The following is a 121896-nucleotide window of genomic DNA, read 5'->3' on the forward strand; positions in this document are numbered from 1 at the left end:
TCTAAAGAACTGCAGGCCGCACTTGCCTCAATTGAGGTCAGGGTTCACGACTCCACCATAAGAAAGAGAGTGGGCAAAAACGGCCTGCATGGCAGATATCCAAGGCGCAAACCACTTTTAAGCAAAAAGACCATTAAGGCTCGTCTCAATTTTGCTAAAAAACATCTCCATGATTGCCAAGACTTTTGGCAAAATACCTTGTGGACCGACGAGACAAAAGTTGAACTTTTTGGAAGGTACGTGTCCCGTTACATCTGGAGTAGAAGTAACACAGCATTGCAGCAAAAGAACATCATACCAACAGTAAAATATGGTGGTGGTAGTGTGATGGTCTGGGGTTGTTTTGCTGCTTCAGGACCCGGAAGACTTGCTGTGATAGATGGAACCATGAATTCTACTGTCTACCAAAAAATCCTGAAGGAGAATTTCCGGCCACCTGTTCGTCAACTCAAGCTGAAGCGATTTTGGGTGCTGCAGCAGGACAATGACCCAAAACACACCAGCTAATCCACCTCTGAATGGCTGAAGAAAAACAAAATGAAGACTTTGGAGTGGCCTAGTCAAAGTCCTGACCTGAATCCTACTGAGATGTTGTGGCATGACCTTAAAAAGGCAGTTCATGCTAGAAAACCCTCAGATAAAGCTGAATTACAACAATTCTGCAAAGATGAGTGGGCCAAAATTCCTCCAGAGCGCTGTAAAAGACTTGTTGCAAGTTATCGCAAATGCTTGATTGCAGTTATTGCTGCTAAGGGTGGCCCAAACAGTTATTAGGTTCAGGGGGCAATTTCTTTTTCACACAGGGCCATGTAGGTTTTGAGTTTTTTTTCTCACTAAATAATAAAAATCATCATTTAAAACTGCATTTTGTGTTCAGTTATGTTATCTTTGACTAATAGTTAATGGTTTTTGATGAGCAGAAACATTTAAGTGTGACAAACATGCAAAAGAATAAGAAATCAGGAAGGGGGCAAATAGTTTTTCACACCACTGTAGGTATCCCTGATCAGGATATCAAAATTCTTACAAAGTTAATTGGCTGGTGCAAATTCTACCGCGGCTCATACTCCCCAACCAAGTAGGCCTTGTTCAGGGAAGAGCAGAGGTGACAAATGTACGCAAACTCCGGGCCATGCTAGAGCATGCCAAGACATACAAGAGTATCCCACTGAAAAAGCTTTTGATGCAGTCAATTGGAAATGGTTAGAATTGGTAATGAGGTGAATGGGGTTTGGGGGAAACTTTTTGACCACGAATAAAATAATATATGACGAACTGATGCCTAGGATTTATACTCCAGGCTTTCTCTCACAACTATTTTGGCTGTTGAAAGGCGCGCGCCAGGAATGCCCCTTGTCACCACTGGTCTTCAGCATCCCTCAGGAACCAATAGCAGGGGCGCTTCACTATTTAGTAAGTCCATCCATAAAAGCTGGATGGTTCCCCTGTAGCAGTTTTATTTGCACCAGAAAAGAGTAGGCAGCAATATTGAATATGTTCCATCAAACAATGGGCCTGATTCACTAAGACAAATGGCATGCCTTATGCGAGTTAACACACCTTAGCAGAGAACGCGCCTTATCAGAGTAGCATAGCGAGCACTACGAACTTATCCCTGCTAATTCGTCCTGCCCTGAGCCCCTGCCGGTTCGTAGTGCTTGCTATGCTACTCTGATAAGGCATGTTAACTTTGATAAGGCGTGTTATCTCTGATAAGGTGTGATAACTCGCATAAGGCATGCCATTTGTCTTAAGGTGCGTACACACGCCGTATTTTTACAATCGACGGGTCCGTCAGACCCTCCCGCGGAGCAGTCGTGCTGCCGACAGTAGCGTGTGTACAGGCTGTCGGCAGACTGTTTTTGACTGATCTGCCGTGCGGGTCAGGCAAAACCAGTCTTATCAGTCTGCCGACAGCTTGTACACACCTGCTACTGTCGGCAGGACTGCTCCACAGGAGGGTCTAACGGACGCGTCGCTTGTAAAAATATGGCGTGTGTGCATGCCTTTAGTGAATCGTCCCAATGTGTTAATACATCACCATATCGATGACCCACGCACAAACCCCTGGCGGCATCCAACGATTGTTTCACATGCTTGGTCACGGATGCAAAGACTCCATGGCAGGGGAAAGGATCACACACAAGCCAAGGAGGAGGGCGTGTTGAAATAACACCCACCAGAGTCCTCAGACCTACTAAACTACCAGGAAAAATGGAACTGAATGTTAAAGAAAAACAAACCCAAGCAACAGTGGGCCTCTATTATTCTAAATACCCAGATCCACTAGGAACACATGGTCACAGGAGCAAAATGTCAATGTCCAGACTTTGCGGTATTGTACACCAGAAAGCGTACACAAATTTGCACCTGAGGTCTGAAACAAATTCTGGAGATGTGGTGGTACTGATGGCTCTTTTTTACATTTAATGTGGGACTGCCCCTTCCTGAGACCATAATGGGGAAAAGTATATGTACCAGCACAAAAACTGCCCTTTCCTGAGACCATAATGGGGAAAAGTACATGTACCAGCACAAAAACTGCCCCTTCCTGAGACCATAATGGGGAAAAGTACATGTACCAGCACAAAAAAATTCTGCTGTACACATACCCTTCGAACCAGATGCCTTCTTACTTCACAATATAGGTATCAACCATACACATTTATAAAAACTCTATTTTACCACTCCTTTTAAGTGTGTCCAGAGCACAGATACTTGCCCTCTGGAACTAGTTCATAGTACTCATCTTTCCCTGAAAACATTCCATTGAAAACACAAGAGGGGAGGGGAGCACTCCAATAGTGCATTCACTTTATCAAAGATATAAACTCAATAAAATTTACACTTACAATTGACAATTGGGATGGAAGTCCGAAAGACGTCTCGCCGGCGGGAGCAGGGCGCACAGGGCCATCTGACGTCACTACGCGTTTTGGCGTTAACCACGCCTTCTTCCGGTGACTTTTGCGGCCAGGCTAGGGGAAATCGAGTGTTATCGAACCGCCCCTGGAAACCAGTTGCCAGGGGGTGGAATTTGTAAACTAAAAACATCTTTATTCATTGCTTCTTAGCAAATATTTAAAACCTTGAACGTTTTGATAAGATAATTAAATCTAAACCCCCGGCCATAACGGGGATAGACTGAGAGGTCACTTCAAAGGATTGAAATCACAATATGGAACTTATATACTGATAACCTGACCAGCACAACTCACGCTGTATAATATGTACAGGCTTACTCTGAAAATGAAAACCATAAGCATATGCAAAATAAGAGTGATCCTGTACATATTATACAGTGTGAGTTGCGCTGGTCAGTATATAAGTTCTAGATTGTGATTTCCACTCTCTTTCGTACTTCCAGCCCTGGCCAGGCTCCAGGCAACTCGAGAGAACCCGCTGGTGGCCACATGATGAGCGCTTATGAAAAAGTTTTATTGTAAGTGTAAATTTTATTGAGTTAATTTCTTTGATAAAGTTAATGCACTATTGAAGCGCTCCCCTCTTGTGTTTTCTCTGTTTAGTAACTGGTGCCAACCCGTCGTGAGAGCTGCTCCAAGCGCAGAGAACTTTTGTTGAAGGGCCATAGTGGCTTACTGTTTAGCGCAAGTTTACTCAACCTTTCTCTAAAACATTCCATTGAACATGGACAAACTGGCACACCCTTTCCCAATCTAAAGAATTCTCATCCCTTATGTGACTTTTCTTGGACTTTGTCCTTTTTGAAATCTCCAGAACCTATCCGTCTATTGATAGCAGTAATAGCTTACATATGCTCCTATATGATGCGGGACCAACTATAACAATAATAACGGTTTGGCTGAGACAGAGGCATTATTTCTACCTTTATTTAGACTAATATCTATAGTAATGTTCTCTCGTTTTGAGTTATTCAATTATTTTACTCAGTTAGTAGTTTAAGATTTGCTGTTGCACAATTCTAGTTTTCATAGTAGAAGACAGAAATGTTATCCATTGCAATTACTGATTATATTGGTAAAGTGCATACGTTTCTGTATAGAAAAACCTTATATTGTACATTTGCTAGACAGTAATGAAGATGTCTACAATAACTATGTCAAAATGTACAAACTGCTGTCTTTTTTTTTACTTTCCATTCTGTACAATGGTTATTACTGTTTAGTTGTTCAATAAACATTATTGAAACAGAAATCTGCGTCCTGCTTGTGGCTGCAAGGCTCTGACAGGACGTAGGGATGGCAGAGAGAGGGACCTGCGGGGATGGGAGAGTGGCATGACCGGCAGGAGCAACGGGACTGTGTGGCGATTCGTCGGTAAGCAGCGTTTTGCAGTACCAGCAATCTCTGGTCCTTAAGGGGGCAGAGACTGCTGGTACAGAAGCAGTAAAATAACGATAACAAGAACAGTAAATAGCAATTGAATTCTGCTATTACATTATTGATATTGTACAACCTAACTATAACCTAACCTCTCCCTACTCTCACAACGATCCGTCCCCTAGTGTTGCCTAATCCTAACACCCCCCCCCCCCTGGTGGTGCCTAATCCTAAAACCCCCCTGGTGGTGCCTAGTGTAAAGAACTCCCCGGTGGTGCCTAACCCTAACTCGGAGGTAAATAGAAGGGAGAGCAATTCCCAGGGACGTTCCTACAGGGCTTCCTGAGCTGCCATTGGGCAGCTCTCTCCCCTGGCCATGCATCCTGCTGCTCCCCCGCCTCCCTGAACGCGTTGAGAGACAACACAGTCAGCGCAGCTACGTGACCCAGGGGTCACCAAAGTTAAAGTGGGCTACTGCAGCCCACAGAAGCGGTGGGGAGCTGCGTTTTTTTGTGGCTACCTGATCCGTGCAGCCCTGCGGATCAGGTAGCCTAGTTTCTTGTGCACCCACCTTGGGTTCTCTTTAAATAATATTTGCGCCCATATTTGTCCTTGACTTTTTTAGCTGATCTTTCACAGAGGAGTGCACCAGAGAGAGTGATAAGAATGGTCAGTGGAAATGCACAGGGAGAGAGAGAAAAAGGTCAGAGCAAAGTGCGTGCATGAGAAGCATCCGACCAGGAGAGAGTATGGGCTTTACTGTCCAAGCCACCAACAATCCCAACAAATTTTTTAATATTGAACAAGTAAATCTACCCAATACCGATAATGATTTTAAAGGGCTACAAGGGTTAATGCTAAAAGAACAGGCCACCTGGTGGGATATAGTAACATTGGGGAAATATGAAAAGGAGGGCACAGTCCCCAAGAGATTAAGGTGGGATCTGACAGCCAATGATGGGGAATATAATGAGGAGAATGATGCGGAATGGGAAGAATATTTCGATAAATGTGGAGTGAGGTTGGTTGGAATTTTGATGAAACGAAAGAAAAGAAAATTAGTTAGGATAGGAAGAGAAATTGAGGAAATCAGATTAAGATTAGAAATTTACAAAGGTACGGAGGAATACAATAAAAAGACTCAACGAATTAGTGAAATCCTGCAAAAAGCAGAGAAGTAAATTATTGTCACAAAAAGACAAAAATTCCTCAGAGACTATAAGGCCCAGAAAAGTAAAGAAGCATATACAGTAGATGGCAGATAAAAAAGAAGCAAAGTCAGCAAACTGTGGTGGAAACAGGAGCTTGGAACCCCCAAAACCAGGTACCCCAGGCTCAGACACAGGGAATAAAGCAGGAAACTTGGAATCAGGGGGCGGAATTAGGTAATGGGGGACCAAGAGGGGGGGAAGGGGAAATAGAGGGGGCATTTACCCAAGAGAAAACCCCAGACCCACCTACCCAATGAGTGTACAGCATTCAGCGGGACCCCAACCCATGGGACCACGACCATTGCAAAATAGATCATATTGAAGACCATATGGGGGGAATACCAAATAGGGGGAGGGGAGGACAACCAATGGGGGGACAGGGTGGCCAGCAGTATGGATCAGATGGGTACCCTAATCCTAACCAAAATCAAAGTTATACGGTACCTTTGAGTAACCGATATGACCCCTTAAGTCACCAGAACCAATTTGAGCATTTTTTAGAAGGGGGGACCAGTTACCATCAAACAGATTGGGAAGAAGAAAACATGTACCAACCAGGGTAAAGAGGAGTAGAAGGGGCACAAGGGGAGGGGGAAGGAAGTGCCAAAAAGAGAAGAAAATAGAAGGTAAAGGCATCTTTAATCTGAGTGGTGTCACCCTGTCTAATAAGGAATTGAAAGTACTGGATGAAGGGCTAAAGTTTGCCCCAAAACAGGGACTTGATAAATTCAGCACTTGTATAGACTTGGAAAAATCTCAAAGTATTATCTGAAGAGGGAGGGACCAACGAATAGCGCAAACCCCATAGGAGGTACAAATGGAAATGTTCAATACAAACACATGAACCTTAAAAACAACTCCACCTTCCACCCCCAGGAGACAGGGTTTCATGCCATAGCCGCCTTTAAAAAGCTGGTGGGAACTGAGATCCGAGAGTTGCCAGGCAAAAAATACCTTGGTATAAAAAATATGGCCAGGGATTTAATGGAGAATAAGGGTCTGGTGGTCAGTCCGGCTGATAAAGGTAGGGGAGGGGGGTGGTAGTGCTGAATAAAACTCAATATGGGGAAGAACTTGATCGATTGGTAAATGATGAAGACACATATGAAAAATTAAGGGGGGATCCCACCCAGGAATATATGAGTCAATTAAGAACAATGTTGAAAAAGGGACTGGATGGGGGATATTTAGGGGATGCAGAATTTAGATATCTGATCCCCAGTGCACCAAATATTCCGGTAATTTACCAAGTTCCCAAAATTCACAAAGACCCAATTCACCCACCAAGGAGACCAATCCTGAGCGGAATAGGCTCGGTAACCCATAGATTGGGACAATACCTGGACTCTTTCCTTCAGCCACTGGTTAGTATGCGTCCATGTGTACTTAAAGAGAACCTGTACTGAGTAAAATTTAAAATAAACACATGAGGTAACTTCAAATGAACATTACATAGTTACCTTGCCATCAATTCCTCTCAGAAGCTCACCATTTTCTTCTTACAGTGATCCCTTCCAGTTCTGACAACATTTTGTCAGAACTGAAATATATCAGTTGCTGCCAGTTACATATCAGTTGCTGTCAGTTACAGCTGAGAGGAGAACTGATGTGTCCATGTTTCCCTATGGCTCAAGTGGGCGATGTTACAGTTTAACTGTGTGCTGACCAGGAAGCTGTTATGGGGTAATAGCCATTTTCAAAATGGAGGACGGAGAATTCTATTGATCACAGTGGACAAACAGGACGCAGGAGAGGAAAAATAGATTGAGGAGTAGACTGCACGGGAGGCAAGTATGAGTTGTGTATGTTTATTTTGACTTTTAATTTTCAGTATAGGTTTTCTTTAAAGACAATAAACATACCATACAGCAGGTTGAAGGAACCAGGGTGGAGGATGGAATGCTGCTAGTTACAGCAGACGTCTCATCGCTCTACACGAGCATCCCGCAGGAAAGGGGAATAGAAGTGGTCAGATACTACATGGAAAAGAGTGGAGAAATAAAGAATGAACAAATTGAGTTTTTAATGGAGGTTTTGAAGTTTGCTCTACAAAAAAACTATTTTTGGCACAAGGGGAAATTCTATAGACAGCATAGGGGATGTGCAATGGGGGCTGGGTTTGCACCCAGCCTCGCAAGTTTGTACATGGGGAAATGGGAAGAAGGGATGTTGGCACTGGATTTTTTTACAGGGGGTAATTGTGTGGAAAAGATATATTCCCTGGCATCTCCATGGCAGCATAACATATGGGCAGTTCTCCGCCTCCAACTGCCAGATAGGACCACCCTCAATATAAAAGTGCACCACACCCAATCATCCACAATCCTTTTTTCGTCCTCACCGCCAGAATATATGGACCAGGTTTTTTCTTTCCTCATTTTTTTTGATATATCAGAGTATTTCTTGATGAAAAATTTTTAACATATACAGGTGTATATATATGTATCTTGTGTTTCCTTACCTCCGCGTTATTTGCGGTTCCAGACAGTGTGGGCCCCTTCTGTCTGTTGTCCTGTATCCTAGGTTTCTAACTGAACCGATAGGAGCAGAAGATTGGCTGGTTAGGTCTCCAGCGCTTGCCTTGCAGTTTACCTAAATGGTAAATCCGGCTCTCTTACCCTGATTACTGTAGATATAATCAGTGTCGTAATGTACCCGCTAGCGGTATCTGGTCATTTTGCTGCCGGTTCGCCCGGAAGAGATGACTCTATGCTGCTTGTTGGCGGCTGGTTCGCCGCTAGGCACTGTAGTTTCCGTGTTCTCAGCCGCCGGCATTACTTCCGGGTTGGCGGCCATCTTGGGGATGGCTCGCATCATAGCAGGAAGTACAGCGGCGGCCATCTTTGCTATGGGCATGCCGCAAATGAATAAATACAGGCGTCCTTCCTCTTCCGGCGTCCTTACCCTATGCGATTTCGCGCGCAGGAGGACGCTGGAGTATTGGGGAGAATCCTTCAGACTCTGCAGGTATGTGAGGTGCATCAAATTTTCACGCTCCCTTCTGTGATCAGAATGGGGATCGTCTGTTATTTCTATACACTCATTTGTATGCATAATGGGCGGCTCTGTTGCTTACATGGTTTCAGGGATCCAAAATGGGAAAATCTTCCATAAAAGACCGTTCCAATAGGTAAGGAGGGTGAGTAATTTAAAGGGGCCCTATACTCTTTTAGAAAGAGTGCTAATATGGTTTATTGTTCTTTCTTTAGGGATAATTCCGCATATTTCAATCCATCGGGTTCTGGCCAGGCATCGCATAGAGTGTCACGCTCAAAGGAGAAGTCGCCTGCACAAAGATCTGACTCTCCGGAAATTGCTGAGAGAAGGAGAACCAGCTCAAAGAGAATCGCCTCTAGCTCTCCTGAGTCCATTCAGGAACGGGGCCCTCCTCCTAAAAAATGCACCAACAAAACGAATAGGCCTACAGAAGATCAGTGTTGGCTGTGTGGGAGGGATCGCCTCCCAGATAAGCTAGTGTGTAGAGCATGCTTTGGTGAAATTGCAGGTCAAAGCAGTGACCTAACTACAGTGATAAAACAGACAGTACAGGATGCATTACAGAATCTCCAAGGTACTCAAAGTCCAATTTCTCCTCCCGACGCAAAACGTGGAAAACTAAACGACAGACCGGATTCAGATTCTGACTCCTCGGAAGATTGGGACTCTACGATAGACTTTGCCTCAATTCCTGCTTTCATTGCTCAAGTCAAGGAATCTATTACCTGGGAGGACTCTGACACTGAAGTGAAGAAAAAGAAATACTTCAAACAACTTGACAAATCGCATGATTCTTTTCCCTTGATGGATGAGGTTAAGGACATCTTTTTAGACGAATGGAGTAAAACCAGTAAGAAACCTTCTGCTAAAAACAGATTAAGGAAGATGTATCCCCTTCCCGAAAGTGGTGAAGCGCTAGTGGAGAATGTGCCACTAGTGGATGCATCTGTAGCTAGATTGGCAAAAAATACAACCCTTCCTTCAGAGGACTCTACTTCATTCAAAGATCCCTTATATAGACAAATGGATCAGGATTTGAGAAGGTCATATGTCGCAGCAGGTGAAGCAGCAAGACCAGCAGTAGCGTTAACTTCGGTCTCAAGGGCTTTGAAAGCATGGTCCAACTGTCTCATGGAGGCGATAGATAGAGGAGATGATAAACAAACTTTATTAGCATGGGCTAGTGACATTAACTATGCCTCAGACTTTATTGGGGAAGCATCTTTGGACGTGATTAAAGGAGCTAGTAGGTCTATGCTTTTTTCGATAATGTCAAAACGGGCCTTGTGGCTTAGGCCTTGGATTGCTGACCCCTCTTCGAAAGCAACATGGACTCGTATCCCTTTTGATGGAAAGAACTTATTTGGCCCTAAAATGGACTCTGCAATAGCCCGTGTAACGGGTGGGAGGTCTGGACTCTTACCCCAAGACAGAAAGTTCAGAACAAGGAAGTGGAATCAACAAAAACAATCGTTTTCTCAAAGATTCAAGGATGCAAGGTCCTATAAGCCTAACAGAAAGTTCGACAGTAATTGGAGATCATCTCAACCATCCTTCTTTAGAGCAGGAAGGAATAAGCCTACTCCTTCTGCGTCTAATGCTGGAAAATCCTTTTGATATAACGCCCGCCCAAATAGAGATGGTGGGAGCAAGACTTGCTCGCTACGTCCCTGTTTGGGTGCAAAAAGTAACAGACCCCTGGGTTATTCAAGTGGTGTCGGTCGGTCACAAGTGGTCCTTTCTCAGCAAACCAGTTCTTCCTCGCATAATAGAGACGTCTGTCCCACGCAATTCGGTCAAGAAAAAGATTCTTATGGATTATGTCAACTCTGATAACACAAGGAGCTGCTATCCCAGTTCCAAAAAGGGAGGAATTCTCAGGCTTTTACTCCCCAATATTCCTAGTGAAGAAAAAAACAGGAGAATGGAGACCAGTCTTGGACTTAAAAGCGCTAAACAAATTCATCAGGATCCCGAAATTCAAAATGGAGTCGTTACAAACAGTCATTCGGGCAGTCAGGGCTGGAGATTGGATGGCCTCCCTAGACTTAAAAGATGCATATTTTCACGTTCCCATAGCAAATTCCTTTCAAAAGTATTTGCGTTTTCTCGTGGGAGGCATCCATCTCCAGTTCTGCTGTCTGCCCTTCAGGCTGTCTACCTCCCCAAGAACTTTCACGAAGGTCCTTTTGACAATAGTAGCTATTCTCAGACAACAGGGAATAAGACTCCTACACTACCTGGACGATGTGCTAATATTAGCGGGGTCAAGAGAACAGCTAATAAGTCATCGAAATACTGTAATGCAAACGTTCAAAGACTTCGGATGGTTACTAAACCTCAAAAAAAGCCAACTTGTTCCAACTCAAAATCTAGTCTTCTTAGGAGCTTTCTTCTCGACCGAAAACGACACGATTTCTCTACCTCAGGACAAGATGTCATTAATCATTCAGAGAGTGAATACAGTCAGGCCCAATTCGATAATGACAGCAAGACAATGCATGAAGATGCTGGGCCTGATGTCATCGACGATACCACTGGTGAGGTGGTCACACTGGAACCTCAGAGTTTTTCAATCAAACTTTTTAAGTCAGTGGAGGCATCAAGATCTAAATTACCCAATTCATATTTCGCGGAAAGTGTGGAGCAGCCTTCAGTGGTGGAAATCCCGTTCCAATTTAAGCAAGAGCTTTTCCATCACTCCACCAATATGGGAAGTGATAACTTCAGATGCCAGTGCGCAGGGATGGGGAGCCACATACAAGGAATGGGCAGTCCAGGGCATCTGGTCAAGTCGGGATACACCAATTGTTTCCAACATCATAGAGCTCAAAGCTGCCCACCAAGCTTTGAAGGCTTTCCTTCCACTATTAAAAGGGGCTTCTGTAATGTTGAGGCTCGACAATACGGCCGCGGTGTCATATATAAAAAGACAAGGGGGGACTCACAGCAGAACTTTGCTGGGGGAAGTGACTCCAATTATGACCCTTGCTCAAGAGAACCTGAAGGCCATAACGGCAGTATACCTTCCGGGATCAGACAATGTACAAGCGGACATGTTGTCGAGGATTCACTTGTCCAACAACGAGTGGTCCTTGAATCCCACAGTATTTCGAATGATAGTGAAGAAGTAGGGTCTCCCGCAAATAGATCTATTTGCATCGAAGTACAACAGAAAACTCCAGACCTTCTACTCTCGTTTTCCGACGAGGGAGGCAGTAGCTACGGATGTGTTAATACAGGATTGGACATTTGCCAGGGGTTATGCATTCCCCCCTGTTCCGTTGATTTTCAAATTTCTTCAGAAAGTTCTGTTATCCAAAGTGGAAGTCTTAGCGGTCATCCCGGACTGGCCAAGGAGGCCATGGTACACCTTGCTAAGGAGTCTGCTGATAGATCAGCCTTTTCCCCTGCCAGCCATGCCGGACCTTCTTTCCCAGAGAGGATTTCTTCATCCCAGCCTAGACAGACTAAAGCTAACGGTTTGGAGATTGAAAAACAAAGACTGTTAGATCAAGGTTGTCCATTAGAAGTGATAGATACCTTGCTTGCGGCGAGAAAACCAACTACTATAGCTGTATATAACAGAACTTGGGGAAGATTTGCAGCTGTGGCGCAGGAAGTTGGTTTTGATCCACTATCTCCACAAGTGTGCGATATTCTGTTATTCTTACAGAGGGGCCTTGATCTGGGACTGGCATACAACACCCTACTACATTTTATTGGTATGTACCCCTTTTAAAACCCTGTACTTACCAAGTACCCCCTAGCATAGTAAAAATTATAGCAAGTACCCCTTGACAAATATATATTTAAGCATAGTCCATTATAATTGGTTCTAAACAATTTCCAAGCATTTACGATTGCTTTTAATTAGCTACAATACTAATTTGGTGTTGTTTAAATAAGATTTATCATTTTCTAAGGCTGTAAATTTGTTATTCTTGGATAGGTATATCAAGCCCGAGTACCCCCTGGAACCATCAGAAGTACCCCCTGGGGTATGCGTACCACACGTTGAGAACCTATGGACAGTTGTCAGCAATCTCGGCAGTTTTGGGAACCCCGTGGTCTGCCAATATCCTTATAAAGCAATTCTTCAAGGCAGCAATGAAGATACGACCTCCTAGGAAACCGAGATTTCCCCAATGGGACTTGCCTCTGGTGTTAGAGTTTCTCTCAGGGCCTCCGTTCATTCCAATACAACGTTGCTCTCTCTACAATCTAACATTGAAAACTGTATTCCTAATCGCGATCACCTCTGGAAGAAGAGTGTCAGAAATACAAGCGTTAAGTTGGAAAGAGCCCTTTATTTCCTTTTTCAAGGACAGAGTTGTATTAAATCCAGTGGATTCATTTGTCCCTAAAGTTGCCTCGTATTACCACTATAACCAGGAGTGGACACTCCCTTCATTTAAAGATCCTTTAGATCCAATGAAAGTGCATCCTCTGGATCCAGTCTCTACTATTAGAGCTTATTTCGATGCAACTGCAACCTTTAGGTCTGGAGAAAGACTCTTTATAGTTCCTATGGGGTTGAATAAGGGTAAAGATGCGACCATCAGGTCAATCTCAAGGTGGATTGTGACGGTCATTCAAAGGGCATACAAGGCGAGAGACTTATCTCCTCCACAAGTAGTGTCAGCCCACTCGACTCGAGGAATGTCGGCCTCTTGGGCATCTCTGGGGAAAGTATCTCTTGAAACTATATGCAGGGCGGCTAATTGGTCATCAAGCCATACATTCATTAAGCATTATAGAATAGAGCCAGCTACTCTTTCAACCTCTGTATTTGGGAAAAAAGTTATCTCTCTAGCTACTGATCAGCCTCTGTAGTTTATTTTCTGTATGATTTCTTTATTAAATTTCTGTTCCTTAAGCATACCCTTCCTATTGTTTTTGTGTCTAGTTATTTCCCATATGTTATGCTGCCATGGAGATGCCAGGGAATTTGGAAAATTGTATACTTACCTTCAAAGCAATTTTCCTTTCCTGGCATTCCTCCATGGCAGCATACATTCCCACCCATTTCTAGGTGGCTCGTCCGTTACTAGGAATGTGGATGATTGGGTGTGGTGCACTTTTATATTGAGGGTGGTCCTATCTGGCAGTTGGAGGCGGAGAACTGCCCATATGTTATGCTGCCATGGAGGAATGCCAGGAAAGGAAAATTGCTTTGAAGGTAAGTATACAATTTTCCAAATTGATGACTTGTGGATTTTTTCGGAGGGCACGGGGGCAGCAATATTTCACAAAACTAAATGACAATGATCTAAATATCAAATTGACCTATGAAAGTAGCACAGATAAGATTAATTTTCTGGATTTAAATTTAATGGTGATGGAAGGGGAAATTAGAACTAAAACATTTTTTTAAGAGTACAGACAGAAATGGATATATATCCACACAAAGTGGACACCACCCCAGGTGGATAAGAGGTGTCCCTAGAGGACAACTCATGAGAATAAGGAGAAACTGTACTGACATAGTTGATTTTGAAGCACAATCACTTATATTGAAGGATAGATTTTTTGGAAAAGGGGTACGAGGAAAGCTTTTTGGATGATGAAATTAAGAGGGTGAGGGAAAAAGATAGAGCAGAGCTAACCACTTGAGGACCCACCCTTTACCCCCCCCCCCTTAAGGACCAGCGCTGTTTTAGCTGATCTGTGCTGTGTGGGCTGTGCAGCCCCCAGCACAGATCAGGGTGCAGGCAGAGCGACCAGATCGCCCCCTTCTTTCCCCACTAGGGGGATGATGTGCTGGGGGGGTCTGATCGCTCCTGCCTTGCCTGGGTGTTGCGGGGGGGGCACTTCAAAGCCCCCCCCTGCGGCGAAATTCCCCCCCTCCCTCTCATACCTTTCCCCTCTAGCAATCTGGGCTGCACAAGACGCTATCCGTCCTGTGCAGCCAGTGACAGGCTGTCCCCTGTCACATGGCGGCGATCCCCGGCCGCTGATTGGCCGGGGATCGCCGATCTGCCTTACGGCACTGCTGCGCAGCAGCGCCGTACAATGTAAACAAAGCGGATTATTTCCGCTTGTGTTTACATTTAGCCTGCGAGCCGCGATCGGCGGCCCGCAGGCTATTCACGGAGCCCCCCGCCGTGAATTGACAGGAAGCAGCCGCTCGCGCGAGCGGCTGCTTCCTGATTAATCAGCCTGCAGCCGGCGACGCAGGTCCTGCAGCTGCCACTTTGCCGACGCGCGATATGAGTGCGCGGTCGGCAAGTGGTTAACCTCTTGAGGACTGCAGGGCTAAACCCACCTAGTGACCAGGCCATTTTTAGTCAAATTGGCCACTGCAGCTTTAAGGCCAAGCTGCAGGGCCGCACAACACAGCACACAAGTGATTTCCCCCCCCCCTTTTCTCCCCACCAACAGAGCTCTCTGTTGGTGGGGTCTGATCGCTCCCCCCATGTTTATTTTTTTGTATTATTATTATTATTATTTATTTTTTTTATAAATATTATTGTTGGTGTTTAAAAAAAAACAAAAAAAACTGTTCCTTTAAATCCCCTCCCTCCCCACAGCCAGCCAATTACGGTGATGGGCTGTCATAGGCTTCTGCCTATGAGAGACGATCACTTTTTTTGTCCCCCAGGGGGGCAGCCTTGTGACACGGCTGTCCCCAGTACAGCGCTGCTGCCGATCGCAGCGCTGTACATAGAAATAGACGGTGATCACGCCGTCTAACAGTCTCCCGAGCGGCAATAGCCGCTCGGAGACTGAAGGTGGGGCGGAGCTCCGCCCCCCAAAGCAGGAGATCCTGCATTAGCTGGCCCCAGGACTTTACGCCAATCGGCGTTAGGCGGACCTGGGGCTGCCGCCACAGCCACGCCCATCGGCGTGACGCGGTCGGAAAGAGGTTAATAGAGGGAGAAATGGGAATATAAATGAAAATGATCACAGTTATGCTTTTGTCACAGAGTTCAATGCACAATATAAACAGATGGAGCAAATAGTTCATAAACACTGGGAAATACTGCTGTCAGATACAGAGTTGAGCAAAATTTTACCTCCTAGGCCTAATTTTATATACAGAAAGGCACCTAATCTTAAAAACTATTTGGCCCCCAGCTGTGTGGAACCAAAGAAAGGACAACCAAGGTTTAAAGGGTGGCAAAAAACATTTTTTTTTCCCATGCAGGGATTGCAAAGGATGTAGGGAGGCCAAAGCGGGGAGGGTAGAAAGGGTGGTAGGACATAACAATAAACAGATAAAATTAAGAGATTTTATTACATGTAATGATAGGTATGTGATATACCTGGCCTGGTGCCCATGCAGGCTACAATATGTGGGGAGAACCACCAGACCCTTAAAAGAGAGAATTGGGGAGCACATTAGAAATATTAGAAAAGGTTTCATGAGCCATACCCTGTCTGCACATTTTAAAAATGCACATGATAGTAATCCAGCACTATTATCATTTTGTGGGGTAGAAAAGGTAAACAGACCATGGAGAGGGGGGAACATGGTTAAGGAAATATCGCAGAGGGAAACAAAATGGATAGATCTACTAAATACCTTGAAACCAGGAGGATTAAATGCTGACATAGACTAAAGGTGGCCATACACTGGCCCGATTTGCGGCAGTTTCGACAGCAGATTCGATCACTGGGATCGAATCTGCTGCCAATCGTTCGCGCAACACGCACCCGCCGATCCGATTTCCTCCCGAAATCGGATCGGTCCGTCGATCGCGCCGTGCGGGAAATTACCCTCGATCGCCCGCGGGTAGGGAGCGCGTCGCTAGCGGCGGCCGATCCGATCAGGTATACATTACCTGAGGCTGGCTCCCGGGCATCCCGTCCGTCACTGCTCCCGTCATGGCGCCTCCGGCATCCTCGTATAACTTCCGCTGTCATGCCAGTGACAGCGGAAGTACAACTAGAGGGCGCTCTATTTGAACTTCCGCTGTCACTGGTGTGATAGCGTAAGTTCTATGCGGATGCCGGAGCCGGAGGTGCCACATGACGGGGACATCACGCCCGGGAGCCAGCCTCAGGTAATGTATACCGGCGGGGGGAGCGGCGGCAGCACCACCACAACAGATTGTGATCGGTTTCAGGCTGAAATCGATTCACAATCTGTTTGCAGGAAAGGCAGCCATACGATCCCTCTCTGATCAGATTCGATCAGATAGGGATCTGTCAGCTGGTCGATCTGATGGCACATCGACCAGTGTATGGCTGCCTTTAGTGTGCTTCTTGAGCAACGACTGAAATATAATAGGCATAGGGGTAATATGTTTAAAGTTGTAAGGTTGAATAAGAATGGTGAGCAGTAGCACTCATGCCTAGAAGTCCAATTTGTCACAAAATGTTTTAAGGTGGTAGAATAAAATCCTGAGGGGGACTTGTATTTAAAGCATGGTTTGGTTAATGTTTAGAACAGTTTTAGAATCAGTTATGTTTGGGGGTTAAGAGCAACATGTAAAAAGGGTAACAAAGCACAATATGAATAAGGGCTGACAGGCAGAGTGAAAAGCACACCATTCTTATAAAGTAACAAAAAATAGAATTATACAAGTGATTTTAACCGAAGGACTGGCTGTCATAAGAAAAGCATAAAATATATTTGATTGGTATTTATGAATAATGTAAGGGCTATGCCCTAAGGTGGCCACTGGGGAGGCATAGGTGAACTATGATGTAAATAAAGGAGTGCGGCTGCTGCCATGACGACAGGCAGAGACGCGGTGGGTGAATGTAGGCGTCAATTTTGACGCGTATGCGTGTCCATGGTAACGACGCGGTGGGCGTCAGTAGGGATGCGTACGCGTGTTCATGGTAGAAATAGATGTAGACGTCAACATGGATGCGTAAGCGTGTCTATGAAGACGCCATGCCGGCCACTTCCGATCATGAAAGGAGGCGTGTACCATGTAGCGTCATGTGACGGCTGGTAGTCACGTCACCAAACCTGGGAATGAGAACATCTGGGTGATCTGCAACATGATTGGGAAAGATGAGGGAGGCAAAGGTTACTTCCAGGGAGGGGAGGGCGGAAGGAGTATCGGTAAAGGGTATATTAGGAGTAGATAAGAATGGCCGCATATACTTCTGATGAGTTGCAATTAGCCACAAAACTAGTAAAGCTAGTGGCCAAGAAGGGACGTGGAGACAGAGGGGGATGCCAGGAGGAGCTGACTATACCAGCGCAGCAAGCCCACCCAGCGGCCGTCGATTGGGGTAGAGCCCACAAAAACTCTGTGCCCTATGAAAACGTCCATGCTTGTGAGTGCAAATTTCTTTTTATAATAAATCGTTTTTATGGTTTAACGCTATGGCTGTTCCGAATATTATCTTTTGAGGTGTGTTGATCCTATGAAAAAGTAGAAGTGGTGGACAAGGATTGCTCGAGAAGGCAGGGGGCGGCCATATGACCCGTAGGAGCTGGAGACATATCTAACAGAGGGTCATTTTTGATGCGGTGAGTGCCCACTGCTTGGGGTGTGATGGTGTCTTACTAAAGTGGCAGCCGACAGCTGGAGCAAGATTGTGCATTTGATGGAAAACTGGGACTGATCTTGTTATATATGAGGGTTGTCTTTTTATGGGAACAATAGTGCGCAGCTATTAAGTGTGAAAGGGCATGTACTAAATTCAACTGGAAGGGGACGAAGTTTGGCTTAAAAGGGACAGGTTGCAGCTTCCTAAAGATCTGGGGGGTCTGAGCATACCAAGTGTGAGAGACTGCAACCTGGCTTGTGTATTCAGGCATGTGAGGGATTGAGCCCTGGGACTTGGTGCCTTCTCAAATCTGGAAATTGAGAAGTCTACTGCTGAACCTTGGTCATTGGAGGGCCTCCTACATGTACCATGGTCCTCATTGCCACCGAGACTGAAACATAGTATTTTGGTAAGAGATACAATAGTCACATGGAAGGAAATAAGGAAGCTATTTTCCCTACCATGGAAAATATCAAAATACATACCTTTAACTTTGCGGCCAGCATGTCCCATGAGGTGTTTTCTAAATGGAAAGATATGGGTATTCATGAATTCGGTCACCTTCTATCCTTGTGGGAGCATAAGTGGTATTCATTTGGTGAGCTGAGAGCTCTGTATTCTATACAAACAAAAGGATGAAGGCGCACCAATGGATGTGGCAGTGTGCCCACACCCCTACCCCAGTGCCTCCAGGGGTACACGTCTCCAACAGCAACAAATGGGTGGGCACCACCAAAAATATTATTCTAGCTCTTTTATTGTGATAAGCAAGGCTGCTGTTTCGGGTTACAACGCCCTTTCTCCAATTGAATTGCAGTGACAGTGAATCAGACAAACACACATCTTTAAATGCATGTTCCACGGAGTGTCCTGTCCACCAATCAACACTCTTGTGGGTGGAGTCAGCTGTGGACCTGATGGGGAACCTATTGTCAAAAAACAGCTGTGTGCATAACGCATGTAAATCACGCCAAACACTCACCTTTGTGTATAGCTCAGCTGCCATATACTCACAGCGTACTGGTCTGCAGAGCGGCACGGCCACCCGCTCACATGGTCATCATTTCCCTGTGCGGGAAAATGTTATTGGAATAGCGGCTAACCTCCAACCAGTACAGAGGGTGGTGCAACTCCAGGCTAATGCGTTACCATGACAGCGAAGGCTGGTGTACTGTCACAAAAATGTAAACACCTTCACATAATCCAGCTACAACGCTCTCATGCATGCCAGTATCTCAAGGCTCCGCAGAGCCCACATTGATAGTGTTGCATATAAAGATGAAAAGGTGAAAAAATAAACAATACATAAGCACAGCATAGACAAAATAATCTTACCACCATTAGTAGACCGCCGCTCAACCTAAAAATAAAACACAAAAGAGAAAAAAAAATAACGTAAACCTGGTGCATATATAGTGCAGGGGCATCTGGTGGAGCTTTCCTCCCCCCAAGCTGTCCTTATTAAAACTACACTGCCGAGCTAAAGTAACCCTCACTGCCCCTCAGCTTACACTTTTCCCCACTGCCCCCCAGCTACACTAATCACCATTTCCCACAATGTATCAGATATATTTGAAAACTGAGCACAGATGAAAGCAGATCTCACTATCCCCATTAAACAGGGATCCACAACAGCTAGTAACAGCAGCCGGTGACAGTGATAGGTAGGGATACCAGATGAGGGGGGAGAGATCCCCTAAAAGTACCAGTCAATATCCCCTAAAAGTACCAGTCAATGATCCAAAATAGTTGGCTTGCCCCTAGCATAGATCAGGCCTGTAGGTAGCTCAGCCATGGGTACTGGAGATCAAAGTGCTGGTGGAAGATGCAGGTTAGGTGAGCAGTTAAAGGGAAGGTCCGCACAGACTATAAAAAACAAACTGCAGTTACCTGTGGCTTCTTTCAGCTCCTGGCAGTCGATCGGTGCCCTCGCCGCAGCTCCTCTCCCTCCCGGCATCCAGCGGTGAAGAAGCTGACCTCGCCAGGTCGGCTTCTGGGTCGGCTTTTGTGCACTCCACGGCGCGGGTCACATGGTGTAAGTGACGTCATCGGGTCTCTACTGCGCAGGCGCAGAACTACTGCGCCTGCGCAGTAGAGACCAGATGATGTCACTTACACCACGTGACCCCCCACCGTGGAGCACACAGAAGCCGACCCGGAAGCCGACCTGGCGAGGTCGGCTTCTTCACCGCTGGACGCCGAGAGGGAGAGGAGCTGCAGCGAGGACACCGATCGACTGCCAGGAGCTGGAAGAAGCCCCAGGTAAGTGCAGTTTGTTTTTTATAGTCTGCGCGGATCTTCCCTTTAATGTACAGTATGAACACATTAAAGCGGATCCGAAATGAAAATCTAACTATAACAAGTAACTTGTCTATATATCTTATCTAAAGTTTACACAGCATATCTACCTGCAATCAGCTTCAAAAGTTTATGGTTATGTAAACCTGTGATACAATTAAGGCAGCCATGTTCTGTTTGTCACATTGTCACAGGCTCCCTCCTCCCCTCTGAAATCAATGGCTAGTAACCTCCTCCTCCTTCTGCCCAGACTGAGCTTCCATAAGCCCTTGCTACAGTGCCAAGGCACAAAAGGAGTTGTGGGCAAGGCGTGTTTAGTTTATAGGGAGTATTAAAACTAAACAAAAAAAGTATTTGGCTTGAGGAATGCCCTATAAACTATATGAAAGAAAAACATTTACTCATTGCATAATTGTGTATCTCAGATCCACTTTAAGGGTGGACTTCCTAGCAGAAGATTGCTAGATTATTCTGGTATTCCTGCAGTGTTGTGACTTTAGCCATTATTCCTGTGTTCCCTGATCCTTGTTCCTGTACTCTGAACTGGTATTAACCCTTGCTACTCCGACTATTCTCTTTGCCTACTATCTGTATTACTGATATTTTCTGATTACCTGGTTTGATTATTGCCTGTCTGGCTGCATGCCAATTTGGTTATCCACTCCTGTATATACTGTGAGATCTGTGTTCCTGTTTTTGCCATTGTATGATCTGTGTTATTGCATATTTGTTGTATATATTTGTATAGTTAGATAGTCAGTTAGAGAGGTTCTGGAATTGGGATTCATTGTGTTTATCGGATTGTATGTGTATGGTGGATGTATATTTGAATTGCTGCAATTTTGTAAATAAACATGTTTTCACCTTCAAATCCAGCCTGTGCAGACCTCAGTTTTTTCATTTATGTGATTTCTTGCTCTTGCCTTGTCTGTAAGAATCTGCATGTGCCTTACAGCTGACTTGTGAGACTAAATCCGATCCTTTGCCACGAGGGCATTTTAACAAATAGATGATGAACGTGGAATCACATGTAAAAAAAACCACGGATGTTGTACGGAGTCCCCAGGGATGGATCTGCAAATTGGTTACTTCTAATAACACTATTGCACATGTGGTAGCTCAGGCAGGGATGCATACCAGTACTTGCATCACCTGCCTGAATCACCTTCTTGTGGGAGATATAAAAAGAACAGAGGCGCCAAAAGGGTAAAATCACAATACTAAAACGTTTAAAAAGTGCTTGGGAGGCAGTGGTGGACTTACCTCTTGTAAGCAGACACTGGTAAACTCTCTGTTTCAAGAAAAACAATTTTTATTGGTACACTCCAAAAAAAAGGCTGCAACGTGTTTGCAGGCGTAGGCCCGCTTCCTCGGGCAATAGAAATAGGAGTACACAACAGTGTTTGGGTCAAGTTTGTTAGGCACAGAGGTGCCTAGCGCAGTGTTTCTCAACTTTTTTAAACCAAGTACCCCTTATTGCCTCTCCATCTCGGCAATGTACCCCCCGCAAATGTGTGCGCAAGCGCACATGCTTGGATGAAAAAGGGTGCTGGCTGTGGGTGCTGGATGTGGAGAGGTAGATGTGGGTGCTAGGTGGGGAAACTCCTGGTGAGGGTGATGAGAGACAGGTGAGGGTGCTGTCTGAGGGTGGCAGAGGGTGATAGGTGGTGAGGGACAGGTGAGAGTGCTGTCTGAGGGTGGCAGAGGGTGGTAGGTGGTGAGGGACAGGTGAGGGTGCTGTCTGAGGGTGGCATAGCATGATAGGTGGTGAGGGACTGGTAAGGGGGCTAGCTGAGGCTGCCAGAGGGTGAAGGGTGGGAGAGACAGGTGAGAATGCTGGCAGAGGGTGAGGGGCAGGTGAGGGTGTTGGCTGGGTTTGAAGGGTGGGTGGCAGAGGACAGGTGAGGGTGCTGGCAGAGTGTGGTGGGCAGTGACTGACAGGTGAGGATGCTAGCTGAGGCTGGCAGAGGGAGATGGGTGGTGAGGGTGCTGGCTGAGGCTGGCAGAGGGTGATGGGTGGTGCGGGACAGGAAAGGGTGCTGTCTGAGACTGGCAGAGTGAGCACACACACACACACACACAGTCAGAACACACACACCCACACACAGCACACACAAGCAGTACACACACATACAGTCAGCACACACAAACAGTACACACACACACACACACACACACACACAGTACAGCACAAAAGAGCAGTACAAACAGTCAGCAAACATTACACAGTCAGCACACATAAGCAGTACACACACAGCACACACAAGCAGTACACACAAAGAACACACACACACACACAGTCAGCACACACAAGCAATACATACAGTCATAAAACATTACACAGTCAGCACACATAAGCAGTACACACACAGTCAGCCCACACAAGCAGTACACACACACAGCACACACAAAGCATACACAAGCAGAACACACACACACACAAATAAGCAGCAGCTTCAACTCATGCTGCTCTGTCACTCTGTCTCCGTTATTGCAGCACGTGGTAATGTGTATCTCTCTCCTCTTCTCTTCTCCTCCTCCACATTCCTGAGGTGGCAGCACTGGTGGACGAGCTCATTCTGCCTGGCAGGGGTTCTGCTATAGTTCCTCTCTCCTCTGATTGAACTTTATGTTATCTAATCACTAACGTATAGCACTGGACATTGCACAGAGCTGGAGGGGAGCTGTTAAAAGCAGCACTGAGCAGGAGAAGATAAATAGATTTTTTGGCATGGGTAACAAGCCACTGTGCGTACCCCCTGCAATGGTATGGCGTACCGGGGTACGCGTACCGCATGTTGAGAAACCCTGGCCTAGCGTATCTTGACCCAAACACTGTTGTGTACTCCTATTTCTATTGCCTGAGGAAGCGGGCTTATGCCTGCGAAACGCGTTGCAGCTTCTTTTGGAATGTACCAAAAGAAATAGTTTTTCTTGAAACAGACAGTTTTCCAGTGTCTGCTTATAGGAGGTAAGCCCACCACTGCCTCCCAAGCACTTTTTAAACGTTTTAGTATTGTGATTTTACCCTTTTGGCGCCTGTTCTTTCTATATTGCATAATAATCCACCCTTGGGGGAGGGGGATCTCCCCTTTTTTCTGATCTACAGAGAGCGACTTCTTAATCCTGAGTGGGGACAGGACAGTCTCCTCACCTGCCTATACAGTGGTTGCCTGGCGGTAACCCTGGTTTGTGAGTATATCTATTGTACTCTCTTCATTTATCCAACCTCTACAATAACCACTACACTATATTGGGCTCTCAGTCTCTCATTTTCTTGTGGGAGACTTTTCACAAATAGTAGGAGCCCTTCTGAAGGACATGATGGGAAGATACCTAAACTCGGTCATATTGGGAAATCCATCAATCAATATCCGCCAAGACCAAGCTGCCACCAAACTTTCAAGGAGGCCTACCTCACCTCGACGCTGCCCTAACTCTCTCTGCCAAGAACTTCTACATGCATCCCCCTCCTTTCGTGTCACCACCCCTCCCTCTAGATTGTGAGCCTTTGGCAGGGCCCTCATCCCTTTGTGTATCATACTTGATTGTACACCCTACCCAGAATATGTGAACTTGTATTATTAGCATTACAACTCTAGTGTATGATCTGGCATTGTATTACTATCTGTATTGTGTTGTGTATCTTATTGCTTATTACATGTTTTGTTGTATCTATTTCCTATTACCTGTATTGTGCTGTCGGTCACCCCTGTTATCATTCAATGTAATCCTATGTATTGTACAGTGCTGCGTACTATGTTAACCCCCTTGCTGGTCCAATTCTTGCGGCAAGAGGGCAGTGCAGCACTTTTTTTTATTTTTATTTTTTTTAAATCATGTAGCTAGCAGCTCGGCGCGGCGGGTAGCGGCGGCGATCGCATACCACACGCAGCTAGCAAAGTGCTAGCTGCAGAATGTCTAGTAATTTGGGTAGTAGTACCATTTTAACTAGGTTAATTTTACCAATAATGGAGAGTTAGAGCTTGGACCATACTTTGCATTTGGATTGAACTAATTGTATTAAAGGGAGGACTTCAGATTGTAGGTAGGCATGCTGGTAAAGGCTTATCTAAACACCCAGGTATTTAAATGATTGGACTGTTTGAAGGTCCTGATGGGAGGGGCAGGCGGCAGCAGGCACCTGATCTAAATGCATAAGGACTGACTTGGTTTTGTTAAGTTTAAGGCCAGAGTAATAGCCTGATTCTTTGATGGTGGTAAGCGCACAGGTGAAGGATTCACCTGGGTCAGCGAGGTAGAGAATTGTCATCAGCATACAACCCTATCTTTTCCTCAGTGTGAGCAGTGCAGAAGCCAGGAATTTGGGGGTGAGCTCTAATGCGACAAGCCAGGGGTTCCACAGCAAGGGCATATAATAGGGGAGAGAGGGGGCACCCGTCGCGTTCCACGTCCTAGGGCAGTGATCTGCAAACTTGGCTTTCCAGCTGTTAAGGAACTACAAGTCCCACAATGCATTGCAGGAGTCTAACAGCCACAGTCATGATTCATAAAGGCAAATGCATTGTGGGACTTGTAGTTCCTTAACAGCTGGAGAGCCAAGTTTGCAGATCACTGCCCTAGGCTGAAGAAGTCTCACGGTTCGAAATAAACCGTATGTCACAAGGACATGAGGCCTAGTTGCGAGTTGTTTGAAGGGAACGTTTTGCCCCGGGGGTCTTTGTGACTGGCGAACAATCCAATAGTAGCCCAGTAAAAACGCGCTCCTAGGCCTTAATTCCTATAGACTATAGGTTCCCGGTTCCGAAGGACCAGATGTTAAAAGAAATAAACTACACGATGAGACCTTCTCCAATTGTTGCCAATAAAAGTAGAAATCTTTATTTACTCAGCTGAGGACTTTTTCATGTGCCAGCATACAGAAACCGCAAGCTAACTACAGCTTCGCTTAGCCAGAAAAAGTCCAATTCCTTTGTCCATCACATCCTTTATACCCCCGTTAATATGCTAACATATTCCTCCCTCTGGGCAGTCTTTTCCCTCTATGAGTCCAATCAAGATTATGTGAAGACGACTTGGACCTCCTCACTGGGTGGGATCACCTGTGTCCTTCATGAGACTTCCTATAATTTAGCTTTCACTTTCATGCTATTCTTTGGAATGACCTCAGAAGTACTTGAGTTTCATTTCTCCAAAGTGATCCCAAGGGCAACCCTGCCTCCAGAGTCCGGTTCAAACTGGCTCTCCTTTGTCTCCTGAGACTGGAATTCCACTGCAAGAGTATAAAAAACTATACACAGTATATGCCTGTTTCTATTTTCAAGGTCCTCGTGGCATTCCTTTAGTATGCGGGCATCGTGCTGTGTTTAAAAGGAGTCACGCTCTAAAGGCTTTACCTTTACCGCACTAGAGTCACTGCAGTCTTCTGCTGCAGTGACTCTAGTGCGCAGCGCTTTCATGTCAGCCCTGAGTAGCGATACATCGGATTTTACCTCCTCCAATCTGGTAGTAATGTGGGTGAGAGCCTCCTGGCAGGCCGTTATTCCCTGTAGAATCTGTTTTAGGGAAGGCGGAGGAGTGTCTTCTTCTTCCACGTTGCTGACATCTCTACTGTCACCATCATGTGCGTCTAGGCGGAATTTTTTAAGCTTGGCTGCTGCCTCATGAAATTAAGCCCACGGGATGCTGGCGCAATTACCGTTGTGCAGGTGATGTTTGCAGGTCTGGGGAACCGACAGGATTTGTATACGGATAGGTATTACGGGTGATGGAGCGGGAGCTCACCACTGCTGCGTCCTACTCCATGGATTTCTGGGCCCCACACCTATGTTAAATAATATTAATAAAGCTGCACTGCTGCCAGGGAGACCACAGAGACCACCACCGACCCGCCAGACAGAGCCAGAGACCAAGCTGCCACCAAAACTGTACTGCTGCCATAGAGACCACAGAGAGCACTACCGACCCGCCAGACAGGGCTAAAGACCAAACTGCCACCAAAGATGCGCTGTTGCCATAGAGACCACAGAGAGCACTACCAACCCGCCAGACAGAGCCAGAGACCAAGCTGCCACCAAAACTACTGCTGCCATAGAGACCACAGAGAGCACCACCGACCCGCCAGAGCCAGAGACCAAGCTGCCACCATAGCTGTACTGCTGCCATAGAGCCCACAGAGAGCACCACTGACCCACCAGACAGACCACAGACCAAGCTGCCGCCAAAGCTGCGCTGCTGCAGGAGAGACCACCACCGACCTGCCAGCCAGTACCCTCCTAAAAACATGCTTATAGGCTACCTGAGGTGACATGTGACACAATGAGATAGACATGTGTATGTACAGTGCCTAGCACACAAATAACTATGCAGTGTTCCTTTTTTTCTTTCTCTGCCTGAAAGAGTTAAAAAACAGGTATGCAAGTGGCAGTTCCTGTCAGTCAGGACTGGGTCAGACTACAGTGTGACCCTCACTGATAAGAAATTACAACTATAAAACACTTTCCTGCTCTCAGAAGCCATTTTCTGATAGGAAAGAGATAAACAGGGTCAATAGTTCATAGATTTCAGCTCTGACATTTGCCAATGAATGTGTCATTGAGCAAAAACAATAAAACAGTAAACACTTAAAAAGTAGATTTAAATATAAAATAAAACTGGAATATTTTAAAGAAAGCCTGTAATTAGAAAAAAAACCCCTCTGGGGATACTTACCTTGGGAGGGAGAAGCCTCTGGATCCTAATGAGGCTTCCCCCATCCTCCGGTGTCCCTCCATTTAAGTGCCTGGGTCACCCGAAGTTCGGCGATGTAAATATTTACCTCTCCATGATCCTGCTAAGGCGAACTAACGGCTTTTCATTTAAGGCAGAAATAGCCGAACCCGATTGATCCGCTTTACTGCACAGGCTTGAGTAATTTTGCGCCTGTGCAGTAGAGTGGATACGATCGGGCTCGGCTATTTCCGCCTAGCCTGAAGGAAGAGCTGCTACTGTGCCTGTGCTGGATCAGGCTTTTCTTGGGAGGATTGCGGGAGGCTTCGGGGGAGCCAGTGCTGGATTGCCTGCAGCTATAGGGATGGGGGAAGCCTCATTGGGACCCTGAGGCTTCCCTCTCCTGAGGTAAGTACACCCAGGGGAGTTTTTTTTTCTTTTTTGATACAGAGTCTGTTTAAAATGTCATTTTTAGGAGAAGGATAGATACAACTGTTTATTTCAATAGTATATTTTCACCTCGGGTGTCCTTTAACCCTTTCAGGACCAACTGCCTAATCCCCCTTAAGGACCAGGTGACTGTTTGGGGAAGGGGGGGGGGGGCGGGGAGTCAGGCAGCCGGAGCCCTGGTAGGGCTAAGCTGGATATGGTGTCCCCAGTGTGGCCAGGTGTTTCTCGTATTGCAGGGAGCCTTCTCTCACCTCCCAGGCTCCAGCTATGAGCAGCTGTGGACCTCTCTGCTCTGGCTGACACCCTTACTCATACTGCCGCTAAGTTCCAGGTCGCGGCTTGATGACGTCATTAAGCTGGGACCTGGCACTTACGTCAGAGCGAGCGGAGATGCCGGCCAGAGCAGAGGGGAGCGCCGATCGCTGGGGGAACGTCAGGGAGGTGATTGGATCCTCTTCTTTCCTCCCTACCGCCCCAGCTCTTATGGTGATCACTACGATCCACCGGTGATTGTAGTGATCATGTGATTAGAAGCCAATCGCAATGGCTCCTGATCACTGAGGGGAGATGTCAGCTGTCATATGGCAGCTTAATCTCCCCTCTCGGGTGCGCACGATCGCGTCGGGAGAGGAAAAGGTGGGCGCATAAATCCTACGCCGCATCAGGCTTAGACAGCCACAAGTGCAGCGGATGATTTACCTATGGCAGTGTTCAAAAGGTTAAAGTAGAGATTTCCATGATCCCCAAGGAGGAGCAGTCACACAGCCCACCAATTATGTCCCATTTGTCTTATTAATGTGGAATTTAAACTTCTTGGTAAAACACTGGCCCTATGGTTAAACGGTGTTCTCCCAACCTTGATTCATAGAGACCAGGTAGGGTTTGTCCCAGGGAGGCAAGCTGTGGAGAGCACCAGAAGATGCTTTTGACACACTATCTACATACCCAGAAAATCCTGGGGGTTGCATTAGCACTTGATATCTTCAGAATCAGAATCAGTTTATTCACCAGGCACGACAAGGTCATGCTCGGAATTGGGTTTGGCACAAGCAAATTAACAGAGTAGAGATAAAAAGTATAGATAACAGAGTATAGATAATAGGGCATAAAATGCAGAAGGGCATCAATACAAAAAACATAGAACAAAAAACATAGCATGATACAAGCAAACAAAAGCAAAAAGCAAAATAAAAGGGTGGCAAGGTGCAGTTCAGAATGCAGTGGTGGAGGGGATGGAATGACCTACAGGGAGTTCAGGAGGGTGACAGCTGAGGGAAAGAAAGAGTTCCTGTGCCTTGAGGTTTTGGTGGCGATGGACCGAAACCTACGGCCTAACGGGAGTCTGCAGAAGAACCGCTGGCCCGGGTGAGAGGGGTCGCCGCCAATCCTCAGTGCTCTTGAGCGTAGTCTGGCGTTGTGGAGGTAGGCAAGCGAAGGGAGAGGTCTGCCGATGATTCTCTCTGCTGATCTTATGACCCTCTGAAGTTTGTATCTGTCCCTAGTGGAGGAGCCAGCGTACCAGACTAGGATGGAGGAGCAGAGGACGGACTCGATGGTGGCTGTGTAAAAACACGTCAGTAGCTCTTTAACCACTTTTTCCACTGTTACAGTATATCTACGTCCTCTGTGACTTCATCAAAGCCATGAGGACATAGATGTATGATTTTACATTGTAGCCCAGCTGTGCCCGATCGGGCACGCTTCTGAGCACGGCCCCTGACACTGTCAGCTGTAGTACTAATTGGCGAATGGGAACATGTTTCCTTATAGCCAATTAGTCCACCCCCTCCAGATGACCAATCACTGCAGAAGCCAACCGCAGTCATCCTTCATCTGTCCCCCTCTGTGCACAAATCCTTAAAAAAAAAAAAAAATCAGCAAGCATGCCTTTCTTACCTCGCCTGGTTCCTGCGACCATCCTGTAGCCCGGGCCTCTGTTCCACGATCTGCAGTCAGACCCAGGTATTCAGCATGACGGGGCTGACTGCAGAGCGAGGAACCGAGGCTCGGGCTGCAGGATGGTTGCAGGAATCAGACGAGGTAAGACATGCTGCTTGCTGATGTTTTTTTTTAAATGATTTGTGCAAAGAGGGGGCTGTCTGATGGGAGGGGGGGATCTGGCTATCAATTCAGGGGGGAAGGGATATTTAAAGGGGGTATCAACCTCACTGGGGGACATCTGGGTAACTGGGGGGGGGGGTGGATCTAATAATGTGGCATCGGGGGGAGGGTTAAAATCTAATACTGGGGACACATCTGGCTACACTGAGGGTTGCTAATCCTGTGGACACTTCTGTATAGCTATACTGGGGGGATGCAGATACAGGGGACACATCTGGCTATACTGGGGGGCTGATATTGGGTACACATCTGGCTATACTAGGGGGACTGATACGGGGGACACATCTGGCTATCTATACTGGGTGGACATAAAACTGGTGGCATAGTTTTTATCACATTAGCACTTTTTATTTTTAAACAGGAATTGGTAAAGTCTGAGGAAAAAAAATGCATTTTTCAATTTTTTCTGCTTTTTTTTCTCATTAAAATGCATAGAAAACAACATTTTTCTTGGGACCAAATACCCTCCAATGCAAGCATACTTTGTCTTGAAAAAAAATGATAAATAGATCATCTAAGCAACATAAGTAGGGATAAAATTATTGCTGATTAATAGGGACATAGCTAAAACCTCAAAACAAGGTCTGGATGCGAAGTGGTTAAAGCATTTGATACCCTATCTTTAGATTACCTTAATCAAGCCCTCGATAGGTGGGGTCTGGTCTCATACTTCTTAAATTAGATAAAGGGCATGTTCTACCACCCTACCTCCTCAGTGACATACTCAGGACTAGAGATGCTCAAATCCAAACTTGGATGAAATCTGGATAGTTGTTATCCGGATTTCATCCTGTTAAATCAAATCACCTGTGCGGGGTGGGTGGGTTAATCTTACCTATCTGACGTCTTCTTAGGTCCGTACCTCGGTGCCTCCCACGATGCGGTCCACGCGTGTCACGTGGCTACAAACACTTCCTCCTTCAACCCGGAAGGAGGAAGAGTTTGTAATCACGTGACCGCCGCTTGGACCGCATCATGGGAGGCGCCGAGGGATGGACCTAAGAAGACGTTAGATAGGTAAGATTACCCCCACCCCGCACAGGTGATTTGATTGAACAGGTTTGGATTTGAGCATCTCTACTCAGGACATAGCTCAAGTGTTTTCCCTATTAGAAGGGGCACATGACAGGGCTGCCATCTCTACCCCCTATTTTTCATTCTAGCCCTGGAACCCGTTACATGTCCCCTCAGAGAAAACTAAGGCATCAAGGGGGTAGAACGAGCAGGCGTACACCATAAATTGCTCATGTTTGCAGATGATACACTGCTGTTTCTGACACAGTCCCATATCTCTATCTGAGAATATTGCAGAGATCTCTGGACTGAGCATAGATGTGGCAAAACCCAAAGCTATGGGTGTCTCTCTCTGAGCTCTCAATACAACAAACAACTAAAAGACTCTTGCCCTTCCAATGGGTCCAGACCCTTCCTTACTTGGGCATAGCTTTAACCTCCAGCTACACCTCCCTATTCTCAGCTAATTGTCCCCCCTTGCTAAATTTGTTATCTCTAATGGATAAATGGTCTGCAGCTCCCTTATCATGGTTAGGTAAGATCCACTCCTACCCAAACTCCTCTACTACTTTCAAACTCTACCAGTCAAAGTACCCAACCATTACCTCCACACATTCCAAAGCAAAATAATGTAATTTATTTGGGGCTGCTAATGCCCTAGGGTCTACTATATCGTAGTTTATCACCCCTGTTTGGGGGGGGGGGGGGGATTGTTGTTCCTATGCGGCTTCTTTTTTTTTTCTTACATTTTGAGTTACAATCTATTACTGGTGATAGCTACATTGATTTAATTTTCACATCATTCCAATTATTGTGCATATTTTACATTTTTAGATATACAGTATATTATATTTTAGGCCTGAAAGTGTACCCAGGGCGATATATATGACATGATGAGATAAACATGTGTACGTACTGTATAGTACAAAACATTAATAACCAGGCTGTTTTACTTGTTTTATTTTGCGGCCTGGAAGAGTTAATTTCTAGGCATGGAAGTGACGGCTTCTGTCTTGTCGGTACCTTGTCGCGAATATAGTAAAAATCACTGATAAGAAAATAACAGCCATAAAAGTTTTCCTGACAGAATACAACTTCTAAAGGCAGTGAGAGATAAAATACATGAACTATTGACCTTTTTCAAACTCTGGGACACTTAATAGGCTGCCACTGAATAGAGGCAGTAAAACATTCAACCTTCCTGTATATAATCGAGTATAAGCTGACCCAAGTATAAGCCAACCTTGACCTAAAAAAACTGGAAAAAATGATTGACTCGAGTATAGGCCGAGGGTAGAAAATGCAGCATGCTTTATAGCGTAAAGACAGACACTGCTGCAGATTACAGTATACCTTTCACCTGATGGAAGGAGTCACTTATAGTATAAATTCTACCTGTATAAACTGCCACCTCTACAGTGTGGAGTCAATGACTGCAGTACACTACATACTACAGTACACCTGATACCTATAGTAGATGACAGTCACCAACATGTACTACAGTACATCTGACATCTTTACATATAGAGGTAGCCATGACCTCATACCACATTACTGTTACATATAACCTTAAGGAGTTGTGGCATCAGTCCTGCCTAGTCATGGGCTTTGTGAGGCCATTTGTCCCTATTTAGACCAGACCTAAATAACAAAAGGATCAGTTCACATACAGGCATCAGTGATGCCACATGAGGGTATGCAGATGTGATGGTAGGCAGATGTGATGGTCGTGGCCATGAATAAAGCAGAGTGATGCGCAGCGGGCTCCTTTCACTCACCGTTCAGGATATGTAGTGAGCAGTGCATTTGATTTGTTATCAGCCTGTTGCCATCTCATGTAATGCCAATACTTGTATATTAAAGGATACCCGAGGTGACGTGACATGATGAGATAGACATGGGTATGTACAGTGCCTAGCACACAAATAACTATGCTGTGTTCCTTTTTTTTCTTTCTCTGCCTGAAAGGGCTAAATATCAAATATTGCACTGTAGTCACTTCCTGTCTGAGTCAGGACTGAGTCAGCCACTTACATACCTAATATTTAACTATTTCAGGCAGAGAAAGAAAAAAAAGAACACAGCATAGTTATTTGTGTGCTAGGCATTTTACATACCCATGTCTATCTCATCATGTCACTTCGGGTATCCTTTAAATCTCTCCTCTGTTCCACGCTAAAGTGGTATGTGCCCATGATAGAGTTTCCTCCCCCTCACCAGTGTCTCTTTTACCCACATGGCACCCCAGCTAGAGTAGAATATGGAAGTGATTGTGGTCCCCTGCGTGTCGACATGTGACACGATCATGTGATCTTGTAAACCTACCAAGACAAGGCCGTCCACCTAAACTCACAGGCCGAACAAGGAAAGCGATGATCAGAAATGCAGTCAAGAGGCCCATGATGACTCTGGACGAACTGCAGAAGTCTACAGCTCAGGTGGGGGAATCTGTACATAGGATAACTATAAGTCATGCACTGTACAAAGTTGGCCTTTATGGAATAGTGGCAAGAAGAAAGCCATTGTTAACAAAAAAGCATAAGAAGTCCCATTTGCAGTTTGCCACAAGCCATGTGGGGGACACAGCAAACATGTGGAAGGAGGTGCTCTGGTCAGATGAGACCAAAATGGAACTTTTTGGCCAAAATGCAAAACGCTATGTGTGACGGAAAACTAACACTGCACATCACTCTGAACACACCATCCCCACTGTCAAATATGGTGGTGGCAGCATCATGCTCTGGTGGTGCTTCTCTTCAGCAGGGACAGGGAAGCTGGTCAGAGTTGATGGGAAGATAGGTGGAGCCAAATACAGGGCAATCTTGGAATAAAACCTCTTGGAGTCTGCAAAAGACTTGAGACTGGGGCGGAGGTTCACCTTCCAGCAGCACAACGGCCCTAAACTTAACGCCAGGAAAACAATGGAATGGTTTCAAGCAAAACATATCCATGTGTTAGAATGGCCCAGTCAAAGTCCAGATCTAAATCCAATTGAGAATCTGTGGCAAGATCTGACAACTGCTGTTCACAAACGCTGTCCATCTAATCTGACTGAGCTGGAGCTGTTTTGCAAAGAAGAATGGGCAAGGATTTCAGTCTCTAGATGTGCAAAGCTGGTAGAGACATACCCTAAAAGACTGGCAGCTGTAATTGCAGCAAAAGGTGGTTCTACAAAGTATTGACTTGGGGGGCTGAATAATTACGCACACCCCACTTTGCAGTTATTTATTTGTAAAAAAAAATGTTTGGAATCATGCATAATTTTCGTTCCACTTCTCACGTGTACACCACTTTGTATTGGTCTTGCATGTGCAATTTCAATAAAATTGCTTCATGATTGTGGCAGTAATGTGACAAAATGTGGAAAACTTCAAGGGGGCCGAATACTTTTGCAAGCCACTGTATATTTTTTAATGTATGTGAATGTATTTTCACTTTTTGTACACTAGATGTCCCCACACTTTATCCTTTGTATGGTAAATAGTACAGAGATGAGTATGTGTGTTTCAATTTTTGACGACTAACCGTTAATCCCCTCTACCGATGCCTAATCCTTAACCACCCTTCTACCGATGCCTAACCCTTAACCTTCCCCCCTCTACCAATGCCTAACCCTTAACCCTCCCTCTACCAATGCAGTAACCCTTAACACCCCTTCTACCGATGCCTAACACTTAATCCCCCCCCCCCCCTCTACCAATGCTTAACCCTCCCTCTACCGATGCCTAAGCCTTAACTCTCCCTCTACCGATGCCTAACCCTTAACCCCCCTCTACCGATGCCTAACCCTTAACCCCCCCTCTACCGATGCCTAACCCTTAACCCTCCCTCCACCGATCCTTAACCCTCCCTCTACCGATGCCTAACCCTTAACCCTTCCTCTACTGATCCCTAACCCTTAACCCTCCTTCTACCGCTGCCCAACCCTTAACCCCCCTCTACCGATGCCTAACCCTTAAACCTCCCCCTACAGATGCCCAACCACCTGGTGCTGCCTAACCCCAACACTTTCTCCCTGTTGCAAAGCTGTGATTAGTGCCAATGATTGGACATTTATGAAATAACGTCAGGGCTATTCGCTATGCAATTGTGACTATACATAGCGGGTACCTATAGTCGTAAATGTTCATAGCAGGTAGCCACGGCACCCTCTATTACATTATTTATTATTGCCGCTAATTGCAACTATTATTATTGCCGCCTGTGGCGGTGCCCTTGTTACTAGATTTGCCCATTCGTACCTCTGCACACTTCATTCACCACCCTCCAGTGATGGTAACACAAAGCAAAGGGGATGTGGTAAAATCAAACACTGTGGAAAGTTTTGCCATTCCTATGTCGCAAATGGAGCGATTAAAAATATTATGTTTATAAAGAATCCAAAACGGACAACAGGGCCAAGTTGGAGAGGATCAGACAACGCTCACAGCTCTGAAAAAGATGGGTAGCCGAGAGCTTAATTGTTAAGTAAGGTAAGATAAAGTATATTGTAATGATATACAAAAGATAACACCACTGTTTGGCGTTCACAATGATTTACTAAACATTAATGGGTCGTTTAAGAACTACTTTGCTCATTTCTATCAGAAACCACAAGGGGGAGCCATGGCCTCAGATACCACATTCTTGGATAAAGTGAAACTGAGCAAACTCACGGAAACACCAAGGGCCTGTTCACACTACAAGACCTTTTTAAATGCTAGAGATTTTAAAAGCTCTTGCTAATACAATGCTATTGGGGATTTTTACAAAATCACATCGCTCAAGTGTGAACACTCACATAGGATAACATTAGCAAGAGCTTTTAAAATCCCAAAGCGCTTAGAAAAGCTCTTGTAGTGTGAAGGAGCCCTAAGGTACACTTAATGCACCAGGATAAGGGAAAAGAGGCACCCAGGGAGAATAAAATGTACTAATACCGGGTAAAAAAAAGAAAAAATGAGGTGGCTTACCTCGATGATGACAAATTCATATAGAATATTTTTTTTTGAGAGGTACCTGGAATGCAGCTACCGGCATTTAGTGGTACTTTATTTGGCCTGAGGAAGTGGGTGAGTTCCCAAGGAATGCATGGCTGTGCTTTATACTAATAAAAATTCATTCTATATGAATTTCTCATCGAGGTAAGCCACCTCATTTTTTTATTTTTTATTTGTTTTTAATACATTTGATTCTTCCTGGGCACCTCTTTTCCCTTATCCTGTGTCTTACTCCCCTTTGAGTGAGGGAGGTCCCTTACACCCGACTCCTAGTGGCTATTACCACCACATAGGCTCTCAGAGTGTATGTGCCTTTTGCAAGACAGCAACCATCTCCAGGTCCCCTGGTAACCTGAGTGGAGTCGGGGTTGTGCATCTCCACCTGCCTAAAGTGGTTGGTTGCCCTTCTGCAACCCACCTTTGTGAGTATTACTCATCTGTCCTTCATTAATTCATCATTTGTCGTGATATACTGCACCATTTGGGCTCCCGTTGTCTCTGTGCTTGTTCCTTTTATCAATGGTTAAACGATGCACAGTGATTCCATCTGCAGCAAGATGATGTTGTAGGTCTTTGGTGCTGGCCTGTGGATTGACTCTGACTGTTCTCACCATTTGTCGCTTTTGCTTATCCGAGATTTTTCTTGGTCTGCCACTTCGAGCCTTAACTTGAACAGAGCCTGTGGTCTTCCATTTCCTCAATATGTTCCTAACTGTGGAAACAGACAGCTGAAAACCCTGAGAAAGCTTTCTGTATCCTTCCCCTAAACCATGATGGTGAAAAATCTTTGTCTTCAGGTCATTTGAGGGTCGTTTTGAGACCCCCATGTTGCTATTCTTCAGAGTAAATTAAAAGAGGTGGGAAACTTACAATTGACCCCCTTACATAGTTATTTGGGTTGAAAAAAGACATACATTCATCCCTTAAATACTCTTTCTCATAAATGGATTACTTTGTGTATGTAGGTCAGGTGTCACTGAGCTTACCAAGCCAATTTGAGTTCCAATAATCAGTTCTAAAGGTTTTAAAATAAAAAAAAGACAAAACTGCCCAAATTTATGCACCTGCCTAATTGTCTTTAAAGAATTATTGCACACTTTCTGTAAATCCAATAAACTTCATTTCACTTCTCAAATATCACTGTGTGTGTCTCCTATATGATGTATTTAACTGACATTTTTAATCATAACAACCAACGATTTATACAGGAAAATCATGACAATTAACAAGGTTGCCCAAACTTTCACATCCCACTGTATTAGATGCTCTTAGATGTTCTATTCAGATGTTGTCTCCCCTGTGACGACTAGGCCCTCATCATTTATTTTAATCACTATCTATAAGATTGCCCAGGAGACTATCACTTCAACAAATCAGCACGCAGTAGGTGTGTTTTAAATTGTTTATTTTTAATTACTGGTTAACGAATATCACATGGGCTGCAATATTTTCTATCACCAATAGATGTCACCTTTGGCTTTTTAATGGATTTCACGATTTCCACCATTGTAATACCTATTATAACCCGTGACTATAGTGGCGCTATTATTATTATTATTTATTTACAAAGCGCCAACATATTCCGTGGCGCTGTACAATGTAAGAAAACAAACAAGGGATACATAATGATACAGACAATGATATACATCAAATATGAACACTAATACAAAATACAGAACTGCTGAATACAATAGCAAATTTGCCATGATGACTAAAATGTATAAATGTATAAGAGTGCAAGCAATTAAATTAATAACATTCCATGACACAAAAGTGTGAGAGCCCTGCACTTGCGAGCTTACAATCTAACGGAATGGGGTGGAAACAAGAGGTGGGGGAAGTATACATTATATGTACAGGCAGTGCGTAATTAGGTTATTTAGTGGGTGCATGGCCTAAGCTAGAGAATATGCTTGTCGGAAAAGGTGGGTTTTGAGGGAGCGTTTAAAGATTTCAAAGGTGGGAGATAGGCGGATGTGCTGTGGAAGGGCATTCCATCTATTGTTCCATCTTTGAATTTTGAATGTGGTAATAGCAAGAATAAACTTTGCAAGCTTGTATAATCTTCCCCTCAAGATTGAACAATGGGAAAATCCCCAGTATACAACTATCTGATTAGAATTGGTTACATTGTGTCTCCTATGAGGTTATTTAGTATTAGCTTTAGTGTTCGCCGTCTCAAACTGGTTTTTCGACCTCTTGGCTTCTCAGAAGAATTTGACATCAAACAGCAATTTTCTGGCATAATGCTGACAATACATTATGAAATAATATGGTCGGAATCTGCCTATGAGGAATGTTGTATCATCCACTTTCATTATCAAGTGAATAGCGTATGCTTGTTTCTATCGCAGAATATGTGTACAAATGCAGACATGCATTTACACATACAGTACATATCTCCGACAGACAGGTTGCATACAGGCTAGCACAATATATCACAGATTTAAATTCACATAAGACAAGATATAATTAATGTTTAATGTCTATCCCATATGAGTGCATTATTGATGATCTGCATTGAATTAAGCCAGTCGCAATTGTTATGTATAGGAGTGGCATACTTCTCATACAAACTCACTTGTATTGATGTTCAAATGGTGAGGATTAATGATATAACGTTCATTTAAATGGCAAGTAGATTTGGGCATATGTTGACATATGATCTTATGGATCAATTCTATATCCTTTTCCTTGCTTACATTTGCAGGGACTTAAATATATTATCTGATTGATGCATATTTGTGGCAGTAATGTGACAAAATGTGGAAAACTTCAAGGGGGCCGAATACTTTTGCAACCCACTGTATCAACATAATATAATATACCTCTCTTATGTGGCAAAAACTGACAGTATATTTTTATATACATTTTATTCCCGAGGCATGGCTTGTATTTTTCATCCATCAGATACTAGATAACATTTACTCAGTGATTATTTTAAATAAACTGTCTGTCCCTTCTTGGCTAAGCTTAGGGTTACTCTAAACTAGGCCTGAACGATTTATCAATTTTATATCGAAATCGTGATCACAGAAACGACGGTTCCATGATCGCTAAAGTGGCTTTTTTTTGTGGACCTGTGCCCTCCCATTGTGCAGTAGTAACTCTCCAGCGTCCTTCTCCCGCTGTGCGCAGCTCTGAGTACGAATAGCAGCGGCTCAGCAGCTCTCACTCCCTGCAGCAGCTCAGTATCTTTACTTCCGCCTGGTGCCTGCTCCTAAGTCATCAGCGCTCTGGCAGTCACTCTGTCTCTTTCCCTCTAGCAGCTCATAGGTGTCAGTTTCTTCTCCAATTGTTTAATGCAGCACAGGGAGAGACAAGGTGTATCCAACTTTTCCTACCCCTCATTCAGCAGTTCCATGGCTAGCAGAGAAGGAATTCCCTCCTACCCCTTCCAAAAGATGTCACTGCAGAAGAGAGCATGTGGATCTGCACAGCGTATGGGAGATTCAGCAGGAAAGACTGAAGTGCATGACTCTGTGAGTGGCAGTGAGTGCTGTGTATGTGTGCATAAAAGTGTGTGCTGCAGGATGAATGCTCGAGAAGTGTGTGTTTGTGCATATCAGCGTGTGCTGCAGGATGTGTATGTGTGCATATAAGTGTGTGCTGCAGGATGAGTGCTCGAGAAGTGTGTGTTTGTGCATATCCGTGTGTGCTGCAGGATGTGTGTGTATGTGTGCATATAAGTGTGTGCTGGTGGATGAATGCTCGAGAAGTGTGTGTTTGTGCATATTGGCGTGTGCTGCAGGATGTGTATGTGTGCATATAAGTGTGTGCTGCAGGATGAGTGCTCAAGAAGTGTGTGTTTGTGCATATTGGTGTGTGCTGTAGGATGTGTATGTGTGCATATAAGTGTGTGCTGCAGGATGAGTACTCGAGAAGTGTGTGTTTGTGCATATCGGCGTGTGCTGCAGGATGTGTGTATGTGTGCATATAAGTGTGTGCTGCAGGAGGAGTGCTCGAGAAGTGTGTGTTTGTGCATATCGGTGTGACTGTGACATGACTCTTATCCACCCCCTATAATGATTGTGCTGCATGGAGACAAAAGGGACAGAAGACATGATAACCCCTCCATCCCTCGTTGGCCCTTGACTTGGTCTAATTTTTCAATTTTGGCCCCCTGTCTATTTGAGTTTGACTCCCCTGGTCTAGCGCATCATCAGCTGGGCGGGCAGCAGACATTATATTAGGTGTGTTACTACTGTTCAATACCTTATTACACATTACCTCTGGCATACGACAGTAAAGATTGTGTGATTATATATGAGGTTCAAACTATAACTACTCATTGATCATAGCGCCAGGTTTTCTCCGTTTGTTTATACTGTCACTGTCAGTCAAGAATTTGGCCAGTTATGAAGCCTTTAAGCTTCGGATTAATCACAGCTCCACCCCCGCCTCCTTAGCACAGAGGAGGTCTGGATGAGGCACATGCTAAAGCTTGATTTGAAGAAAATCGTGAGTCAAATCGAAATCGCAATTTCTGACAGAAATCGTGCAATTCAATCTTTTCCTAAAATCGTACAGGCCTACTCTAAACAGCCTCCAGATTTCAATCTACAACAGCAAACTTTGGACATCGGTAAATATAGCCAGTATATGTTATTTACTAATCTTAAGAACACAAGGTTGATCAAACATCAGGTATAATGATAAAGAGACTCTCTGGGCCAGATTTATCAAGAGTGTCTGAGACAAAATATTGGTAGTTTTTTTTAGAAATCTTTGCAAAACTGTCTCAGGCATCTTAAGAAATCATTAGATAGTGCAGATTTCTTCTAAAACTTTTGTAAAATAGGAGGAGCTAGGAGGAGTCTCTCAGACAGTGCAGTGTGTGAGGGGAATTCCTGTTGCTGAGGTAACCAACACACCTGCTGTATTGATAGCAGCAGGCTCTGAGGAGGAATTCAGCAGGGGGGAGGAGCACATCACAAAACATGTCTAGCCTGCAGTTCTTCATCTTTAGAACTGCTATCAAGCACTTCTTATTCTGCGCCAGTTTAGGGATGGATTTGCACTTTTCTTAACTGTAGTGCAGCTCTAGAAATTCATGCTAAATTGCCACTATTACCTGGGATTTAAGAAGGTTCTTATCATGCAGAACTGTTCTCCCTGCTGGTTAGAACAGATTTAAAAGAAAAAACTGTTGGTAATGCGTTGATAAATCTCTCCCTCTGAATCTATTCTGGGAAAACATTACGCAACAGTACTGTTTTTCAACTATTTTTCAATTATATTAAATTGGAAATGAACGATATAATATTCATGCAAGCCATCTCACTATAATCACACTTATTAATCACTAGGATGAATCATACAGTCTTCAGGATCTTCACATCCTATATAAAAGGGAAGATAAAATTATAACTATTTTTATTTAGTCTATGAATAAATACATTAAATCTCCTGTATTGGAAAATCCGACATATTACAGGTCAAGGACAGAATATAGAACGTGGTAGTAAACAGGGTGAGAAGTGTTCATTTTCGGTTCTGAGCTGTAATACTTTCCAGTCCGTGCAGCATGGTTCTGCATTAAAGAACTACTACAGCAAAAAAAAAAAAAAAAGTAAGCAGTTAACCACTTCGCCGCCTGGGTACAGTATATCTACGATCCTTTGGACTTCAGTTTCCCGCCGGGAGCTAGTCTAGCCTTTGTAGAAGCACGATATAGAGCGAAATGGCCGTCAGGCGAGCAGTGCCCAGCACCCACCGTCACCATCACACCTCTGAGCACCGGTATGTCCATGTATGCTGCACTACTGTTTTGTATTTATGCATTTGGACTGTGCCTCACTTTTTGAAGAATAAATGTACGTTGCAGTGCCGATTATTCCTGCTCCTTCTCCTTCTTCCATGTATGTACTTCCCTTGGATCAGAGCATGCAAGTTACAACACTGTGGGTGAAGTGTGTTCTACCTACCTAATCCCCTTCCATGCTGACTACATACTGCTGCAGTGCCAACTGCCTTTCTACCTGCTTCTACCATTACTTTCTTTTCTAAAGCATTTCCTGAATGCTGCACTGAAAGCACCACATGTGGCTTAATGTACCTCATGGTATGTGAGCGCGTTAGTGTTAATGAATCAACCACTACCTAAGCTGCCGTAGGTGGTACATCTCCTGTTTCAAGTTGTTGCTGCTGCACCAGGAGGAAAGCTGACCAACCACACGCCTGTATGCAGAATCATCCCCATTTTATAGGAGCCAAACTACTGTGGTGTCATCTGTAAACATTAGAACCTTTACAGGTGGATCAGTGGAGATGCAGCCCATGGTGTACAGTGAATAAAGAAGTGGGGAAAGCACACAGCCCTGGGGTGCTCCAGTGCTAACTATCAAAAGAGCTTAACATGTACAGTGTTCTCCCCAGAAATTTTTTCCAGCATGAAATAGTAGCCGGGTGGGGCAAGATGAGAGAATGCAGGACCAGTGCTTCTGTCTACAACTCTGCTTGTAGCAGAGGAGGAAATGAGCCGAGGACAGCCGGGTGGTCACCAAAACTAGCCGGGTGGAGCACCAGGCTAAAAGAGCCTGGGGAGAACACTGATGTATTTCCCAAGTTTAACCTGCTGTCTCCTGTTGGTCAAGAAACTGGTAATCCACTTACAGAGGAGTTCAGGTATGCTTAGTTGGATGGCTTGCCGTGTAGCAGCAATGGTTGTATGGTATAGAATGAAGAGCTGAAATCAACAAATATAATCCTGGCAAAGGATCCAGAGGAGTCCAAACACATTTCCCACTCAGCACATGAATAGGGCTTCTCAGTGTGAGCTCTCATGAATGAAAAGGTCTTACTTCTGAACAAAACATTTCCCATACTCAGCACATGAATTCCCACCAGTGTGAGATCGCTCATGTCTGACAAGGTTTCTCTTTTGCCCAAAACATTTCCCACACTTAGCACATGAAAAGGGCTTCTCACCAGTGTGTGATCGCTCATGTCTGACAAGGTCTGATTTCTGAACAAAACATTTCCCACACTCAGCACACGAATAGGGCTTCACACCAGTGTGAGATCTCACATGTTTGACAAGACTTCCTTTCTCTCCAAAACATTTCCCACACTCAACACACGAATAGGGCTTCTCACCAGTGTGAGATCTCCTGTGTGTGACAAGGCATCCTTTGCGCCCAAAGCATTTCCCACACTCAGCACATGAATAGGGCTTCTCACCAGTGTGAGATCTCCTGTGTGTGACAAGGTATCCTTTGTGCCCAAAGGATTTTCCACACTCAGCACATGAATAGGGCTTCTCACCAGTGTGAAATCTCTCATGGTTTCGCTTTTGCCCAAAACATTTCCCACACTCAGCACATGAATAAGGCTTTTCACCAGTGTGAGATCTCTCATGTCTGACAAGGTCGGATTTCTGAACAAAACATTTCCCACACTCAGCACATGAATAGGGCTTCTCACCAGTGTGAGATCTCTCATGTCTGACAAGGTCGAATTTCTGAACAAAACATTTGCCACACTCAGCACATGAATGGGGCTTCACACCAGTGTGCGATCTCTTATGTCTGACAAGGTTTTCCTTTTTCTCAAAACATTTTCCACACTCAGCACATGAATAGGACTTCTCACCAGTGTGAAATTTCTCATGACTGACAAGGTTTTGCTTTTGCCCAAAACATTTCCCACACTCAGCACATGAATAAGGCTTCTCACCAGTGTGAGATCTTGTGTGTGTGACAAGGTGTCCTTTGTGTCTGACAAGGTTTTCCTTTTTCTCAAAACATTTTCCACACTCAGCACATGAATAAGGCTTCACACCAGTGTGAGATCTCTCATGTACGACAAGACTTCCTTTCTCTCCAAAACATTTCCCACACTCAGCACATGCATAGGGCTTCTCACCAGTGTGAGTTCTCCTATGTGTTACAAGGTGTGCTTTGTGCCCAAACCTTTTTCCACAATCAGCACATGAATAGGGTTTCTCACCCATGTGAGATCTCTCATGTCTGACATGCTGTGATTTCCCAACAAAGCATTTACCACATGTGGAACAGGAATAAGATCCTCCGGCAGGGGGAGCGCTGTTTTGGGTATGGGACCCCTCTGGGTTAGACAGGTTAGGGGAGTCTGGAGGAATATTTGGGGTAACCAGGATATCTGCAGGCGATGCTTCTCCAATTACATCATCCTCCATTGTACAGTCTGTGGATACAGAGAGACGAGTCTCTGAGAGGTTCCTGATGCAAGGACTCCGCCCTGCAAATAGAGAAACATCATCACTTCCTGTTACAGAATTCTGAGGGGAGGAACAATCATCATTAGGGATGGTAAGTGAGCTGCTGACAATTTCAAATTGATGGAAATTTGATGCAGATTGAAAAATGGGACAGATGCAGCTCCTGCATAACTTTGCATATAATTACCATAGCATTTGCACCATTTCAGAGGCATTGGCATGTCGCTGACCATTAATAAATTGCAGACTGGGTCTCCACCTGGATTTTTGCAGTTATAGCAGAAAACGTTTTATTCCATAGCAGCAAAAAGCACACAACGTTTCGGCACTAGGCCTTTGTCAAGTGTTACCAAATACAACCAGTGTTCACATATATGTAACAAACAGCATAAAAGACACACCCAAAGAAACTGGGCGGGCACAAAACTTAAAGGAGAGATCACAGCCAATAATTTAAAGGGACAGTGCAATATACAAAATCCATTACAAAAAGCATCTTAAACTAAAATCATCATTTAGTCCATTGGGAGTGAGAGTACTTAGCTTATCAATCCATCTGACAAAGAGATAAAAACAGGGAACACCAAGAGCCCCAATAGTGTAATTCGTACTGGACAAGGTGGCAATAAGTTTGTGTTGCTAGATACTCACAAGTCAGGGTCACCAGCAGGCAACCACTGTAAAGGCAGGTGGGGAGATTGTCCTGACCCCACTCAGGATTAAGAAGTCGCTCTCTGTAGACAGGAAGAAAGGGTAGCAACCCTCCACCAAGGGTGGACTCAAAATTGTATACAATGAACAGAGGCGCCAAAAGTATAAGATTAGATTAAATGAGCTTAAAAACCAACTTAAATGGCAAAATTGAAGGAGGAAGTGGTGGTCTTACCTCCCTCAAGCAGACACGACAACGACTGCGATTTAGACAGTCAAACACATTTATTAGGAACTCCAAAAAGAAATGCAATGCGTTTCGCAGGTTCAACCCCGCTTCATCAGGCAATATAGGGAGGAGTATCAAACAATCTGCACAAGGATTCAAATTAAGCGCCTCTATCAATCCATCTGCTTTCACGTCTCAATAGAGCAGTCTGTCCATCAATATGAGCAGCCGTAAACACCTTCTCCAGAACACACCAACGCAGGTCACTTACAGTATGGTCACACTCGTAAAAATGTTTACCTAAGGGAGAGTACATTTTTTTTGTCAGGATCATTAATATACTTCCTATACAATCTAATGTCACTGCGATGTTCATTAATTCGCACACGTACTTCCAGTGTAGTTTGTCCTACGTAGCCCATACCACACGGGCATTTCAATAAATACACTGCATTGGTGGTTACACATGAGAATTTGCCATTCACCTTGATTTTCGTTCCTCTCCTAGGGTGACATACATAATCCCCCTTAATAATGCTGGAACAGTTTTGGCAGCTGAGACATGGGAATATCCCCAGCTGTTTAGGTAGAAAGGTGTCCCTTGAAGGTGTGGTGTGCTTCACATCAGCCCTCACTAACATATCTCTAATACTCTTGCCCTTCTTATATACAAAAGATGGAGGGATGGGAAATACTTTAGATAATATAGGGCCAGCTTGTATGAGAGTCCAGTTATCCAATATACTCTTTTTGACCAATCTAGCATGTGTATCAAAAGTGGAAATAAATGGCACCCCTCTGTCTTGTTGGTAATTGGGCCTTTTGCGCCTCAGCTTTGTTCTATCCATCATGGCAACAGCAGATGCTGTACGTTCCACCTCTTCTTTTTTGTAACCTCTTTCTGTGAAATTTTCAACAAGTCTATTCGCTTGTTTAGTATAATCCTCATCCGTAGAAGTGATGCGTCTAGCGCAGATGAACTGACTTTTAGGGAGGCCTCTAATCAGAGAGCGTGGATGGCAGCTACTCGCTAATGGGGCGTTATTTCTATCTGTGTTCTTTTTGTATAGGTCAGTATGAAGCACACTATCACTCAGATATATATCCACATCCAAAATAGTGTAAATTGTTCTTATGGAACGCCAAGTGAATTTGATAGAACTATGATGGATGTTTAACCACTTAAGGACTGCAGTTATAAAACCCCTTAAGAACCAGACACTTTTTTCCATTCAGACCACTGCAGCTTTAACGGTCATACAACCTACTATCTAAATGAATTTTACCTCCTTTTCTTGTCACTAATACAGCTTTCTTTTGATGCTATTTGATTGCTGCTGTGATTTTTAGTTATTATATTCATCAAAAAAGACATGAATTTTGTCAAAAAAAAATGATTTTTTTTTTAACTTTCTGTGCTGACATTTTTTAAATAAAGTAAAATTTCTATACACATTTTTTTTTCCAAATGTATTGTGCTACATGTCTTTGATAAAACAAAATCCAATAAGTGTATATTTATTGGTTTGGGTAAAAGTTATAGCGTTTACAAACTATGGTGCAAAAAGTGAATTTTCACATTTTGAAGCATCTCTGACTTTTCTGAGCACCTGTCATGTTTTATGAGGGGCTAGAATTCCAGGATAGTATAAAAAATCTGGGGGAAAAAAATGTATACAGTATATACTAAACCGGGTGCGTCCATATTCCAGGAGCGTATTGTACAGTACATGTTCTCCCCATTGTCCTCTTGTGTCCACTATGTGTCCCTTTCTGTCCCCCTGTGTGTGGCATCCCTTCCTGCCACCTTGTGTGATCCTCTTGCCCCATGTGTCCCCTCATGTCCTGTGTGTCTCCTCCAGCCCCCCTCTGTGGTCCTCCAGGCCCCTTGTGTCCACTCCTGTCCCCTGTGTGTGTCTGTGTCCCCTCCTGCCCCTCTTGTGTGTGTTTCTGTGTCCCCTTCACCCCCCCCCCCTGTGTGGTCCTCCAGTCCCTGTGTCCCCCTCCTGTGTGTGCCCCCTCCTGTAAATGTCCATGTGTGTGCCCCCCCAGTCCCCATCCTGTCCTCTGCCCCCCCCCCCCCCCCCCCAATGTCGAGCTCTCCCCCGGTAACAATAACTGCAGAGCAACTCACCTTTCTATGGATTCCAGCGCTGTGTAGTCTGCTGTGTGGTCCTCCGCCTCCAGCATGTCAGCTACACCTGTAAATGAAAAGTTAGCGCAGAGACGCTCACCCACTCAGCGGTGGCGGCACCATCTGCAGACATCTCGGTCCCGGGAGGCCGAGATGTCTGCTCACCTACTCGGCGGCAGCCGCGGTGGTGGCAGCACGATCTGCAGACATCTCTCCCGGGAGGCTTCCCCTAGTGACGGCTCCTGCTAATGACTCATTGAGTCATGGGGAATGACTCATTGAATCATTCACAGGAGAAGTCTCTAGGGGAAGCTGCGTGGCTCCCCCTAGTGACGGCTCCTGTTAATGATTCAATGAGTCATTCCCCATGACTCAATGAGTCATTAGCAGGAGCTGTCACTAGGGGAAGCCTCCCGGGAGAGATGTCTGCAGATCGTGCTGCCACCGCGCGGCTGCCGTTGAGTAGGTGAGCGTCTCTGCGCTAACTTTTCATTTACAGGTGTAGCTGACATGCTGGAGGCGGAGGACCACACAGCAGACCACACAGCGCTGAAATCCATAGAAAGGTGAGTTGCTCTGCAGTTATTGTTACCGGGGGAGCGGACCGGCAGACCACACAGGGGGACAAGGCAGGGAGTCCCTGGCAATGCGGCGGATCGGCGGTTGGCATCGGCAGGCGGTTCTGAAGTCGGGGATTACCTGCCTTTGGAATATAAGACGCAGGCACTTTTTCTTCCTATTTTTGGGGGAGAAAAAGTGTGTCTTATATTCTGAAAAATACGGTATTTTAAATTTTACAATTTTTCGCCATAGTGCCCCTTTAACGTCCCACTGTGAACTTAGCCTCAGTGTATAATTATTGGTTTGGGTAAAAGTTATAGCGTTTACAAACTATGGTGCCAAAAGTGAATTTTTCCATTTTGAAGCATCTCTGACTTTTCTGAGCACCTGTCAGGTTTCATGAGGTGCTAGAAATCCAGGATAGTATAAATACCCCCCAAATGACCCCATTTTGGAAAGAAGACATCCCAAAGTATTCATTAAGGGGCATAGTGAGTTCATAGAAGATTTTATTTTTTGTCACAAGTTAGCGGAAAATAACACTTTGTGACAAAAAATAAATGAATTTAAAAAAAAAAAGTTTCCATTTCTGCTAAATTGTGGCAAAAAAAATGAAATCTGCCACGGACTCACCATGCCCCTCTCTGAATACTTTGCGATGTCTGCTTTCCAAAATGGGGTCATTTGTGGGGTGTGTTTACTGTCCTGGCATTTTGGGGGGTGCTAAATTGTAAGCACCCCTGTAAAGCCTAAAGGTGCTCATAGGACTTTGGGCCCCTTAGCGCACCTATGGTGCAAAAAAGTATCACACATGTGATAACACCGTACTCAGGAGAAATAGTATAATGTGTTTTGGGGTGTATTTTTACACATACCCATGCTGGGTGGGAGAAATATCTCTGTAAATGAGATTTTTTTAACACACAATTGTCCATTTACAGAGACAAAAAAATAAAATCTTCTATGAATTCCCCATACACCTAATGGAATACCTTGGGGTGTCTTCTTTCTAAAATGTGGTCACTTGGTGGGTTCCTATACTGCCCTGGCATTTTAGGGGCCCTAAACCGTGAGGAGTAGTCTAGAAACCCAATGCCTCAAAATGACCTGTGACATCCTACATGTACTCATAGGATATTGGGCCCCTTAGCGCACCTAGGCTGCAAAAAAGTGTCACACATGTGGTATAGCCGTACTCAGGAGAAGTAGTATAATGTGTTTTGGGGTACATTTTTACACATACCCATGCTGGGTGGGGGAAATATCTTTGTAAATAAGATTTTTTTGATTTTTTTTTTTTTCGCCACCATTGTCCATTTACAGAGATATTTCTCCCACCCAGCATGGGTATGTGTAAAAATACACCCCAAAACACATTATACTACTTTTCCTGAGTACAGAGATACCACATGTGTGACACTTTTTTGCAGCCTAGGTGCGCTAAGGGGCCCAACGTCCTATTCACAGGTCATTTTGAGGCATTTGGTTTCTAGACTACTCCTCACGGTTTAGGGCCCCTAAAATGCCAGGGCAGTATAGGAACCCACCAAGTGACCACATTTTAGAAAGAATACACCCCAAGGTATTCCGTTAGGTGCATGGTGAGTTCATAGAAGATTTTATTTTTTGTCACAAGTTAGTGGAAAATGACACTTTGTGAAAAAAAAAACAATAAAAATCAATTTCCACTAACTTGTGACAAAAAAAAAAAATCTTCTATGAACTCACCATACTCCTAACGGAATACCTTGGGGTGTCTTCTTTCTAAAATGGGGTCACTTGTGGGGTTCCTATACTGCCCTGGCATTTTAGGGGCCCAAAACCGTGAGGAGTAGTCTGGAAACCAAATGCCTCAAAATGACTGTTCAGGGGTATAAGCATCTGCAAATTTTGATGACAGGTGGTCTATGAGGGGCCGAATTTTGTGGAATCGGTCATAAGCAGGGTGGCCTCTTAGATGACAGGTTGTATTGGCACTGAAGTGCAGGAAGCGCAGGATGTTCTCAAATCGTGACCTGAACATGGCAGCAGAGAACATGGACATGTGAAATATTGGGTGCGTAGACCAATAAGACCTCAATACATTCTTTTTGACTAGACCCATGTTAACGAGAAGGCCCCAAAAAAATTTTACGTTCGGAAACTTGGAGTGGCTTTCACCGAAAAGGCTGGGCATAGTAGCTTCTTGGATTGGCGGTTGCGTATTGTGTGGCATAACGGTTGGTCTCAGCCACAATTAAGTCGTAGAGACCAACAGTGATCAGGAAAAAAAAAATTCTGTCACTGCGGTGGGGCGGGTGAGGGTTTGGCCAGGTGATCAGAAGCCCGCAGGGGGCAGATTAGGGCCTGATCTGATGGGTAGCAGTGACAGGTGGTTACAGGGGGTGATGGGGTGATCGATGGGTGATCAGTAGGTGATTACAGTGGAGAATATATGCAAGCAATGCACTGGCGAGTTGATCAAAGGGGGTCTGGGGGGCTATCTGAGGGTGTGGGCGGGTGATTGGGTGCCTGCAAGGGGCAGATTAGGGTCTGATCTGATGGGTAGCAGTAACAGGTGGGGACAGGGGGTGACGGGGTGATTGATAGGTGATTACAGGGGAGAATATATGCAAGCAATGCACTGGCGAGTTGATCAGTGGGGGTCCGGGGGGCTATCTGAGGGTGTGGGCGGGTGATTGGGTGCCCACAAGGGGCAGATTAGGGTCTGATTTGATGGGTAGCAGTGACAGGTGGTGACAGGGTGATTTATGGGTGATCAGTGGGAGATTAGAGGGGAGAGCAGATGTAAACAAAGCACTTTCGGAGGTGATCTGAGGGTGGGTCTGCGGGCAATCTGAGGGTGTGAGCAGGTAATCAGGTTCCCACAAGGGGCAGGTTAGGGTCTGATCTAATGGGTGGCAGTGACAGGTGGTGACAGGAGGTAATTGATGGGTGATTGACAGGTGAGCAGTGGGTGATTACAGGGGAGAATAGATGTAGTACACGGGGGGAGGGGGGTCTTGTGAGGATCTGAGGGTGTGGGGGGGGGTGATCAGGAGCGCCCAGTGGCAGTTTAGGACCTAATCTAAAAAATCGCGTTGATGGATAGTGACAGGGAGTGATTGATGGGTGATTAGGGGGGGTGATTGGGTGCAAACAGGGGTCTGGGGGGGTAATCAGCGGGGGGGTCTGAGGTGTGCTGTGGGCGATCAGGGGGCAGGAACAGTGTGCTTGGGTGTGTACTAGGGGGGCTGCCTCCAGCCCTGGTGGTCCCTCAATCACTGGGACCACCAGGGCAGGAGGCAGCCTGTATAATACGCTTTGTATACATTACAAAGCGTATTATACGCTTACAATGCGGTGATTGAGGGGTTGCGGGTGGGCGGAACCTAATGCCGGCTGATGCGCACCGCGATCCCCGGCTTTTCAGTGTCCCAGGACCCAACACCAATTGGCGTTACGTGGTCCTGGGCGTGCCACTTTGCCGCCGCCAATTGGCTATGGGCGGTCGGCAAGTGGTTAAATCATTCACAAACGTCCTTAGGTCGTCCTCTGATCCCTTCCAGCAAAAAAACAGATCGTCAATATAGTGGCAGTATGCAAGGCCCCATTCTTTGAACATATCATTCCCAAGGATGAATCTCGACTCAAAGTCCCCCATGAAGATGTTAGCCAGTGTGGGTGCATAAGGGGCCCCCATTGGCACTCTCCTTATTTGTAAAAAGAAATCCTTCTGCACCCTCAAATAATTAGACTTCAAACATAGGCTTATCAAGTCCATGATGAACGATGGATCAGCAGGGGGGTTTTCCTTGTGGTCTAATGACTTACCAATCGACTCCATAGCCTCAATATGAGGTATGTTAGTGGATAAGCTCACTACATCCAGGCTTACCAGATATTTAACATTCTCAATGTTTATTCCTGTCAAAAATTCAGAAACTCTGTGGTATCCTGTAAACACTGTGGGATGTCCTTTACAACAGGCTGCAATATGCTATCAATATAAATGCCCAATGGTTCCAGCATTAAATCAGATGCTGACAGTATCGGTCTGCCAGGCGGATGGATAGGATCTTTATGTACTTTGGGTAGAGTGTACAGTACTGGTACCCTATAATGTTCCTTAATGAATGCAGATTTCGGACTATTAGATATTAATCCAGTCTCATAGGCCTTCCCCACTAATTCTTTGATGTCAGCTTTAATCCTCAAGGACGGGTCACTCAGTAAGGCAGTGTAAGTCTCTGTGCCCCCTACCTGCTTGCGTAGCTTCAGGACATAACTGTTGGTGTCCTGTACTACCAGGACTCCCCCTTTGTCAGCTTTTTTGTAAATAACCGTATCATCAGTCTGCAGCTATTTCAAAGCATTTCTTTCTTTCACTGATGATATTATCATCTTACGCATAAACGTATACATGTCCACCTTCAGATCAAACAGTTCTTGATGAAAGCTAGGGACAAAACTGAGTCCATGCTCAAGAACAGTCCGTTCTGCAGGATTGAAACTTTTTCCAGAAACATTAATGACCAGTTTTTCGGTCATCCAAGGGTGCATTTCCCGCTATGCGTCCTCCGCCCCCAGCTAACGCTGTGTCCCCCGCATCAATGTTAATGTCTCTTATACGCACATCACCTGCTGTTAGTTGTCGAGTCCCCGGGGTCAGCGTTAATGGTGGTTTTGGCTTCTTGTGACCCGCCTCTGAGTCGGTGATGGTGGCGGGTGTTGCGCTGCATAACAGTTCCTGTTCAGTTGCGGCCTCCTTGCCGGGAGCTCGGCACTGTCATGCGCACTTTATCTCTGCTTCCTCCGCCTGTGTCTACGGAGGCCCCTGCGGGAAAAAAAATGTCTAGCGCCCCCTTGCTGTTCTACATCAGATTCCGAATCTCCTTGATTACTATGCGGACATGTCTATAATCCATCGAACCCCCTTCTTACTCTACGCTGTGCACGTCTGATGAGGCTCCATGTATAAACCTGATTGGTGGCATAATCCTGTGTGTCCCTTTGAAACTTTTGCTTCTTGATCTTTAAGGTGAGTTCTTTTGTCTCCTTAATTAAATCGTCCAGTTTGACCTTAAACTGAGTGTATTCCTCAGTCTCTTTGTGCATCAGTTCATTTTTTAGTCAGTCAATTTCTGACCTAATATTATTCAGTTTAAGATGGACATAGTTACATAGTTACTTGGGTTGAAAAAAGACATACGTCCATCGAGTTCAACCAGAGAACAAAGTACAACTCCAGCCTGCTCCCTCACATATCCCTGTTGATCCAGAGGAAGGCAAAAAACCCTTACAAGGCATGGTCCAATTAGCCCCAAAAGGGAAAAAAATCCTTCCCGACTCCAGATGGCAATCAGATAAAATCCCTGGATCAACATCATTAGGCATTACCTAGTAATTGTAGACATGGATGTCTTTCAATGCAAGAAAGGCATCTAAGCCCCCTTTAAATGCAGGTATAGAGTTTGCCATAACTACCTCCTGTGGCAATGCAGTATAGAGTTTGCCATAACTACCTCCTGTGGCAATGCATTCCACATCCTAATCCCTTACTGTAAAGAACCCTTTCCTAAATAAATGGCTAAAACATTTTTCCTCCATGCGCAGATCATGTCCTCCATAGACGCAGGCGGAGGAAGCAGAGATGAAGTGCGCATGACAGCGCCGAGCTCCAGGGAGCTCCCGGCAAGGAGGCCGCAACTGAACAGGAACCGTTACGCAGCGCAACGCCCGCCACCATCACCGACTCCGAGACGGGTCACAAGAAGCCAAAACCGCCATTAACGCTGACCCCGGGGACTCGGCAACTAACAGCTGGTGATGTGAGTATAAGAGACATTAACATTGATGCGGGGGACACAGCGTTAGCTGGGGGCGGAGGACGCATAGTGGGAAATGCACCCTTGGATGACCGAACACTGGTCATTAATGTTTCTGGAAAAAGTTTCAATCCTGCAGAACGGACTGTTCTTGAGCGTGTCCCCAGCTTTCATCAAGAATCGTTTGATCTGAAGGTGGACATGTATACGTTTATGCGCAAGATGAAATGGCCTTTGTGGCATCTGTTAAGAGAACCTGTTAACAGCCTTAATCGCGCAGACACCAGTGGGAATAATGACATTCCTTTGAGACTAAGATCAGCTAATAAATCTGAGGCTCCTATTACTAATGTCACTCTGGATGTGTTCGAACAGACGGTGCTGCATGAGCTGGAGTTGCATTGGGAACAGGATAAATATAAAACAGCCCATAATATCACTGTGAAAGAAAAAAAATGCTTTGAAACAGCTGCAGACTGATGATACGGTTATTCAAAAAAAAGCTGACAAAGGGGGAGCCCTGGTAGTATTTTTGCTGTTTTCTGGCCACACCCCCTTCAGCACCTCCATTTCCTTAATAACTTAGAAGCGATGTGCCTGGATATATGTTTTTTTTTTCTTGTTACCGACCCCTGTGGCTAGGGTTTTAATTCAGTGCACTCCCTCCTTCCCCTGTATGTGTTTGTCAGCATGCACACAGCTTATGCTGGTGTATGTGCATGGTGCACATGGATACATTACATTAGCTCCCTTGTGCAATTGGTAAGATGCACTATCTGTCCCAGGTGAGGACGTCAGGATGTGTGCTCCTAATCCATTGATAAGTTTGATGCAATGAATGTTTGCATGTCTGCACTATGCATGTTACAGGGCCAGAGTTAGAACACCTATGTTTACCTGGATACTTCTGCGCAGTATAGGTGACTAAGCATAAGAATGCATTCTTCTGTGAACTAAGACCCCGGCTTTTAACTTAGCTGTAGGGATAACAGTGGTGTCTAGATGAGTGAATCTGTGAATGCATTTGTTTGAACATTTGCATGCGAGAGTGCGAAGGGTTAATAGATTTTTGCTGGTAGTACAGGACACCAACAGTTATGTCCTGGAGCTACGCAAGCAGGTAGGGGACACAGAGACTTACACTGCCTTACTAAGGATTAAAGCTGACATCAAATAATTAGTGGGGAAGGCCTATGAGACTGGATTAATATCCAATAGCCTGAAATCTGCATTGATTAAGGAAGATTATAGGGTACCAGTACTGTAAACTCTACCCAAAGTACATAAAGATCCTATCCATCCGTCTGGCAGACCGATACTGTCAGCATCTGATTCCCTGCTGGAACCATTGGGCATTTATATTGATAGCATATTGCAGCCTGTTAAAGTGGACCTGAACTGTAAATTTCAAAAAAAAACCCATTGGAATCCTTTTTAAAAATCATAGACAAAAAACTGTGCAATATATGATAAAAACATGTGAATAAAACTCATAATATAAATAATTGAATTCATCCCCTCCCACCTGATGTTGGATGCTGCGGCAATCACTTGATAACTCCCCGGCAGGCTTGCAGAGAATGCTGGGAAGTCTTGTACGTCAGCTAAATGCCACCTATGTATTGTGCTCGCAAGAGTTCTTGCAGGCATGTTTTGTTTACTTTTTACGTGACGTCCTCAGCTGGCGTCTCCTCAGAAGGTAGAAGAAGGGGAAATGACAGGCAGAGCGGACTCAGTGAAGCAGACAGCGGAGGGAAAGAGAGGAGATTAGAGTGGAGAGGAGGGCGAGAGAGCTTTTGGAGGAGCGACCACGGACATCACAGGGAAGGATACAGGAGAGAGCCTAGCAGAGTAGATAGTGGAGGGGGAGGAGAGGCTGGGAAGCGCAGTAGAGGGACAGTGCTCAACAAAGAGCCCAGCAGACTCACGCCTGAGTGCACAGAGGAGGATCCCCCCTCCTCCCCCCCTTCACAGCACAGAGCCCAGCAGACTAAGGAAGGGGGAGAAGGGGCCTGCATCAGCTAATACAGGGAAGAGATGTGCTGTCAGACTCAACACTACAGTCAGCACTCTCCCGTAGGTAGGTTACAGCAGGCAGGGGGAATCCCCTCTGGCATCATCCAGCTGCCCTGGTCTCCCCTATAGATAGCACTGCAGAGGGAATCCCCTAAATTAAAACTCTGAAGCTTTGACGTGTATAGCTGCAGCACAGTGATGTATGAGAGTCATACATCACTGTTGTGTCCTCAGTAGCTGCTGCACGCTTTCTGCTCCAGGAAATAGAGCATTGTACACAGAGTGTACGCTTTTATCAGACGCACAGTGATTTGCTGCAGCTTCAGAGGTGACATCAGTTTAAAGACCCAGTGGCTGTATCAGGATGTCTCTACTTCCAGGAGCAGAGTGCAGCGGCTATAGAGGACAGGACAGTGATGTATGACTATCATACATCACGCTGCAGCTTCACAGGTCAGAGCTTCAGAGTGTCAATTTAGGGGATTCCCTCTGCAGCGCTACCTATAGGGGAGACCATGGCAGCTGGACCACATAAGGGGATTGCCCCTGCTTACCATGCTAACTACAGGAGGAGAGGGGGGGGGGGCAAGAGATGGTTGACATGAAAGAGGATTCGCTAACTAGGGTAGACCAGGGCAGCTGGAAGCTTGAGAAAATCAGCTGAAACAGCTTACTTTACATGTGAACTCGTGTGACAGTACAGTGCAGCAGCCTTACAGTGTCAGTGTCCTGTGACAGCCTGGGCGACTGCTGATGACATCATGACACAGGGCTGTAAATCTCGTTCAGTGGGCGTGAATGGGACAACTGTAACACCGCCCAGGGAATCTGACTGCACCTCCCATGAAGTGAGAGCTGCAAAATGGAGCCTGCCAGTCTCCAAAAAAACGTTTACTCAAAGTTGAATTGCGCATATATATATATTTTTATATTGCATGTGACAAGTGTTTTTTTTATCTAATAATTAATTACTAAGGGATAAAGAGTCTCAATTTAGTGACTTTTTTTAGTTCAATTCCTCTTTAAGGACATCCCACAGTGTCTACAGGATACCACAGAGTTTCTGAATTTTTTGACAGGAACAAACATTAAGAATGTTAATTATCTGGTAAGCCTGGATGTAGTGAGCTTATCCACTAACATACCTCATATTGAGGCTATGGAGTCGATTGGTAAGTCATTAGACCACAAGGAAAACCCCCCTGCTGATCCATCGTTCATCATGGACTTGTTAAGCCTATGTTTGAAGTCTAGTTATTTCAGGTGCAGAAAGATTTATTTTTACAAATAAGGGGAGTGCCGATGGGGGCCCCTAATGCACCCACACTGGCTAACATCTTCATGGGGGGCTTTTGAGTCGAAATTCATCCTTGGGAATATGTTCAAATGGGGCCTTGCATACTGCCGCTATATTGACGATCTGTTTTTTTTGCTGGAAGGGATCGGAGGACGACTTGAGGACGTTTGTGAATGATTTAAACATCCATCATAGTTCTATCAAATTCACTTGGCGTTCCATAAGAACAATTTACACTATTTTGGATGTGGATATATATCTGAGTGATAGTGTGCTTCATACTGACCTATACAAAAAGAACACAGATAGAAATAACGCCCCATTAGCGAGTAGCTGCCATCCACGCTCTCTGATTAGAGGCCTCCCTAAAAGTCAGTTCATCTGCGCTAGATGCATCACTTCTACGGATGAGGATTATACTAAACAAGCGAATAGACTTGTTGAAAATTTCACAGAAAGAGGTTACAAAAAAGAAGAGGTGGAACGTACAGCATCTGCTGTTGCCATGATGGATAGAACAAAGCTGAGGCGCAAAAGGCCCAATTACCAACAAGACAGAGGGGTGCAATTTATTTCCACTTTTGATACACATGCTAGATTGGTCAAAAAGAGTATATTGGATAACTGGACTCTCATACAAGCTGGCCCTATATTATCTAAAGTATTTCCCACCCCTCCATCTTTTGTATATAAGAAGGGCAAGAGTATTAGAGATATGTTAGTGAGGGCTGATGTGAAGCACACCACACCTTCAAGGGACACCTTTCTACCTAAACAGCTGGGGATATTCCCATGTCTCAGCTGCCAAAACTGTTCCAGCATTATTAAGGGGGATTATGTATGTCACCCTAGGAGAGGAACGAAAATCAAGGTGAATGGCAAATTCTCATGTGTAACCACCAATGCAGTGTATTTATTGAAATGCCCGTGTGGTATGGGCTATGTAGGACAAACTACACTGGAAGTACGTGTGCGAATTAATGAACATCGCAGTGACATTAGATTGTATAGGAAGTATATTAATGATCCTGACAAAAAAAAAAATGTACTCTCCCTTAGGTAAACATTTTTACGAGTGCGACCATACTGTAAGTGACCTGCGTTGGTGTGTTCTGGAGAAGGTGTTTACGGCTGCTCATATTGATGGACAGACTGCTCTATTGAGACGTGAAAGCAGATGGATTGATAAGCTAAGTACTCACACTCCCAATGGACTAAATGATGATTTTAGTTTAAGATGCTTTTTGTAATGGATTTTGTATATTGCATTGTCCCTTTAAATTATTGGCTGTGATCTCTCCTTTAAGTTTTGTGCCCGCCCAGTTTCTTTGGGTGTGTCTTTTATGCTGTTTGTTACATATATGTGAACACTGGTTGTATTTGGTAACACTTGACAAAGGCCTAGTGCCGAAACGTTGTGTGCTTTTTGCTGCTATGGAATAAAGTTTTCTGCTATAACTGCATAAATCCAGGTGGAGACCCAGTCTTCTTTTCTTGCTGGCCTGATTTACGTGCACCTTGTTGGATCCAGGTGCAGACTGGTTGACTCCCTGGTATTGAAACTCCACTACACAGTTGAGCTCCGGGACTCCTTTTCTTTGATTAATAGCCTAACAGAGAACTGCAGAAGGTTGTGCTCATTACAGTCAGCCAATCACATGACAAGAACTTTGCTTTGTATATACATTTTCTGTATCTTGGAATTTGGATAATGAAATTAATTTCCTGAGAAATGTGATTAGCTGCACACAATTTGCATATTTGCATACAAGTCAGTTATTTGCATCTCATTAATCCTCCCCACACATAAAGCATTGGCCATACATGGTAAAGCAGCAAATTGTAGAGCTTAATGAGATAATGGAAGCAATGTGTTACTCTTGTGACAACAGACCTACAGTATATGTACTTATAGCAAGATATCTGTGTTATGCTTGTAGAGCAATGTGGTGTCACTTACACATTCTTCTTACCATTGTATCCTCCTGTCACCCATATGCCCCTTGTAATGTACCTTTATGTTTCTAACTGTGCAGATACAAATATTGTGACATTACACAACACCAAATTATAGGAGCGGTGAGGTAGAGGGTTTTCCCATTTATATCATGGAGACCCAAAGCCGCTAATACTTCTGTAGCTGGATATAAATACAAACATATATACCCCTATATATATATATATATATATATATATATATATATATATATATATACACACACATATATATATATATATATATATATATATATATATATATATATATACATATATATATATATACACAGTATAGCCATATCTCTCCTCCCATTCTTCTGACTAATAAGTAACCAAACTGCTACAGCTCCTATTGGACAGATTGGTGGGGGGCAGGGAAAGGGCATGTCTAGAAATCACTGGGCCCCCATGCAAAACCTTTGTAACAAACCTGACATGATCCGATTTTTATTTTATGAATTTATTAGCATTGTACATAGAGTTGTGTGGAAGGTATTACTGCTCTTGCTGCTTCCTCTGTCCCTCCCATTTCCGGTTGGCGCAGCAGTTATGAATCCTGTGAAGCAGATGTGAATGAGCAGATTGTGGCTGCGCACGCACAAGTCCATGACCCCGCATGTCCAGTAACAGGAATGACTCATGCATGTCTTCTTTCCTTCATACACAAGCAGCTCCTGTTACTGGGAATGTGCCGCTCATGAAGTCACGCCTACTCACAGGAAATCTGCACGCTCCTTGTGTCTTCCCGTATAAAGGATATGACTGCCCTCTGCAGTACAAGAGAGGAAGTGCCAATGCTAACAGGTTCCATACTCCTCTATAAACACTCCCAACTATTTCACTTAAAAACAATTATGTGGCCAGAATGTCATGGCAGGCAGATAATTCCACTGAACTCCAGCTGTATTATCGGGTCTTACCCTTACCATCCATGCTACTCACCCACCAGATCTGATGTCCAGGTCTAGTAAGAAGTCAGGCGCCAGGACTAAAGACTCCGGCACTGCTGACATTGCACGGCTCTTCCAGAACACCCGCTCTGCCTCTCATAACAGTGATGAGGACAAGATGGCACCGGGCACTTAAAACTACAAACAACAAGAAATGCAGAGCTACGCGAAGCACCATCTCCCCTACACAGGGCAAGCTCTAGGGCTGACTCACCAGATCGTATGAGGTGCAGCCCTCTACAAAAGCTGACCTTGACCACATGCTGCCACAAATGGAATTGATCATTCATTCAGAGATAGCAGGCCTCAGAACAGACATGGCGCACGTAGGACATAGGGTTAAGGCCATGGAGAAGCGAGTCCTGGCACATGATGTGACCCTAGCGGACATCTCTTCCAGCCTAACAGACATTAATCGCCTTATCAGGCAAGCGCTATATAAGCAGGAAGATCAAGAAAACCGCAACAGATGGAATAATGTCCGCCTTAAAGGGCTCCGTGAAGCTACTTTGCATGAGGATCTTCCCTCAGTTGTACGTGTCACTTTTAATGGGATCCTAGGAAAACATGAATCCACTCCTTTCCAGTTTGATCGATTTCACAGAGCTCTCAGGCCATGTGGCCGTTCTGATGCTGCTCCAAGGGATGTGATCTGCACACTCCATTAATACACAGAGAAGGAGGAACTCCTTAGCAAAATGCGGTCTCTGAATGAGTAACAGTTTGATTTATCTGCTATAAAAGTTTTTCAGACCTGGCCTATGAAACCCTCCAACAGCACAGGAGTCCTGCAACCTCTTCTGGATGCTTTACAGGCTTGCAACATTCAGTATCGTTGGGGCTTCCCTTTTGCTTTGTTGGTGTGCCATGAGGGGAAATCACATACTCTTAGACTTTCCTGAGGAACTCCCTGGTTGCTGTGCAGCCTTGGGACTTGTCTTAATATCGGTTCAAGATCGGTGTCCTAGATTGACAGACCTACGTTTCACTGTCCCTCTCCTAATCTTAAAAGAAATAGAACTCTAAACCGGAACCCCCACCAGCTTCTTTCAAAATTCCCCACATTGAAATATCAGCATAATCACTCTTCTCTCTCCTGCTCGCGTTATTGGTGTATTCGTCCTTAGCCCTATGGTTTCTCAGACACTGGTAAGATGTCCTGACTCACACTTTTTTGGGCTACCTGAACTGTGTTCCTCAACATAGTTTATCTGCTGTTATGTTTATTCTCTGATGCAGATATAGCAGTTGGTGTATAACCTAGAAGTTGGCAGATGGTCGCTCCGTCATGACCCACCAGGAATTCTAGCTATTGCATCTGGCTATGGCCTGGCCTGGTGTATTTTGGCTGGGAGTAGGGTTAACTTAGCGCATTTCTTTATCTGATAAATCACATCTTATCAGATGTTGGGCTTGAATCACTACAGCAGCGCAGCTTAATGACTACAGGGAGTGTTACACTTCTCTGTGTATGCTATGCAGCTATAGCGAGCACAGTCCAATTACGCTGGCCTCAATTAGTTTAAGGAGCGCTTCATTACATTTAACAATCGCTCCACTGAACCCGCCTGGAGACAGGCAGGTCCAGTAGTTTTAAAGAACAATATTGCTGCACTCTGATTGGTCCAGTAACCTGCCTGTCACTTGAGCATTTGTTCTAGTGTGTTACAAGGTGGCTGCATGGAACTGGCAGGGAGATTGGGGGACATTTGATAGTGCTGACCTTTTTGACAGCAACATAGTAAACAACTAATTTATGGCTCATTGTACTCTGAAAAAAACGTACTTCTTATTTGTTTATTCTTGATCAAGAAGAGCAAAAGTGAGTGCACACCATAAAAACTGCCCGATACTGACTTATCAACTTAACCAAGCGGTGCAACATCCGGAAAGAAACAGATTCAAGTATGTAATCCACTTTAAGGATAGAAAGACCAGGAGCAACTCACTTGTATCATAAAAACTTCAACACTTTAAGGATAAACCTTCTTAAGAACAGTCAAGCAATGTAGCAGTAAAATTGTTAGATAATACTTATCGCTTCCAACGAGCAGAATTGCAGCGTATCAAAGAGGTCATGAGATGGTTCAAAGGGGTAACGGTATTTCGCTAGTATATGGCTCAACCCACAACATGTAATGGCCACGCCCACTTCGGTAAGGGGTACATTTGCTTAAGGATGACCCACAAATGGCTACATGTGCTGAAAAGGTTGAGAATCACTGTATCATTCTCAAGGTGCTCCTATGGCTTTCTTAGTCTATTTCAAAGTCCATTTATTTTTGCAGTAATTGTTATAATGACATAGCCGTTCCTGCAGAGGGAGCCTCTGAATTTATTTAACAAGAACTGGGACCACACGTAATGCTTTTCAATAGTAATGTGTGAGTTTGTTTGAAACTATAAGAATTTTCTACCGCGATTCTCACGCATTTAAAAAATGGAATCGTATGTACCTTCATGCATAAAATCGTAAAGCACCTGCGATTATCATAGACTGCCAGAAAATTCTGGAGGCTTATAGTTGTTGAAGCGCACGCTAAAGCACATACTACATATGCAAAACCATAGAAAAGTGTACCTGATTTCCAAGATTTCCATGATGCAACTGTGGTCCCAGCTTATGAATGAGCACTGTTACTGGCTGTAACAGTGATCACTCAAAAAAACAGGCACAGATTGGCTCAGGGAACACATGTTGCCTTGCCCCAATCAATGCCTTGCCCCGTGCATTTTAGGCACGATCAGGCTGCAAATCTCACTCCCTGATTATAAACTGTAATACAATTGCCAAACAAGTGCAATCAAAACATGCTTAGCAGCCCTAAGTGAAGAATGATTACTTTAAAGGGCAACTGAAGAGAGAGAGACGTGGAGGCTGCCATATGTATTTACTTTTAAGCAATAACAGTTGCCTGGCTATCCTGCTGATCCTCTGCCTCTAATATAATTTATCCATAGCCCCTCAACAAGCATACAGCAGATCTGGTGTTTCTGACATTATTGTCAGATCTGACAAGATTAGCTGCATGCTTGTTTCTGGTGTGTGATTCAGACACTGTTATAGCCAAATAGATCAGCAGGACAGCCAGGCAACTGATATTGTTCAAAAGGAGATAAATATGGCAGCCACCATATCACTCTGTTAGCTCCCAGTAAACTTCGCAACCATCCTCCCTCTGCCTCTTCCAATACACTTCCCCCCGGCTCCTGGGCCTGTAACCACACCCGCTGTTTAGCCTGTCCTTTCATTACCAACACCGTCAGCTTCAGTTCTCACACCACAGGTACTCAATACCAAATAAAAAAACATATCTCATGCCATTCCAAATGTATCATCTATCTCATTTCCTGTTCTTGCCGTCTCCAGTATATCGGCAAAACCACACAAGAAGCCCGTAGTAGGATAGGACAACACAAAAGGAATATCCACAAACACTTCCCTTTGCACAGTGTCTCACGTCACTTTCACCACACACACACGACGGCACCCGTGACACCTTCACCATCACTCTCATTGATCAGATCAACGACAGTGCCCCGGCGGCCTCTGTTACCCTAAAAAAACTGGAAATGTATTGGATACAGACCCTCAGGACTTTGGTTCCGGAGGGTCTTAATGAAGTATTAGAAAAAATACATTAAGCACTTTACCTAATCAGTTCAGTCTTTTAATAGTCCTCTCTTTTATCCTTCTAATAATGTATATGACACACTTCCGCCTGGAAGTACTCTCACATTCCTCATACTAATCCATGCTACTTAATGAACTCAGGTGTCCTCTGGCATTACAGAAGCGCCGAGCTCGCTGATATAATACAGATGGCAAGTCTGCCTTCTCCTTATACCCTTGTTTACTTGCTGCCAAAAACACCCCCACCTGTTTTTTAGCCATTCCAACACCCTCCCTCCGTCCTCCTCCTCTAGACCATGTCAACCCTTTCTCCCAATTTCACCCACTATTCACTGTTGTTCTGCATGATGTCCGCAACAACCGGCAGCAAACTCAGCCAATTTTTACTTTGAGTATTTGCATATTTGTTTGTATTTATCATTGGTCTTACTCTGTTCAGCACAATGCACCTTTAACATTTCCCCTACCCATTCTAAAGCTGTCAAGCATACCTTTGAGACTACTATCAGTTCGAAACTAATATTTATAACCCGCGCACAACTTGTCACTAAAATGTAATGCAAAATGTAAATTTACGTATTCATATCAGCACTTTGATGATTTTATGCCTCTGGTTGTCTGTTTGTGTATTTTCTGCAGCTGTGACTCCTACTGTATTTTGCCTGAGGAAGCGGGATGTATGGCCCGTGAAACGCGTTGCATTGTTTTTTGGAGTTCCGAATAAATTGTTGACTGTCTGAATCGCAGTCCTTGCCTGTATCTGTTTGGAGGGGGTAAGACCACCGCTGCCTCCTCTTTTTAACCAGTTGGTTTTTTAAGTTCATTTAATTACCTTTTATTCTCTTGGCGCCTCTGTATCTTGTACACTACATTGAGACCACCCTGGGTGGAGGGTTGTTACCGAATTTTCCTGTCTACAGAGAGCGACTTTTTATTCCTGAGTGGGGTCAGGATTGTTTTCCCCACCTGCCTATACAGTGGTTGCCTATTGGTAACCCTGGTTTGTAAGTATAATTTTAACTTCTCATTTACTTTGTTGTCCCCAAGACGAATTAAACTATTGGGGCTCTTGGTGTCCCTCTGCTTTACCATATCACTCTCACTTCAGTTCCCCTTTAACTAGCTGTAACAGTGATCATTCAAAAACGGCATTCATTGGCTCAGGGAACACATATTCCCTTGCACTAATAAATGCTACCTTGAGAGCTGCAGAGAACTCATGCACATGCAATTGCCAAAAATCACTAAGCGCTTACTGATTGTAATGAAGAAAAAGCACATAACGATTGGGATTTTTTGACAATATTCATGTGACACAACCATAAGTGGGGAAGGATCACTGTTATGCAACCAGGGATCGCACTAAGATGGCAGAACTATGACATAAAGGGATCACCGCTGTAACTAAATTAGCAGATATGTAACACTTTATTAGGTATTACTAGCAAACGGCCACTGCTGAAGTCTCAGAGGAAAAGAGGGCAGCCCAGTGTGAGAGAATAAAGAGACCTTTCTCTTCCTTAGGGTGTCAGTACTGCTATTATTAGCAAGTTGTCACCAAATACTATCATGAATGATAGTTAATGATAGTTAATCATGACTGATAGTTATAGATGGCAAAAGTCTAATATGAGCACATAGCATAACTCCATATAATAGCCAGTCTATGAGCAGTGACAGTCATAACCGTTATTATAATAATAATAATAAATAATAATAATAACCGCAATATAGATACAAATTTAATCTATATTTACTGCTGATTACTCACCTGTTCTGCCCTCTGTAACATTGTCCTCCTCTTTAATTGTCCTCATCATGTCACCCTCCTCCAGAGACTGTTGATCACTCCTCACATATGTTTCTTCGTCTTCCTCTTTACTTGTCCTCATTATGTCACCCTCCTCCAGAGACCGCTGATCACTCCTCACATATGTTTCTTTTTCTTCCTCTTTACTTGTCCCCATCATGTCACCCTCCTCCTTGGACTGCTGATCACTCCTCACAAATGTCTCCTCTTCTTCCTCTTTACTTGTCCCCATCATGTCACTCCCCTCCATAGACTGCTGATCACCCATCACATATGTCTCCTCTTCTTCCTCTTTAACCACAGCAATTCCATTTATAAGTTCTCCACCCTGAGTGCACAAAGTGAGAGATAATGTAAAATGTGAACACAGATAACAGCATATGCAGAAGGAAACAATGCCACACAGTTTGGGGTCTCTGGGGACCCTCAGTCCCACCTACCTGATAATGGTGGAGGGTGGTGTGATCTTCTTTTGGACAATCCTTGAAATAAAGTGGACCTGTAAATCTCTCTGGTGGGTTACTGTTACTGGATACATCTGTAGGGAACAAACACTGACTGATTACATTATTTCTATGTGATTATCAAATGATGGGGGAACTAGGTGGACCCTCCATACTGCTCTCTTCTTTACAAGACATGAAAGTCTCCTCTTACCCGGTGATGTGAGGGGATGCTGATTCTCAATCATGGTGTCCTTGTAGAGGTCCTTGTGTGCTTCTAAATACTGCCACTCCTCCACGGAGAAATAGACAGCTACATCCTGACACCTTATAGAAACCTGACACAACAATGATATAGTCACCACCCGGACACACCCCTTCCTGTCACTGGATAAAGTCCCATAATTCCCAGCACTGCTCACCTCTCTTATCAGCAGCTCCATCATCTTCCTGGTGACTTCCAGAATCATCTGCGCATTGTGTCTCTCAGATATCAGGGTGTGAGGTTGGGGTACAGTAATGGTCACATGATCACCAGACTTCACTAGAGGAAAACTCTGTATAGAAAGATCAGCAGTAATGTCACATGACCTCCCAGAATCCTCCTCATCTAAGTGCAGGGTCAAGACAGGGTTCCCCAGCACTAGAGGCGGAGATTTGAAATCCCCCTCCTGCCAATTTTTCCCCCACAATATCGGTATCCAAATGCACCCCCAGTGCAGCCCCACCCCCTCTCATACCTCAACATGCAGAGCCTGTAGTCTTGCCTACTCACCTCACCACACCAGGAACTCAACTTTTCCAGGCTCACAGCATCTCCTCTTCTCCCTCTGGTGATCAAAATAATGAGACGCCACTACAGGGAATATGCTGCTAGGCTGTGACATGGCTGAGTTCCTGGTGCAGTGAGGAGCAGCACTACAATCTCAGCTCATGACTCTGCATTGGCCAGGCACTCCAAAGGGGGGAATTTGAGTGGACACAGGTGCATCCTTAGGGCTGTGTGCTCAGAGGCTAATACATTCCCTGCCTCTGTCTTGGCCCAGACCTGGCTGTGCGTCTTATAGCTAGAGATAAGAATTACATCATGTGACCTCCTCACCTCTCCAGTCAGCAGACAGATGATCTCAAGGGTCAAGTTGAATATCCTCTCCATCATGTGACTCTGGTTCTCATCCATCCTCAGTGATGTGGTCTTGTGCTCTCTACAGGATGCTGCTGCCTTCTTAGATAGATAGATAACAAAGGGAGGATGATCTAGGCTGTACAGTTGTCAGTGGTGAAACTATGAATACAGGCCCCCTTTCCTACCAGCACTACCCTTTGCAGTCACTTGTGGGTGGTAGAGCCATGCAGAGTTTTACAGGAAAGCATAATAAGTTGGTGTATAGCTACCTGTGCACTATACTCCCAGCATGCCACAGTCCTGCCTTCCCTCTGCCTCCTCTCCAGTTGGCCTTCTCTCCTCACATCCACCTCCCACTGTTACCATTCCTGTGATGTTACAGCAGTGCTGGTAGTGGTATATGGATGAGGATATGAGGAAGGAAGAGGCGGAGAGGCTGATGGGAGCAGAGGACTGGAGCACACTGAGACAGCTAGCTATAAACCAATATAAATCCTTCTTCCTACTACTCTGCATGGAGGTGGGGGAAGGGAGCAATACATGCTTATACTGGGAGAGAAATGGCATTAGTGAGGGACATTGGCAATGCTGGGGGACACAGGGCGGACATGGCTATACTGTGAAATAAATGGCATTACTGGGGTGGGGACATTACATACTTGGGGATAACAGCAACGCTGGGGGGCATAGCTATACTGGAAGAGAAATTACATTACGGGGTGGGGACATTACATACTGGAGGATAATAGCAATGCTGGGGAACGCAGGGAGGAAATGGGTATACTTGATGGACATATTGTCGGCTCTGTGATGTGATAGAACTGATGGTGTCCACATACCTCTCAACTTTTAGAGAACAGAAAGAGGAAAGAGAGACGCTTAAGCTATGCCCCTGTGAAGCCCCTAACCACACCACCAGTCACACATACCATAAACATTTCATAAGAAAAAAAAATGTTTTATAATTTAAACCAGACTGGTCCTTTGTATCCTGATTTATCATCTTTCATATTACCATGTGAAAATAAGAACTATATCAATCTAAAGACTGGGAATCAAGATTTGAGTCAATTAAACATTATTGTTCAGTAGACACATACAGCATATTTACACAGATCTGTACATCAGTCCTGGAAGAAGAACAAAGGAGTTAGAAAGATGGACAGAGGGATTGGGTTCCCAAAGAGGGGCTGCCCCTCCCAAAACAGGGAAACTTGGGAGCTTTGTGTCCACCCCAACCTCTGCAGTACTTACATGTCACTGTAGGTGTAGCAGGCCTATGTATCTCAACATCCCAACAGTATATAACAAGAATCACACAATTACCTCTTCCAATAAAACGTCTCCCCTCCACCATCTGCAGCTTCTATTTCTGGTGCGTTACATCATTTCCTCTCTTTGGTTTGTTTTTTTCCTGTCTGTGCGTTCCACCTGGAATATTTGACATCGCCATCTTGTGGTGAATAGGCTAACTGCAGCCTCAGTTTGTGGAATGACCTACGCTCAAGCATGAAAATAAAATGTTGAAAAACACTGTAATAGTAGAAATGAAATAGCCCCTTCTCAAAGAAAATATTTAAGAATGAGGTAAATAATTATAGCTATAGCCCCCCCCCCCCCCCCCCTTGTCTTTCTAACTAGGGCACACAGTAAGCAGGATGCACCATTACACCATTAGCTGTGATCCTTCACCATCACCCCATCTTTTGGCAATGGTGCAACCTGCTGCCAGCTGCCTGCCTGCCAGATCCAGTCCTATCCACTTCATGCGCACATGCAGTAGCAGTAGACTGCAACCCATGGCTGGCTGCTGTAAGTTTTATCCCTGCCTACTGGCCACTGCCTCTCACTCCCAGACACAAATGTAAAAAGTGACCTGCGCTGTCCTGGTACTGAGAAGGGTTACACGTGCTGCTCCTTCAACTGGGTGGCGCCAGTGATAATAAGTAGCAGATAGAAGAAACAAAGGAGCGCTCCTTGGTGCATTACCTTTTTAATCTTAAAAAACACGCAACATGGATACACTTACAATGTGTAGATGAAATGAGCGCTTGTCAGGCCTGCTGGCGGTTCTCTCCCTGCTCCTTTGTTTCTTCTATCCACTCCCAGACACACCAGCCCCCAACCCCTCCTCCCATTCATTGCAGACCAAGGTCTCCAGATCACTGCCCACCACAAGGCAGGTCTGAGCCTGAGGTCTATAGCCAGATACCCCACTGACTAGGCCTGAGCCAGGGTTGCCAACCGTCCGTCTGTGGACAGGCAGTCCATACAAATCACTTGAAATTAAGCATGTCCATACTGTCCGTATTTTTAAGGTCCCTGTCCATCAAAAAATAAATTTCACCATTCTCGGTGCATTGCTTAGAGAGCCAGCACAGCTCCCACTATAACCGAGTGGTTCAGTAAGCCTGAACGGTTACAGCAGGGATAGAAGTCTGCTGCCCAGCCTCCTCCTCCCGCCCTCCAATCAGAAGCCTTCTTTTCCAGCTGTCGACTCTCTCCAGCCAATAGAAGTGAGACAGACAGCCATGCGTGCCCTGCCCCCACAACCCCAGAGTCCTGCTCTCGGTCATGCGGAGGTAACTGTATTTATTAGCTGAAGTTCTCCAGGTATCACTGCTCTGCAATCCTTATCTCTGCTGCTCACAGCCTGTAAGCGTAAACTCCTGCATGTCACGAGGAAGCTGATCAGTGTGACAGGCAGCGGCACATCAGCTGGAGGAATCCTCCGTGCTCTGCACTGTTATCTGCTGAGCAGCATTCCTCAGAAACTTAGATGGGGTCACAGGAGGGATGGGAGCAGGGACCTTTCTATAGGCAGGGCATGGGGGGTTATTTGCATTGATAAGGAGGAAAGAGACAAGGTGATTTTACAGCTGATACCAGAGCTGAGCTTTATAAAGATAAAATCACTAGAATCCTGCTCTGAAAGGGAAATGTATGGTGTCACTTTATATAATGACTTGTTGTGAGCTGCTCTGATCAGGCAGGCAGCTTTACCGTCTTTGCTATAGAAGCTGGGGTCTACAGATTGTGACTGAGCTAGTATGAGGACAGTAAAGTGCTGCAGAAGAGCTATATAACTACATAATAATAATAATAATACAGCAGGCATTGCATTATAACTGTGGTAGGGATTAGATTGTGAGCTCCCCTGAGGACAGTGAGTGACCTATGTAAAATGCTGTGGCAGATCATATCAATACTAATAATGATGCCCAGAGCTTAGTGACACTCACAACTCTACTTAAAGTGAACCTAAACTGAATAGGATATGGATTTTTCCTTTTAAAATAACACCAGTTGCTTGACTCTCTCGCTGATCCTGTGTCTCGAATACTTTTAGCCACAGCCCCTTAACAAGCATGCAGATCAGGTGCTCTGACTGAAGTCAGACTGGATTAGCTGCGTGCTTGTCTAAGGTGTGATTCAGCTACTACTGCAGCCGAAGAGATCAGTACGACTGCCAAGCAGCTGGTGTTGTTTAAAAGGAAACCTCCATATCCCTTTCAGTTTAGGTGCACTTTAAAAGTGTTCTTTTGACTCCGCCCCCAACCCCGCCCCCTGTCTGTCCAAAATATTGGGTGTCCTGCTTTTTTAGGACTGTTGTCCTTCAAAAATTAGAAATTAGGTTGGCAACGCTGGCCTGAGCCCAGCACACCACCATGCCTGAGCTAGAGGCCTCCAGCCAGACCAACCCACCAGACCTGAGGCTTACTATCCACTAGGGCTGAGCTCAGAGGAGCTATCACTCTAATCCTACCATACTCCTAGCCTAATGTCCGGATAGTTGCTATCCGGATATCTTCCAGTAAACCTGTGCGGGGGGGGTCAATCTTACCTGCACGACGTCTTCTTCGTCCCACGGCGCCTTCCATGATGCGCTCCAAGTGGCGGTCACGTGATTACAAACACTTCCTCCTTCCGGGTTGAAGGAGGAAGTGTTTGTAATCACGTGACCGCCGATTGGAGCGCATCATGGGAGGCGCCGTGGGACGAAGAAGAAGACATCGTGCAGGTAAGATTGACCCCGCTCCCCCCCCCCCCCCCCCCCGCACAGGTTTACTGGGAGATATCCAGATTCCAGATAGCAACTATCCGGATGTCTCCCGGCTTCGGATTTGAGCAGCACTGGTATTTATATAGCACTGATGTCTTCTGCAGCACTTTACAGAGTACATAGTCATGTCACTGACTGTCCTCAGAGGAGCTCACAATCTAATCCTACCATACTCCTAGTCTAATGACCTACCATATTGTTATTATGTATTTATATAACACTGACATCTTCAGCAGCACTTTACATAGTCATGTCACTGACTGTCCTCAGAGGAGCGCACAATCTAATCCTACCATAGTATAATGTACAACCTTTTTATTATTATTATGTATTTATACTTCACTGACATCTTCTGCAGCACTTTAGGGATTACCCTAGTAATGTCACCGAGAGTTCTCAGAGGAGCTCACACGCTAATCCTACCATATTCTATTGGTAGGCCACTTTCTATTGTGTGGCCATGCACCCTTTTTTGCCGCAGGTTTATCCTTAGAGGGCGCATTAATAGTCTTTGTCCCCGGGCACTGAAAGCTCTAGCTACGCCTCTGAGTGGGGTCAGGTTTGTTCTCCTCACCTGTGTACTGTGTGGCCGCTGCTGTGGTATGCTTTAATGATCATAATTGTTCACATCTACCCCCTCCTGTGGTCAGTTAAGATACTACACTATATTGGCTCTCAGTCTCCTCCCATATTCCCCTTTTTATGTGTAGTCTTTTCCTGAGGGCTTTATGAATCAAGCGTCTCTAGGAAATGTATAAAAATCGGATCGGGGCTGGGGGGGGGGGGGGGTGTTAGGTGTCTGGTGCTGTTCGAGGATGGCTTTGTGCTAGAGGAGCTCCACTTCGGCCCTGATCAGAGACGAGTCTCCAGCTATGCCGAGCAGCAACCCCAAGACCCAAAGGGGCCCAGACACTCAACTCCCCAAGCAAATATCGGAGATCTTTTGGATCCAAATGACAGGGCAGACAGGCCGCGCTGGATTTAATATGGGGCCTGCCTCTCCTTCCTCAGCTGAGTACTCATCCATGGAGGTGGCTGCTTCAATCCCACAGAAAGAAAAAGGAGTCCTGGACCAGCTAAAGAAGATGCCCACCACCGCAATCATGAGGGACACAGCAGCAGACATAAAAGAGACCCTGTCTGCTGCCTTAGCGGATCTCAGAGAGGATATCACACGGATTAATAACAGACTTGCAGTGGTGGAGCAAGATGGAAACTACACAAGGCAACAGGTAAGTGAATTACAGACTCACTCTGCCTACCAGGACTCCTTACTTGAATTTCAACATAAATTGGAAGATTTAGATAACAGAGGATGGAGAAATAATAGAAGAATAAGGGGGCTCCCAGAATCAGTGACAACTCATCTAATCTGACCTCCTATTACTGCTATCTTCAATCAGTTGCTTGATAGGCCAAAAGATGCACAGAACTATAAACTTCAAAAAGCACATACTTACGTGAGGAGATGGACAGCTCTGGATCCTCCAGAGACCCCTAATGCTGCCCTTGGTCCTCTGCTGCTGGCCGGGATCCTCGTGCACATCAGGCCCCGCTTCTCTTGTGGCAGGATTGCAGCCATGCTGCCCCAGTGTGAGCATGAAGGGCTCCAGCTTACTGTACTCATGCAGGCATAATAGAGTCGCTCTCATGCTAGAAGATGGGCTCAATCAGATTTCTTTGGGGGTCTGTGAGTGGAAACTGTGGCCTGGGGATGCCATGGGAAGCCTCTATAGGATGCAGCAGCCTCCCTCTTCTTAGGTAAGTATTTCCTTTTTGACCTGAACTTTGGCTCAGATACTTTAAAGAATAGCTGAGTGATACGTGACATGATGAGATAGACGTGTATGTACAGTGCCAAGCACACTAATATCCATGCTGTGTTGCTTTTTTTCTTTCTTCGCCTAAAAGGGTTAAACATCAGGTGACAGTTTTCGTCTGAGTCAGGACTGGGTCAGACTACAGTGTAACCCTCACTGATTAGGAATTACAACCATAAAACATTTTCCAGGCAGAAAATGGCTTTTGAGAGCAGGAAAGAGATAAAAAAGGTCAATGGTTCATAGAGTTTAGCTCTGGGATACTTCAATGAATGTGTCTTTGAGAAGAAACAATGAAACTGTAAAAACGTAAAAAGTAAATTTAAATATAAAAGAAAACTGGGATATCTAAAAAAAAAAGTAATTTCTAGGAGAAGGAGGATAGATGCAATAGTTTATTTCATAAGTTTGTTTCCACCTCGGTTGTCCTTTAAAGACAACCTGAAGTTATAGGAAGGTGAAAAGGTGATTGTTATAAAGATCCTACTTGCCTTGATGTCAGGGCCGATTCCCACGTGTATATAGAATAGCTGGGAAAGGAGTCTTGTGTGACTCATTGAACAGAAACATATATCCTCATATGAATAGTCCACCACACTCAAATAATCACATGTATTTCGAGAGGAAGATAGGAATCACCAGAAACCAAAATAAAAATATTAGTGTCCAACTTTATTACATCAAAAATTGCAAAAATACTCCAGTAAAAAGCTTCTATATCAAAAAATAAATCCTTCCAAAAGGGATCATACAGTATAATCTGGACAGTTTTTGAACAAGTAATACATTGTACACTTTGCATAATAGTTCAGGCAACAACACCAGTCTGTTTCAGGTCAATATCGACCCTTCTTCAGGCCTTTGCAAAACAAAGAATCTAAAAACAAACAAATGCACTAATTAATATATATAAAGAATTACAGTATGTGCTAAAAAAAATACCCAAATCCTTGGGGAGAAGGGGGTTAATAACTAATAGGACATATACAGTATTTTTTAATGTACAGTATGTGAATGTATTTTTACTTTTTGTCCACTAGATGTCCCCCCACTTTATCCTTTGTATGGTAAACAGTACCCAGATGAGTATGTGTGTTTTTATTTTTGATGCCTAACCCTTAACCCCCCCCCCCCTCTACTGATGCCTAACCCTTAACCCCCCCTCCCCCCCTTCTACTGATCCCTAACCCTCCCTCTACCAATGCCTAACCCTCAACCCTCCCTCTACTGATACCTAAACCTTACCCCTCCCTCTACTGATACCTAAACCTTTCCCCTCCCTCTACCGATGCCTAACCCTTAACCCTCCCTCAACTGATGTCCAATCACCTGGTAGTGCCTAACCCTTAACCTTTCCCCCTGAAGCAAAGCTGTAATTAGTGCCAATGATTGGATATTTATAAAATAACATCAGGGCTATTTGCTATGAAAATTGTGACTATACATAGCGGGCACGTATAGTCGTTAACTTTCATAGCAGGTAGCCACGGCACCTTTTTATTATTGCCGCTAATCGCAGCTATTATTTTTGCCGCCTATGGCGGTGCCATTGTTACCGGCTTCGCCCATTCACTCCTCTGCACACCTCATTCACCACCCTCTAGTGATGTAAGCACAAAACAAAGGGAATGTGATAGGATCAAACACTGTGGAAAGCTTTGCCATTCCTGGGTTGTAAATTGGTTATAAAGAAACCAAAAACGGACAGCAGGGCCAAGTTGGAGAGGATCAGACAACACACACAGCTCTGAAAAAGATGGGTAGCCGAGAACTTAATTGTTAAGTAAGGTAAGATAAGGTATATTGTAATGCCATACAAAAGATAACACCACTGTTTGGCGTTCACAATGATTTACTAAACATTATCAGAGGCCACAAGGGGGAGCCATGGCCTCAGATACCACATTCTTGGATAAAGTGAAACTGAGCAAACTCACAGAAACACTAAGGCCTGGAACCCACTGCAAACCGCAAACGCTAAACGCAACCGCTAGCGTTTTGTCTGAGCGGTTTGCAAGCGGATTCATGCGCGTTTTTGGTCGTGTTTTGCAACATTGTATTTTTTTCCCCAGCGGGTGCCTAGCGTTTTGCGTTTTGCGTTTTTATCCTGATTGGTCCTGTGAATTATTTTTCATTTTGTTACAGTGTGCTGAACCGCAAAACGCTAGCAAAACCGCTCAGTTTAGGTTTTGCTGAGCGTTTCTGCTAGCGTTTCAATACTTTGCATTGAAGCGCTAACGCTCCCAAAATGCTGCATGTCCTGCGTTTGCGTTTCTGAGAAACGCAAACGCTCCTGTGGAAGTTGCCCCATCCATTAACATTAGCCCAGCGTTTTGGCAAACTGCTAGCGTATCGCAGTGCTGCCAAAACGCTGCCAAAAGCGCTCCTGTGGGTTCCAGCCCTAAGAGCTTTTTAAAAGCTCTTGCTAATACAATGCTATAGGGGATTTTTACAAAATCACACCGCTCACATAGGATAACATTAACAAGAGCTTTTAAAATCCCAAAGTGCTTAGTAAAAGCTCTTGTAGTGTGAAGGAGCCCTAAGGTACACTTAATGCACCAGGATAAAGGAAAAGAGGCACCCAGGGAGAATAAAATGTACTAAAACCAGATTTAAGAAAAAAAAATGGGGTGGCTTACCTCAATGATGACGAATTCATATAGAATTAATTTTTTTTGTGAGAGGCATCTTGAATGCGGCTTCCGGCATTTAGTGGCACTTTATTTGGCCTGAGGAAGTCTGTGAGTAGAGATGGCTCGAACCTCAGATTTTAGGTTCGCGAACTTCGCAAACCGCAATAGACTTCAATGGGGAGGCGAACTTTGAAAACTACAAACATTTATGCTATCCACAAAAGTGATGGAAAAGATGTTTCAAGGGGTCTAACACCTGGAGGGGGGCATGGATGAATGGGATAGACCAGGGCTGGGACAAAGTTCTCCAGCACTAGAGGCAGAGGTTCCAAAGGGTGCCCCCCCAAACTGTGCCAACCCCAGTATAGGTAGCAAACTTGCCCCCAGTACAATAGCCAGATATGCCACCATAAAGTATTAGGCAGCCTCCTCCCCAGTATAATAATTAGATGCATCTCCCTCCCCCGTGTATTAGCCAGGTGTCTCCCTAATCCCCCCTCCCTTCCCAGCAGTAGCCAGAGATGTACCTCCGTCCCTCTCCCCCAGCATTATAGTAACCAGATGTGCCCCTCTCCCCCAGTTTAGTAGCCAGATGTGCTCCCCCTCCCCAGTATAGAAGCCGGATGTGCTCTTTCTACCCAGTATAAGAAGCCAGATATGCCCCCTCCCTCCTTAGTAGTTGCCAGATGTGCCTCCTCTCTCCCCCTCTCAGAATAAGAAGCCAGATGTGCCTCCTTTCTTCCCCTTCCCCAGGTTTAGGAGCCAGAAGAGCCCCCACGTGCCCCCTTCCCAGGATACAGTACCCAGATGAGCCCCCTTCTCAGAATAAGGTAGCCAGCCCCCCTCTCAGCATAAAGTATCCAGATGAACCCCCGTTATTCCCCTCTCCCCAGGATAAAGTAACAGATGAGCCCCCTCTTCTCTCCCTCCGTCCCCAGGATAAGGTAGCCAGCCCCCTATATCCCCCCCCCCCCCCCCAGGATAATGTAGCCCTCTTTCCCCCTTCCCAGCATAAGGTAGCCAGATGAGCCCCCTCTACCCCCCCTCCAAAAGATAATGTAGCCAACCCCTCTATCCTATCACTACCAGGTTGCAATCAGGGCTGGGACAAGGTTCTCCTGCACTAGAAGCAGAGGTTCCAAAGTGCACCACCCCCAAACTGTGCCCACCCGAGTATAGGTGGAAAACTTGCCCCCAGTACAATAGCCAGATATGCCGCCATAAAGTATTAGGCAGTTCCCAAGCCAGTATAATAATCAGATGTAACCCTTCTTAGTGTGTTAGCCAGGTGTCTCCCTAATCCCCTGTACCTAGAAGATAGCCAGCCCCCCTCCCAGCATAAAGTATTAGGCAGTCCCCTCCCCAGTATAATAATCAGATGTAACCCTCCTCAGTGTATTAGCTAGGTGTGCTCCCTAATCCCCTGTACCTTGAAGATAGCCAGCCTCCCCTCCTCCCAGCATAAAGTAGCCAGATGAACCCCCTCTATCCCCCTCTCCCCAGGATAAAACAGATGAGCTCCCTCTTCTCTCCCTCCATCCCCAGGATAAGATGGCCTCTAATACTTTTAGCCATCCACAGGATAAGGTAGCCTCTAATACTTTTAGAGGTTGTCTAAAACCCAATCTACACGATACGATTCTTTGTGCGAATCGATTACGATTCTATTTGCGATCCGATTAAATCCAACATGTCCGATCGGGATTCGATTCAATTTGATTTGCCATTGCAAAATAATGGCAAATCGAAATGAATCGAATCGAATCCCAATCGGACATGTCGGATTTAATCGGATCGTAAATAGAATCGTATCGTGTACATGGGGCTTTAGCCATAGACCCTGAACAAGCATGCAGCAGATCAGGGGTTTCTGACATAATTGTCAGATTGGACAAGATAAGCTGTATTGTAATGTTCTAGCAGCGCTCAATAACAGTTCATCAGAAAAATGCTGGCTTAGTACCACTTCAAGAAACAGTGTGTAGGACCTTAATATGGCAGTGTGTTAGTCATGCTGTAATGTAGTAACCTGCAAGCAATAGGTACTAAGAATATGTTTAAAGGGAGATTATGATTTATCATGGCCTTGGAGTTATTGAGTAAATACTGAGGTTTATGATCAATCCAGCGCAGATGATTATATAAATGAAAATCTTGAAGCAGACGACAGTGAGCTGTTGGAGGTTGCCAGTTGGAGGCAGTGGGGTGGCCATATACCCCAGAAGCGATATCGGGCCGGTTCGGCCGGATCCTCTAGTGAGTTGCTCTACGAAGGGGGGGGGGGGGGGGGGAGACCCCATGGTGTTTCTTGAAGTGGTACTAAGCCAACAATTTTCTGATGAACGGTTATTGAGCGCTGCTAGAACATTACAATATTGCTTTTGAAGATATACACATATCTCACTAGAGCGATCCGCCCGTGGATTGGGCATTAACATTCACATTTGGACTCTGGTTACTTAACCTTCTGCCGCCCGCGTCACGCCAGTAGGCGTGGCCGCGGCGGCAGCCCCGGGACCGCCTAACGCCAATTGGCGTAAAGTCCTGGGGCTCTGTTTTGCATGAGATCGCGCGCGTGTTGCGCGCGCATCTCATGCTCGTAGGACGGAGCTCCGCCCCGCCTTTGGTCTCCGAGCGGCTATTGCTGCTCGGGAGACTGTTAGACGGCGATCACGCCGTCTATTTACTAGGTGCAGCGCTGCGATGAGCAGCAGCGCTGCACTGGGGACAGCAGTGTGACACGGCTGTCCCCATGGGGGACAAGAGACCGATCGGCTCTCATAGGCAGAAGCCTATGACAGCCGATCGCCATAATTGGCTGGCTGTGGGGAGGGAGGGAGGGAGGGAGGGAAGAAATTTAAAGAAACAGGGGTTTTTAAAGAAAAAAAAACAAACAATAATATTTATTTAAAAAAAAATAAACATGGGGGGAGCAATCAGACCCCACCAACAGAGAGCTCTGTTGGTGGAGAGAAAAGGGGGGGGGGGAATCACTTCTGTGCTGAGTTGTGCGGCCCTGCAGCTTGGCCTTAAAGCTGCAGTGGCCAATTTTGCTAAAAATGGCCTGGTCACTAGGGGGGTTTAGCCCTGCAGTCCTCAAGTGGTTAATGTTTATGATAGCCATATGACATATTTGTTCATTGAGCGCTGCTTATTATTTTGTATAAGATAAGCTGTATGCTTGTTTCTGGTGTTATTCAGACACTACTGCAGCCAAATAGATCAACAGGGCTGCCAGGCAACTGGTATTATTAAAAAAGAAATCAATATGGCAGCCTCCACATACCTCTTGCTACAGTTGTCCTTAAAGGTTTGTGATTCAGACAATCCTGCAGCCAAAGAGAGAATTTAAACCACTTCCTCACCACAGGTTATTTCCCCTTAAAAATCACAGCAATGTTCACATCACGCTCTTCCCATTTATTTGCCGATAATTTTATCACTACTTATCACAAAATGGAAAAAGTTATTATTTCTCAGTTTTCAGTCATTATAGTTTAAAATATAAAATGCTACTGTATATAAAACTCACACATTTTATTCGCCCATTTGCCCTGGTTGTCACAACATTTAAATGTTCCTCGTACAATGTATGGTGACAATATTTTATTTGGAAATAATGGTACTTTTATCTTTGCTGTTTTTTTTTTTTTTTAAATTATTATATAATTTTTATTATATATATATATATATATATATATAGCCTAAATTATTATTTAGAAGCCCTTATTTGCAAAAATAACAGTAATATACCCATATGAGACATAATTATTTATAAAAGCAGAGTCCCTAAAGTAACTATTTTTGTTTTGTTTTAAAAGCTGCCACTTTTTCAGTTTTTTTTTTTTTTTAAACGTGTTTTATTTTGGTACCTATGGGGAAGGGGGTAAAAGGGGTTAATAAATAATGGGATATATATTTTTTAATGTATGTGAATGTAGTTTCACCTTTTGTCCACTAGATGTCCCCACACTTTATCCTTTTTATGGTAAACAGTACAGAGATGAGTATGTGTGTTTTAATTTTCGATGCCTAACCCTTAACCCCCCTTTACCGATGCCTAATGGGTAACCCCCCCCCCCTTTACCGATGCCTAACCCTTAACCCTCCCTCTACCAATGCCTAACCCTTAACCCTCCCCCCACCGATGCCTAACCCATCCCCCCCCTCTACCGATGCCTAACCCTTAACCCTCCCTCCACCGATGCCTAACCCTTAACCCTCCCTCCACCGATGCCTAACCTTTACCCCTTCCTCCACCGATGCCTAACCCTTAACCCTCCCTCCACCGATGCCTAACCCTTAACCCTCCCTCTACCGATGCCTAACCCAGTGCTGGGCCGAAATTACGCATTAGCGTAATTACGCATCGTAATTCACTACAAATGCACCGTAAGCGTTACGTGTAAGGCTACGGTATTACGCGTAATTAATTACGCATAGACCGTTGGGTTACGATTTACGCGTAACAAATTACGCGTAAGACAGTAAACTCCCATTGCAATTACACAGTCTGCCGTAATCGCGTAATATTACGCTCCCGTATAATATAAAAAAGCCGCCGACTTTAAGGGTTAATAGCAAAGCCCCCTTAAGTGCTAAGAGCCTCAAATTTGGAGAATATATTAAGGAGATCAGAAGGAATAAGAGGAAAAATTTTTTTTTCAAAAAGACCTTATAGTTTTTGAGAAAATCGATGTTAAAGTTTCAAAGGAAAAATATATACATTTAAAAACCCGCCGACTTTAACGGTTAATAGCAAAGCCTGCTTAAAATTTAGGAACACCAAATTCACAGGGTATATTAAGGGGATCAGTGGGAATAAGAGGAAAACATTTTTTTTCAAAAAGACCTTATAGTTTTTGAGAAAATCGATTTTTAAGTTTCAAGGGCGAAAATGTCTTTTAAATGCGGAAAATGTCAGTTTTTTTTGCACAGGTAACAATAGTGTTTTATTTTCATAGATTCCCCCAAGTGGGAAGAGTTTTACTTACTTCGTTCTGAGTGTGGGAAATATAAAAAAAAAACGACGTGGGGTCCCCCCTCCCAGACCTCTTTAACCCCTTGTCCCCCATGCAGACTGGGATAGCCAGAATGCGGAGCACCGGCCGCGTGGGGCTCCGCACCCTGACTATACCAGCCCGCATGGTCCATGGATTGGGGGGTCTCGGAAGGGGAGGGGCAGCCAAGCTTTCCCCTCCCCCTCCGAGCCCTTGTCCAATCCAAGGACAAGGGGCTCTTCTCCACCTCCGATGGGCGGTGGAGGTGGAGGCCGCGATTTCCTGGGGAGGGGTTCATGGTGGCATCTGGGAGTCCCCTTTAAAAAGGGGTCCCCCAGATGCCCACCCCCCTCCCAGGAGAAATGAGTATAGAGGTACTTGTAGTACCCCTTACCCATTTCCTTTAAGAGTTAAAAGTAAATAAACACACAAACACATAGAAAAAGTATTTTAATTGAACAAAAAACATAACCACGAAAAAAGTCCTTTAATATTCTTAATTAACCATTAATACTTACCTGTCCCTTTAAAAGCCAGTTCCCACGCAATATCCTCGGAAATATACTAATCAGTTACAATGTAACAAAGTTATTACAATGTAACAACTTTGTTACATTGTAACTACGCCGCACCCGACGTCACTCACCGCCGCCGCCGCCACCGCGTCTGCGCTGCACGGACCGACAGAGCTCTGAGCTATAGCTCAGAGCTCTCTAAGCATCTTTGTATTTGGGCTCCAAGGAGCCCCATTGGTCCTTAGCAGACCAATGGGGTTCCTTCTGATTTGAAGGAACCCCATTGGTCTGCTAAGGACCAATGGGGCTCCTTGGAGCCCAAATACAAAGATGCTTTCGAGAGCTCTGAGCTAATATAGCTCAGAGCTCTGTCGGGTGAAGGGACGCTAAGTCCCCGCCGGCTCCGCTGCCCTCCCCGCCTCTCCCACATGTCACCTATATACATGCTGGCACCCATGGGTGCCAGCATGTATATGAGTGACAGGTGTGGGCGGAGTGGACGGCGGGAGCCGGCGGGGACTAGCGTGTATGCGGCGGCCGGCGGGTGAGCGGCGAGTGACGTCGGGTGCGGTGGTGTTACAAAGTAACAAAGTTGTTACATTGTAATAACTTTGTTACATTGTAACTGATTAGTATATTTCCGAGGATATTGCGTGGGAACTGACTTTTAAAGGGACAGGTAAGTATTAATGGTTAATTAAGAATATTAAAGGACTTTTTTCGTGGTTATGTTTTTTGTTCAATTAAAATACTTTTTCTATGTGTTTGTGTGTTTATTTACTTTTAACTCTTAAAGGAAATGGGTAAGGGGTACTACAAGTACCTCTATACTCATTTCTCCTGGGAGGGGGGTGGGCATCTGGGGGACCCCTTTTTAAAGGGGACTCCCAGATGCCACCATGAACCCCTCCCCAGGAAATCGCGGCCTCCACCTCCACCGCCCATCGGAGGTGGAGAAGAGCCCCTTGTCCTTGGATTGGACAAGGGCTCGGAGGGGGAGGGGAAAGCTTGGCTGCCCCTCCCCTTCCGAGACCCCCCAATCCATGGACCATGCGGGCTGGTATAGTCAGGGTGCGGAGCCCCACGCGGCCGGTGCTCCGCATTCTGGCTATCCCAGTCTGCATGGGGGACAAGGGGTTAAAGAGGTCTGGGAGGGGGGACCCCACGTCGTTTTTTTTTTTTATATTTCCCACACTCAGAACGAAGTAAGTAAAACTCTTCCCACTTGGGGGAATCTATGAAAATAAACCACTATTGTTACCTGTGCAAAAAAAACTGACATTTTCCGCATTTAAAAGACATTTTCGCCCTTGAAACTTAAAAATCGATTTTCTCAAAAACTATAAGGTCTTTTTGAAAAAAATTTTTTTCCTCTTATTCCCACTGATCCCCTTAATATACCCTGTGAATTTGGTGTTCCTAAATTTTAAGCAGGCTTTGCTATTAACCGTTAAAGTCGGCGGGTTTTTAAATGTATATATTTTTCCTTTGAAACTTTAACATCGATTTTCTCAAAAACTATAAGGTCTTTTTGCAAAAAAATTTTTTCCTCTTATTCCTTCTGATCTCCTTAATATATTCTCCAAATTTGAGGCTCTTAGCACTTAAGGGGGCTTTGCTATTAACCCTTAAAGTCGGCGGCTACCTAACATTGATCCATGCGTCAACTTTTCCGCTTGGCCGCATGACCTTACACATTAATTGCTAGTAGGATTTTACGCGTAAACCTATAACGTAATAACCCGAATTACGGTATACTTACGCGTAATTGCGTAAGTGCTATGCGTAATTATAGACATGTACCGAAAGTGACTGTCTATGCCGTAAGCGTAATTTCGTAATGCGTAATAGCGTAAAATTACGCGTAATGATCCGTAAGCGTAGCTTTCTCCATTACGACCAGCACTGGCCTAACCCATACCCCCCCCCTCTACCGATGCCTATCCCTTAACCCTCCCTCTACCGAAGTCTAACCCTTAACCCTCCATCTCCCAATGCCAAACCCTTAACCCTCCCTCGACCAATACCTAACCCTTAACCCTCCCTCCTTTACCGATGCCTAACCCGTACCACCCCTCTACCGATGCCTAACCCTTAACCCTCCCTCTACCGATGTCTAACCCTTAACCCTCCTTCTACCGATGCCTAACCCTTAACCCTCCCTCGACCGATGCCTAACCCTTAACCCTCCCTCTACCGATGTCTAACCCTTAACCCTCCCTCTACCGATGTCTAACCCTTAACCCTCCCTCTACCGATACCTAACCCTTAGCCCTCCCTCTACCGATGTCTAACCCTTAACCCTCCATCTAACGATGCCTAACCCTTAATCCTCCATCTACTGATACCTAACCCTTAACCCTCCCTCTACTGATGCCCAACTACCTTGTGCTGCCTAACCCTTATCCTTTCTCCATGCTGCAAAGCTGCAATTAGTGCCAATGATTGGACATTTATAAAATAACGTCAGGGCTATTCGCTATGGAAACATAGCGGGCATGTATAGTCGTACATTTTCATAGCAGGTAGCCACGGCGCCCTCTATTACATTTTTTATTATTGCCGCTAATCGCAGCTATTATTATTGCCACCTATGGCCCATTTACTCCTCTTGCACACCTCATTTACCTCCCTCCAGTGATGGTAACACAAAGCAAAGGGAATGTGATAGGATCAAACTCTGTGGAAAGCTTTGCCATTCCTGTGTTGTAAATGGAGTGATTACAAATATTATGTTTATAAAGATACCAAAACGGACAGCAGGGTCAAGCTGGAGAGGATCAGACAACGCTCCCAGCTCTGAAAAAGATGGGTAGCTGAGAACTTAATTGTTAAGGTATATTGTAATGATATACAAAAGATAACACCACTGTTTAGCATTCACAATGATTTACTAAACATTAATGGGTCGTTTAACCTTCCTGGCGGTAAGCCCGAGCTGAGCTCGGGCTATGCCGCCGGAAGGCACCGCTCAGGCCCCGCTGGTCCGATTTGCATAATTTTTTTTTTGCTACACGCAGCTAGCACTTTGCTAGCTGCGTGTGCAATCCGATCGCAGCCGCTCCCCGCCTATATCTGTCGCGCCGCTGCCCCCCCCCCCCAGACCCCGTGCGCTGCCTGGCCAATCAGTGCCAGGAAGCGCTGAGGGGTGGATCGGAGTCCCCTTTGACATCACGACGTCGGTGACATCATCCCACCCGTCGCCATGGCGGCGGGGGAAGCCTTCCAGGATATCCCGTTCTTTGAATCGGAGCCGATCGGAGGGGCTGGGGGGACCTTGTCTCGCTACATGATATAAAAAAAAAATTAAAAAAAAAAAAACGGCTGTGCTGCCCCCTGGCGGATTTTAATAAACCGCCAGGAGGGTTAAGTACTACTTTGCTCATTTCTATTAGAAACCACAAGGGGGAGCCATGGCCTCAGATACCACATTCTTGGATAAAGTGAAACTGAGCAAACTCACGGAAACACTAAGAGCCCATTCACACTTCCAAGAGCTTTTTAAATGCTAGATTTTAAAAGCTCTTGCTAATACAATGCTATTGGGGATTTTTACAAAATCACATCGCTCAAGAGTGAACACTCACATAGGATAACATTAGCAAGAGCTTTTACAATCCCAAAGTGCTTAGAAAAGCTCTTGTAGTGTGAACGAGCCCTAAGGTACACTTAATGCACCAGGATAAGGGAAAGGAGAATAAAATGTACTAAAACCGGGTTAAAAAAAAAAAAAAGAAAAAAAATGAGGTAGCTTACCTCTATTATGACAAATTCATATATAATTTTTTTTTTATTATTTGAGAGGTACCTTGAATGCGGCTACCGGCATTTAGTGGTACTTTATTTGGCCTGAGGAAGTGGGTGAGTTCCCAAGGAATGCGTTGCCTGTGCTTTACTAATAAAAATTCATTCTATATGAATTTCTCATCAATGAAGTAAGCCACCTCATTTTTTTCTTTTTTATTTGGTTTTCATACATTTTATTCTTCCTGGGCACCTCTTTTCCCTTATCCTGTGTCTTACTCCCCTTTGAGTGAGGGAGGTCCCTTACACCTGACTCCTAGTGGCTATCCCCATCACACAGGCTCTCAGAGTGTATGTGCCTTTTGCAAGACAGCAACCATCTCCAGGTCCCCTGGTAACCTGAGTGGAGTCGGGTTTGTGCATCTCCACCTGCCTAAAGTGGTTGGTTGCCCTTCGGCAACCCACCTTTGTGAGTATTACTTCATCTGTCCTTCATGGATTTATTATTTGTCGTGACATACTGCACCATTTGGGCTCTTGTTGTCTCTGTGCTTGTTCCTTTTACCAATGGTTGAACGATGCACAGTGACTCCATCTGCAACAAGATGATGTTGTAGGTTTTTGGTGCTGGCCTGTGAATTGACTGACTGTTCTCACCATTTGTCGCTTTTGCATATCCGAGATTTTTCTTGGTCTGCACCTTCGAGCCTTAACTTGAACTGAGCTTGTGGTCTTCCATTTCCTCAATATGTTCCTAACTGTGGAAACAGACAGCTGAAAACTCTGAGACAGCTTTCTGTATCCTTCCCATAAACCATGATGGTGAACAGTATTTGTCTTCAGGTCATTTGAGGGTTGTTTTGAGACCCCTATGTTGCTATTCTTCAGAGTAAATTAAAAGAGTTAGGAAACTTACAATTGACCCCCTTACATAGTTATTTGGGTTGAAAAATGACATATACGTCCATCCCTTAAATACTCTTTCTCACAAATGGATTAATTTGTGTATGTAGGTCAGGTGTCACTGAGCTTACCAAGCCAATTTGAGTTCCAATAATTGGTTCTAAAGGTTTAAAAAAAAAAAAAAAAAAGACAAAACTGCCAAAATGTATGCACCTGCCTAATTGTGTTTAAACAATTATTGCACACTTTCTGTAAATCCAATAAACTTAATTTCACTTCTCAAATATCACTGTGCGTGTCTCTTATATGATATATTTAACTGACATTTTTTATCATAACAACCAACGATTTATACAGGAAAATCATGACAATTAACAAGGTTGCCCAAACTTTCGCATCCCACCGTATTATATGCTCTTAGATGTTCTATTCAGATGTTGTCTCCCCTGTGATGACTAGGCCCTCATCATTTATTTTCATCACTATCTATAAGACTTCCCAGGAGACTATCACTTCAACAAATCAGCACGCAGTAGGTGTGTTTTAAATTGTTTAATTTTAATTACTGGTTCACTAATATCACATGGGCTGCAGTATTTTCTATCACCAATAGATGTCACCATTGGCTTTTTAATGGATTTCACGATTTCCACCATTGTAATACCTATTATAACCCGTGACTATAGTGGCGCTATTATTATTTATTTATAAATGGACAACATATTCCGTGGCGCTGTACAATGTAAGAAAACAAACAAGGGATACATAATGATACAGACAATGATATACATCAAATATGAACACTAATACAAAATACAGCACTGTTGATTACAATTGCAAATTTAACATGATGACTAAAATGTATAAATGTCTAACAGAGTGCAAGCAATTAAATTAATAACATTCCATGACACAAAAGGGTGAGAGCCCTGCCCTTGCGAGCTTACAATCTAACGGAATGGGGTGGAAATAAGAGGTGGGGGAAGTATACAGTATATGTACAGGTAGTGCGTAATTAGGTTATTTAGTGGTTGCATGGCCTAAGCTAGAGAATATGCTTGTCGGAAAAGGTGGGTTTTGAGGGAGCGTTTAAAGATTTCAAAGGTGGGAGAGTGGCGGATGTGCTGTGGAAGGGCATTCCATCTATTGTTCCATCTTTGAATTTTGAATGTGGTAATAGCAAGAATAAACTTTGTAAGCTTGTATAATCTTCCCCTCAAGATTGAACAATGGGAAAATCCCTAGTATACAACGATCTGATTAGAATTGGTTACATTGTGTCTCCTACAAGGGTATTTAGTATTAGCTTTAGTGTTCGCCATCTCAAACTGGTTTTTCGACCTCTTGGCTTCTCAGAAGAATTTGACATTAAACAGCAATTTTCTGGCATAATGCTGACAATAAATTCTGAAATAATATGGTCGGAATCTGCCTATGAGGAATGTTGTATCATCCACTTTCATTATCAAGTGAATAGCGTATGCTTGTTTCTATCACAGGATATGTGTACAAATGCAGACATGCATTTACACATACATATCTCCGACAGACAGGTTTCATACAGGCTAGCACAATATATCACAGATTTAAATTCACATAAGACCAGATATAATTAATATTTAATGTCTATCCCATATGAGCGCATTATTGATGATCTGCATTGAATTAAGCCAGTAGCAATTGTTATGTGTAGGAGTGGCATACTGTCAGTAATCCGGCGCTTACCATGTCAGTTTCTGCTGCCTCCGCTGGCAGCGCATCTGGGACTTCCGGTGCGGCTGGCCGCATAGACAGGATGTCAGCAGCGTCCATGCGGAGATCCGGCCGCATGATACTCAGACTGTAAATGAGGGTGGACGCATGCGCTGGCAGCGTCGCTCCTCTTATGCTCTAAGGAAGCGTGTCAGCTGACACACATGGCTCCACCTCCGGTTCCTGATTGGCCAAGTGGCTTGGGGGTGTGTTCTCCTACTTATCCGGGCTACTTAAGCGCTGTTCTGACACTTGCTCACTGTCTGCTCTAGCTAACACTTCGCAGTGAAGGCTTCAGACCATAGTCAGTTCCGTGTGTGGCTTGAACCGGCAGGACCTCGGGGATTCCACACTAGCTCAGCATATATATATATATATATATATATATATATATATATATATATATATATATATATATATCAGTGTTCTCCCCAGAGCATATTAGCAGGGCGCGCCGCCCGGGTAAAATCTGCGGCCGCCCGGGTAACATTTGGCCACCCATGTGGTAGAATTAGCCCGTGTCCGAGTAGCAAAGAGCGTCCGAGCAGCAAAGAGATTAGATGCGTCCTGAGACCAGAGATGCCTGCTGCTCGGAGCAGACACCCGCCCCCGGAAACTGTCATTCTAGCTGTGTGCACGCTGTACGCGCGGGGGAGGAAGACGAAGAATAACTGTGAGGCTGAGGAATGCCTGAAGTGACCTGGAGGCAGAGACGCGGTTGAGTGGAGAGGAAAGTGGGAGCAGACTGGACGGCGGGTGAGGAATGTAGCTTGATAGAGGCTGCAGGATTAGAGACACTGCTTCTCATGTGTATTTGTGGTCCTGTTGAACTGGAATCTCCTTTTTTCTGAGTTGGAGCCTCTGGTGAATTTGTAAATGGCTGTATACAAAGTGCAGTGCTGCTTTCTGCATTGTCTTTCAGCGTAGCAATACAGTACTCATATTTGACGATTTCTGCAGTATACTTCTGAGTGTTTGTGAAGATTTCTGAGCTCTTGTAATTATCTTTCTACTTCAGTGAAATGCAGTTGCCGCTTTTCTTAGAACAGTTACAGAATCTGTTGGATTTTATAGTTCTGCTGTGGGTGATTGGTTTTTGTCCCTAACATTGTTGGAATTTGCAGCACATTCAGATTTTTTTGTCACAGAAAATGTGTCAGCATGTCATTTCACCTCATCCTATGTGGGAATATTTGGTGTTTGTGCAGGGATGCTGGGAGCTGCCACTGTTCCCGTGGGGCATGCAATGCATTTCCCCTCCTCCCCTACTTTGTTTGAAAATTGGTTGAACTCTCATCACACTGTGTTTACACCCAGTGTGTACCCTCTGATCGATAAGTACATTTAAGTGGTAGTTCCCTTATAGCTTTAACTTAAAAGCTACTTGAGGTGACATGTTATGAGATTGAAATGTGTATGTACAGTGGCAAACACACAAATAACTATGCAGTGTTCCTTTTTTTTCTTTCTGTGTCTGAAAGTGTTAAAAATAAATGGTAAACTCATTTTTTTCAGAATGGCAATTGTCGGGCGATTGTGATCAATTGTGAACCATTCCCGGCAGCTATACGGCGAAATCACGGATAGTGGAAATTGTACGCTGTGTGATCGCAGCGCGATTGCGATCAGGCTTCCTAGTGGAAAAGGTCCCTTACTTCCCCACCCGGCTACTTTTTCATGCCACCCGGCTGAAAAAAATTCTGGGGAGAACACTGTATATATATGTATATGTATATGTGTGTGTATATATATATATATATATATATATATATATATATATATATATATATATATATATATATATATACATATATATATATATTGATTATACGTGTGTTTGACCTCTGCCTGTTTCTCTGACTTCTCTTTGCCTGCCGATTTTGTACCTTTGCCAATCTGATCTGTTACCGACCACTGCCTGATTACTCACTTAGATTTTGCCTGCCGATTTTGTACCTGACCAATCTGATCTGTTGCCTACCCGACTTGTCTGACCATTCTCTATATCTGTACTCAGTGTTTGTACGGCCTTCTACTGACACTGTCTGTAAGACTTTACCCTTGCAGGGAAAGTTTAAGGCTAAGTTCACAGTGGGACGTTAAAGTCGCGCGTTAAAACAGCATTTAACGCAGAATAACTCACTGCAATGAAAAATCAATGCCCCATTCCCAGTGCACACGTTGCGTTGGTGTCTAACGCTGCACGTTAAGTAAAAGTACTGCATGCAGTGCGTTATACACGTTATTAGCTGCGTTGGACTGTTTGCACATGCTCAGTAATGACTTGGAAGCATACTTTTCATTGCCTGTATTTTTTACTGTATCTGCTGTATGTGACGGTAACGCTGCGTTGCCACTTTTTGGGCGCGTTGCGTTGTAAGCTTGCGGTGCGACTTTAACGTGGCATCAAAACGCAACGTCCCACTGTGAATCTAGCCTGATACTTGTCTATCTGCTAGTGCTCTCACACACTAGCAGATCGTTACACATACTTCTCATGCAAACTCACTTGTATTGATGTTCAAATGGTGAGGATTAATGATATAACGTTCATTTATATGGCAAGTAGATTAGTATGTTGACATATGATCTTATGGATCAATTCTATATCCTTTTCCTTGCTTACATTTGCAGGGATTTAAATAGATTATCTGACGTATCAACATAATCTAATACACCTCTCTAATGTGGCAAAAACTGACAGTATATTTTTATATAAATTTTATTCCCCTGAGGCATAGCTTGTATTTTTCATCCATCAGATACTAGATAACATTTACTCAGTGCCTATCTTAGACGCTCTGGGAATACTAGCCGGCAAAACCCTCCGTGTCGGCAAAACCCTCCGTGTCTAACGTGGTCTCCCATGCGCAGGGAATGAACAGCTGTGTCAGCTGTTCATTCCCTGCGCATGGGAGACCACCTTAGATCTTTATGGGATTACTCTATATCAGGCATGGGCAAACTCGGCTCTCCAGCTGTTACGGAACTACAAGTCCCACAATGCATTTGCCTTTATGAGTCATGACTGTGGCTGTCAGACTCCTGCAATGCATTGTGGGACTTGTAGTTCCTTAACAGTTGGAGGGTCAAGTTTGCCTATGCCTGCTCTATATGGTAGCTCAACGGTGATTACATCTCTCCACGTCCCACTCGGATGGTGCATACCGATTCACAGCACTTCAATCCAATCTGCTCCTACATTGGATCTAATGTTGGCGACATGAGCAGGAGTTCTACTGGCTCTGTTGATTGAAGTGCTACGACTTGGGAGGTTCTACAGTTGTCTTCCTCGTCCATTGCAGCTGACTACAGACACTGGAGCGGTACAGTATACTGGTGCTTCTGGCCATTTCATTGCAAGCCTCTGTATGTGATGATGTCACGGCGTGCTCGGGTTGCTATACCATTGCACGGCCATACACAGGTTTAGGCTCACATATTGACTGCAACTGTTGTTTGCTTTGCTGGAAACCGTGAACATACCTTTGCATGTGCTGCTACGCTGCTGAACCGCTTTGCTTATTAACTGACATTCAGCCCATGTTGTGGACTTTGCCAGTCTCCTGTTGCAATATCTTTCTGCATAGAAACTACTGTATTATATTGGATGCTTGCTATTGAGTTTGGTTCCAGAACTATGAGCACTCTGAGAAATTTGAGATGCATGAGATTCCCCTATGAGCAGGAATGTGAACACCTCCCCCCCAATAACTAATTACAACATGATCATCTTCTTTCACGTGGATTAGGTGTGTGGGTATGTGTGTTTTGAGTGTGGGGCGAGCTGGCCAGCCCAGACGTCAGGCTAATGCATACTCTTTTAACTTAAAGCTAATGGGAACCCTGAATTAAATAAAAAAAGAGTCAGATATTGACCTAAGGAGAGGGAAGGCTCGGTCCTATTGAGCCATCCCTCTCCTCTACCGGTGGCCCCGGTGCTGTGCTGGCTCCTCCGTTCACATCAAGTTCAGTCCCTAAGGTAACTATTTATGTATTTTTTTATTGTAATTTTTTTTTTTTTATTACAAAAAAAAAAATATAGAATCGGGGAGTGTGGGAGGTAATGAGTTAATTTTTAATGTAAAACTAATGTATTTGTATATGAAAAATGCTTTAGGGTGTAGTTTTACTATTTGGCTACAAGATGGCCACAGTAACTTTTTGTTTATGCGACCTGCAAGCGTAGAAAGTATGCTTGCAGGAAGTCTTATGAGGCTGGGAAACTGGGTTTTTTTTTCTTCACAATGATCGCTGCTTCTCATAGAAGCAGCTGATCATTGCGGGGGGCTTAGATCAACGGACGGGAACATTTTTTCCCGTTCATTGATCTCCGGGCGAGTGGGCGGCGGCGTGCATGAGCGGCGGGAGCGCACACACGAGCGAGCGGGAGCGCGAGCAGCGGCGGGAGGTGCGGATATCTCCTTCCCTGGGGGTGAAAGGAAAGAAAAAGGGACGGAGATATCCGTACCGCAGGGGATAAAGTGGTTAAATTATGTCCCTATCACCATTTATAGCGCTGATATTTTATTTGGAAATAAAGGTGCATTTTTTCAATTTGCATCATCACTATTTACAAGCTTATAATTAAAAAAAATTATAGTAATATACTCTCTTGACATGCATATTCAAAAAGTTCAGACCCTTAGGTAACTATTTATGTTGTTTTGTTTTTTTTAATTGTAATTTTTTTTTTATTAAAAATTTTATTTGGGTAATTTTTGGTGTGGGAAGTAAACAGTTAATTTTAAATGTAATATAAATGTGTTTATTTTATTAAAAATGTTTGTGGGTGTAGTTTTACTATTTGGCCACAAGATGACCACAGTCAAAAAGTCCTGGAAGTGAACGATCTCGCTTCCAGGAAGCATTAGGAGGACATGAAACTTTTTTTTCCGAAAGAAAGACTGCAGCCTCTGATAAGAGGCCATCAGTTTTTCTGCTGGGGACTCAGATCAATGAATGGGAACTATCTTCCCATTCATTGATCTCGGGGCTAACGAAGGGCGGCGGGAGCGCGCCCGGCACAGCAGCATCAGGGCAGTCTATCTGGAGGGATATATCTGTCCAGATAGACTTAAAGGGAACCTAGACTGAGTAGGATATGGATTTTTCCTTTTGAAATAATACCAGTTGCCTGACTCTCCTGCTGATCCTGTGTCTCTAATACTTTTAGCCACAACCCCTGAACAAGCATGCAGATCAGGTGCTCTGACTGAAGTCAGAATGGATTAGCTGCATGCTTGTTTCAGGTGTGTGATTCAGTCACAGAGATCAGCAGGACTGCCAGGCAACTGGTATTGTTTAAAGGGAAACATCCATATTCATCTCAGTTTAGGTTCCCTTTAAGTGGTTAAACAAATTTAATAAAGTTATGATATTTTATTAATAACCGATTTTAGTGAATTGATTGGCGTGTACCTTTCCTCTATTAATCCTACCTCATTTTTTTTCAGCTTATTTTATATAAACTGGCTGTCCCTTCTTTGCTAAGCTTTGGGTTACTCTAAACAGTCTTCAGATTTCAATCTACAACAGCAAACTTTGAACATCGGTAAATATAGCCAGTATCTGTTATTTACTAATCTTAAGGACACAAGGTTGATCATACATCAGGTATACTGATAAAGATACTCTCTGAATCTCTTCTGGCAAAACATTACACAACAGGACTGGTTTTCAACTATTTTCAAATGATATTAAATTGGAAATGAACAATATAATATTCATGCAAGCCATCTCACTATAATCACACTTATTAATCACTATGATGAATCATGCAATCTTCAGGATCTGCGCATTCTATATAAAAAGGGAAGAATCAACATATTACAGGTCAAACACAGTATATAAAAAATGGTAGTAAACAGGGTGAGAAGTGTTCATTTTCGGTTCTGAGCTGTAATCCAGTCCATGCAGCTCTAGTGTGGTTCTGCATTAAAGGACTACTACAGTAAAAAAAAGTAACCGACAGGTTTTGGACTACTCTATCTCCTCATGGGGGATTCTCAAAAGTTTACTTTCTTTTCTAAAGCATTTCCTGAATGCTACACTGAAAGCACCACATGTGGCTCAATTTACCTCATGCTATGTGAGCGCGTTAGTGTTACTGAATCAACCCCTACCTGAGTTGCCGTAGGTGGTACATCCTCTGTTTCAAGGTGTTACTGCTGCACCAGGAGGAAAGCTGACCAACCACACGCCTGTATGCAGAATCATTCCAATTTTATAGGAGTTCAACTACTGTTGTGTCATCTGTAAACATTAGAACCTTTACAGGTGGATCAGTGGAGATGCAGCCATTGCTGTACAGAGCATAAAGAAGTGGGGAAAACACACAGCCCTGGGGTGCTCCACTGCTAACTATTAAAAGACCTTAACATATATTTCCCAAGTTTAACCTGCTCTCTCCTGTTGGTCAACAAACTGGTAATCCACTTACAGATGGGTTCAGGTATGCTTAGTTGGAGGGCTTGCTGTGTAGCAGCAATGGTAGTATGGTATAGAATGAAGAGCTGAAATCAACAAATATAATCCTGGCATAAGATCCTGAGGAGTCCAAAATATTTCCCACACTCAGCACATGAATAGGGCTACTCACCAGTGTGATCTCTCATGAATGAAAAGGTCTCACTTCTGAACAAAACATTTCCCACACTAAGCTCATGGATAGGGATTCTCACCAGTGTAACATCTCATGTTTGACAAGGTCTGATTTCTGAACAAAACATTTCCCACACTCAGCACATGAATTCCCACCAGTGTGAGATCTCTCATGTCTGACAAGGGTTTTCTTTTGCCCAAAACATTTCCCACACTTAGCACACGAAAATGGCTTCTCACCAGTGTGTGATCGCTCATGTCTGACAAGGTCTGATTTCTGAACAAAACATTTCCCACACTCAGCACATGAATAGGGCTTCACACCAGTGTGAGATCTCTCATGTTTGACAAGACTTCCTTTCACTCCAAAACATTTCCCACACTCAGTACATGCATAGGGCTTCTCACCAGTGTGAGATCTCCTGTGTGTGACAAGGCGTTTTTTGCACCCAAAGCATTTTCCACACTCAGCACATGAATAGGGCTTCTCACCCGTGTGAGATCTCTCATGAACTAAAAGGTTGGATTTATTCACAAAACATTTTCCACACTCAGCACATGAATAGGACTTCTCACCAGTGTGAAATCTCTTATGACTGACAAGGTTTCGCTTTTGCCCAAAACATTTCCCACACTCAGCACATGAATAAGGCTTTTCACCAGTGTGAGATCTCTCATGTCTGACAAGGTCGAATTTATGAACAAAACATTTCCCACACTCAGCACATGAATGGGGCTTCACACCAGTGTGAGATCGCTCATGTCTGACAAGGTTTTCCTTTTTCTCAAAACATTTCGAACACTCAGCACATGAATAAGGCTTCTCACCCGTGTGAGATCTCTCATGTTTAACAAGGTCTGATTTCTGAACAAAACATTTCCCACACTCAGCACATGAATAGGGCTTTACCCCAGTGTGAGATCTCTCATGTTTAACAAGGTCTGATTTCTGAACAAAACATTTCCCACACTCAGCACATGAATAAGGCTTCTCACCAGTGTGAGATCTCTCATGTTTAACAAGGTCTGATTTCTGAACAAAACATTTCCCACACTCAGCACATGAATAGGGTTTCACACCAGTGTGAGATTTCTCATGTTTGACAAGACTTCCTTTCTCTCCAAAACATTTCCCACACTCAGTACATGCATAGAGCTTCTCACCAGTGTGAGATCTCCTGTGTGTGACAAGGTGTCCTTTGTGCCCAAAGGATTTCCCACACTCAGCACATGAATACGGCTTCTCACCCATGTGCAATCTCTCATGACGTAAAAGCTTGGCTTTCAGCACAAAACATTTCCCACACTCAGCACATGAATAGGGCTTCTCACCCGTGTGAGATCTCTCATGTATGACAAGGTCTGATTTCTTAACAAAACATTTCCCACACTCAGCACATGAATAGGGCTTCACACCAGTGTGAGATCTCTCATGTACTACAAGGGTTCCTTTCTCTCCAAAACATTTCCCACACTCAGCACATGAATAAGGCTTCTCACCAGTGTGAGATCTCTCATGTTTAACAAGGTCTGATTTCTGAACAAAACATTTCCCACACTCAGCACATGAATAGGGCTTCACACCAGTGTGAGATCTCTCATGTACTACAAGGGTTCCTTTCTCTCCAAAACATTTCCCACACTCAGCACATGAATAAGGCTTCTCACCAGTGTGAGATCTCTCATGTTTAACAAGGTCTGATTTCTGAACAAAACATTTCCCACACTCAGTACATGCATAGGGCTTCTCACCAGTGTGAGTTCTCCTGTGTGTTACAAGGTGTGCTTTGTGCCCAAACCTTTTTCCACACTCAGCACATGAATAGGGCTTCTCACCAGTGTGAGATCTCTCATGAAGTAAAAGTTTGGATTTCCAAACAAAACATTTTCCACATTTAGCACATGAATGTCCTATTCCAGTGTGAAATCTCTCATGACTGACAAGGTTTCCCAGTTGCCCAAAACATTTCCCACACTCAGAACATGAATATGGCTTCTCACCAGTGTGAGATCTTTCATGTCTGACAAGCTGTGATTTCCAAACAAAGCATTTCCCACATGTGGAACAGGAATACGATCCTCTAGAAGGGGTAGAGCTTTGCTGGGTAGGAGGCCCCTCAGGTTTAGACAGGTGAAGGGAGTCTGGGGGAATATCTGCAGGAGACTCTTGTCCAATTACATTATCCTCCATTTTACAGTCTGTGGATACAGAGAGATGAGTCTCTGAGAGGTTCCTGATGCTGGGACTCCGCCCTGCAAATAGAGAAACAACATCACTTCCTGTTAGAGAATTATGAGGGGAGGAACAATTATCATTAGGGATGGTCAGTGAGCTGCTGACAATTTCAAATTGATGCAAAGTTGATTGGAAATGGGCCAGATGCAGCGCCTGCATAACTTTGAATATAATTAGCATATCATTTGCAGCATCTCAGAGGCATTGGCATGTCACTGACCATTAATAAATTGCAGCCTGACAGAGAACTGCAGAAGGTTGTGCTCGTTACAGTCAGCCAATCACATGATAATAACTTTGCTTTGTATATACATTTTCTGTATCTTGGAATTTGTATAACGAAATTAATTTCCTGAGAAATGTGATTAGCTGCATACAATTTGCATTATATTTGCATACAAGTCAGTTATTTGCATCTCATTAACCCTCCCTACACATAAAGCATTGGCCATACATGGTAAAGCAGCAAACTGTAGAGCTTGATGAGACAATGGAAGCAATGTGTTACTCTTGTGACAACAGACCTACAGTATATGTACTTATAGCAAGAAATCTGTGTTATGTTTGTGGAGCAATGTGGTGTCACTTACACATTCTTCTTACCAGTGTATCCTCCAGTGTTCTCCCCAGAAATGTTTTCCAGCCGGGTGGCATGAAAAAGTAGCCGGGTGGCATGCGAGGGGGGGGGGGGGGATGCAACTCTGCTTACAGAATAAAGAGAGGATGAGGAGGCAAGCTGATGTACCTGCTAAGTACACAAAATACAATTTTCTGACAGATTTACTGTCAGATCGATTATTCCCAACATATCCGATCTGATTTTCGATTTTCTGTTCACTTCTATAGGAAATCGTGCGGAAATCAGAATGGACATGTTGGGAATAATCGATCTGACAGTAAATCTGTCAGAAAATTGCATTGTGTGTACCCAGCATTAGGGAGAGATTGTTTCAGATTAAGGTGCTCAGGTCCTTTTTTAAGCAGACCTGAACTCAGAACTTCCTCTCTGCTCAAAAAGATGCACAACGACATAATAACCTTTAAACAAAAACATTTTTTTTTTTACAGCTGATACAAATCCTGCAAAAAAATCTGCAGTGTGTCTACTTCCTGCTTTCTTGGAAGCAGACATGTTAACATTCAGTGCTTTTCAAATGAGCTTATTTGCAGTCATTTGACACAGAAAGATCAAATTACACAGGCTTTTCGCTCTAAATACAAGGTGCATTTCTCTGTTTTCTTCTGTCCTGTGCAAGAGTTCAGCTCCACTAAGTTCCCGCAGTGTGAAGGGGGGGGGCAGCACTACAGACACGATACAAGCTGGGGCCAGGGGGAAACACACACAGCAGGAGACAGTGCACAGGACGCTGCCCTACAGACAGCAGATCACTAAACATGCTGTGCATGGCTGTGTCTCCTCTGCCCCCAAAGTAAATAAATAAACATGCAGAGGTCTGAGGTGGCATCACTTCTCCTGATCTCCGTGCCTTCCCCCCAGCTGGATTAAACCAGCAGCTGCTGTTTTCAACTAGCAGTCCTTATTGTGTGTAGTTGCCACGACTACAGCTATTCCAGGTGTACTCAACCTGATATTTTGCCGGTGCCAAGTCCCAAACCGGACCGCTCACACGGTTTTGAGGTAACCTCCAAACAAAGAAAAGAGACGGCACTCCACTGGCTGCAATTCAAATTGCTATATTCAGGAACAAGACGTTACATGTAACGGATAAACTCCTTCATCAGATGTCAACTACTCAGGCATGTTGTTTACCTGCAGTATGGGGGAGAAAGGAGAGACTACATGAGCCGCTCTGAGGCTGTCCCGGACTGTCAGACCCACGTGGCTCTCATCTCACTGCTGGAAACTGCTGCTGTGTGGGCGTTTTTTGCTTTGCTGCGTCTCTCTTTTCAATGACGAGAGTGAGAGGCACCGTTATAAAATAGATCCCATTACTCAGAGAGCAGTAGGGAGAATCGGAGCAGGAGTCCTGCCCCTTACAACCCGCCCAGCCAATCCCTCCCTGTCTCACCAGAACACTTGAGCTGACAGGCAGAGGAGCGCTCCTGCAGTGTACAGCGTCAGCCTTTGCTATTGTGCGAGGCTGGCGCTGATTGAAAGCAGGCAACGGAGATCTCCTATGTGAAGTTTACTAAGCTTTACAGCACTGGATTTTTAGAAGCCCCATGCGAGCACATGACAACAGGCGGGCGGGGCTTCAAATCAGCCGGGCGGCCCGCCCACCTAATTAGCCCTGGGGAGAACACTGATCCTCCTGTCACCCATATGCCCCTTGTAATGTACCTTTATCTCTCTCTTGTTCCTAACTGTGCAGACACAGATATTGTGACGTTACACAACACCAAATTATAGGAGCGGTGAGGTAGAGCAATTACCTCATTTATATCATGGAGACACAAAGCCGCTAATACTTCTGTAGCTGGATATAAATACATACATATGTACGCCTATATATACACAGTAAAGCCATATCTCTCCTCCCATTCTTCTGACTAATAAGTAACCAAACTGCCACAGCTCCTATTGGACAGATTAGTGGGGGGCAGGGAAAGGGCATGTCTAGAAATCACTGGGCCCCCCTGTAAAACTTGGGATACCCCGTCCACCTTTGTAACAAACTTGACACGACCCAATTTTTATTTTATTAATTCATTAGCATTGCACATAGAGTTGTGTGGAAGGTATTACTGCTTTTGCTGCTTCCTCTGTCCCTCCCATTTCCAGTTGGCTCAGCGATTATGAATCCTGTATACAGGAAGTGGATGTGAATGAGCAGATTGTGGCTGCGCATGCACAAGTCCATGACCCCGCATGTCCAGTAACAGGAATGACTCATGCATGTCTTCTTTCCTTCATACATAAGCAGCTCCTGTTACTGGGCATGTGCCGCTCATGAAGTCACGCCTACTCACAGGAAATGGGCACGCTCCTTGTGTATCCCCGTATAAAGGATATGACTGTCCTCTACAGGACAAGAGAGGAAGTGCCAATGCTAACAGGTTCCATACTCCTCTATAAACACTCCCAACTATTTCACTTAAAAACAATTATGTGGCCAGAATGTCATGGCAGGCAGATAATTCCACTGAACTCCAGCTGTATTACCGGGTCTTACCCTTACCATCCATGCTACTCACCCACCAGATCTGATGTCCAGGTGTAGTAAGAAGTCAGGTGCCAGGACTAAAGACTCCGGAACTGCTGACATTGCACGGCTCTTCCAGAACACCCGCTCTGCCTCCCGGAACAGTGATGAGAACAAGATGGCGCCAGGCACTTCCAGAACTACAAACAACAAGGTATGCAGAGCTCCGCAAACTGCCACCTCCCCAACACGCTCGGCAAGCTCTAGGGCTGACTCACCAGGTCATATGAGGTGCAGCCCTCTACAAAAGCTGACCTTGACCACATGCTGCCACAAATGGAATCGATCATTCATTCAAAGCTAGCAGGCCTCAGAACAGACATTGCGCACGTAGGACATAGGGTTAAGGCCATAGAGAAGAGAGTCCTGGCACATGATGTGACCCTAGCGGACATCTCTTCCAGCCTAACAGACCATAGTCACCTTATCAGGCAAGTGCTATATTAGCAGGAAGATCAAGAAAACCGCAACAGATGGAATAATGCCCGCCTTAAAGGGCTCCCTGAAGCTACTTTGCACAAGGATCTTCCCTCGGTTGTCCGTGTCATTTTCAGTAGGATCCTAGGCAAACTTGAATCCACTCATATCCAGTTTAATCGATTTCACAGAGCTCTCAGGCCATGTGGCCGTTCTGATGCTGCACCAAGAGATGTGATCTGCACACTCCACTATTACACAGAGAAGGAGGAACTCCTTAGTAAAATGCGGTCTCTGAATGAGTAACAGTTTGATTTACCTGCTATAAAAGTTTTTCCAGACCTGGCCTATGAAACCCTCCAACAGCACAGGAGTTCTGCAACCTCTTCTGGATGCTTTACAGGCTTGCAACATTCAGTATCGTTGGGGCTTCCCTTTTACTTTGTTGGTGTATCATGAGGGGAATCACACACTCTTAGATTTTCCTGAGGAACTCCCTGGTTTCTTTGCAGCCTTGGGACTTGCCTTAATATCGGTTCAAGATCGGTGTCCTAGATTGACAGACCTTTTGTTTCACTGTCCCTCTCCTAATCTTAAAAGAAACAGAACTCTAAACCGGAACCCCCACCAGCCTCTCTCAAAATTCCCCACATTGAAATATCAGCATAATCACTCTTCTCTCTCCTGCTCGCGTTATTGGTGTATTCGTCCTTAGCCCTATGGTTTCTCAGACACTGGTAAGGTGTCCTGACTCACACTTTTTTGGGCTACCTGAACTGTGTTCCTCAACATAGTTTATCTGCTGTTATGTTTATTCTCTGATGCCGATATAGCAGTTGGTGTATAACCTAGAAGTTGGCAGATGGTCGCTCCGTCATGACCCACCAGGAATTTTAGCTATTGCTTCTGGCTATGGCCTGGCCTGGTGTATTTTGGCTGGGAGTAGGGTCAACTTAGCGCACTTCCTTATCTGATAAATGTTATCTTATCAGATGTTGGGCTTGAATCACTACAGCAGCACAGCTTAATGACTACAGGGAGTGTTAAGGTGCGTACACACGCACTACAGCAGCCAACGACGGGTCCGTCTGCACCTCCCGCCGGGCGGGTTTTCAGCAGACAATAGTGCGTGTGTACGCCGGGCGCGTGTACAGCCTTATCAGTCCGCCGACAGTGCGTACACACGCACTACAGTCTGCTGAAAGTCCGCCCAGTGGGAGGTGCCAACGGACCCGTCGTTTGCTTCTGTAGTGCGTGTGTACGCACCCTTTCACTTCTCTGTGTATGCTATGCAGCTATAGCGAGCACAGTCCAATTACGCTGGCCGCAATTAGTTTAAGGAGCACTTCGTTACATGTAACGATCGCTCCACTTAACCCACCTGGAGCCAGGCAGGTCCAGTAGTTTTGAAGAACAATATTGCTGCACTCTGATTGGTCCAGTAACCTGCCTGTCACTTGAGCATTTGTTCTAGTGTGTTACAAGGTGGCTGCCTGGAACTGGCAGGGAGATTGGGGAACATTTGATAGTGCTGACCTTTTTGACAGCAACATAGTAAACAAGTAATTTATGGCTCATTTTACTCTAGAAAAAACGTACTTCTTATTTGTTTATTCTTGATCAAGAAGAGCAAAAGTGAGTGCACACCATAAAAACTGCCCGATACTGACTTATCAACTTACGGAAAGAAACAGATTCAAGTATATAATCCACTTTAAGGATAGAAAGACCAGGAGCAGCTCACTTGTATCATAAAAACCTCAACACTTTAATCACAAATCTTCTTACAGGGGTTCTTTCGCAAATGAGGAAAAAAATAAAAAGTGGTTTATGCATAAACTATTAAACATCCTTCTAAAATAGTGTAACGTTTTTTTTAAAAAAATGAATGGTTTCATCAATACAACATGTAATGTAAATAGTGGCGGATAAGGACTGGGAGGCTAATCCATTTGTTAAGGGTGTTTTTTTTTTACTTTCATTTCGCAACCATAACTCCTGCCTAAGTAGTTTTCAGTGGTATAACCCACTTCTAGCAGGAATCGCCATTGTAGCCCTAACAGCTGACCTCTGCTGAGCTCCTTAATATGTGTTTACATTGTTGCCAGGCAACCACACAGACCCCATGGAGGGAGTCCTTTGTGCAAAGAGTCATAAGCTGCTGGGAGAATGAGCCAGAATCAGTCCCATCTACACCATATGATTCTTTGTCAGATTTGATTCAATATAATTCGATTCATTGATTCAATTTGATTCAATCTGACATGTCCAATTCATGATTTGATTCAAATTGAATCGAATCATGAATCGGACATGTCAGATTGAATCAAATTGAATCGAATCGAATCATATTGAATCAAATCTGACAAAGAATCATATGGTGTAGATGGGACTGATTCTGGCTCATTCTCCCAGCAGCTTATGACTCTTTGTACAAAGGACTCCGTGCATCGGGGTCTGTGTGGTTGCCTGGCAACAATGTAAACACATATTGAGGAGCTCAGCAGAGGTCAGCTGTTATAGCTATAAAGGTGATTCCTGCTAGAAGTGGGTTATACCACTGAAAACTACGTAAGCAGCAGTTATGGTTGTGAAATGAAAGTTAAATAAAAAACCACCCTTAACAAATGGATTAGCGTCCCAGTCCATAATCCGTCACTATTTACATTACATGTTGTATTGATGAAACCATTCATTTTTTAAAAAAACTTTTTACACTATTTTAGAAGGATGTTTAATAGTTTATGCATAAACCACTTTTTATTTTTTTCCTCATTCGCGAAAGAACTCCATTAAGAACAGTCAAGCAATGTAGCAGTAAAATTGTTAGATAATACTTATCGCTTCCAAAGAGCAGCAATGCAGCGTATCAAAGAGGTCATGAGGAGGTGCAAAGGGGTAACAGTATTTCGCTAGTATATGGCTCCACCCACATCATGTAAAGGCCACGCCCACAAAGGGCTACATGTGCTGAAAAGGTTGAGAATCACTGCATCATTCTCAAGGTGCACCTACGGCTTGCTTAGTCTATTTACAAGTCCATTTATTTTTGCAGTAATTGTTAAAATGACATAGCCGTTCCTGCAGAGGGAGCCTCTGAATTTATTTAACAAGAGCTGGGACCATACATAATGCTTTTCAATAGTAATGTGTGCGTTTGTTTCAAACTATGAGAATTTTCTACCATGATTTTCATGCATTTAAAAAATGAAATCATATGCACCTTCATGCATGAAATCATAAAGCACCTGCGATTATCATAGACTGCCAGAAAATTCTGGAGGCTTATAGTTGTTGAAGCGCACGTTAAAGCACATACTACATAAAACCATAGAAAAGCGTACCTGATTTCCAAGATTTCCATGATGCAACTGTGGTCCCAGCTTATGAATGATTACTGTTCCTGGCTGTAACAATGATCACTCACAAAAACAGGCACAGATTGGCTCAGGGAACACATGTTGCCTTGCCCCAACCAGTGCTGCCTTGTGAGTTAATGGGAGTGTTCGTGTACAAGAGGGTATGCACACACATGAGCACCTGCAAGAGCGTGTGCATGCAAAGGATCACACATGCAAGCACCCATACATGACCCTATGATCATGCACAGTGGCGGAGTTACAATGACATGAGACTTGCATCCTTACAAAGGGAGAGTTAAAGGACAACCGAGGTGACATGTGACATGATGAGAGAGACATGTGTATGTACAGTGCCAAGCACACAAATAACTATGCCGTGCTCCTTTTTTTTTCTTTCCCTGAAAGAGTTAAACATCAGGTATGCAAGTGACAGTTTCTATGTGGGTCGGGATCGAGTCGGACTGGGTCAGACTATAGCATAACCCCCACTGATAAGTAATTAAAGCCATAAAACACTTTCCTGTCAGTAAATGGCTCCTGGAGCAGGGAAGAGGTAAAACGGGTCAATAATTCATAGATTTGAGCTCTGGCATACTTCAATGAAGAAGTCATTGAGCAGAGACAATGAAATAGTAAAAACTTGATCAAAATATAAAATAAAACCGTGAGATATCTAAAAAAAGACATTTTTAGGAGAAGGACTCTAGATACAATTGTTGTTCTCATCAGTGTATTTTCACCTCGGATGTCCTTTAACCCCCCTGGCCGTTTGTTAAAATCCGCCAGGGGGCAGCAAATACCTTTTTTTTTTTAATTTATTTATTTTTTTCCATGTAGCGAGATAATGTCTCGCTACATGATAGCCGCTGCTGAGCGGCATCCCCCCAGCCCCTCCGGTCGCCTCCGGCGAACGGAGATCAAGAGATCCCGTTCAAAGAACGGGATCTCTTGGAGGGCTTCCCCCGTCGCCATGGCGACAGGGCGGGATGACGTCACCGACGGGGCGGGATGACGTCACCGACGGGGCGGGATGACGTCACCGAGCAAAGGGGAATCCTATCCACCCCACAGCGCTGCCTGGCACTGATTGGCCAGGCAGCGCACGGGGTCTGGGGGGGGGGGGGGGGGCGGCTGCGGCGGCGGGTATAGCGGCGGCGATCGGAGGTTCACACGCAGCTAGCAAAGTGCTAGCTGCGTGTAACAAAAAAAAAATTATACAAATCGGCCCAGCGGGGCCTGAGCGGTGCCTCCCGGCGGCATAGCCCGAGCTCAGCTCGGGCTTACCGCCAGGGAGGTTAAGAAAAGAAGACATGAGTCTCACGTCCAATTTCGGTAAGGGTTGTTTCCAGCTGGAGGGTTGATTGCTGCATTTGACGATTGCCAAGGATCGGCAAAACAATAATGCAGTGTTTTCTCCATACGGGAGCTTTCATGCTGCAGCATTGCGACTCAGCTGCAATTTGCATTTTAGGCACAATCAGGCTGCAAATCTTGCTCCCTGATTATAAATTGAAATACAATTGCCAAAAAAAGTGCAATCAAAACATGCTTCGCAGCCCTAAGTGTAGAAGGATCCCTTTTACTAGCTGTAATAGTGATCAGTCAAAAACAACAGGCATTCATTGGCTCAGGGAACACATGTTCCCTTGCACTAATAAATGCTACCTTCAGAGCTGCAGAGAACGCACGCACATGCAATTGCCAAAAATCGCTAAGTGCTTACTGATTGTAATAAAAAAAAAAAATCACAATTGCTAAGCACATAACGATTGGGATTTTTTGACAATATTTATGTGACACAGCCCTAAGTGGAGAAGGATCACTGTTAAGCAACCAGGGATCGCACTAAGATGGCAGAACTATGACATAAGGGGATCACCGCTGTAACTAAATTAGCAGAAATGTAACACTTTATTAGGTTAATCAGCGCTGCTGACACTAGCAGAAGGCCACTGCTGAAGTCTCAGAGGAAAAGAGGGCAGCCCAGTGTGAGAGAATAAAGAGACCTTTCTCTTCCTTTAGGGTGTCTGTACTGCTATTGTTAGCAAGTTGTCACCAAATACTATCATAAATGATAGTTATAGATGGCAAAAATCTAATATGAGCACATAGCATAACCCCTAATATGGCCAGTCTGTGAGCAGTGACAGTCATAACACCAATACAGATACACATGTATTCTATATTTACTGCTGATTACGCACCTGTTCTGCCCTCTGTAACATTGTCCTCCTCTTTACTTGTCATCATGTCACCCTCCTCTATAGACTGCTGATCATTCCTCACATATGTATCTTCTTCTTCCTCTTTACTTGTTCTCATCATGTCATCCTCCTCCATAGACTGCTGATCATTCCTCACATATGTCTCTTCTTCTTCCTCTTTACTTGTCCCCATCATGTCACCCTCCTCCATAGACTGCTGATCACTCCTCACATATGTTTCTTCTTCTTCCTCTTTACTTGTTCTCATCATGTCAGCCTCCTCTTTGGACTGCTGATCACTCCTTACATATGTCTCCTCTTCTTCCTCTTTACTTGTCCCCATCATGTCGCCCTCCTCCATAGACTGCTGATCACTCCTCACATATGTCTCTTCTTCTTCCTCTTTACTTGTTCTCATCATGTCAGCCTCCTCCATAGACTGCTGATCACTCCTCACATATGTCTTGTCTTCTTCCTCTTTAATTGTCCTCATCATGTCACCCTCCTCCATAGACTGCTGATCACTCCTCACATATGTCTCCTCTTCTACCACTTTACTTGTCCCCATCATGTCACCCTCCTCCATAGATTGCTGATCACCCCTCACATACATCTCTTTTTCTTCCTCTTTAACTACAGCACTTCCATTTATAAGTTCTCCACCCTAAGTGCACAAAGTGAGAAATAATGTAAAATGTGAACACAGATAACAGCATATGCAGAAGGAAACAATGCCACATAGTTTGGAGTCTCTGGGGACCCTCAGTCCCACCTACCTGATAATGGTGGAGGGTGGTGTGATCTTCTTCTGGACAGATCTTGAAATAAAGAGGACCTGCACATCTCTCTGGTGGGTTACGGTTACTGGATACATCTGTAGGGAACAAACACTGACTGATTACCTTATCTCTATGTGATTATCAGATGATGGGGGATTTAGGTGGACCCTCCGTATGGCTCTCTTCTTTACAAGACATGATAGTCTCCTTTTACCTGGTGATGTGAGGGGTGGCTGATTCTCCATCATGATGTCATTGTAGAGGTCCTTGTGTGCTTCTAAATACTGCCACTCCTCCATGGAGAAATAGACGGCGACATCCTGACACCTTATGGGAACCTGACACAACAATGATATAGTCACCACCCAGATACACCCCTTGCTGTCACTGGATAAAGTCCCATAATTCACAGCACTGCTCACCTCTCCTATCAGCAGCTCCATCATCTTCCTGGTGACTTCCAGAATCTTCTGCGTGTTGTGTCTCTCAGATATCAGGGTGTGAGGTTGGGGTACAGTAATGGTCACATGATCACCAGACTTCACTAGAGGAAAACTCTGTATAGAAAGATCAGCAGTAATGTCACATGACCTCCCAGAATCCTCCTCATCTAAGTGCAGGGTCAAGACAGGGTTCCCCAGCACTAGAGGCGGAGATTTGAAATTCCCCTCCTGCCAATTTTGCCCCCACAATATCGGTATCCAAATGCACCCCCACCCCCTCCCATACCTCAACATGCAGAGCCTGTAGTTTTGCCTACTCACCTCACCACACCAGGAACTCAACTTTGTCAGGCTCACAGCATCTCCTCTTCTCCCTCTAGTGATGAAAATAATGAAAACGCCACTACAGGGAGACATAGAGAAGATGCTGCTAGGCTGTGACTTGGCTGAGTTCCTGATGCAGTGAGGAGCAGCACTACAATCTCAGCTCATGACTCTGCATTGGTCAGGAAAGGGGGGAGGCACTCCAAAGGGGGGGGAGGTCAATTGGACACAGGTGCATCCTTAGGGCTGTGTGCTCAGAGGCTAATACATTCCCTGCCTGAGTCTTGGCCCAGACCTGGCTGTGCATTTTATTGCTAGAGATAAGAATGACATCATGTGACCTCCCAGAATCCTCCTCACCTCTCCAGTCAGCAGACAGATGATCTCCATGGTGAAGTTGAATATCCTCTCAGTCATGTGACTCTCATCCATCCTCAGTGATGTGGTCTTGTGCTCTCTACAGGATGCTGCTGCCTTCTGATAGATAATACAGGGAGGATAATCTAGGCTGTACAGTTGTCAGTGGTGAAACTATCAATACAGGCCCCCTCTCCTCCCAGCACTCCCCTTTGCTGTCACTTGTGGGTAGTAGAGCCATTCAGAGTATCACAGGAAAGCATAATAAGTTGGTTTATAGCTACCTGTGCACTATACTCCCAGCATGCTGAGGTCCTGTCCTCCCTCTGCCTCCTCTCCAGCTGGCCGTCTCTCCTCACATCCACCTCCCACTGTTACCATTCCTGTGATGTTACAGCAGCGCTGGTAGTGGTAGATGGATGAGGATATGAGGAAGGAAAAGGCAGAGAGGCTAATGGGAGCAGAGGACTGGAGCACACTGTGACAGCTAGCTATAAACCAATATAAATCCTTCCTCCTACTACTCTACATGGAGGTGGGGGAAGGGAGCAATACATGCTTATACTAGGAGAGAAATGGCTTTAGTGAGGGACATTGGCAATAATGGGCGACACAGGGCGGACATGGCTATACTGTGAAATAAATGGCATTACTGGGGTGGGGACATTACATACTTGGGGATAACAGCAATGCGGGGGGGGGGCATAGCTATACTGGAAGAGAAATTACATTACGGGGTGGGGACATTACATACTGGAGGATATTAGCAATGCTAGGGAATGCAGGGAGGACATAGGTATACTTGATGGACATATTGTCGGCTCTGTGATGTGATAGAACTGAATACGTCCACATACCTCTCAACTTTTAGAGATCAGAAAGAGGGATGCTTAAAGTGAGTGGGTACCACATTTAAAAAAATGAGATGGATACTTACCCAAGGAGAGGGAAGGCTCTGGGTGCTATAGATCCTTCCGGCTCCTCTCCTGGTCCCATCGTTCCGGTGCTGGCTCGCCCGGTAGCAGTATTTGACTAAATTAGTCAAATACTGCTTTACCCGGCCGAAGGAGGCTTCAGAAGTCTTCAGGGAGCCCGAGTGCTCCTGAAGAAGGGCGGCCCTGTACTGCGCCTGCGCAAGCACGCTCTCTTGCACGCTCACGTGTGTGCAGTATGGAGCTGCAAGTCTTTGGGAGGACACAGTTCCCGAAGACTTCCAAATACCCTTTTGGCGGGGGATTGAAATGGGGGGGAGCCAGCACAGGATAGAGGGCACCGAGAGAGGAGACGGAAGGCTCTATACAACCCAGAGCCTTCCTTCTCCTTAGGTAAGTATTTGCTTCATTTTTTTAAATGCGGTTCCCATTCACTTTAAGCTATGCCCCTGTGAAGCCCCTAACCACACCCCCAGTCACACATACCATAAACATTTCATAAGAAAAAAATGTTTTATAATTCAAACCAGACTAGTCCTTTCTACCCTGATTTATTTTCTTTCTACTAAAGACTGGGAATCAAGATTTGAGTCAATTAAACATTATTGTTCAGTAGACAGATACAGTATATTTACACAGATCTGTACATCAGTCCTGGAAGAAGAACAAAGGAGTTAGAAAGATGGACAGAGGGATTGGGTTCCCAAAGATAGGCTGTCCCTCCAAAACAGGGAAAGTTGGGAGCTATGGACTGTCCACCTCAACCTCTGCAGTACTCAAATGTCACTGTAGGTGTAGCAGACATACGTATCTCAACATCCCAACAGTATATAACAAGAATCACACAATTACCTCTTCCAATAAAACGTCTCTCCTCCACCATCTGCAGCTTCTATTTCTGGTGCGTTACATGATCGTTTCCTCTCTTTGGTTTATTGTTTTCCTGTCTGTGCGTTCCACCTGGGATATTTGACATCGCCATCTTGTGGTGAATAGGCTAACTGCAGCCTCAGTTTGTGGAATGACCTACACTCAACCATAAGGTAGCCGGTCAGAGCATTATTATTATTATTATTATTATTATTATTTAGTATTTATATAGCGCCGACATATTACGCAGCGCTGTACAATGTATATATACATGAACATATGCACAAATGAACAAATGTCGAAAAACACTTTAATAGTGGAAATGAAATTAGCCCTTCTCAAAGAAAACACTCAAGAATGAGGTAAATAATTATAGCTTTAGTTCACCCCCCTTGTCTTTCTAACTAGGGCACACAGTAAGCAGGATGCACCATTACACCATTAGCTGTGATCCTTCACCCCACCCCCATCTTTTGGCAATGGTGCAACCTGCTGCCAGCTGCCTGCCTGCCAGATCCAGTCCTATCCAGTTCATGCGCACATGCAGTAGCTGTAGACTGCAACCCCTGGCTGGCTGCTGTAAGTTTTCTCCCTGCCTACTGGCCACTGCCTCTCACTCCCAGACACACCAGCCCCCAACCCCTCCTCCCATTCATTGCGAATCAAGGTCTCCAGCTCACTGCACACCACAAGGCAGGTCTGAGCCTGAGGTCTATAGCCAGAGACCCCACTGACTAGGCCTGAGCCCAGCACACCACCACCATGCCTGAGCCAGAGGCCTCCAGCCAGACCAACCCACCAATTAGGGGTCTGGTGCTGCTCGAGGATGGCTGTGTGTTAGAGGAGCTCCACTCCATTCTTGATCCGAGATGAGTCTCCAGCTACACTGAGCAGCAACTCCAAGACCCAAGGGGACCTGGACACTCAGCTACCCAAGCAAATATTGGAGATCTTTTGGATCCAAATGACAAGGCAGACAGGCCACGCTGGATTTAATATGGGGCCCGCCTCTCCTTCCTCAGCCGAGTACTCATCCTTGGAGGTGGCTGCTTCAATCCCACAGAAAGAAAGAAAAGAAATGCCCACCACCGCTATCACGAGGGACACAGCAGCAGACATAAAAGAGACCCTGTCTGCCGCCAAAGCAGATCTCAGAGAGTATATCACATGGATTAATAACAGGCTCGCAGTGGTGGAGCAAGATGGAAACTACACAAGGCAACAGGTTAGTGAATTACAGACTCACTCTGCCTACCAGGACTCTAAATTACTTGAATTTCAACATAAATTGGAAGATTTAGATAACAGAGGATGGAGAAATAATAGAAGAATAAGAGGGCTCCCGGAATCAGTGACAACTCATCTAATCTGACCTACTATTACTGCTATCTTCAATCAGTTGCTTGGTAGGCCAAAAGATGCACAGAACTATAAACTTCAAAAAGTACATACTTACCTAAGGAGATGGACAGCTCTGGATCCTCCAGAGACCTCCCATGCTGTCCCCCGGTCCTCTGCTGCTGCCCGGGATCCTCGTGCACATCAGGCCCCGCTCCTCTCCTGGCAGGATTGCAGCCATGCTGCCCCCGTGTGAGCATGAAGGGCTCCGGCTTACTGCGCAGGCACGGCAACTGTGGCCCTGGGGATGCCATGGGAAGCCTCTATAGGATGCAGTGGCTTCCCTCTTCTTAGGTAAGTATTTCCTTTTTGACCTGAACTTTGGCTCAGGTACTAAAGGATACCTGAGGTGATACGTGACATGATGAGATAGACATGTATGTACAGTGCCAATAACACTAATATCAATGCTGTGTTGCTTTTTTTCTTTCTTCGCCTAAAAGGGTTAAACATCAGGTGACAGTTTCCGTCTGAGTCAGGACTGGGTCAGACTACAGTGTAACCCTCACTGATTAGGAATTACAACCATAAAACATTTTCCAGGCAGAAAATGGCTTTTGAGAGCAGGAAAGAGATAAAAAAGGTCAATGGTTCATAGATTTTAGTTCTGGGATACTTCAATGAATGTGTCTTTGAGCAGAAACCATAAAACTAAAAAAACGTAAAAAGTAGATTTAAATATAAAAGAAAACTGGGATATCTAAAAAAAAGTAATTTCTAGGAGAAGGGGGTTAGATGCAATAGTTTATTTCACAAGTTTGTTTCCACCTCGGTTGTCCTTTAAAGACAACCTGAAGTTATAGGAAGGTGAAAAGGTGATTATTATAAAGATCCTACTTGCCTTGTTATCTGGGCCCATTCCCACGTGTATATAGAATAGTTGGGAAAAGAGTCTTGTGTGACTCATTGAACAGAAACATATATCCTCATATGAATAGTCCACCAAACTCAAATAATCACATGTATTTTGAGAGGATGATAAGAATCATAGAAACCACAATAAAAATATTAGTGTCCAACTTTATTACATCAAAAATTGCAAAAATATTCCAGTAAAAAGCTTCTATATCAAAAAAAATTCCAAGACATAAGATAAATCCTTCCAAAAGGGATCATACAGTATAATCTGGACAGTTTTCGAACAAGAAATACATTGTACACTTTGCATAATAGTTCAGGCAACAACACTAGTCTGTTTCGGGTCAATATCGACCCTTCAACAGGCCTTTGCAAAACAAAGACTCTAAAAACAAACAAATGAATGAATTAATTAATATATATAAAGAATTTGTAACGATTGGGTGCTGCAACTCAGATGTCTGATCATAAGTGATCTGCAGAATCACCAATAATGCAGACGTTATACCTGATTATGTGGTGATCTGCAGTATCACCAATAATACAAGTATAGCTGACAGAATACAAGGTGTGTAGTAAAGGAAGAAGCAGAAACAATCGAGAGCCCCCGATAGTGTATTACTGTGGTACAGTTGGCATACAAATTGTTTAAAATTATACTCACAAGTCTGGGTTGCCGAGTCCAGGCAACCACTTCAATCGCGGACGAGGAGATTAGACCTGTCCTCGCTCAGGTTAAAAAGTCGCTCTCCGTAGATAGAAAAAAGAGGGTAAAGAAACCCATCCACCAGGTGGATCAATTGCAATGTAGTATACAGAGGCGCCAATAGAATAAAAAATTGCCAATTAAAATCAATAAAAGTGTGGGCGGTAGGAGTAGACCTACCCACCCAACAACAAACACAAGTACAGCTTCGTGTATAAATAAAGTGCATTTAATGAATACTCCCAATAAAATATTCAATTAGCAACGCGTTTCACGGGTCCCAAGCCCGCTTCCTCAGGCAAAAAACTTTTGCAGGCAGGAGCAACAGTATCCTTGTGTGGACGAGTGTGGCGCCTGAGGCGCCACACTCGTCCCCACAAGGATACTGTTGCTCCTGCCTGCAAAAGTTTTTTGCCTGAGGAAGCGGGCTTGGGACCCGTGAAACGCGTTGCTAATTGTATATTTTATTGGGAGTATTCATTAAATGCACTTTATTTATACACGAAGCTGTACTTGTGTTTGTTGTTGGGTGGGTAGGTCTACTCCTACCGCCCACACTTTTATTGATTTTAATTGGCAATTTTTTATTCTATTGGCGCCTCTGTATACTACATTACAAGGTGTGTAGTGCTTGGTGCAACAGTAAATGATTGGTTTAATGAGACCCCACCAGAGGAGCTGGTGAGTACCAACAGAAACAATAACTGAAGATATTTTACTAAACCTCACCAGAGGAGCTGGTGGGTACTATCAGAAAGAGCACCTCACCAGTGGCTAGGGCCCACTGGTGAGTAGAGTGGTCAGACAGACTTGGTTCGATAACAGGCAGGCAGAGATAGTACAAAATCGGCAGGCAAGAGAGTAGTGAATAACAGGCAGAGGTTGAGCAACTGAGTCAGACAGGCAGAGGTACAGAATCGTTTAGCAAAAGCAAGGTCAGAGAGTAGCCAGAACCATACACAGGTAATCAATAATACAATATAACAATATTCCTAGTCTTTTGTGTGAAGTCCTTGGTTTCAACGCAACGGCAACTAGTCCAAGGTCTGAGAGCTAACACAAGTGTATTCGCAACAGCAGACGATTTGCCAATGATCCGTGAAGGCTTAAGAAGCCGAGGAGAGCCCAGCACCACGCCCCCTAACAATCAGCCAATCCGAGCGGCACGGGTCACTCCTGACGTCAGCCGACCGGCAGGTCAGCTGACGCGTCTTCTCCCAGCATAAAGGTCCTGTCTCCGCGCGCGCCTGCGCCATACAGAGACCCTATAAACACGAGGCAATACCGTTCCCGGCGTGCTAGACGCTGCCGGAACGGATAAGGCCTGTGAGCAGGGAACAAAGGCGGCTGCGGGTATAGTATGCGTATCCGCAGCCGCCACATTTACAGATGTTACAGTACCCCCCCCCCCTCTAGGCATGGACTCCAGACACGATCTATTTTGAGTGACAAGCCACCAATCCTGGGACTTCTCCCCAATCTTATCTGTCTCAACGGATCCAGGGAGGGAGGGAGAGGGATGTCCCTGTATAAGTAAATCAAAACACAGGCTAGAGGATTTTCTGGACTTTCTTAATCTCGCTGGCAGAGCCCAGACTATATCTCCTGAAATTAACTCCCATTCCTCAGACTGTCTTGCGTTGTCTAATAAAGGAGAGCTTAGAGACAAAGTCTGTTCACCCTGAACGTTAACAGCTGCAAGGACAATTTTTTCGGGAAGAATACTGACTGGAGTGGTAGGCTGTACTGATTCAGGCACAAACCATCTAGATAACGCATCTGCTTTTACGTTCTTGCTACCAGGTCTGTAGGTAATAATAAACCTGAATCGTGTGAAAAATAGGGACCACCGAGCCTGTCTAGGAGTAAGACGTTTGGCAGTTTCCATATACTCTACATTTTTATGGTCCGTATATACTGTTATCGTGTGCTGAGCCCCCTCCAGCCAATATTGCCACACCTCAAATGCGAGTTTAATGGCCAGAAGCTCGCGATTTCCAATATCATAATTCCTCTCAGCAGGAAAAAACTTTTTAGAAAAATAAGCGCAAGGATGCAACCTGCCTTGCAAGCCAGAATGCTGAGACAAGACAGCCCCTACTCCAATCTCTGAAGCGTCTACTTCGACAATAAAGGGTAGGGACACATCTACATGTCTCAAGATGGGGGCAGAACAAAACAGGTTTTTGAGAGACGAAAAGGCGGCCAGCGCCTCTGCCGACAAGTTGTAAGTATCTGCCCCCTTCTTGGTGAGTTCCGTAAGAGGCGAGACTACAGAAGAAAAGCCTTTTATAAATCTTCTGTAGTAATTGGCGAAGCCAAGGAATCGCTGGAGAGCCTTTAAGCCCACGGGTCGAGGCCACTCCAATACTGCAGACACCTTTTTGGGGTCCATGGACAACCCTGCTGTGGAAATCACATAGCCCAAAAAGGGAACCTCCGAAACTTCAAAAAGGCACTTTTCAATCTTGGCATACAATGAGTTCTGCCGTAACTTCCTCAAGACATATCGCACATGTGTTCTGTGTTCGGTCAGTGTAGGGGAGAAAATAAGGATATCATCCAGGTAAACGAACACAAATTTCCCCCAAACCTCCCTGAACACCTCATTAATCAGCTCTTGGAAGACGGCGGGTGCGTTGCACAACCCGAAGGGCATAACAAGATACTCATAGTGCCCGTCGGGCGTGTTAAACGCCGTCTTCCACTCGTCACCCTCTCTTATACAGATCAGGTTATATGCCCCCCTGAGATTGAGTTTGGTAAACACCCCAGCCTCAGTTACCAGGGAGAATAAATCGTCGATAAGGGGTAGAGGATAACGATTTTTTACTGTAATCTTATTCAGACCCCTGTAATCGATACACGGCCTGAGGCCACCATCCTTCTTCACAAAGAAGAAACCTGCCCCGGCCGGGGACCTAGAAGGGCGGATGAAACCCTTGGCCAAACTGTCCGTGATATATTCTTGCATAGCAAGCTTTTCGGGCCCAGACAGATTATATAGATGGCCCCTAGGAGGCATACAACCTGATCTTAAATCTATGGGACAATCGAAGCTTCGATGGGGTGGAAGCTTGTCTGCGGCCCGGGGACAGAATACATCTGAGAAATCAGCATACTGTCTAGGTAACCCCTCCACCTGGACTTTCGTAGCGCAAACCGTGACTTTCCCCAGACAATGTTGCTGACAAAAAGAGGATCAATTTAGTAATTGTCTGGAACTCCAGTCAATCTGAGGGGAATGCTTCTGAAGCCAGGGCATACCAAGGATCACCGAGGAGGTTGCCATTTTGAGAACAAGAAACTGAATTTGTTCTCTATGGAGAATTCCATTCTGGCATAACAACACAGGAGTCTGCGAGAGAGATAGTTTTCCCTGCAGTGGTGAGTTATCCACTGCAGTAAGAACAAACTGCTGTCCCAACGACTGGAGAGGAAGGCCAAGCTGTACTGCAAAATCGTAATCCATAAAATTGGCTGCTGAACCTGAGTCTATAAATGCCTGAGTATCCTGGACCTTATCCCCCCAGGTAATAGTGCACGGAAGGAGCAACCTGCAATCTCCTATCGGAACAGCTGAATCGCCTAAGGTTGTACCACCCACCACCAGAGAGCGATGTAAAGTGTCCGTCTCCTTGAGACAATTTTGAATCCTCTGATCCGTCTCAGACGACGGAAAACCGGATCTCGAACGAAAGCTCCCATCTCCCTCAGATTCGGAGAACTGGAAGAAGTCAATTTGTGTCGAGTCAACCTGAGAAAGCAAAGGACCTGGTCCAGCTTCCCTAATATTCTTACCCCGTGTCTGTCTCTGATGTTGTACTCTGCAATCAATTTTAATAGCCAGATATATGGCCTCATCAAGAGACCTGGGTTCGGGGTGGCCTAACATCAATTTGGCCACAGTGTCCGATAATCCTGATAAAAAACAATCAAGTAAGGCATGTTGCCCCCATCTAGACGTCACCGCCCACCTTCTAAACTCTGCTGCATACATTTCTACAGTATCATGACCTAGTTCGAGGGTTTTGAGCTTCCTCTCTGACGTTATAGCCAAATCGGGATCATCATATATAACTGCTATAGCTTCAAAGAAATCTTGCACAGAAGCCAAAGCCTCATGGTTATCTGAAAGACTATAGGCCCAGGCCTGCGAGTCTCCTGATAATAAGGTCTTTAACAACACGACCCTCTGGCTCTCCGACCCTAAAGCCATGGGACATAATTCAAAATATGAGAGGCACCGATTTTTAAAATTTTGAAAATCGGACCTATGCCCAGAAAATCTCTCTGGAAGAGGTAGTCTGGGCTCCAGAACAAGAGGGGATCACACTGGTATAGTATGTGTTGGAATGTTTTGTAAGGCCTCAGAAAGTTGAAAGATCTGAGTCTGTTGAGTACTAACTGTGAGAGACAGACGATCCATAGCTGTAATCAACACTTCCACATGACTAGCCAGTGTATCCATGATTATCTGGTCTGCTGTTCTGTCACAATTGGGTGCTGCAACTCAGATGTCTGATCATAAGTGATCTGCAGAATCACCAATAATGCAGACGTTATACCTGATTATGTGGTGATCTGCAGTATCACAAATAATACAAGTATAGCTGACAGAATACAAGGTGTGTAGAGCTTGGTGCAACAGTAAGTGATTGGTTTAATGAGACCTCACCAGAGGAGCTGGTGAGTACCAACAGAAACAGTAACTGAGGAGATTTTACTAAACCTCACCAGAGGTGCTGGTGGGTACTATCAGAAAGAGCACCTCACCAGTGTCTAGGGTCCACTGGTGAGTAGAGTGGTCAGACAGACTTGGTTCGATAACAGGCAGGCAGAGATAGTACAAAATCAGCAGGCAAGAGAGTAGTGAATAACAGGCAGAGGTTCAGCAACTGAGTCAGACAGGCAGAGGTACAGAATCGTTTAGCAAAAGCAAGGTCAGAGAGTAGCCAGAATCATACACAGGTAATCAATAATACAATATAACAATATTCCTAATCTTTTGTGTGAAGTCCTTGGTTTCAACACAATGGCAACTAGTCTAAGGTCTGAGCGCTAACACAAGTGTATTCGCAACAACAGACGAGTTGCCAATGATCCGTGAAGGCTTAAGAAGCCGAGGAGAGCCCAGCGCCACACCTCCTAACAATCAGCTAATCCGAGCGGCGCGGGTCACTCCTGACGTCAGCCGACCGGCAGGTCAGCTGACGCGCCTTCTCCCAGCATAAAGGTCCTGTCTCCACGCGTGCCTGCGCCATACAGAGACCCTATGAACACGAGACAATACCGTTCCCGGCGTGCTAGACACCGCCGGAACAGATAAGGCCAGTGAACAGGGAACAAAGGCGGCTGCGGGTATAGTATGCGTATCCGCAGCCGCCACATTTACAGATGTTACAGAATTACAGTATGTGCTAAAAAAAATACCCAAATCCTTGGGGAGAGAAACCAAGAAGGAATAAGAGGGTGTGAGGAAAGTTAAATGATGGCTGCAGCCAATATAATTGAATTCTGGTAAGCATCCATTCCACCATTGTCAATAGGAATGGATAAAGTGGACCCATTTCCACTACAGGCTTGTGCTTTATCTGGGTACATTTTCACACAAGGAAAATAAAGTTTTATTTTGGTAACTATGGGGAAGGGGATAAAAGGGGTTAATAACTAATAGGATATATACAGTATTTTTTAATGTACAGTATGTGAATGTATTTTTACTTTTTGTCCACTAGATGTCCCCCCACTTTATCCTTTGTATGGTAAACAGTACCCAGATGAGTATGTATGTTTTTATTTTTGATGCCTAACCCTTAACCCCCCCCCCCCCTCTACTGATGCCTAACCCTTAACCCTCCCTCTACTGATACCTAAACCTTTCCCCTCCCTCAACTGATGTCCAATCACCTGGTAGTGCCTAACCCTTAACCTTTCCCCCTGAAGCAAAGCTGTAATTAGTGCCAATGATTGGATATTTATAAAATAACATCAGGGCTATTTGCTATGCAAATTGTGACTATACATAGCGGGCACGTATAGTCGTAAACTTACAGAAGCGGGTAGCCACGGCACCTTTTTATTATTGCCGCTAATCGCAGCTATTATTATTGCCGCCTATGGCGGTGCCATTGTTACCAGCTTCGCCCATTCACTCCTCTGCACACCTCATTCACCACCCTCCAGTGATGTAAACACAAAACAAAGGGAATGTGATAGGATCAAACACTGTGGAAAGCTTTGCCATTCCTGCGTTGTAAATTAAGTGATTATAAAGAAACCAAAAACGGACAGCAGGGTCAAGTTGGAGAGGATCAGACAACACTCACAGCTCTGAAAAAGATGGGTAGCCGAGAACGTAATTGTTAAGTAAGGTAAGATAAGGTATATTGCAATGCCATACAAAAGATAACACCATTGTTTGTCATTCACAATGATTTACTAAACATTATCAGAGGCCACAAGGGGGAGCCATGGCCTCAGATACCACATTCTTGAATAAAGTGAAACTGAGCAAACTCACGGAAACACTAAGGGCCCATTCACACTACAAGAGCTTTTTAAATGCTAGAGATTTTAAAAGCTCTTGCTAATACAATGCTATAGGGGATTTTTACAAAATCACATCGCTCACATAGGATAACATTAACAAGAGCTTTTAAGATCCCAAAGTGCTTAGTAAAAGCTCTTGTAGTGTGAACGAGCCCTAAGGTACACTTAATGCACCAGGATAAGGGAAAAGAGGCACCCAGGGAGAATAAAATGTACTAAAACCAGATTTAAGAAAAAAAATGAGGTGGCTTACCTCAATGATGACGAATTCATATAGAATTAATTTTTTTTTTGTGAGAGGCATCTTGAATGCGGCTTCCAGCATTTAGTGGCACTTTATTTGGCCTGAGGATGAGGAAGTCTGTGAGTAGAGATGTCTCGAACCTCAGATTTTAGGTTCGCGAACCTCGAAAGCGAACTTCCGCAAAAGTTTGGGTTTGCGCGAACCGCAATAGACTTCAATGGGGAGGCGAACTTTGAAAACTACAAACATTTATGCTGGCCACAAAAGTGATGGAAAAGATGTTTCAAGAGGTCTAACATCTGGAGGGGGGCATGGATGAATGGGTTAGATGCCGAAACTCCCCAGGAAAAATCTGGATTTGACCCACAGCAGCATTTTAAGGGCAGAAATCACATTGAATGCTAAATTGGAGGCATAAAGTGGTTTAAAACATCTTGCATGTGTATACATCAATCAGGTAGTGTAATTAGTGTACTGCTTCACACTGACACACCAAACTCACTGTGTGACGCACCGCAAACAGCTGTTTGTGTAGTGACGGCCTTGCTGGACTGGTGCGCACCATGGCGAGAGTGCAGGCCATGGTGGTTTTCAAGCCCATATGGTCGCCGGGCTGTGGTAGCTCAATGATAGAACAGTCGGTTGTGCCCCCCCCCCCGAAACACTCATATAGCCGGCGGTCATTGCTTTATTGTGATACGCAAGCCCCTTCACCGCGGCAAGGTAACGATCACGAAGGGGAATTGACACATGTACATGCCTTTTGTTTTGTTGTTGCAGCTACAGTGCAGCCAGAAAAATTAGGCAGGCATGTACACGCACCAGAAAAAATTGCTATCGCTTTTGCTAGTGGCCACTGCTAGCAGCGGCCTTAAAAATGCAGGACTCCACCTGGAGTCCTGGACCCTGCTGTTGGTGGCGGTGAAGGCAGTCAAGCAGCCTGCAGGCAGAGATGCTGTGTGGGGACCGACTTTGTCTTGGGGCAGGCAGTCACACGGCGTGCAGGTAGAGATGCTGTGTGTGGGGACTGACTTAGTCTTCGGGCGGGCAGTAGCCCTCCGGGATCCATGCCTCATTCATTTTGATAAAGGTGAGGTACTGAACACTTTTTTGACCTAGGTGACTTCTCTTCTCACTGACAATGCCTCCAGCTGCGCTGAAGGTCCTTTCTGACAGGACGCTTGAGGCAGGGCAAGCCAGAAGTTGGATGGCAAATTGTGGCAGCTCTGGCCACAGGTCAAGCCAGTAGTCCAAGGGTTCATCGCTGTTGTCTACATCTGCAGTTAAGGCCAGGTAGTCGGCTACCTGCCGGTCAAGGCGTTGGTGGAGGGTGGATCCGGAAGGGCTAAGGCGAGGCGTTGGACTAAAGAATGTCCACATGTCTGACATCACTATGAGATCGCTAGAGCGTCCTGTCCTTGTCTGCGTGGACATGGGAGGAGGAGGAAGATTACTGGCAGTGGCACCTTTATTCCATTGTGCTGTGACATCACCCTTAAACGCACTGTAAAGCATACTTGCCAGCTTGCGGTGCAAGTGCTGCATCCTTTGTGCTTATACCGAGGGTCGAGTAGCGTCGCCACCCAGTACAGGTCATTCCCCTTGAGTTTTTTTATATGCGGGTCCCTCAACAGGCTGGACATCATGAAAGCCCCCATCTGCACAAAGTCGGATGCCGACGTACTAACCATCTCCTCTTGCTCTTTCTCAGTGATGTCAGGTAAGTTCTCCTCCTCCCCACAGCCATGAACAATTCCACGGGATGGTCACCTCCTCAAACGTACACGAGTCTGCAGGCATTACACATGAGTGTCCAGTACTTTGGCAAGAAAATGCCCAGCTTCCCAAAGCCTGACCTTTGACCTTAGCTGTTCAGATGGTCTCTGACGGCTTTCTCCTGTTGTAGCAAGCGGTTGAACATCAGGAGTGTCGAATTCCAGCGAGTTGGGTAATCGCAAATCAAGTGCCTCATCAGCAAGTTGTTTCTCCGCTGAAAATCGAGCAAGCGCCATGGCCGTGTACGACCACCTGAAATTCCCACACACCTTCCTGGACTGCTTCAGAACATCCTCTAAGCCTGGGTACTTAGACACAAATCTTTGAATTAGTAGATTCAGCACATGTGCAATGCAGGGTACGTGTCAACTTTCCCAAGCTCAAAGCCAAAATGAGATTGCTGCCATTGTCCCACACCACGTTGCCGATCTCTAGTTGGTGCGGGGTCAGCCACTGTTCCACCTATTTGTTCAGAGCAGCCAGGAGTGTTGCTCCAGTGTGATTTTCGGCTTTGAGGAAAGACATGTCCAAGATGGTGTGACACCAACACACAGGTAAAGTGAACAGGTATGCTGTGACTGGTATTCCAAATGTGCAGCTGTCAGATACATATGTAAAGTGAACAGGTATGCAGTGACTGGTATTACAAATGTGCAGCTGTCACACACTCAGGAACGGTGAACAGGTATGCAGTGACTGGTATTACAAATGTGCAGCTGTCAGACACACAACCATGAACAGGTATGCAGTAACTGGTATATATAACACTGCGTGCTGCTGTCACGCAGGTGCGGTAAACATGAACAGGTATGCAGTAACTGGTATTACAAATGTGCAGCTGTCACACACACAGGTACGGTGTACAGGTATGCAGTGACTGGTATTACAGATGTGCAGCTGTCACACACACAGGTACGGTGAACAGGTATGCAGTGACTGGTATTACAAATGTGCAGCTGTCAGACACACAACCATGAACAGGTATGCAGTGACTGGTATATATAACACTGCGTGCTGCTGTCACGCAGGTGCGGTAAACATGAACAGGTGTGCAGTGACTGGTATTACAAACATGCAGCTGTCCCACACAGGTGCAGTGAAAAGGTAGTCACTGAATGTGCTGGACCTTGCACAGTATAGCAATTACCAAGGGCCAGCTGCGACTGACTGACAGGGCTGTATATGCAAGTGTCAGTGGGCCACACAAATAAAAAAGAAAAAAACGGATCACAAGAACATTAGCTCAAAAGAGCTGTTTTGGGGTGCTTCTTAGCAATAAGTATCAGCAAGGAGCAAGCCAACAAGCCTAACAACAGCCTAACTAAGCTTTCCTTAATCTCTACAGCAACCTCTTTCCCTTCTCTCACTACCTACGCAGCACACAGAGTGAGGAAATGGCCGACGCTGCTGCTTTTTATTAGGTGGAGGGAAAGGGGGCTCCAAGAGGGGGTGTAGCCTGATTGGCTGCACTGTGTCTGCTGACTGTGATGTAGAGGGTCAAAGTTGAGCCTAATGATGTAGTATAGGAGGCGAGTCGAACTCGCATAAAGTTCGCGGGTTCATTGCAAATGTGGGCGGCCAGAGCGATGCGCCCGCTTTTTTTGTGGATATCCTACTTTTCTTGAATAGGCCCCAGGAGCAAGTTCCACTCCTGTTAAATGCAATCAGAGAAGTGGGAAAGGAATCGGGTTTTACGATTAATGAACAGAAAAGTGAACTCTTATACCTGTCAAAGAAATTGGAGACCCATAACCAATCCCTCTTGGGAGTGAAGACAATCTCAAAGGAGATAACCTATTTTGGCCTTAAGATGAAACGTGACCCTTCACCCTTACATGGGTTAAAGGGGCACTATGGCGAAACATTTTAACATTTAAAATATGTGC

At 44.8% G+C, this 121896-nt stretch overlaps 1 protein-coding gene across 1 annotated transcript; it reads right to left on the minus strand.

The window, feature by feature from the left end:
- Window positions 1–36884: 36884 nt before the first annotated feature.
- LOC137536987 (zinc finger protein 208-like) lies at window positions 36885–108543 on the minus strand. The gene is made up of 14 exons (XM_068259150.1): window positions 108459–108543; window positions 106678–106794; window positions 105973–106107; window positions 105765–105888; window positions 105548–105645; window positions 104772–105435; window positions 93469–95641; window positions 67464–67482; window positions 66329–66448; window positions 65649–65783; window positions 65441–65564; window positions 65224–65321; window positions 64745–65111; window positions 36885–43716 (listed from the first exon to the last, which is right to left on the minus strand). Exons 2-14 carry the CDS (start codon window positions 106747–106749, stop codon window positions 42296–42298), a joined length of 5550 nt encoding a protein of 1849 aa, XP_068115251.1. The 5' UTR covers window positions 106750–106794; window positions 108459–108543; the 3' UTR covers window positions 36885–42295.
- Between the last annotated feature and the right edge of the window lie 13353 nt (window positions 108544–121896).

Source organism: Hyperolius riggenbachi, chromosome 10 (assembly GCF_040937935.1).
Source record: "Hyperolius riggenbachi isolate aHypRig1 chromosome 10, aHypRig1.pri, whole genome shotgun sequence".
In the NCBI taxonomy this organism is placed as follows: Eukaryota; Metazoa; Chordata; class Amphibia; order Anura; family Hyperoliidae; genus Hyperolius; species Hyperolius riggenbachi.

Bases quoted from the DNA above. Each gene is read 5' to 3' on its own strand.
- LOC137536987 (XM_068259150.1), bottom strand. From the start codon at position 106,749: ATGGATGAGAGTCACATGACTGAGAGGATATTCAACTTCACCATGGAG. The intron at 106,108-106,677 runs GTGAGGAGGATT...CTTTCTATACAG, and splicing joins TCTGTCTGCTGACTGGAGAG to AGTTTTCCTCTAGTGAAGTC. The intron at 65,322-65,440 runs GTAAGAGGAGAC...TGTTCCCTACAG, and splicing joins GCATCCCCTCACATCACCGG to ATGTATCCAGTAACAGTAAC.